Source organism: Phodopus roborovskii, unplaced genomic scaffold, assembly GCF_943737965.1.
Source record: "Phodopus roborovskii unplaced genomic scaffold, PHOROB, whole genome shotgun sequence".
Taxonomy (NCBI): Eukaryota; Metazoa; Chordata; class Mammalia; order Rodentia; family Cricetidae; genus Phodopus; species Phodopus roborovskii.
Window position 1 is genome coordinate 34741055 of NW_026126482.1, and position 143878 is coordinate 34884932.

The 143878-nt window shown below is 41.9% G+C and overlaps 5 protein-coding genes across 7 annotated transcripts; 2 read left to right on the forward strand and 3 right to left on the reverse strand.

The window, feature by feature from the left end:
• Nucleotides 1-2664: 2664 nt before the first annotated feature.
• On the reverse strand, nucleotides 2665-47077 carry Kiaa0319 (KIAA0319 ortholog). The gene is made up of 19 exons (XM_051194511.1): nucleotides 46308-47077; nucleotides 43426-43618; nucleotides 41263-41361; nucleotides 39284-39381; nucleotides 38181-38268; nucleotides 37073-37165; nucleotides 35615-35747; nucleotides 32980-33208; nucleotides 31195-31318; nucleotides 29317-29449; nucleotides 27827-27975; nucleotides 26661-26812; nucleotides 24955-25093; nucleotides 21310-21469; nucleotides 15946-16088; nucleotides 13538-13660; nucleotides 11453-11543; nucleotides 9755-9846; nucleotides 2665-5382 (listed from the first exon to the last, which is right to left on the reverse strand). The coding sequence occupies exons 1-19, from the start codon at nucleotides 46998-47000 to the stop codon at nucleotides 5204-5206; spliced, it is 3111 nt and encodes a 1036-aa protein (XP_051050468.1). The 5' UTR covers nucleotides 47001-47077; the 3' UTR covers nucleotides 2665-5203.
• Nucleotides 47078-73298: 26221 nt separating this feature from the next.
• Nucleotides 73299-83971, reverse strand: Tdp2 (tyrosyl-DNA phosphodiesterase 2). The gene is made up of 7 exons (XM_051194513.1): nucleotides 83727-83971; nucleotides 83561-83646; nucleotides 82026-82196; nucleotides 81308-81399; nucleotides 77873-77991; nucleotides 75865-76035; nucleotides 73299-74352 (listed from the first exon to the last, which is right to left on the reverse strand). Exons 1-7 carry the CDS (start codon nucleotides 83919-83921, stop codon nucleotides 74077-74079), a joined length of 1110 nt encoding a protein of 369 aa, XP_051050470.1. The 5' UTR covers nucleotides 83922-83971; the 3' UTR covers nucleotides 73299-74076.
• Nucleotides 83972-84180: 209 nt separating this feature from the next.
• On the forward strand, nucleotides 84181-98545 carry Acot13 (acyl-CoA thioesterase 13). The gene is made up of 3 exons (XM_051194514.1): nucleotides 84181-84407; nucleotides 96330-96514; nucleotides 98256-98545. Exons 1-3 carry the CDS (start codon nucleotides 84327-84329, stop codon nucleotides 98410-98412), a joined length of 423 nt encoding a protein of 140 aa, XP_051050471.1. The 5' UTR covers nucleotides 84181-84326; the 3' UTR covers nucleotides 98413-98545.
• A 2839-nt stretch (nucleotides 98546-101384) lies between these two features.
• On the reverse strand, nucleotides 101385-111833 carry CUNH6orf62 (chromosome unknown C6orf62 homolog). 2 transcript variants are annotated; one of them, XM_051194516.1, is made up of 5 exons: nucleotides 111658-111833; nucleotides 108900-109076; nucleotides 108078-108200; nucleotides 104163-104297; nucleotides 101385-102745 (listed from the first exon to the last, which is right to left on the reverse strand). In XM_051194516.1, the coding sequence occupies exons 1-5, from the start codon at nucleotides 111697-111699 to the stop codon at nucleotides 102620-102622; spliced, it is 603 nt and encodes a 200-aa protein (XP_051050473.1). In that variant the 5' UTR covers nucleotides 111700-111833; the 3' UTR covers nucleotides 101385-102619. The 2 variants fall into 2 exon arrangements, with proteins under 2 accessions (XP_051050473.1, XP_051050472.1); XM_051194515.1 differs by lacking the exon at nucleotides 111658-111833 and adding an exon at nucleotides 110336-110904.
• Nucleotides 111834-134431: 22598 nt separating this feature from the next.
• On the forward strand, nucleotides 134432-143864 carry Gmnn (geminin DNA replication inhibitor). 2 transcript variants are annotated; one of them, XM_051194517.1, is made up of 7 exons: nucleotides 134432-134565; nucleotides 135922-135979; nucleotides 139010-139087; nucleotides 139826-139961; nucleotides 142119-142201; nucleotides 142389-142499; nucleotides 143490-143864. In XM_051194517.1, the coding sequence occupies exons 2-7, from the start codon at nucleotides 135929-135931 to the stop codon at nucleotides 143649-143651; spliced, it is 621 nt and encodes a 206-aa protein (XP_051050474.1). In that variant the 5' UTR covers nucleotides 134432-134565; nucleotides 135922-135928; the 3' UTR covers nucleotides 143652-143864. The 2 variants fall into 2 exon arrangements, with proteins under 2 accessions (XP_051050474.1, XP_051050475.1); XM_051194518.1 differs by lacking the exon at nucleotides 134432-134565 and adding an exon at nucleotides 134945-135008.
• Nucleotides 143865-143878: the final 14 nt, after the last annotated feature.

A 143878-nucleotide genomic window follows, 5' to 3' on the forward strand; every position in this document is an offset into this window, starting at 1 on the left:
GAGAGCGGGGGCCAGGCTGAGCATCAACCCCCCTGGACAGTGGGAAACGGTTCCCAGGGCGGGTGGGGAAGCAGATCCAGGAAGGCACGCACCCCAGTGAGGTCACTTCCGTCCACCGGGCCCCACCTCTTACAGATTCCAGGGCCTTCCCACAGTAGTAGGGGCTGGGGGATCAAGCCTTCCACACACTAGACTTTCGGGGACGGTGTCTGGAGGGTCATTGTTGTTGAGCTGATGCGTATTTGGCTCATATACTTTTGGAAAACTCAGTAAAATACAGAATTCTTGCAAGACAATGATGGTCAAGGAGACTTTTAATTCATATACCTAACGTAGCAGTTTAGTCTCAGAACAGGACCTCCACAGTTTACCCCAACAAAATTGCTAATAGACTGGTTGATATAAACACCTTGGAGACAACTTCTTGGCAGAGGAAGCTCAAAAATTAAATCATACAGAATAATTCTACAAAACTAGAAAATTCAAGGACATTGGTAGTGAAGTTCAAGGGAAGGTGTGTCTATGAAGGGTCCCAGAATCTTTTGGGGTGACATTAGCTTGATTACAGAGATAATCATACATCAAAATCAAATTGTATTTGGTATATGCAATTTATTCTAAGTGAACTATAATACCTCAATATACTTTTTAAAAATGTGACCTTTTTCCCCAGTGCCTGAGAATTTAAGGTCCCACACATGCTAGATAAGCACTCTCTTTTTTTTTTTTTTTAATAATTTGTTTAACTTTATTTTATGTGTGTGAAGGTGTCAGATCCCCAGGAACTGTAGTTACAGACAGGTGTAAGCTGCCATGTGGGTGCTGGGAATTGAACCCAGGTCCTCTGGAAGAGTAGCCAATGAATGTTCTTAATGGCTGAGCCATGTCTCCAGCTCAAACAAGCACTCTTACTGAGCTGCAGTCTCAGTCCTAAATTGACTTTATTTTTGACAAATAAGTCTGGGCTGTCTGTGCATGGCGGCACAAACCTTTAATCCCAGCACTGGACAGGGAGAGCTCTCGGTAAATTACAGGACTACATTGTCAAAACAAAAAGAAAGAAAAAGAAGATGAGCAATTTAAATAAAAAAGAAAGAAAGAAAAAGAAAAAGAAAAAAAAAAGCCAAATGTAGAGGACATTTGGCCCTGCCTGATCTACTCTTCTTACCACCACAGCTGTCACTTACAGTCTATCCTTGCCAGCAGGGGACTGTTCTTCAATACTGAGAACCCTGCTGATCTGAAAATGGTCAATTCAAGCTGCCTGTCTGACCTCAAGAGTATTTGGCCCTCTAGTCTTCAGAAATTGTGTTTGTTTTCCTAGTACAGGTCCAGATAATAAGTGTTTTAATCTTTGTTTTTGTGACAAGCTTTCTATACAGCCTTGACTGTCCTAGAACTTACTCTATAGACCAGGCTGGACTTAAACTCCCAGAGATCTGCCTGCCTCTGCCTCATCAAAGGAATGCATCACTCACTATACCTGGCAGACAATTCCTATCACAGTTTCTTTAAAACTTTTTTGTAAGATAAGAGCAGCCATGGAATCCATACATAAAGGAATGAATGAATATGATCATCCTCCAAAAAACTGTTAATAGACACAGATTTGAAATGTGTATCTATAAGGCATGTGATCAAAACAGTTTAATTTCTTTTCAGCCATCTGAAACATAAAACCCAGGGCTGGGGATGTAACTCAGTGGTAGAGTGCTTGCCTGGCATGCACCAGACAGACACCTGGCTTCCATCACCAATACTAAGGAAGAAAAAGAAAAAAGGTAACAGCAAAAACATAACAACCAATTCTTTTTTAGCATGTGCAACATGAGAAAACATGTCAGTTTTCTGGCCCATCTAAGGAAAATCTCTCTACATGGAAGCATAAGGAAAATATATTTCTCCTTCAAAGGAAACACTAGAGAAAACATGAACACTTTTCTTTTTTGGTCAGCACTTATATTTAATAGTATTACACGAGAATCAACACCTTGTCAAAATGTGTGGAAAATAATACATTGAAAAGGATAAAATCCCCCTTACCAGCAGGAAGTAGTTTGGAAAGAACGATGCCCAGATTCCCAAATATTGTCTATAAATGTTTGTTTTCATTTAAATGGATTTGGTTATATATAAAAAAAAGAAAAGGATAAGATCAAGACTCAGAATCCATGGGAACTTGCTCACCTTTTTCTTACTTCACTGGATGTTTGTTTGCTTGCTCGAGATAGGTCTGTAGCCCCGGCTGGCCTTGAATACCATATGTAGCCATGGATGGTGATCTTGAACTCTTGATCATCCCGCCTCCACCTTCCAAGTGCCAGGATCACAGGTGACTGCTGCTCCCTGCTTCACATCTTTGAGGTGTTTTAAATATGCTCCGCTGGGGATGATGGGGTTCGGATCTTTGTCTAAAGCAGCAATTAGCTGTGCTTGCAGGCAGCCTCAGCCCTATAAGTGCTCTCCCCTATAAATACTCTAGAGCAGCAGTTCTCAGCCTGTGAATCGACCCTTTCACAGGGCCGCATATCAGATATCCTGCATATCAGATATTTACATTATGATTTATAACCATAGCAAAATTACAGTTATGAAGTAGTTAGGAAATAATTTTATGGGTGAGGTCACAACATGAGGGGCTGTATTAAGGGTCATAGCATTAGGAAGGTTGAGAACCATAGCTCTAGAGACTTGTTTTTCTGTTTACAAACAGTTCTTAGTGTCTTCAGATCCTAAGATCCCTAGGTATAAACAGCACAAGATGAATGCTGGGTGGCTCTTTTGGTCCTCAGGTATCAATCAAGTGGGTCACAAGACAGAATCCATTTTCTAGTAACCACTGTGATGTTTATTTCTTATTTGCCATACAGTCAAGGTTCTTTTGTGATGAATGGATTGGACAGGCCAGGTCTAGATAGCCAGGGACAGAACCAGCAAGCTTGTTGCAAACCTAGAGGGAGGGGTAGCTCAGAGTGTATGCCAATGGAAGAGACTGGGTCCATGATCCCCCACTTTGCCTTTAGCTTTCACATGCACTCAAAGGTTTCCTCTTTGCCCCAGCAACAGAACGTTCAGGGTTCTAAAAGGCTTACCAGGATCTGCCCTCCAGCACTAAAGGCTGGACTTATCCAAGCACTGGAAAGTAGGTCCTGGCACTTGACTCCCAAATCCACTGCTGACTGTGACCCTGGGGAAAGCACTTATGCTTGAGTGAGCATCTATGACATAGGAATATCCCCTTTCAAGATTAATTGTACAGGTCAACTAATTATGAGCAATCAATACATTATGCATGTTTATGCATACATAAAGCAGTAGGTATTCACAGGCTTCACTGTTATGTTCTATTGTTCTGTCTTGGGCCACATTCTCTATGCCAGGAATGTATAGTTCTCCACAAAAAAATAGCATCATACTAATTGGAGGATAGAGAAGATTCTATTCATGAAACTAAATACTAGTGTTTAAAAAAATCACTTTACCTCTAACGATAATATAGATAATACTGAACTAGGACTATAGGCATAAACAAAGAAATCACTTTTAAAATAAAAGTACATTGCTACACATTTTAATTTGACCATTTCCCTAGTAAAGTATATTAAGTATAGTACAGTGAACTCTTACTCATGGTATCTTGTTACCTATAACTCAGAAATAAAAATTTCCAGAAATAAACAATTACTAAACTTTAAGTTGTGGTTCTGATTCTCCTTTTTTCTTCATTCTTTAACACAGGGTCTCATGTAGTCATCAAACTCAATGCTTAGCCAAGGCTAGCATTGACCTCCTGCTCTTCCTTGCTCTTCTTTCCCAGATGCTGGGACCACAGTATTGGGCTCTTCTACTCTTTGAATGCCAAGGATATTGCCAAGGCTACCGGCCTTGGTCTGCAGGCAGCTGGGCAAACTACCACAAGTCTATCAATGTCTCAGGCTGCAGTTAACTCATGCTCTAGTGTGTCACTTTGTGGAAGGACATGGTTTAATTCCTTTCTGTATAAAGAAATAAAATAGGACTTAGGTTTTTAAATTTTAAATACGTTTATTTTATGTACATGAGTATTTTGCCTACATGTATAAACTCTGTACATTCCTGCTGCTGCTGGAGGCCAGAAGAAGCAAGGCTCCGCCCCTCCCCTTGAAACTAGTGTTATAGATGGTTGTAAGCCACCATGTAAGTGCTAGCAACTGAACCACCATCTTCTGCAAGAGCAGTGAATGGTCTTAAGTATAGCCATTTCTCCAGTGCCTTCCATACACTTTTAAGCATAAATAGCGAAATTTCTGTCCCATTATTTCCATGGGAAGTCTTTGTAGGAACTCAGAGCATGGTGACCACACTCCCCTCATTGAGAACATATTTCAGAGTTTTGGAATATGTCTGCAGTTACTGAATCCTTCCCCTTTTCTGTGGCAGTGCTAAGGTACACCATACTCAGTAAGATTTCAAGGGAATAAGCAGTCAGTTTTAATGTCCACTAGGGCTAAAAGAAGCCCCACCATGATTTCCTTTTCTTAGAGAGGGAGGATGAGAAGAAATGAGAAAGACGGAAAGAGAAGACTATTAAAGGCTACCTTCAACATTCAACCTGCAAGTCCTTAGCCCCTTCCCATCTCTATTGCCTACTGTCCTTGCTTCCTGATTCTTCCTAACTCCTGAACTTCTAGCCTAGCCGGCAGTTGGCTACATCACAAGCATCAAGGCCAACACAGAAAGCTGCTGCACACAGATGGCTCCTGCCTCTTAGATGAACTACAAGCTGACCCTACCGGTCCTCTGAGAAGCCACCTCTGGAAGATTTTTCTTAAAAGTCTTCCTGTCACAGCTTCTACAGAGAAATCAACCCTCCTTAATTGTCTTTCCTCTAAGTAGGAACAAGTGTTAGCCTTATTTCAGAATGAGGCTTGAGCAATAAATATAATAGCATGTCCACTACAGAGACACAAAACTCTTTTCAGTACTCTGCAGAAGTTTTATGTGCCTCCTTTCTCTATTAATGAGCGTTTGTTGAATAAGCAGTATTGTGTTTTGTCTTGAAAATTCCAAGGACCAGGTCTTTTAGTAAGTATGCGGAGCGCAGAGCAAGGCTCCTGGGAAGGGCTGATAACATGCTATGCTGAGCAGGAGTCAGTTTTGTGTTTTAACTCCCACTGTCTGGTACCGGGTGACAGACCCAAGAGGTCCTTCCACACACAGCCCATTATCTGTCCTTTGCATAGTAACTGAAGGAATCTCCGTGTCTGGCAGAGCCATTCAGGGAACCCTTCAGGATTCCCCTCTCCATCCTCTCTCGACTGAATAGTGTATCCTGGTCGCTTTCAAACTCAGACTCTGACACCATCAGGCTAGAGTTGTGCTCCGTGCTCCGGTGTTTGATACCTGGGGAGAGAAGCAGGAAGAGCATGAAGGCAGGACCACGTCTCCTTAGCTGCCCTTCTTGCTGTGTCCCTGGGAGGGCTGTGGCTTGACACCAGCTTCATGAGCCTGGACAAGGCATTTAACCTTTCCTTCTCTGTTGGAAGGTGACAACGTTCTCAGCCATCGGTTTGTGGTGAGGACTGAATGAATCTGTTCCTGAGAAGCCCTTCACCCAGCTTTTGTCACAAAGCAAGCACTGAACACACAAACGCTACTGTGGAGTTCTCAGTTTAACCCCATGAAATATTTTTGATAGGTGATTTGATTTCTGGGGGATCAAAATGAAAAAAAAGAGGATTAAGATATGATCTCTAATATCAATCGATAGTGTCTAATATGAAAATATAAAGGTTTTTGGGTGTGCAGGGCCGTGGCATACCTGTGGGCCAGATATGATACCATGTGAGATGACTCTCTGCAAATACCTCCAGGCATAGAACCTGTGTTGTCAGGCACCTTTACCCACCGAGCCATCTCACCAGCACTATTGCTTAAAATTAAAAACAAAACAAAACAAAACAAAAAAAAACCTTACAGTGTCTAGCTAAGGATTTAAAACAGATCCTTGAGTGTAGTGGCATCTTGCCTTGACAGTGAACTTCTAGTATTTAAACCCCGCCTTCACTTGACATGATGACTCAAAATGTCTAAGAAATAAAACTCTTACATGAAACAAGAGGATATGACCCTCTCCTGGTAGCTGGGATTCATTCTGTGATGGTCCAGATAGAATGGGTTTGAACATCGAGGGATGTTGAGACAGAAGGAGGGCATCAAACATTTAGAAGCATCCAGGAGAACTTACAGGAAAAATAAAGTATGGGGCAAATGACAAGTAGGAAACAAGGTATGAGGCCATAGAGGCTCAAAGACAAGCACCGTAAGCCACAGTGTACAAGAAAGAAGGAAGCACTCTGGGTCTGCTGTGGGCTTAAGAGACACTGTGGTCTGTCATGGTTCCTCCCAAATTCTTCCATTGAAACCTACCCTGAGGTGATGTTACTGAGCAGAGCGCCTGTAGAGAGAATTGGTTCCCTTAGGCTTTTGTAAAGGAAGTATAAGAAAGGGTTGGGGACATCACATAGTAGTGGCCTGGCTTTCTAGCATATGCTCCAAAACCCTCAGTTCTAACCCCATTGAGAGAGGGGCAGAGACAGAGACAGAGAAGAGACACAGAGACAGACCAGAGAGCTACCTTGCCCTTCCCACCATGCAAGGATACCGGGGGAAGTGCTTGCCCTGAAGGAAGTGGCCCTCACCCGATGGAATCTGCTACCCTGACCTTGGATATCCAACTCTAGACCTCTGACAAATAAACGCCTGTGGTTTTAAAGTCCCTTCTCTCTTTTATTCGGCTATAGAAGCCAGAATAGACTTAGACAGTGGTGGGCATGCAGGAGAAGAAAGCCCAGCTCTGAGGCTGACTACCTAGCCCAGTCCATGCTCCTTGGGCCAGCCGCTACACTCCCCTTTGTCTTAGCACATTCTCCTATGACATGGGGGATAATCATAGTATCTGCCTCACAGGTGTTAGAATCAAACAAGCAAAAGTAGCTGTGTTAACTAGGAAAGCTACTACTGAGTTTAGAGGTGGGGTTATAAAGATCTGAGCCAGGTACTAAAGATAATGATGGGGAGTATGGAAAGATACTGGGCAGTATAGGATGGCAGGCACGTGAGACCACGTTTGGCCAAATTCCGAGCTGTGGTAAGAATGATGGGCTTCTGTGAACAGGAAGGGTTTGTCAGAATGTGGGTGTGAATCAAGGAGATGGTTGGTGACATAACCAACCCCAAGCACCTCAACCTCTTAGGAACAAGGCCCCTTTTAACACCTTTGGCATTGAGTTCTGCAACACAGTGAACACTCAGTAATACGCAGCTACTGTTGGTGTTGCCTGTGAAGTCCTGCCAGGACCTCTTATGATTATGTATTTTCCATTGTCAAGTAAACACTGCTTAAGGCACTAGTGAGGTACACTTCTGTGTGTGTGACTCTGAGAACCCTTCCAGAGAATGTCAGCTGGCTAGGGATGATCTGTCCTGAATGTGGCCTACACCATCATACGCTCTGTGGTCTTGGACTGAATGAAAGAGAACAAGGAGAAAGCAGCTCAGGGTCAGCATCCCTAGACCCACACGGATATGAGCAAGGAGCCCCTGGCTCCAGTTGCTATAGCCAGGAACTGCCCCTGCAGCCAGGCCTTCCCAGACAAGGTGGACTATATGCTCACTTAACCGGGAGGAACCCTTCCTAGCTGGGGACCAGGCCAACCCAAGGTTTTTCCCTGAGGTTTTGCTGTGTGGAGAAGGAATGGAGTTCCAGCAATGGCCCGAGGCCAAGGCTTTGAGGAAGCTATGGCTTCTTTCTGAGAACTAACTCTTCCTACACTAAAGGCTATGGTTGTTTGTCCTAAGGCTACTTGCTGTGTGCTAGGTCTGTGAAACACTTGAGATACTTGTATTCCCCTCATGTAATATCCCTTGATTAGCTTCCTGCCAACTTTGCTGACACTGTCACATATTTTCCTTTCAGGAAAACTGTAAGATGCTATATTTCTTAGCAAACTTGGTCGGCATAAGACATAGCTTGTGCAAGATCTACCGACCCCGTCCTTCCTACCCTCTGTCGCTTCATCCTCTGGCCATTCCCCTTAGCACCCTTTCACTGAAGAATGACCTGCTAGTCCAAGTCATTTCCTCTCTTGAGTTGCTGCCTATCAAGTATTTGGTCACAACAGCTTAATGGTACCCGACTATTAGAGGCCTCGTCCTTGCTCTTCATGACAAGGATTCTTCCTCAGGAAGGTATGAGACTTCATCCCTGTTGACAACATTTTGGGTCTCACAACTTTGAAAGTGATCACACCTTTCAATAAGAATTAAGATACCCTGGAATCCAGATGTAGAGAGGAAGGAGTGATAAGAAAATGGGGACAAGACCAGGCCACAGAAACAGACAGCTGACCTGAACAAGGGGGAGCTCATGGACCCCCAGACTGATAGCTGGGAAACCAGCATTATACCAACACAGACACCCTGAACTTGGATCTCACTTAGAAGGCCTGGGCAGTCTAAGGGACCTCTGACAGTGGAACCGGGATGTATTCCTGGTGAACAAAAGGACTTTGGGAGCACATTCCCCATGCAGGGATACTCCCCTAACCTAGAGGCAGGAGGGAGGGCCTAGTCCCTACTCCAAATGACAGATTGTGTTGATCCCTCCTGGAAGGCATCACCCTCCCTGTGGAGTGGACGGGGGGGGGGGGGGGGGGGGGGATGGGAGGGGAGGGAGTCAGGGGGCATGGGAGGGTGGGAGGGTGGGAGAGAGGGAGGGATGAATAGGTGGAGGGAGGGAGAGAGAACTGGGATGGATATGTAAAATAAGAAAATAACAATAATGATAATAAAAAGAACATGCATATTCAGGAAAACAAGAATTAAGCTACCAGTTGAAATTAGTGCCTTTAATTCCAACACTAGGGAGGAAGAGGCAGGCAGACTTCTGTGAGTCTGAGGCTAACCTGGTCTTACAGAGTGAGTTCCAGGGAAGCCAGGACTGCTACATGGAGAAACCCTGTCTTGAAAAACCAACCAACCGCAACAAACAAACAAAGAGAAAGAATTAAGTTACCTACAAACCCAGAGCTATGGAAAAGCATAGAATCAGCACTGAGCAGCCTCAGAAGGGCAGAGAAAGCACATTATATGACGGCTAATATGTGAGCATCCAAAGGTTAGTTAACTGAAGTATGTGTGTGTGTGTGGGGGGGGGGGTGCCCTGAGCATAACAGTTTATATACTTAGAGAAGGCAATTTTCTGTAAATACCTCAGCTATTGAGCTTATGAGAAATGGTTCTTTTTAAAGGCTAGATATCCTGCTGCTGCATCTCTGGCCTGATGTAGAGGGAGCAGCTATCAGAGACAAGCCAGGGTAAAGGTGCCTGGAGGGTCATATGCCCCACCTCCCTCTAATCAGAGTGGAAAAGAACCAGGCACTGGGGAGACCTCCCTGGAAGAGAAGTCTTGGCCCTGGGGTCACTTGGCAGAGGCTCAACCTTCAGTGAGTACTTGTAATCCCTCACCCATTAATGTTTCCTAGCACTTGCCAATTTTTCATTGCATTTCTAATACAGCTACCATTAGCCTGCTCTCAGGCAGCCTGCCTCCACAGGGTTGAGGGTGTCTGTCTTTCCTTGTAGATTCCCAGGCTTGCTCTTCCAGCCTAATTAAACTGTTGATTCCACCTTAGTCTCCATTTCACCCAACTTAACGTTTATGGAGGCCAGTGCCTCGATAAATGTTCAAAAGCATCTGGAATTACTGTCTTACCATATTTGGGCCTCAGTTCCATTCTTTCCTGGTCATCCATATTGTCTAGGATGGTGTACTTGGTTTTCTTCCTTATCTTAGTCCTTTTCCGTCTGAAAGAAACAACAAAACAAATGCTCAGAATGGAACCTGGGATCTTTCCCACCTAACTAAAGGGTTCACCTGAAACTTAGGCGCTGGAGTTCCTTTAACCAATGTTCACCTGCATACAGCCCAGGCAGCTTTTCCCCACAAGTAATGCCTCACTCAGAAAGATGTGGGTGAGCAAGATTCCCTCAAATCAGTGAGTGCTAACCAAAAATGCCCAGAAACAGGACTGAAGCCAACAGCCAGAGAGAGGGGCCCATGGAAGAAGTGATAAGACAGTTAAACCCTACAATTGTCTTAGAAACAACTTTCATTTTTTTTCCCCCACAAAATATAAAACTGGCTGCCCCTTGGTGTCTCATGTTAAGTCACAAAGCATGGCTCAAAAACATTCATTAAAACTACACTAAATTCAGGAAGCAGATCTCCATGAGTTTGAGACCAGCCTGATCTACATAGCAAGTCCCAGAACCAGGGAAAAGTAGTGAGACACTGTCTCAAAACAGACAAACCACTACAGTAAGGCAGTCACCTTGTTCTGATCATGTCGCTAAGAGCAAGGGTTTCTCACTCTCACTTCAGTGCTTGCTAGCTGGAGACTTTGAGAATGTCACTTAAGACTTCTGTGTCCCATGCCCTGGCTTCCAGAAGAGTCCCTTTCTCCTGTGGTTGCTGGGAGGGCCAAATACAACACTACAGTCAAAGTCGTCACTGAATCAAAATGGCAAATGCTGAGTAGCTATTCAAGGTCAGCACCATGCACTTGTCATACACAACCCTGAGATGTAGAGTGTTTAAAGCCACATTCAGTAGGGGACCCTCTCCCCACGTGAGTCTGAGTGCTTAATGAGTTTGGGCCTCTTTCTAAGGTGTTGTCTTTCCTGCCATGCCCACTGCTGGGAATGCAATCACAAGTAAAATTCAAACAAATTAAGGGTAACTTATGGAAACATCCCATCTTTAGATAACAGAGTGCTTTGTATCAGAAAATGAGCTACTGTCTTCTGACGTCTAGTGATATCTTTTCTTACAATCTCCTCATGAGGGCTGAGCATGGGGTCCAGGAGACTCTTACACTGAGGCAGCCCAAGGGATTCTCAGAAGTCCTTTCCTTTGGATGAAAAATACGAGGAAAAATCTAAATCAAAAGTTCCCTTGCCTCTCTTCAAGTTTTAGGTGACTAAAGGATTCCAGTTGTTGCTTCCTATAACCAAGTCTACAAATTAGACCCACACATTTCTAGACTATCTTTCTCTACTGACAATCAGAGGTTAGACAATGTTAGACAATCAGAGGTTACTATTAGATTTGGGGGGCAGTGATTTGGCTGAGGGACTGAGTACTACTTAGTGAATGCAAGATACTAGGTTCAATTCCTAAAGGTGAGCGTGTCAATGAGTAAAAGCTTTCTCCAGAATTGATCCATTTACTTAGATGCACATGCCTGGAAGGATAAAGTGCATCATACCATGCCCATGAAGTCCAGTTTGTTTTAAAAAAAACTGGCTGTCAGTTAAGCAGTAAGACAAACCCAAAGATACAAGCCCAAAGCTGTTCACGACCCCAGTAAAGAGCCTTCTTTTTTCCCAAACTGATAATCACATTAGGTACCTCCTGCAGCAGCAAACGCACAGCCAAGTCACTGCTCCAGTTACCACTGTCAGGGTCAATGCCAATGCTGCCACATAGAATACACTCCACTCTGCAAAACAAGAAGACAAGAGCGTGCAATGATAAACCATTTGCTAATCAGCTTTATTCTGACAACTCTCAATAAGTCTATCTGAGCAGAGGCCAGCTGTGATGCTGGGATCACTATGTAGGGCAGGAAACAGAGCCTAGCCAGGTGCCATGCAAATTGAAACAATAGACTAATGACTTTGTCTATTTGGTTGAAGGACCTCATGAAGCACATAACTCAGGGACCTCAGGCACATAGTTCAGGCTAACTTGAGAGCAGGAAACCCAAAGTAGCTGAAGCAAATCAGTGAAGCAACTCTGCATCCTACATATAAATATGTGAAATATTAACATTCTAGAATTCCGAGAATCATAACCTTCCTTCCTAAAAGGTCTGTATGGTATTTTTCCTCCTCTTCCTTCTCCTCTCTCTTCTCCTTCTCCTCCTCCTCGACATTCCCAGTGCTGGGATTATGGATGTGCACCCAGCGCTTGGTTTTATGTGGTGCTGGGGATAAAGTTTTGAGTGTGCTAGGCAAGCACTCTACCTACTAAGCTATATTCCCAAACCCATGGCATGGTCTTATAAAGCAAGTCAAGTGTCTGCTTGTTGCCTGTGGCATGAAGATATCTATCAAGGTCAATTTTGGAACTACTCTTTATTCCTTCTACATCCTAAGCTTTACAGTAATAACTTAGGGTCATATGCCAATGGGTGCCCAAGACAATGGCACATGCTTTTAATCCAGCACTTGGAACACAGAGGCAGGCAGATCTCCGTGAGTTCTAGACCAGCCTGGTCTACATAAAGAGCTCTAAAGAGCTCCAGGACAGCAAGGACAACATAGAGAGGCCCAGTCTCAAAAAAAACAAAACAAAACAAAACAAAAAAAAACAAAAACAAAAACAAAAAACAAAAACAAACAAACAAACAAAAAAACCAAATCACCAATGAGACAGAGACTCATGCTTAACCTGATTAAATATCATGCCATCTCCCTAGAATAGCAGCCTGAAGCTGGCTCATTTCTGATGTTTGTAGAGAGTTAAAGAACATGACATGGCAGGTAGCTCTTAACATTTTTCTGACATTTATGTCCATCTGGACCCCCAAAATGGCAAATTTATTCTTAGGAATAAACTGCCATGAAAATACAGTTTTCTAGCTGAGTGTGCTGACTCAGACAAGTAATCCCAGCACTTAAAAGGTGGAAGCAAAAAGATCAGGAGTTCAAGGTTATCTTCTGCTGTGTAGAAAATTCAGAGTTAGAGAAAAATCAGGCTGTATAATAAATTGCATATAAATTTATTATATATGCTTGCTATAGAGTTTATATTTTGTTTTTATGTGTTGAGTGTGTGTGTGTGTGTGTGTGTGTGTGTGTGTGTGTGTGTGATTTTCTCCCCAAAGAGATTGGGCAATGGGGCAAGATTGTGATTTCTGTGGCTGGTACCTGCTTGGGCTAACTCCTAGCAGTTTAGGCCACATTTCCCATTTTGTATTTTCCCAGTTAGGGGCTATACGATCATAAGTTTCCAACATCCTAAGCCATGGCACATATAATCTGGGGCAGAAATCTCAAAGCAATTGTTTCTTAGCACTGCCCTGCCAAATCTATCTCTTAGGAGGTATTGCAGATAAGTTTCTGGAGACAGATTGGTAAGAATGGGGTTGGGCCAGGTGTATGTGGTGCATGCCTTTAGTCCCAGCACTCAGGAGGCAGAGGCAGGCAGATTTCTGTGAGTTCGAGGCCAGCTTGATGTACAAGAGCTGGTTCCAGGACAGCTTCTAAAGCCACAGAGAAACCCAGTCTCGAAAAAACCAAAAAGGAAAACACAAAAAAACAAAAGAATGGGGTAGGATGGTTCTAGATGCTAAGCCAGGGAAAGATGAGTGTCTTCAAGAACAGCACCAGAAGCCATCACACACACACACACACACACACACACACACACACACACACACACGCACACGCACACACCACACACACAATCACACACACACACACTACTCACCACAGTTGCTTTCGCCATCCCACATATAACGCTGTATGAGGTTCTCCATCCACAGATGGGAGCAAATGCAGCGTTTTGTGATGGGGTCACAGTGACCATGACCTGAACACTTGAGAAGGCATCCTGTAAAAAGGGGTGCAGAGATGAGATCATCATGGACAAAAGGAGGTCCCCAGGTTTCCCCTTCCATAGTGGAAGCCCAGAAGTCTCTTAAGAAGCTGAGAATGCTGACACACACCTTTCATCCCTGTACTCAGAAGACAGAGGCAGGTGAATCTCTGAGTTCAAAGCCGGCCGGGTGTGGTAGTTTGAAAGAAAATGGCCCCCAAAGGGAGTGACACTATTAGAAGTTGTGGCCTTTTTGGAGTAGGTGTGGTCTTATTGGAGGAAGTGTGTCACTGTGGAGGTAGGCTTTGGGATCATATATATGCTCAAACCATGTCCATTGTTTCAGATCACTTCCTGTTGCCTGTGAGTCAAGATGTAAGAACCCTCAGGTCCCTCTCAGGTCCCTCTCCAGCCCCATGTCTGCCTGCACACTGCCATACTCCCAGCTGCCATGCTCCCCACCATGACAATGATGGAGTGAATTTCTGAACTGTTAGCAACCACCTCAGTTAAATGCTTTCCTTTGTAAGAGTTAACATGGTCATAGTGTCTCTTCCTAGCTGATCCACAAAGTGAGTTCCAGGACAGCCAGAGCTACACAGAGAAGCCCCATCTTGAAAAAACAAAACAAAACAACATCTCTTATAAGTCAAGCACCTAAAATCCTAGCACTCAGGAGGCTGAAGCAGGAAGACTGCAGCAAGTTTGAAGCTAGTCTCAGCTACACAGCCATCACTAGGACAGTCAGGACAACATGGTAAGACCCTATCTCAACCCTCATCACTACCACAACAGTAGCATAAACTCTCACCATACAACAGCTCATCAGGAAGCAAGTTTAGGGAAAAGCCAATCCATACCATAGTAAGAGCCTTAACGTTTACCAAGACAATGAACTAAGAAATGCGCAATGGGAACAATTGGGAGTGCACAGTGGTGTGTCTTTATTGTAACACTATTTAAAAACATCCCTACAGTCCACAGGCAGAAGAGTAGTTGTGTGATTACAGAACACATCCAGGGAGGGAAACCAAGCAGCCATGAATGTCTCATGGAAAAGACATTCTAAAGGGTTTGGGGAAGTAATAATAGTATGAATAAAGCTTAAAGACACATTACAAGAGCTATGATTTAACTCAGTTGTAGAGCCCTTTGCCTAACATATATAAGACACTAGATTAAGTCTCCAGAAACTACACAACTACACACACACACATAAACATGCTAAAAACACCAAATTATCATGATTGCATTATATTTCCTAAAGATGGAGCAACTTGGAAGAAATACATTAGAATAGTAGCATAACGAAAGTTATGTCTAGGCAACAGGAACTCTAAACTCTACAAACAATACAAACAAGAGGATTGCTTTCTTCTTTGTCCTTTTGGGATAGTTCAGATTTTCTACAATAAATAAATCACTGCTTTGAGCACTTAGAAAAACAAAAGATTCTACTTTAAAAAAAAAAAACAATCAAATTACCAAATTACTCCATATTATGAATGAGAAAGTAGACTAACAATTCAACTAACAGTATCAATTGTAGATTAACACATATCTGAAACAAATTAAATTTGTGCAAACATTATCATATTCTGGTAACTGAGATGACTACTCCATTAACATTTACTGGTGATGAAGACTGGACCATGGAACTACAAATCAGTTTGATATCCTAAAGGGACAAGCATAGCTTTAAAAAAAGTGTGGTTACTACTGGAAGACACATATAAGCTTAAATTGACAGAAGAAATTTTTGAAACAATGATGTATGACACTACTGTTCTCCGGTTTCTTTCCAAAACAAGAGTAGTTGGCAAATATGTCACAGAAAACCTACTGGAGAAATAAATGCAGAGTCCTGTGGATGGGTGGGGGAGGGGGATTGAAAGGAAAACACCTGTATAAGATACCATTCCTGTTTCTATTGTCAAATACCTGGATTTAAAAGCAAAGGCTCACAGTTCAGAGGAATACAGGCATGGCCACAAGACTGAGAGGCAGCTGGTCACATCGCTCTATAGTCAAGAAGGGGGGGGGGGTGTAAGCAGGGAGAATAGTGGTGGGATTACTGAAGTAGGCTGGGCTAGAAAACCCAAGACCTGCCCCCAGGGGTTCATCTCCTTTAGCACAGCTTCACCTCTTAAGAGTTCCATAATCCTCCAAATAGTGTTCAAAGACACTATGGGGCTCATTGTACATTCAACCACAACAGTGTTTGTGTTGTGTCTATCAAACTCCCAGAACTGGCAAGTCTGATTTTGTTTTTAATTAGACTATTTCCATGGGAGACATACCTGCTGTGTCTATCCTCAAGACCTTGTAAAGTAGGAAGGCTGCCTTCTCCTTTGAAAGCCGCCTGTGCAGATTCCGGGCCACATCAGCAGCTCTGAAAACCTTGAAAGGTGGCCCGCTCTGTACATAAAATATAATCACAGTGCTGGAGAAGAGACAATGAGAGACGGTCACATGATTAGACAGTGGCTGGCTGGCACAATGTACCACCAAAGCCATCTGACTTGCAGCGCTGGCAAGGGAGACCACTATAACTCTACAGTTTGTTCTTTCACTTAGCATCTTTTTAAGGTTCATCCATACGATTCATTTTTATTGTCAACTAATATTCCATTGTATGTATGTATATTTGTATGTGTGTAAATAATTTATATAATTTCTTTGTATTTGAGTGTACATGTGGAGGTCAAAGGTCAACTCTGGATGTCATTCCTCAGAAGCTATCCAGCTTGTTTTATGAAACAAGGTCTCTTTTTTTTTTTTTTTTTTTTTGAGACAGGGTTTTTCTGTGTAGCCCTGGCTATCTTAAACTTACTCTGTAAACTCTGCATGAGCCACCACCATCTGGATAACAGGGTCTTTCTTTAAAAAAAAAAAAATTGTCTTCTTAACTTATGCATTTATTTCATGTGTGTGACAACATGTGTATCTGTGTACCACTTGTGTGCCTGGTGCCTGCAGAAGCCAGAAGAGGGCATCAGAATCCCTAGGATTGGAGTTACAGAGAGTTGTGAGCTTTCATGAGCTGTCATGTGGGTTCTGGGAAATAAACCCAGGTCTTCTGAAGGGCAGCCGGTGCTCTTTACTCCTGAGCCATCTTCGCAGACCCTGAGATAGGGTAGTAGGGCTCTGCATGAAACCCCAAGGCACCTTGAGCAAACCTGAAGATGTGGCTGGAACATCTTGTCCCAGAGTTGTTACTGGTACTCTGCCTGATTTGCTAACACACATCTTCTGGGGAGAAGCTAAGCCCAAGAATTTGTACACTTGACCTTTGATTGCTTTCCACTGTGCTGTGAGTCAGTAAATAAGCCCGCTCCTTCCCCTCAATAAATGGCATTTGGCATTCCAGCATTCCTGTTGCACGAATGACCCGCTGTCTTGTCTTTTATTTAAATCTCTAGGCCTTTGCCGGATTAGTGGAACAGATTGTAGCACAGGAACTGCACAGGGTCTTTCACTGGAGCCCTGGGGCTCACTGATGAGGCTAAACTGGATGGCCAGTGAGCTCCAAGGATCCCCATCCTTCGACTCCCAGTGCTGGACTTACTATGCACCACCCCAGTAGGCTGACTGAGAATATCCCCCATAGGCTCACATATTTGAACACAGTGGTCCCAGTTGGTAGTGCTGTCTGGGGATTGTGGGTGGTTCAGCCGTGCTGGAGGAAGTGCTTCAGTGAGGGCAGGCTGTGAGGGTTCACAGCCTGCTCCACTCAGGTCACTCCTGCTTGTGGCTGAAGGTGTGGCTTCTCGGCTTCCTGCTCCTTCCATCATGGCTGCAGCTGGCTGTCATGCCTCTGACATGATAGACTCTTATCCCTGTAGAACTTTAAGCTCCAAATAGACCCTTTCTTCCAGAAATTGCTGTTTTGGTCATTGTATTTTTTCACAACAACAGGAAAGCTACTACTACAGCCACTACCATGCCCAGTTTGTCCCCCCCCCACACACACACACATTTATTTGCATTGGGGGGGTGGTGGTGCACACATGCCAAAGTCCATGCATGAGGTCAGAGGACAGTTTTCTCCTTCCACCATGTGGGTAGAACTCAGGTCATCAGGCCAGTAGCAGGTGCCTTTACTTGTTGAGTCATTTTGCTTGCCCCTTGTCCAGTTTTTACTTCAATTCTGGGGATTAAACTCAGGGTCTTCATGCTGGCATAACAAAAAAAAAACCTTAGTGCCTTAGCTATGTCCTCAATCCTCATATATCATTTCTATCCATTGATGGGCATTTAGGTTGTTTACACCCTAGCTGTCATAAATCTATGTCGTGACTATCCACATTTTTTTATGTGGATGTAAGTCTTTCATCCCCCTCAGTAATTACCTAGGTAGCTAAGTCTATAGCTATGGCTTTAGATTATAGCCATCTTATAGACAAGCAGCACACAGGTTTTAAAAACATAGTGTTTGTGTGTGTGTGTGTGTGTGTGTGTGTGTGTGCGCGCGCGCGCGAGTCTGTGTCTGTGTGTATATGTACATGTATGCATACACGTACATGTGCTCTAATGTACATGAGGAGAACTGAAGACAGCTGGTGAGAGTTGGTTCTCTCCCTCCACCATGTGAGCCCTGATGTTTGCACTCAGGTCTTCTGGCTTGGTGACAGGAAGTCCCACCTTGCTAAGACATCTTTTGGCCCTGGGAGTGGTTTTACTTGGCATTTTCTTCAACGCTATGGATGGTGAGCATTTTTCCATGTGCTGACTGGCACACCTACTCAGATCTGCATGAGTTTCCCAGGACTGTTGCAAACAAGTTCCACAGCTTAGTCACTGAAAACAACAGCAATCTCTTGTCTATAGGTTCTGGACAGCCAAAGCCTCAAATCAAAGTGCTGGCAGGATTATGCCCTCTGGCGCTCCATAGACAGATATGTTCCAGACCTTTCTCTCAGCTTACTTGGCATTTGTTGGCATCAGGCTTGTAGATGTATCACCACCTGTGTCTCTTTATGACCTGGCGTTCTTTTCATGTGCCTCCCTGCACGTGCAGGTGTGTGTTCAAAGGTGTGCACATGCATGTTGGGGCCAGAGGTCTTCTCAGCACCAGCTTAAATACTTTCTTGTCCTTACATTCCCTCTGCCTAACAAATTAGTTTGTTAGCTTTAAATTCAGTTTCACTCAGGGTTTTAGGATATAGGCAGAATCAAGCCAGATTCTTGGAAAAATATCACTTGAATGGGCCCTATCCCAGGTCCTGATAGAATCCTCATGAGCCATCTGTCTACTTTCATCTGTCCACTGTCCATCTGTCCATGCTTCCATCAGCATTCCTGTCTTCTGAGCTTGCTTCCAACATTCTGGAGATTGCCTGCTCCAAACCCAAACTGTTCCAAATTCCTACACGTTCTTTCAACAAGCAAGTTCCAAAAGCCTATGAACCACATGGCCAAGTTTATCATAGCATTGTCCCTACTCCTAGTACCGATTTTCTGTCTAGGTTCTTTTTCCTATTGCCATGGCAAAAGCATCTTAAGGGAGGATGGGTTTGTTTGAGTTCACGGTTTGAGGAACCTGGCAGCAAGAACTTGAGGCAGCTGGTCATGCTGCATCCATAGTCATACAGCAAGAAATGATGAACAATTATGTTCATGTTCTCCTCTTTATACAGGCCAGGACCCTCTGCCCAGGGAATGGTGACACCTGTGCTGCATGACTCTTCCCATCTCAATAAAACCAACCAAAACAATCCTTCAACAGGCTTGTCCCAAGGGTCGTCATCTAGTTAATGTTTGAGATCAAGTTAACAAATGAGATTAACAGTCACAGCACGTAGTAGCCCAATATCTGGTACAAACTGTTTCCAACAGCCCTGACTAAGCCTATGCCTGCAGGAGCCAGAGGAATCCAATGTTACCTTTGCATTGTTGTCTCAAGGCATTTGTGAAGTGTAAGATGGCTAGTGTGTCATGTAAGTACAGTCTATACAACTGTTTGACAGACAGCCCTTTAGCCCAAGGCAATTAGAGAAAGTCCAACGCTTCCAAATAGGGAATCAAATGGTCCTCCCACCCCTGGCATTTAAATTTACAGAAAGTAGAGCAGCAGGAGGGGTGGGTGCTTATAGCAAGGATTTCAAAATGTATTATTAACACTAATGATAATAGTGTTTAACAGCTGCTCAATATGCCAGAGGGGGGTGAGACCCCTTTTACTGTCTAAACCAAAAAGTGTTTTCATCATGAAAAGATTCTGGACATTGTCAAAATCTTTCTCCATACTTACTGAGTCATTCTTTTATTTTTAAGATTTTGTTTTATTTTTAATTATGTAGATATGTCTCTCTCTCTCTCTCTCTCTCTCTCTCTCTCTGTGTGTGTGTGTGTGTGTGTGTGTGTGTGTGTGTGTGTAAGTTCCCATAGAGACCAGAAGACACCTTTGGAGTTATAAGAGTCTGTAAGCTGTCCACTTTGGGTACTGGGAAACACTGGTCCTCTGGAAGGATAGTACATATTCTTAATTACTGAGCAATCTCAAGGATGGGACACTTATGCACATGGCCCTGAGTCCCATCTGCAGCACCCTAATTAGTTAATTAGAATGTCTTCATTAGTCACTTTTCTAAATAAATAAATTGCAGTTCAATAGAAAACCAGCCCAGACAGATAGGCCAACAATAACTACAAAATGTACTTCCTGGAAATGGTGGGGTTTAATCACCCCATTCTTTCTATTCTCCTGCCCTACACTGGTGTTGGTTTGGTGGGCTTTAAAAATAAAACTTAATTAAATGCAAAAGTCTTGTAAGAATGGAAGGTTGAGTAAACTCCTTAAAGACAGTAAATGGGACTGAGCAATCTCTTGACACAGAGAAGTGTCTGCTCAAGACAACTTCCTCACCAGCCCCAGGCGATTTGCAGGCAGAGCAAAACTATCATCTCCTTTGACATTCCCGAACTCGCATTCAGAACATTCTCAATTCACAAACCTTTACCAGGATCTGAGGGCGGGGCCTAAAATGACTTGTTCTTACTCTTGTCTTTGAGGATAACAATAAAAGAATATGAACATGATAAAAAATAAATAAGAAAGCAAGCAAGGAGAAAGACCTGGGAGAGAGCAGAAGAGGCCTGCAACAAATCTGACACCTGAGTGAGACATGGTGCTGGATAAATACTCATCCCTGACACCTGGGTGAAGCCCAGTGCTGGATAGGTGTAATCAGCATGGTGAAATTGCCTTTTAGACATGTGAAAACAGCTTAGTCAGAAACCCCACTACAATCAACCCAGTGACATCACTCACTCAAGATAACCAGACACAGTCCTAGGCTCCCTGACTCCCACTGGACAGCATGTAAGAAGAGACCAAAAGCAATGCTCTGCTCTGTACATCTGGAGAGATGCTGCCTTGATCTGCTCTGAGGCAGGAGATCCTGACCCTCGACTCAGAGACTTCTGTTAGAGGTTGGATCTGCCCTCCAGCTAAGATATGTCACACAGGTGGGCAGCCTGGGAGAGACAGGCTTAGGGCTGTAGTTAGGAATTTAGAGTGTGAACCTTATGTGATGACCCTTAGCATAAGAAAATATAACTTTTGTTATACCAACTGCTCGTATCCACCCACCTTCTTGCTTGAGACGGTAGTTATCATGGCTGATATCTGAGTGTCATGTGCTGGGCATGCATCTCCATACCTGACATCCGTGTGTGCCTGGACCTTGAGGACCTTCACATCAGAGTCTAGCACATTCAGGAGCATAGCCAACTGCCTCACCAGGGTTTCCTTCTGCTGTTCTGTCAGCCGCTCAACACCAACCTGAAGGATCAGCTCCACCAGGCCATCCTTCTTGGGGTCTGAGGAGAGCAAAGACAGGAATTTCACCATGAGATCACAGGCTTGGTAACACAAGGAGTAGGGTCAGTAGAAGGGTTCAAAGCCAGACTGGGCTTGTGGCTCAGCAGAGGGTGCTGGCCCAGTGCCCACAGATGGTGAGTTTCATGTCCAGCACAGCAAAAGTAAGGTCAAAATATGATAATAAAAGTTTAAAGGAAGCATCTATCTATTACATTTAGCTCAGATCATTCTAAAACAGCAGAGAGGTGGGTATGGTAGTACACACCTACAGTACCAGCACTTGGGACTGTGGGGGCAAGAGGATCAGAAGTTCAAAGTCATCCTTACTGCACAGTGAGTTCCAGGCCAACCTGGGCTACATGAAACCCTCTCTTAGAGAGAGTCAGACAAGGACAGAGAGAAAAGTAAGTCCCAGGGAACACCATAGAAACAGCTCTGGAGTAATTTTCCCAATTTTATTCCACCTTGTTATCTAGTAGTTTTTCTCTCAAAAGACAACCAACTATACCTTTGAGATACACTGAAAAGTTGGTGCCTCACATGCTTCCCCAGCACCTGAGAACATTCTTTCCTGCTCATGGGTGCTACCTAGTCCAGTTTATTCTTAGTGTCACCATGCCCACCTCACCGAGGCTCCCCTCCCTCTACCTGACCATGTTCACTTCATGTTAAATCAGGAAAGCAAACTCTTCCTTCCAGATATAATTCTCATAATTCTCATTGATGATGCACAAACTGGGATCTGCTTGTGGTATAAAGAAAAGTATGGAACAATCCTAAAGCTGGTTGAGAGGTGGCTCTGTGAGTAAGAGCCTATACTGCTCTTAAAGAGGACCTGAGTTCAATTCCCAGCACCCAACACCCAGTGGTTCATAACTGCCTATAATACCAGTCCTAGAAGCTCTCACTCCTTCTTCTGGTCTCCAAGAACACCACATCCGTGTGCACAAAATCACACACACACAAAAACCACACAACTTTTAAAGAGTTCTACTATCAATTCATTGATGTGTTGTACTAGAGAAGGGAATGGAAGTAACCACATCTCCAAGCCGGCAGCATGCTGCTGGATGGCAGCATAGACCAAGGCACTGAGCACAGCTCTCAGTTCTGGCGGTAAAGGTGTCCACCGCCATCTTGGATAGACTTCTGAAACAACTGTGGCTTTCATTTTAGTAATGTTGTTGTTTACCAGATAAAAGACTCATGGCCAGAAAAATATAAAGATTTACAGTAAAGACAGATTCACATTAACAAAAAGCTAAAAGTTTACAGTATATTTTAAAATATACGTAGCCTTGGGAGAGAAAAAGAATAAAATGGTTTTAAAAAGACAGAGAGGAGCTGGATGTGGTGGCACATGCCCTTAATCCCAGCACTCAGGAGACAGAAGCAAGCAGATCTCTGTGATTGCAAAGTAAACCTGGTATGCAGAGTGAATTCCAGGACAGATAAAAGTTACACAGAAAAACCCTGTCTCAAAAAATGAAAAAAAATAGAAGTAAAAGAAACAGAGTAATAAAAAAGCCACATAAAGATGGAGAGAATCTGGATATTGTACGGTGTTATATTGTCTTTGTATCATTTTACTGCTGAGGAAATAACTACAACTGTTAAAACAAATGCTGCTGGATCAATCCAATTTATATATTTTAAAAATGCTTTGACTTCAAAATTTAAGTCTAAGAACAGGTTACTGGGGAAAATGATTTCTAGTTTTGTTTCCACAGAAAATAAAAAGCTATGGATTCCTTCCCAACTAACATGGTTTGATCAAGCAAGACCCCCTGAAGCAATGTCCATGGGACAATGCAGCCTTGCAGACCACTACAGCCAGGATTTCTGCATCTTCTTAGGATCCCCAATGACAGCGCCCCCTACCAGCAGGAAAAAGTTTGGAAAGAACGACACCCAAATTCCCAAATATTGTCTATAAATGTTTGTTTTCATTTATATGGGGTTGGTTATAAATGGTTAATGACCACAACCAATCTCTTTTTAAAGGTAAAAAGGGTATTATAGTATAGGTATGAATACTTTGTTTTGGAATGGAGTTTCATTTATTGATACAATTTAAGGTCAATTATGTTATACGTATATTTCTACTTTTGTTTAAGTATTGTGTTTATATAGTTAATTTAGAAATGTAATGTGTAATGTAGTACAGATTATAGATAATTACCTATGATAGTCAAAGCTTAGAGTTAAGTTAGTTAGGTTTTTCAAGATACACAGAGATGTATTTAAGATAGATAGGCATTCTTCAAACCTTTCAAAGACCTACAGAACATGGCATTTAAAATGGTTTAGGGTTTTTCTTGACAGTGAGACATAAATGCTCCTGGCAACACCACCTGCGTCAGAAAGGAAGATGGACATTGAAGAAATGTGTTATGAAGTTTACTTCCAATATGGCAAGACTAGCCATTTGGATAAGATACTGCCCTTGTCTGGACTGTTTGACTTTATGCTGTATAAACTGGACATGCAGGACCCACAGAAAATTGATTGCTGATTCAAGATGGACATTGCTACAGAGTTCCTGTTTCATGGAAGAGTCTGCTAGACAGTCTGCGGGACACAGAGAAAAGTGATTGATAAACTGCCAATACAAAAAGACAGTTTAAAGTTTCCTGCTTTGCTGAAGAGTCTTCCAGACACACTATGGCCTATGGGCTGAAGATGGAAGATTACAGAAAAACTTCAGGTGACTGACCAGGCAGTGAGTTGTCTCTGTCATTCCTAGAGTTTATATACTATCCTTCTGTGGTCTTTGAAGGAGTTGAAGACAGATAGTTATGGTTATAGTTTTCCTTAGTTAAGATTAAAGGTAAGTTACATATAGGACTTCAGACTCACAAAGATAGAATAGATGATGGAATATTTTCTTAAATCTTACTAAATGTTAATGGACTAAATATTGTTAACTGTGATTCTTATTTGTGTGATATATCTTGCTATGTTAAGGTTAAAACCCTTCTTTTTATTTAGACAGAAAAGAGGAGATGATGGGAGATGTCATTCTGTAAATATGTTTCTCATACTGGTTAATGAATAAAGCACTGTTGGCCAATAGGAAAGCAAAATAGGCAGGACTAGGAGACTAGGAGGATTCAAGGAAGTAGTAGGGAGGAGTCAGCATGTAGAGATTGGAGAGAGCAGACACCAGCCCTACTCTCCGGTAAAATGAGACCACGTGGAAATACTTAGATTAATAGAAATGGGTTAATACTTAAGACAGAGCTAGCCAATAAGAAACAAGTAACTGGCCAACAGCATTTATATCTAATATAATGTCTCTGTGTATTATTTGGGGCTGGCGCCGAGGTAGGTCCAGGCCAGCAGGAAAAACATACTCTTAACACACATACACATTTTTTTTTTTCATTAAAAAGAAAAAGGAAACCCCTAAGGTCAGGCTGGCCAAGAGCAGAAGCTAGATACAGAGGGCCACCTACCCCAGTGACATCGGCTCAGTACACACCTGGCAGGACCTCCACGGTGGCTGTGTCTGAGTCCGAGGCCCCCTGACTGTCAGTGACTAGCAAATGAAAAGTGTAGACTCCTTCCACCAGATTGGTGAGCTGAAGAGCCACCTGGTTGTCGGAGCCTCCGATGACATCCTGAGAAGTGAAGGGATCCACAGGGCAACAGTCAGTCTTGTACCCAGGCTCTGAGCCTCTTTGGAGCTCAGAGCTCTGAGTTTCTTGTTTTCAGGCGTATATAACTTATATGGCTGGGGTTGGGGAAGGTGGAGGGAAGGTTTAGAATCTTCAGCTCTTCCTTATGTAGAACAGCAGTGAGTACAAGAACCAAACAAGATGTGGTATACAGCTTCCCAGGAGTTACCAAATGATTCATTAACAGAGGGTGAGAACTTAGGTTGAAAGCCCCAGGGCAAAGCATGAAGTTTTGTAGTCTTATTTCTAATATAGTTTTATAATGCTCTCACCTCACATCCCCTCAAAGCTTATCATATCTACCTTCTCAAGTGACCCCAGAGCCTTGGTAGACAGACCACCTGTTTTATGGATCTGTAGATCCAAAGAGTGAGAGAGAAATCTTTTGGACTCTTTTGTCTGTACTTGCTGACCAGATGGGACAATGAAAAGTTAGGAATCTGAACTGAGACACACTGCAATTTCACTTAGAGGCTAATCTACCATCTATCTCTATAGAATTCATTCCAAAAGTACTTTAGAATGTACAAGGCATTTTCAGTCCCTTCCCTATGACCACACATTTGGTACATCTCCAAGAGTGCTTCTGTAGATCTCAAATCCTTAGCAATAGAAAAAAGGAAGATGTTTGGAAATTCACAATCTAAGAGGCAGAGTGAACCAACAGCTCCCAGAAGCTAAAAGTCTGGGTTTGTTTGGTTTATGACTGAGCTTGTTAGCCTTGGCCAACTCATGTTCCATATCTATATTTCACTCTCTGCCTCTGTGAAGTGGAACTGGAAATCCCATGCCTCTGGCATGCGTGGTACATGGAAGAATAAAGCTAAAATAAGAAGCTGAAGAGTAGAAGGGTCCCACTGGGAAGCTTGGCTTCCAAGTCTGTCATGGTGCCCAACCTTTTGACATTGTGACATAATGTTGTCATCTACAAATGTGTTAGGCTGCATTCACAGCTGTTCTAGGACACAAGAGACCTGGGTGCCGTGAGTGGGACACACCTGCATGGTTTGCTATCCTACCAAAAATCAGATTAGGAAGAGGACTGCAGCTTTGCTTAAACCTAATGGCAGCCTGATGTCCCCAGCCCTCATAATGTTCAAACCCAGAGGCCCACGAATCTTATTGGGGAGATGACATGGTGTTCATGTGACTGATGTTCACACCCGAATCTGCAATGTGACCTAAAGTTAGAACTTTGAAGGAGGTAGTTGAAGTTGAGTGAGGTTGCAGGGGTGGAGCCTGCCCCACAGGACTGTCCTTACAAAAGAAACGCGAGAGCAATTCCCCACCTCTTTCCTGCTTTCTCACACTGCCACATGAAGACAGAGTAAGCAGGTGGCCACCCAGGACCCAGAAAGAGATCCCTCACCAAAGGAAAACAGATTGGCACCTTGGTCCTGGTTTTCCCTTTAAGCCATCCTGCCTGCGGTCTTTTGTCACAGCTGACCACACTGACTAATCTGTATGCAGTGTACATGGCTGAGGGAGGTAGCACCCTTCAAGTACTCACGCCGGCAGCTGGACTCTGGCCATCCCTGATCCACAGATAGGACACAATCCCTCGGTCATCAGTGGACCGTGAACCATCCAAGGTAATGGAATTGTTGGGAAGCGTAAGAACATGTCTGCCACCAGCCTGGGCTCTGGGAGGACTATTATCTTCTAAGTCAGACAGCAAAAACAAAAGGAAAGAAACTGACTTAAAACACCATCGATGGCATAAAACACACACAACTGCTCCATCTTGTAGCCAAGGTTGTTTTAAATACCCCAAGGCATTATTTTCTGCCCCAAATACCTGTAAGATAAGATACAGATATTGAGCACCTCTCATTTCAATGGGAAGACAGACAAAATCAAGTAATTTGACTGAAAATTTTACAGTAAAAACTAACATAGAAGGCTAGGGCTATGCAGTAGTAAAGTGCTGGTCTAGCATGCCTGGAGCCCTCTGTCCAGTCCCTGTTGTCAAATAAAACCAGGCCTGATTCTGCATGCTTGTAATCCCATCAGTCCAGAGGATCAGGGGTTCAAAAACTTGTCTTTAAAAAAATGGGGCAAGAGGTATATAGGCCCATTAGATGGCTCAGTGGGTAATGATGCTTGTCACCAAGGGTGATGGTCCTACATGGTAATCACAGAGAACTGATTCCCTGAAAGTTGTCCTCCTACCTACACACAAACACACACACACACACACACACACACACACACACACACACTTTCATTGTGGCAAGCACATTCCCCTCCTGCATATATACACACACACACAATAAATAAAAACATAATAAAAGGTTTTTAAACTTCTACTTTAAAAAACAACGTAGATAACTTAAACATACTTCTGCTCTTGGGTTTTCAAGAAAGTAGAAAATAAAACACTGGCCAGAACTGGATCTCTCATGGCCAGGGTCACAGGAGAGTGAACTATTTTGCAAACAAAAGGACACTATTCCCTGCAGAGAATGTAGGCGCATGTCTTCCTGCTCTACACACTCCCTGAAGCCAGACAGGACTCAAAGGAAGTCAGTTGTCAGGAAGAAGGTTGGTCCCTCTGGGCAAAGTTCAGTCAGCTGTGAACTCATGAGGTAACATCAACATTGCTGGGTAATTGTGAACTGGCCTGGGGACCTGGGTGGCAGAGCAGGCTCAGGTCCTGTCATCAAGTTCACTCACCCTTCTTCACAGCCACGGTGAGGGTGGATGTGCTGCTCAGTCCCTGCTGGTCTCTCACCGTTAAACGGAAGTGGTAGGTACCCACCTGAAGCCCGGTGACAGTGGCTATGGCTTTGTCCACATTCTCCATCTCCACTGCACTGGGGCCTCTGTAAAACAGGGATGTTGTAGACAAAAGGTGGGCCATGAGATCTGTCCCCTAGCAAGTGCTTCTACTTCTGACTGTAGTGACCATCTGATCTTCTACAGAGTTCTAAGATAATTCTTCCTTCACACATGTTCTCTAGCTTGGCATGAGGGTCAAAGCTAAAGCCCATTTCAAACACAATATAATGGGGTCTGGGGAAAGAATGTTCTTTCTTTTTTCATTTTTAATAGAGACACCACAGAAATGATCTCTCTTTAGAAAATTGAACCTTAGAAACTGCTCACTTTTTTTTTTCTTCATATTTTTAGATCTGGTCTCACTATGTACTTGAACTCATGATGAGCTTTCTGGTCCAGCCTCCTAAGTGCTGAGATTACAGGTGGGCACTACCGTACCCAACCACCCATTTCTTCTTTGAATGAAACTTGACCTAGTCCTCATCTAGCTTCAAGGGGGGGGGGTGTAGAAGAGGAAGGTGTGAGGCAGATGATTTGCCATTGGAGAGAGGATATTATGTCTAGTCATTAAGATCCTAGACATATGCAGTTTTGCATCTCCATGCAGCCTATTCCAGTGTAGATAACCTAAACTATTCGGTCGGCCTTGCTGGTTTCTTCAAGTCTGAGTTTTTCAACTTTAGAACGGGAATGATCCAGCCCAGCATGGTGGCACATGCCTTCAATCCCAGCACTTGGGAAGTGGAGGATATTCAGAAGTAAGTGAATCTCTGTTGTGTGAGTGCCAGCCTGATCTATGAAGAGAGTCCCAGACTAGTCGGCACTACATGGTAAAACCCTGTCTCAAAATAAACAAACAAAAGAAATGGTAATGATACAGTTTCCTCTTCAGAAGTCATGTAGCAAAACAGGAAATGTTACAATATGAATTTCACCTTGAACTCTGCACGTCTGTTATACATAGTCACTGGAGCAGGTTGGGTGTAGACCACATATGGTCTACATCTCTTTCACCAGGACACTCACCCCACACCAAGCCAGCCCTGTCCACCTGTTCTGGGCTCCACTTCCCTCCAATGTCTATCTTTCTAAAACACTCTTCTCTTTTTGTTTGCTTGTTTGTTTGAGATGCAGAGAGGGGTCCTCACTATGTAGCTTAGGCTAGCCTTGAACTCAAGAGTTTCCTGCCTCAGCCTCTCAAGTGCAAGGGTTGCAAGCATGCAGCATCAAGCCTATAATGCATAATTTTTTCAATAAGGCTTAGTTACTCTTTGCTTCAACCATGACTCCTCAACAAGCTTGAGCTGCTGTTTAATATGGTCCTCCAGGGAAGGGATGCAGTCACTCGGCAGTGACCCAGACTCAGAGCTGGGTAGATACACTACCTGATGTGTTCCCAGTGGTAGCAGACAATGCCATGGTCATCACTGCTCCTGCTCCCATCCAGTGTAGCACTCTGCACGGGGAAGAACAGCTCCTTGTCAGGGCCTGCCACAGCCACCGGAGCCTGGTTGTTTTCTAGAATTACGGACATTCAAGAGAGGAAAGAAGAGAAGGAGGTTGGGAAGCAGGAAGGAGGGAGGAAGAAAAGAAGGACGGAGAGGAGGAAGGGAAGGAAAGAAGAAGAAAGGAGAGAAGGTGAGAGGGAGGAAAGGAATTTCGGGGGAAGTAAAAAGGGAAAGAGGAAAGAAAGCGTGCAGGGGAGGCAAGAAATGAGGGAAGCAGAATCAGCGTTCACAGGCTCGCCCTCTTCTGCCTGCAGCCCCACTGGCTAGCACGGTACCTGCTAAATAGCAAATGTTGACAATACTTCAGTTGTGGGCTGGAGAGACCTGGATTCAATTTCCTGTACCCACATGGTAGCTCACAACAACTGAACTCTGTGACTTCAGTTCTGATATCTCCTTCTGGTCTTCACAGACAGTCATGCAAGCCAAACACCCATGCACATAAAAATAAATATTTTTAAAAGGGAAATATTTCAGTTGACAGTCAGGGGAAAGAAAAAGAAGTAAAATATCAGTCATGGTGATAGCTACGATTTCTGCTTAATAAATAAATAAATAAATAAATAAATAAATAGATAGATAGATAGATAGATAGATGCCCACATAGTCCAAGCCAAGAGTCACATAGCCACAGCCATTACCATCAGGATATAGTGTCTTTTTCCCACTGTCCTCCTCAATTTGCATAGTGGCTTCCTAATTTCCTAAGGGCAAACATATACAATGCCCTTAGTGAGAGCCCTACCCTTCTGTGGGCCATCTTATCCCAGTCCTGGTCCCCCGAAGACCTAGTCCGATCTCTCTTTTCTCCCATCCCACCATTATTTTTAGTCCTTCAATGCACCAGGCCCCTTCCATCCTGTGGCTTCTGGGAATCTGGGCCCCTCTTTTTAAACATCTTTCTTCTTGCTGTCCACTCCCCATCCTTCTCCTCCTGATCACCTGCCATGGGTGTGTCAGCTGGGACTCCAGTAAAAGCTGTTCATGGACTGAAGTGCTCTGTGAGTGCTCTTCATGTGGGCACCCGTCCTTACTGAAGAAAGCACCCGAATACTTTTGCCGTTTCACATGCACTTGCCACAGCCCTGGAAGGGCACAGGACAGGCCCATCTTTTTAAATTCCATATCCCTAGGGTCTGGCTCAGAGCACCTTTTACATCTCAGCTGAATCAGTTAGTGAAAAAAACAAATCAGTTGTCTTTCAGCTGAGCCCATCAGTCAGGCTACTGGGTGATGGATATGGAGACAGTGAGCATTCTCAAGAGAAGTTTTGAAGCCAAGGCCATCATAAGCTGGTCTGGCTAGCTACCTGTGAGTCTACTGAAAGATACAGGTAGCAGAGCCCTAGTAAGAGACTAGTAAGCGAGTGGAGTCTGGGTCAACCTCCAAGTGTCTGCTGCATCTGGGTGTCAGGCCACGTAGTCAGCCTGTGTCCCCCAGGACACCCTGAAACTTTCCTAATCTGAGTGTGACAGTCACAGGAGTTACTGTATGACAGATTAGAGACACATGTGGTGCTGACAGTGACTCTCATTTTGTCTTTTGTACCATGGTTTAGAGGCACGTGACAAGATGCAGAACCATGAAAGAAAACCAATTTTAAGCCATGCCACATCAGCTCTCATGTCCCTGATTTCCAGCCAGCTCAGGAATCTCAGGATGGTACCACCAAGTTAGACACATCTGAAGCTCAACAGTCTAGTTATCATTTCTGCTTTCCTCTCTGGGGTCAGATCTCATTTGTGTCTCACCTACCAGCCTGGACAATCACAGCCACCAAAGCAGTGGATTGCTGTCCTGAGGAATCTGTCACCATCAACTGAAACACATACTCTCCTTCCTGCATCTCAGACAAGTGGAGGTATGGGGTCTGTGCTCCCTACAAAAGAGCAAATGTGAAAAGGAAACAAAATGTAGATTATCATTAGAGAAGTCCAAGGAAACAATGTGCCATGACAGATGCTACTGGTTTCACTTAAAGCAGAGATCCTGCTTGAAAATAAGCCCAGCCCACTGTGGGTGGTGTCAACCCTAGGCAGATGGTTCTGAGTTATATGAGGAAATAGGCTGAGCAAACCCTAATGAGCAAATCTGTAAGCAGTGTACCTCTGTGGGCTCTGTTTCAGTTCCTGCCTTCTGGTTCCTGTCTTGAGTTTCTGACCTGACCTTTCCTCCCCTTTTGTTATGGTCTTTATCACAGCAACAGAAAGCAAACAAAGACTCTTGGGAAGCTGAAGCAAGAAAGTGGCAAATTCAAGGCCTGCCAGGGATACAGAGCAAGTTCAAAGCCAACCTATGTAATTTAGGAAGACCCTAGCTCAACTTTAAAAATATACAAAAAAAATATCTTTTTTTATCACTCAATGCCGGAGGTGCTTACCTAGTATACGTGAGGTTCTAGGCAGTGTGTGGAAAGACTAAAAGAAGGAAAGAAAGAGCAGGGTGTGGGATGCACGCCTTTAATCCTAGCACTGTGGAGGCAGAGGTAAGCAGAACTCTATGAGTTTGGGGCCAACCTGGTCTACCCAGCAAGCTCCAGGCCAGCCTGGACCACATAGTGAGATCCTGTCTCAAAAAAGAGGGAGGGAAGGAGAAGAGGGAGAGTAGGAGGAAAGGAGAAAAGTAAAAACAGGTGTGAATCCAAGAACATGTAGTTTTGAGTCTGTTGTGTATCCTCAAGGCATTGAAGGAAACCTCTGGAACTCAATATAGCAGTGCTGGACATGGTCCAAGAATGGAGGTGTAAGGACATTCTTAGTGCTTGAGAGGAAACTCCAAGAAACCAAGACAAGAGTCTTGTGACCTCAGTTTCTTCAAAAATATGGAACTGTGTAGTGGATAGGTGTGAGTTTGCTTGAGATTATTCATTACAAGTGGGTATTGTTATTTGTTTATATGTCCATATTGGATAAACATGTTTTTGCCATAAACAGCTTTGTTCACCATGTTTGGCTTGCCCTGTGATTGAACACTTAACTCATGTCACTCCTGTTAAGAGTGTAAACTGTCTGATGCTCTGAATAACATTGCCTATTGCATGAGACTTTAGCCTGCCTCATTTATAGGCTTCATTTTCCCAGGTCCCACAACTTCTAGAGCAGTAAACACAGCAGTATCTGCTATGGGGCATACAGAATAATAACTGCTTTTCTAATAATGTAGTTGGGTTAGTTGCTTCTAATCTTTCTCCCAAGACTAAATAAAATATTGGTCTAACAAACACTGAGTCCTTTTTTTTTTTTTTTTTTTTTTTCCCCCAACTGACCTCATGATCTAGTTGAAATACAGGACTAACTGCTTGGTTGCTGTTCTGTCTTTAGCTAGGAATGTGTGACAGCAAGGGATATAAACTTGGGGAAGACTTGTGAGTTAGGTGCTCTTCCAAATACTCCTTAGTTTGAGAAATTTATAAAATAGATTTTATGATTTAACAACCCTACACCAAGAATAGATGAATGAATGATATATAAATGTTAGATAGATAGATTTAATGATATGATATGATATGATATAAGTCTGCAGGCAGGGTAGAGGACTTGCCTGCATGACCACCTCTTTGCTCTCACCGCCAGGGCCTGGGGACCACTCATAGAGGACAATCTGGTGATCATCACTGCTCTGGTTTCCATTCAGAGTGATGGTGTTTTGGGGCAAAGTTATAGTCTGATTTGGTCCTGCATTGGCAACAGGAGGGTAGTCCACAGCACCACGGATGATGAGGGTTGCTGTGGTGGAGTTAGTAGCACCATCTGAGTCTGTGATGGTCAACCTATAAAGAAAAAAAGAAGCTCTTTCATACAAGATTGTGCCATGTCAGAAACAAATGGTCACCTTAGCTGCTAAGACTAACCATTCTCAGTAAAAGGTAAAAATCAAAACTTGAGGATGAGGCAAAGAAAGACATACAAGTCAGAGGATATTTTTCTTTGCTTCTGTTGTCATGGACTCATTTAATTTTGAGTCATAATATGTTCCCACATTGACTTAACTTTTGTGAATTTACTAGTTTTTGAGATGCTCAGTGGAGAATGTGCTTGAAAGACCTGCGGAGGGCTCGAACCCTCACACCCCGAATCAGGAAAGGTGGCCCCCCAAATCACTCACGAGAAGCAGTCTTGATGCAAAAGCATGAGGTATTTTATATTCCAGTGCACTGGGGTCTGCAGCCATACTCCATGTGGGGTAAAGGACTGGGAACCCTTGGTACAGGGTTCAGACAGCTTTTATAGGGTTACAACAAAGCCCGTGCATTACAAACCAATCATCTTAATAGCATCCAATGTGGACCAATCAATTTGAACTAGCCAAGCCCGCACTTTGCCCAGGAAGTCTGCTTTCGCTAGGGCTCCTGGGTAGTGTGGCACTGCTCATTTCCTGTTCTCATTCACTTCTGTCTGTGAACTCGCCCTGTCGTAAACAGTCAAGAATGACCTTTTGCCTACTCATTGCTAGAGGGCAGAGTCTAGGGAAAGTTAAGCTAAAATTTTCCATCCTTACATGCTCCTTCCAGAAGCTTCTCTAGACAGCTCAACTCATCCTAAGAGCATCACTAGACAACCATCTCCAACAATTCATCCTAAGAGCATCATTAGACAGCCATCTCTAACAATTCATCCTAAGAGCATCATTACTAAGGGCATTACTAGACAGCCATCTCCAACTATTTTTTTCTAAGAGCATCACTAGACAGCCATCTCCAACTATTTTTTTCTAAGAGCATCACTATGAAAGACCAAAAAGTAAAGTTAAATAAAGGACGGTCTAACCTGGAAAGCTAACCAATATCTGTTCCTTGGAATTTGCTAGCTTTCTCTCACCAGGCCCTGGGATGACAAGAATTCACACTGCCCCTCCTTTCTGCCCCTCCTTTCTTGTGAGTCAACAGGTGGTAAATAGGATCCTTAGGAAACAAAGAGATAGCTGTAACTCTGGTTTGCCCAGACAAGATTAATTAGCACACCCTGAGGCCCTAAGGTCTGCTGACCCTAATAGCGGACCATCCGGCCTCCAAGGGTCACATACTTAATGGACGGAGGGTCCCACCCCCTCCCTAAGCTTGTGGGTTTGCCTTTAAAAACACCTGGGCCCAGGGGAGGAGCCCGTTTGCAAAAAAACGCTTCCTGTTCATTAAAGCCTCTTGCGTTTTTGCAGCAACTGGACTGGACATTGAGTTCTTGGGACATCAACCGAACCTGGAAGACTCCTCATTCTAAGGGTCTTACAACTAGACAGCCATCTCCAGCAATTCATCCTAAGAGCATCACTACACACATCTTTCTAATTACGCAAGCTAAGAGTGTTGCCAGAAGCTACTTCTGCCTTCCATCTTGAGCATTTATTGACTGAACTACTTGTGAATTTCAGCTAGAAAGCCCTCAGTTTCTAAATTCATTTCTAGAGGATTTTCTACAAGCATGCTTTCAGGACATTCTTTGAAAAGCATTTTAAGGTTAAGCATTTTCAAATACACACAAATGCTCAACATACACACACCAAAAAAATAAAGGAAGGAAAGTAGGAAGAGAGGGAGGCAGGGAGGGAAAGACAGAGAAAGAGGAAGAAAGAAAGAGAGACAGAGGAAGGAAGGAAGGAAGGAAGGAAGGAAGGAAGGAAGGAAGGGAAGGAAGAAAAAAGACCAAACAGAAAGCGAAAAAACCTGCCCAGGCTCTCCTGTACTGAAATGATGCCTCCTGTGGTCCCAAGAACAGTGCAATCTCTACTACTCATTTCACCCTTGGAGGAGGCAGGGAGTGGGGTGAGGTGTTCTGGGAGCTAAGCTGCATAAACAGGAAGAGAGAACAACAGCTCAGGGTAAAGTGTATATCAGGGTCATTTGCACCTTCTGGGCTTCCTTTTACACTGTCCCACAAACTCCACACAGACAAAGGCCAAACTCCGCCTCAGCCCCGACCATAAACAAAACCCCTGGGGTCTCTACCTTCAGAACTTTAACCCAAGTAAGGGGGAAAAAAGAGAGAGAGAGAGATGGATTTAAAGTTGCATGTGAATAGGAAAAGTGCTTAAATACCATACTGTTCAAGTGCTCATTTTTAGGTCATGGGTGTAGGGGAAATATTTCATTTCCTCTGCTTGGTGTTATATTGTGTTTATTTTTATAGAAAGTAACACTTTCAAGAAACAGTGGGAAAACACAACACAGGTGGGACCCACTTGCCTAAAAGTGTAGTTACCAGGATCTAGGTTCAACAAGCGTAACACTGGGGCATCAGCCGGAAACACCTCTCCTAGGACAGGCCCGTCAACTTCTTCCCAGTGGTAACTCACTACCTTAGTGTCATCTGAGCTTCCTACAAAGATGAAGAAAACGACATCCAGAATGGGTTACAGGAACAGTGAGCTGAAAGCCTTACAACGTTGTGAAAACTCAAATGTGTTTGGTAGAAATATACATCTGCACAGATCTCAGTGACATACATTGTGCATTGCTGCAATCTCCCAGTCCCTAAACTGTCAGCACTGTTTTTCCAGACATGCATAGGCTTGAGAAGGGCTGTTATAACTGGTTGAATATTTAAAAAGCAGAGGGACAGGTACTGTAGCGCAGAATGCAATGCCTTGACATTCAGCTCCTACTTATCTTGGTGACTGGTGACATTCTGCCGACAGCTTTACATAGATATCTGAACTAACAGGTTCTTGAACACATTAAGAGCTGATTATCTACAATTTACAAAACCCCTTTACCATATTAATGATTAAAATATAAGCCCTGAAAAGAACTGGATCATGCATGAAAATGTACCCACTTAAAAGAACAAACCAGGGTAGGACTGAGAAGATGGCTTTGCACTTAAAGGCACCTGCCACTATAGTTGACAACCTGAGTTATGGTTGACAAGGTGGAATGGAAGAACTGACTGTCAAAAGTTGTTCTCTAGGACTATAATTCAGTGGTACAGTATTTAACTATAATGCACATAAAACCTTGGGTTTCATCCCTAGTGGTGAGAAGAGGGGAGGGGTAGTTTGGCATGGTCGTTCATGACAATTCAGGAGACTAAGTCAAAAAGTATCTCTATGAGTTCAAGGCCAGACTGAACTACATAGTGAAACCTTGTCTCACAAACAAACAAAAAGACAAGCATCAAATTTATCTAAGGATATAAGTTAATATAGCCAACTAATAATCCTGTGTGATTTTTATAACTAAGATGCTCTGAATCAAAAGGTTTTCAAAAATTTGGACCTTTTCTTATACAATTGCTTCTATTTAAAGTGTTCTCTGTCAGCTAGGCATGGAGGCTCACAATCTATAACCAAGGGGCTGAAAGCATTACAGGGCTAAGGTCAACCTTAAGTACATATCTCACCCTAAAGAACATTGCATTTGTTTGTTGTTTGTTTTAGACAGTGTTTCAAATATCCCAGGCTGGCCTGGAACACCTAAGTAGCTGAAGGTGATCTTGAATTCCCTGTCCTCCTGCCTTTGCCATCCAAGAGCTAGGATTACAGGCATGTAATTACTTCCAGCTGGGAGTTAAAGAGTCTAAAACAAGAAGCTACAAGAGACAGTGGTTCATCCAGATTTAACAAGTGTTCTTGGCCTTGACACAGAGTACTCAATCTGACAGTACAAGCAAACGGAAACCACCCAAACATGGAGGATACACACGGCTGCCATCGAGGAGGGCTGAGGTCAAAGGCACAGTGAGTTCCTGTATCTGTGGAGAAACAACTGCCACAGGTGGCTGGTTGACTCTTGCAGCTGTGGGACAGAAAAAAACAGACAGCAATTAAACCAACGTCACACACAAACAAAGGCATCCTTTCTAAAGCTTATTCTGAACATCCTGTAGAGGCTCCCTGGGTCTCAACTGTGGAAAACTAAACTTTTATATCCCCACCCATGGATTTTGAGTCTATCTGTCAATTTACATAACTATAGATAATCCTGGGCTCAAGAGCTGAGTCATAGAATGTGTACGGTGATTACAGAAAAGGAAGTCTAGATTGCAGGGCCTTGAACTCAAGCTCCTCAGTCTCCTTCATGGCAACAGAACTCTAACTAAGACAGTGTCTAAGGCAAAAATAGAAGCATATGTATTAAACATTATCAGGTCCAAACTCCAAAAGGCAGTCCAAATATCCAGAGAAGAGCTCAACTAGACTACAGGAGGATTTCTGGTGGTTAGATAAAAGCCAGCATTCCTCAGGAATTTGTGGAGCTAGTTCCCTCTTATCAAAAGGAGTCATTTCCCCTACCTCTGGCAGAAGGGACATATGGCTCCCCTGTGGTGCCTTTCCACATATCAAAGCCTATGCTGGCTTCCAGGCTGCCTCAGTATCACAAGAACCTTTTACAAAGTCCATGCTAGCATCTAGCCCTTCTCACCTCCTCCCTTGCCCTAAACTCCCTTCAGTTCACTGCATTCCCTCCCCCAGCTACTCCGTCTCCTTATAACCTTGGTATTCTTGCTATGTTCTCTCTATTCTTTGTCCAGTGCTAATCTCCCCTCTCTCACAGACAACCCTGGCAGTGTCCAGTCTGCGGGTGATGTTGTATACTTCTTTCTCTTTCTGCTCTGGACTCTTCCAGGTGCCTCTGACTGTTCTTCCACCCCCCCCACACCCGACCCCCATATCTACAATGGAAACCTTCCCTTTAACAATACCATGGAGCAGTCATGTCATCAGTCTGTACAACCATGGCATCCAGGTGCCAGAACAGGTGCTAGCACAGCCAAAAGGCCATTCTCCCAATGGAGTCCCAACCAACTCACCTGGCAGAACAGTGACATTGACATATCCTTCTCCAAATGCATTCTCACTAGAAACAGCCACTCTGAAGGCATACAGTCCCACAGACAACTGCAGTGTGAAAAAAGACATAGGGGAAAGCATCTAATGACATGGGAATCTACCTTCTAGAATAGTGTCCCAAAGGCTTGGGAGGAAGCCTCATTTCAGCCTGTCTAGGACAGCTATAAACGTAGAGCTGCACTCTAGGATACATAGGCCATTTGCTTAGTTACAGATGTCACAAGTATTACATCAGCCTAGGACAGCTGCTCTTGGATGAGTATGTATGGAATTGTGCTCTATTTTGGGTTTGGGGGGTAGTGCTCAATGTTGAAAGTGAGCCCAGGGCCTCACCTATGTTCAGCAAAGTCCCTACACTGATCTGCACTCCAATCTGGAATCACACATTTCTAACATACAAGTTTACAGAGTTACTGGCAGAAGTCTGGGTGCCACACTTTGAGAAACAGCTTAGTCGTATGGCAGTGATGTGAGCTTGATATGGCCTTGCAGGAAGACATTCACCTGATAAGAAACCAGGCCCCAGGATATTAAGTCGGTGTGTTCTTGGAGCCAAGGCAGTGACATGTGTCTTCCTGCGTGTGGAGCAGTATCTAGCAATCTAAACAACTTGTCAGCTAGAACAGAACTACTGGAAACTCAGAGCATGCCTGGTGGACACCTGAGATATGTTTAACACTGTAAAGACTACAAGAAGTAGAATCCAGACTTTGAATCCACCACACAGTGTGAGCTCCTGAGCTAATAGCATGCCAAGCAATTCAACCGAAGACAAGCTACTGAATGTCTCACTTAACCATCCATCTGCCTAGTTGAGCTTTATTTATAACTTTCTGATTTTCTTTTGAGACAGGAGATCTGACTATTTTGCCCAGGCTGGCCTTGAACTTCTGAAATCAAACTATCTTCTTGCCTCAGTTTCCCAAGTAGCCGAGACTGCAGGCACAATTGCCATCATGCCTAGCTTCTTCATTAGTTTTTAGTCCTAAGAGAGAATTTGGGGCTCAACAGCAAGGATGTTGCTAACTAGAGTCTAAGGTGCACAACCTGCCTTGTTACTTACTTGAGAGAGATGAAGAATCGGCTTGTTTCCTTGTTTGATTTTACCTTGAAAGTCATCAGGGTGGCTCATTAAACTCCATTCATAGCTGTAAGTTGTGTCTGAGAACAAATCAGAAACAAGAACGGTTATCGGGTCTGAGATAATCCTAAGGAGGAGAGAGCCTTAAACCAACAAGTACCAATGGCCTTTGATACTCAGAGGTCTGCTTTCAACCATTATCCCAGTAAGGAAACACAAGGTCTCTGTATCTTTGCAAATAAATCACACACACACACACACACACACACACACACACTTTTATCGTGCAAGTATACAAATGCTAGAAAATAGAGGCTAAACATTAAACTCCACAATCTCATGGTTAACATTTGAAAACCTTCCTTCTAGGTTTTTTCTGACACCTCATTATCCATATAATTCCTTTTTTTTTTTTTTTTTTAATGGACAGGCTGTCACAAGCTCTGGCTGGCCTGGAATTCGATATGTAGACCAAGACCAAGTCTTCCAAATCACAGAGATCTGAGTGTCTGAGTGTCTCTGCTTCCCTAGTGCTGAGATTAAAGCCATGCAAAGGCATACCCACCTCTACATACACCTAAATGTATAATCCACTGTATCTTTTCTCTTTTCAATGACATTTATAGGGGTTTGTTAAGGCACAAAGTTACTTCATAATCTCTATCTTGAACTAAAGCTGTCTGAAGCTTTTAGATGGCAGTATAGTATCTCGTCTCATCTTAAGGGACTGGGATGCAAATGACAGGCATGAATGTCTCTGATTACAAAGCTTTGACCCATTTGACCTGGATGAGAACCAAATACTTTAAGAATGGTCTAATTAAGGAAGAGTATACTGATAGGCTATAGAAATGACTCAAATGCTCAGGAATAGTGGGGCACTGGGTAAGAAGAAGGTAAGCATTGCCAACTTGGCATTACATTTAAGTTTATGAGTGTGTATTTTATGTGTTTTTATATGTGTTTGTATGTGTGTGTGATATGTGTGTATGTGTATGATATGTATGAGTGTAGGTGTGTGTGTACCATGGCACATGTGTAGAGGTCAGAAGACAGCCTCAAGTGTTGACCCTCTACTTGTAACTTGTTTGAGATGGGGTCATTGAACATTCTCCACTGCACAATGAAGGGCCCTGCATGGATTCCCGGAGGCACCTTGAGCAAGCCTGAGGCTGTTGGCCAGAACTCCTTGCCCCAAAGTTGTTATTGGTATTCTTCCTATTTCGATAACACACACCTTGTGGGGAGGAGCTAAGCTTGAAAATCCTGTTATTTTCCACTGTGCTCTATTTAAGTCCATTATATCCCCTCAATAAACGGCATTCGGCATTTGGCATTCCAACATTGCCATTGAACAAATGACCCGCTCGCTGTCTTGTCTCTTATTTCAATCTCTAGTCCTTTGCCCGATTTGTGGAACAGATTATAGCCTAGCTTTGTCTCCCACCTTGTCACAGGAGTGCTGGAATTATAGGCGAGCTACCACATCTGACTTTCTATCAGTTCTAGGGATCTGAATGCAGGTTCTCAAGCTTGTGTGGGAGGTGTTTTATCCATGGCACCTCCCTAGCCTATGGACATCTTTTGAGCAGCTGCCCTGGAATATTGTGAGAATTGCTGAGCTGTGTTTCTAATACTACAGCATCAGCAAGCAAGCCCACCATGCATGTAACTGGCTCCTCACAATGGAATCTTCGTGACTTCTGTGGGTTTCACAGATCGAGATCTTGCAGGTGGCAACCCCTGCTCTCTCGTGTCATAGTGTGATCTTCCAGTGTGACCAGTTAATGATGCACTATACTGAACTTCCCAGACACCTACTGCTAACTCAGTAAACTTTGGCCATCTCCTACTTCGGAATGTTGTAGGAAGGATGCATCAAGCCTAAAGCCTGGGAGACCTGGGAGAGAACACAGGAGTCCCACCAGTCACTGAGTTACCTAAGAATGTCAAACTCTCACCTGCAGGGGGCGCTGGCTCAACAGAGGCCTTCAGTTCTGCTTCACAGTCTGGTAAGGTTATCACAAGGTTATCTCCAGCAGACACTGCCAGCACCTTCACTAAAAGTTAATTAGAAACAGTGCATGCCATTATGTGATACAATGTCTCCATAATATTATACCTGTTCTTAGAATGATCATTCCTCATATAGTTTTATCTAAGGCACCCCGCCCCAGGCTAGTGCCCTCTGTTATGCTGCAAGACAGACTTTGCAAATTTAAAACTTCCTATATGAGTGTCACTGTGAAGAAAATGACCATTCAAAATAAGCCACGTGTGGTTAGTAGTTTGCCAACAGATGGAGGACTATTGATTGAGTTGGTTTTCTCTGTTGCAACCGGCTTTGCCTGACCCCCTGGTGAGTGGTCCTTACTTACAAATAGGTCAAGAGTGCTCATAGGTCATTAGCCATGCTGCTCAGATCCGGGTGCCTCATAAATGGCTGCTAATGACTTTGCTCTTGGAGTCTTTCCAACAGGAAATCCAGGCAAGCTCCGTATGAAAAGATAATTTAACTCCAGCAGCAGGGACATTAACTCTTATCAAAAGCACTTTCCTGCTAAATCAACAAAGCTCATTTACTGTACCACCTGAATAGCACCGATATAGTCCTACTATGGCTTGTCTCAACTGGGTACTAGTTTCACTGTCATTCATATTTAGTTCAGAATAACCTATTTAAACCAAGCTTACCGAGAGCTGAGAAAGGCTGTGCCATTCTCAAAGACACCCAATATTCCCATATCACCATTAGCAACCAGGGACCCAATCCCAGGGCAGTTTCTCTTCCTCACACAGCTTCTCTTTCACCACAATCCTCTCCTCACTGAAGTTCAGAACCAAAGTCAGTAAGAGTGAAGATGGAGAAGCATCAGGGAACCAGAAGTGAGCAGCGCTGGTTCAGGGGCCACTGGAGATACACGAGTCAGGCCTCAAATGTAGCTGAACCTTTATGTTTGGAGTGGTGCTATTATTTGAGACAGAATCTTATGTAGCCCAGGGTGGTCTCTTACTTCCCATATAGTCAGGATTGATCTTGAACTCCTGATCCTCCTGTTTCCATTTCCCAAGTGCTGGGATGACCAACTTGCACCTCCACACTCAACTACGGTTCAGTCTTTGAACCAGGCTGTAGCTACAGCCACCCTCATATTCCAGTTGACACTGGAAGCATCAAGCCCCACTTCTGAACAACTGATCTGGTTTTAGTTTTTATTTAATTTTATTGTTGCTATAACAAAATCCCCGATAGAAGGAAATGTTATATTTTGGGTCACGTGTGAGGGTACACTCCATCAAGGCAGGGAAGGCAAGGCAGTGGGAGACAGTTCAAGACAGCTGATCACACTGTGTTCACACTCGGGAAGAAGAGAGCGCTCACTTTTTCCTTTTCATGTCATGGAAAGTGCTGCTCATGGATGAGGTCTTCCCACCTCGGTGAACCCAATCTAGATAATCCTTCCCATCCTGCACTCCTCTCTTGCCCCCTCCACCCACAAAAACAGTTCTAGCCAACTGATCTCCCTCTGGTTCTTCCAAAATGTTGTATAAGTCTTGTCCTCTCTTCTACACACGATGGTGGAGGTTCAGAGAATAACAATCTCAAGACTAGTGATTTCCCATGTAGAGAAGCTGTAGAAGCTACAGAACATTGCAGGTTCTTCTGACCTGTTTCTCCTGCTCGTAGTACCAGGACAGGTTTTCTGCAGGTCCCTATATCCCCATCAAAGACACCCCCATAAAACACAACTGCCTTGTTTTTTTGCTGAAAGTTCATTAACAAGAAATACGAAACACTCGCTGCTAGTGTTGCACAGGCCAACTCCATGTGAGCTGGCTCACCCTAACCTGCCAGGCCCTTTTCCAGAAAGGTTTCCTGATTCTCCTGGTGGGTCAAGTAATCTTCTTCTGCTGCCACAGCATCCTCTGAGCCATCTAACCTGCCAGTCTCCTCTCCTGCTTTTTAGAGCCACAGAGGAAAAAGAGGGAACACCAGTCATCTTTTCACTCTGGTTACATAGAATGGTATCTGGGGCCAAAGGGAGCGGTAAGCCTTAAACACTGTCACTGCTAGATTCTGCCTCTGTGGTAAAGTTCTCCTCACTGTATTTTTCCAAAGTTACCTGTCCTGGAAGAAGTAGTGGGTGACACAGACCACGCAGGTGGCGTCAGCCCAGGGAGAACTGTACTGGTGGGAAATGTTGGGGCGCTGTGTTCTGTGCTTCGTGGAGTGATTGTAAGAACGGAGCTTTTCTCTACCGTGGCTGGGCTGGACTCCATGCTGGCAGTGGGAGGACTATGTGAAGACATTAGAACCTGTGGGATAAATTAACAAGGGTATATTGTTATGAAAAAAAAAATGTTCATTTTGATGGAACAACACAAATATGGGCAGTGGATTGTTCGTGCTGACCCTCTCCAAATTCATGCACTGAATCATACTCCCATGGCATGGCTTTTGGGTGAGGGGGAGGCAGAGTAGGTGGTCAAGTCATGAGGATGAGAACCCTCATGAATAGAATCAGTGTCTTCATGACAAGACAGAGCTCAGCGGTGGTACAGGCTCGTAATTAGAGCATCAACAGCTGAGGCAGTAGAAATGCTGGTTTTGAGGTGAACTTCAGCTATGCAGCAAGTCCTTGTCTCAAAGAAAGAGAAAATGAGGCCAGGGGAGGAGAGGAGGAGAAGGAAGGGGACAAAGAGAGAAGAAGGAAGAGAAGAAAGCAGAAAGAGGTAAGGAGGAAGGGAAGGGTGACATGTGCTTTACTCTCCACAAGGCTGATCTTGATAGGTTTTCTATAGATGGTCTATTCAAAGATGCTGTGGCATGAATAGTGCTGCTATGTCACATGGGGAGATGCATGTATTCCTCTTAAGTGCACACTAGAAGTGCACCTGCTGGGACACATGCTGGGGTGATGATGTATATCATTGCTGAAGAGCTGGGAATAGCAAACCAACTTCCCAAGGCATCTGCAACTCTGTGCACTCCATCCGCCTCGTATGAGCACTGCAGCTTCTCTACTAACACTTCTTACTTCTATCTAGTCCTGCTGCTGCTGCTGCTGCTACTGCTACTGAAAACACTCAGGGCTATGGACCTTGAACTACTACTCTTCACCCCAGTCATTCATATATATATATAATTCTAGCCATCCTGATAGATGTGAGGTAGTACTACATTTTGTATTCAACTTCTTTGGCATGTTTTATTTATCGAGAGTGCTTGGATTCTAGACACGCACCACCATTCGTCCTTTACCGACTTTTTTAGATCAGATTGTTTTCTTATTGTTAAGTTGTAAGACTTATTTACATTTCTGCATATAATGTTATGGCATAAGATTCACAAATATCTTACCCCATTCTATAGATTGTCCTCTCTTTCTTGATGTTGTTATTTGGGATGCAAAAGTACTTAATTATGATTTAGTGAAATTTATCCTTTTTTAAATTTTTACTTCTTTTTGCTTGCTTGTTTTGAGACAGGGTTCTCTAAGTAGCTCTGGCTGTCCTGAAACTCACAATGTAGACCAGACTGGCCTCAAACTCACAGAGATCCTCCTGCCTCTGCCTCCTGAGTGCTGGGATTAAAGATGCACAGCATTGTTTTTGCCAAATTTTGATACCCTGTACAAAAAGGTAATTATCTAACCCTAGTTACCAAGGTTTACTATTGTTTTAACTCTTATCATTTAGGTCTTTGGCACATTTCAAGATTTTTTAAAATATAAAATGTAAAATAAAAAAGCTATAACTCATTCTTGTGCATGTATTATTGGAGCTTTGAGAATGATAACACAAACCAAATGCTTCAAAAGCCAAGTTTCCCTCTGGCTTTCTCCTGTGCTCATTCTCAGCAAGCCACAGAAGCTAGAGGTCCTTTTTCCCGATTTGTCAAGAATCTTACACACTGTTTTCCTTTTAAAATTCTTCAAGGAGCTAGGGAGGAGCTCAGTCATTTAGCATGGCCGAGGCTGAGTTGTAGCTAAAGATAGCATGAACCAGGGGAACCCTGCAGTTCCAGTGCTCAGGAGGCAGAGGCAGGTAAAACTCTGTGAGTTCACAGCCAGAGACCCTGTCTGCAAATAATTCGATAAAATAAAATAAAAATGGGAATTCTGAAAGTTCCCTAGGTTCTCCATTCACTTCTTCCCAACTCTGTTCCGATCACCGCCAAGCTCCAGATTCTTACATTCTCTTTAAGACCAGCGGTCTCTCAACCACGTAGACGCTGAGACCTCCAGCACTTCTGTCTTCACAGGATTCATTCCCTGCTTTTGCCATTTCTACTCTCCCAGTGACTTTGCCCTCCCCCACTCCCTCCCTGCACACTTTTTAAAGTGTTGGGAGATTCATCCCAGGGTCCGGTGATCCAATGTTCTACCACTGAGTCATTGTACCCCTATTGGGTTTTCTTTCTTTCTTTTTTTGGCAATGGATCTCATTGGCAGGCCTTGACCTCCTCCAGTCATGGTCCTCTTGCCTCTGCCTCCTGGGTAGTTGAGACTACTTGGGAATTAGACCCTCGTTCTTTTCCCACCAGGGTTTTACATGGAAGTTCTGTGATTCTTCCTACCTATCAGCTTCACTGTGTCTCTGGTACCTTCCTAGTCACCTAGTTAAGTGGCAGGGCTGACTGTGGTCGAGTGAAACTTCACATCTGTCTACCACTGGAAATTTTCAAAGTCTCCGTGGTGTGGGTGTGGGTGTACGCACGCGTGCACATATATGCTGGTTCCAGGGCCTTCTGTGAAGTCTTCGTTAACATCAATTAGCCATAGAGAATCTAGAAGAAAGGGCTCTTGGGTAGATGACCTGGGAAGGGGCAGCTCTGTGTCCATTTCAAACTGCCTGCTTAGAAAAACATGGCAAAAGAAGGCTATGTGTTTCCGGCTAGGCTCTGACATTCATCCTCGGCTTCCTCAAGCCTGAAGGAATCTGGCAGAGCTTAGCCATTGTGCCCCTTCCCTTGCCCACCCCAACACGTCTCGAGCACACCCACCTCTTTTCCAGAGCTATTGCTCCGTTGTTCTTGGAGCTGTAAAGTCTCTGTCTGTGTCCCCTCTCCTGCAGGTAAAGCAGTCACAGAGGGGAGCTGCACACTCTCTGCAGAGTGCAGGGGTGGCGTAGGGGACCAAGTGGACTCATTCAGGGCCTCCAGCTGCCTCTGGTCCAGTGACTCGGGTGTGGGGTCCTGCAGCTTCTCTGTAGAAGCAGCTGAGCTATCTTCTGCAGCCGAGACATTGGAACCTCCCTCGCTGCCTGGCAGCAGGCTCCAGTCAGGGTACTCAGCGCTGCCTCTGGGGTTCTGTGGGTTGGAGGGCTGCGGGAGGCCCTGCTCCAGTTCCTTGTAGTCATCTGAGTACTCAGCAGTCTCTTCCGGTCCCTCATCTTTTCCTAGAAAGGGCAAGTCCTTCCTGAGGTCCTCAAGGGAGTCCCCCCAAGCTCCAGAGGGGGAACCCCTGCCCAGCATCATGTCTCCGTAGTCCAGCAGCTGCTCCGGCTTCTGGACAGGTCTGTGCACGAAAGTGAGGTAAGACCGGACGGGGCCTGTCGTCCTGGGCTCGCAGTTCTCTGGGTGCATGCAGTTTACTAGGTAGCAGCTGCCCTCAAACCACCAGGCCAGGTCGCAGCTGGGCAGGTCACAGCAAGCGGCCGTGCAGTCTCCCACGGAAAAGGTTTGAGACACCCGCATGATTCTAACAGTTTCCAGGTTAGGTGAAATGATGGAGTTGGAATAAGTCCTCCCCTCGCTGCACTGCTGGCACCTGCCACCTGAAGACCAGAGAGGCACCAACATTCAACACCAAAGGTCAAATTGGTAAGTAGACAAACTTCAAAAGAAGAAACACAAATGCCCAATAAGTATAGGAGAAAATATCCAAGCCGCACAGTACACCTTTAATTCCAGCACTTGGAGGACATTCAGAAGTTCAAGGACATCCTTGAGAGCTGGAGGCCAACATGAGTGAACTACATGGGACTTGGTCTCAGGAAACAAAACGAAACTGAAGTTCATATGCAGAATCTAGATTTAAAGACATATGTCATATATGCACATGTTCATGCTATGAAAGTAAAAGGGAAACTATAGGAAGAGGAAGGTTCTGAAAGGAGAGGCAGGGAAGGCTCATAGAACATCATGCTTTCCCTGGTTTATGTGTATAGATATATGTGATATGAAAGAAAAAGCATGGGCTGGAGAGGCGACTCAGCAGTTAAGAGCACTAATTGCTCTTCCAGAGGACATGGGTTTAATTCCCAGCACCCACATGACAGTTATACAACTATCTGTAACTCCAAGATCTAACACCCTAACACAGACATACATATAGACAAAACACAAATGCACATAAAAAGTGTGGGAAGCCACAGCCCCAAGATGGCTTCTGGCTGGATGCCAGGTAGTCAGAGCTTAGCTGTAAACAAGCCTTATTTGGAAGTGCTTGATGGATCTGGTGCCTTTCCGGGATCGCCAGGTGGCATGAGCTGATTGGGCAGTGAGCGCATATTTAAGGGCTTGCTGGGGCTGGGGGAAGCAGAAGCTGATGTACAAAGTTCCTGAATAAACTGCTTGAAGAAGAGTCGTGGTTGTGTTTCCTTGCTGGCCAAGGTAGACACGATGAAAAAGAAAATAAATTATTAAAGAAAAGAAAAAGGAAAAGCACAATTTTGAGGGAGGGGGGATGGGAGAAGAAACTGGGCTACAACAATGTGTATGAAATGTCACAATGAAGCCTTTTTTAAAAAACGATTTGTAATTATTTGTTTGTGCAAACACACACACACACACACACACACGTATCACGAAGGTCAGAGTTGGCTATGGGAGTTGGCTCTCTTCTACCATGTAGGTGTCTCTCTCAGGGAATGAACTACTAGGTTATTGAGTTTGGCAGCAAGTTCCCCCTCAACCTGCTGAGCCATCTTGCTGGCCCAAAGTCTATTTTTTTTTTTTTTGCACTAAAAATGCTATGTGTATGTATGTATGTATGTATGTATGTGTGTATATGTGTGCATGTGTGTATGTATGTATATGTACATTCCAGAGAAGTCACTCCAGAAAGCCAGAGGCTCCCCATCCCTAGCTGTGCAGCCAGCCATCAACACTCCCTATTGAAGGGTCCACTGCATGTCTCATCCACACTGTCACCTGTCTTTCTACTGGTTCATCCATTTGTCACTCGCTTATTCACCCACCCACTTGTCCACCCAATCCTCTATTCCTCTAATTTTCTATCCACATATATTCTTCCAACTGTTCATGTACCTTTTATCTATGTATCCTGTTACTTCATATAATTCCATTCTTCTTTACTTGTGTCTCCTTTTCATGTAACTCACTTACATGAAACTTATATAACTTACAATAGCCCTAGTGTAAAAAAGTTGTTAGAGAAATAACAGAAAAGCACTGTATCTTTGGTTATTAATAGATTTTTTTTAATTCCACAAGCTATCTGTGATAGATCATCTGAAAGGAAAATGTCTAAGGAAGTACATATCTATAATCAAGTTTTCATTTGTTTGTTTGTTTTGAGATGGATCTCATTATGTAGTCCTACCTAACTTGGAACTCACGGAGATCCATCTGCTTCCCAAGTGCTGGGATTAAAGGCATGCACCACTATGCCTTGTTTTATATTCCACTAGTTTTGGTTAAATTTTCAATAACGAGCTATCAATCTTTCTGAAGAGTCACTACAACAGGCATTGGCAAGTGTTTGTAGAGTGTGGTCTGTTAGTTTTAGTGTCAACAATAGAGGAAACCCCCAATAGCACAGGATTTCCTTCCTAGTGAGGACTCACCATTAAAATTTATTTTACTAAATGCTTTTTAGTCACAAGAGGGCTGTCAGACATTGTTTCTAACAGGGAACATGTGAAAATGGCTGTATGATGTATAGAAATACCTCGATGTTACCTGTACACAACATCGCTGTGATAGATTTTTACTAGGATAATGTTAGCATGGTAGGTAGCTTGATAGTCTCATAACACAATGCCAGAGCCAGGAAGACAGCTCAGTCAGTAAAGACACGCGCTGCCAAGACCTGGACCCACACGGTAGGAGAAGAAAACTGATCTCTACAAGCTTGCCTCCACACACATGCCATGATACTTGTGCGTGCATGCATGCACATGCACCCGTGTGCGCGCGCGCGCGCGCGCGCACACACACACACACAGAGGCACACACATCAGTTCTGTGGAAAGACGATTCCATCCGAAGTGAGAAGAATTAGATATACCATCTATGTTCCTTTTCCAATTAAAAAAGCAACACAAATCTAGCTTTCAAACACATGAATAGTTTTGGTCTTTTTATTTTTCAGAGAAAAGCTAGATCTCAGACATGGAGAAAACACTAATTTACTATAGCTGAACACAACAAAACAGCCCCCTTAAAAAGATCAAGAAAGGAAGGGGTGAAGCAGAGAGGTATGGTAACACCCAACCTCTCAAACACATGGTATTTTTATGGCTACCATTGCATCTCTCCGTAATTTATATGAAGACCTAATCCCTGACCCACATGGTCAGATGTGCTTTCCTTCCCTTGAAGGCATGTGTCCTGTCCAGCAGCTAGTGACTCCGAGCAAAAGTTCCTGTCCACAGGAGCCATGGGAGCTGGCTTTTACAACTCTTCCAGGAAACAGTGATGTCCCCTGGTAAGGGTTTCCTACCTGTGATGGTGAACAGCAGCGACAATAAGCACAGTGCTCCTGCTGGGGACACCATTCTGTCTCATAGGACGAGGCTTCCAAGGCAGTGGATTTGGAACAGGCTCCCTTTGATGGTTGATGAGCCAGATGTAGCCTCTAGAGCTTCTAAGAAAACAAGACGGAGACAAGGAATAAGAAAGGGGTAGGTAAATGAGGAAATATGTTGTTCCTATCATTTATGTATGTTAATAGAAAAACTGTCCCCATTCACAGAGTGGAGATGTATCCAAAGCAGCCATCTCTCCAGAGAAACTGGTTAAAATAGCCAGGACAGTTAGTTCCTATGAAGATATAAAAGAAGAAGAAGAAAAAATCCGGGCATAGTGACACATACCTTTAACTTCAACACTCAGGAGGCAGAGGCAGGCAGATTCTGTGAGTTTGAGGCCAGTCTGGTCTACACAATGAGAGTTACAGGACATCCAGGGCTAAATAGTAAGACCCTGCCTTGGGAAAACAAACAAACAAGAAAATAAAACAAAACAAGCAAAAAGAATGAAAAGATGAAAGGTTTTATGTCAGCTCACCCTACAAATGGCAGAAATAAAGACCAATCAAGTAAGAAAAGCAAGGCTCTATATTCACAGTGTGTCGTGGCACTACAAATTGGCAGAGACTCAAGGGCAAAGGACTGGCAACTCTGTAGTGGATAAAGGGAAGGCTTCAGTGTGCTTGGAGAAGAGGCTGCTGCTGCCGGAAGCCACCTGACTAACTACAAGTGGAGTATCCCATGATTGGTATGGGGAGCTAGCTGTACTGGATAGTTTTATGTCAACTTGACACAAGTTGTCATCATCTGACAGGAGGGAGCCTCAATTAAGAAAATGCCTCCATCAGGCCGATCTCTGTGAGCTGGAGGCCAGCCTAGTCACAAAGCAAGTTCTTGGAGAACCAGGACTGTTATACAGAGAAACTCTTAAAACAAACAAACAAACAAACCAAAAAGCAACAAAAAACAAAACAAAACAAAGAAAAAAATAAATGCCTCCATAAGATTGGGTTGTAAGCAAGCTGGTAAGGAACTTTCTTTTTTTTTTTTTTTTTTTAATTTTCTTCCTTCCTTCCTTCCTTCCTTCCTTCCTTCTTTCTTTCTTTCTTTCTTTGTTTTTTTAAGACAGGGTATCTCTGTGTAGCCTTGGCTGTCCTGGAACTTGCTCTATAGACAAGACTGGCTTCAAACCCAAAAAGATCCACCTGCCTCTGCCTCCCAAAAGCTGGGGTTAAAGACATGTACCATCATTGCCTAGCCAAGGCATTTTCTAAATTAGTGATTGATGGGGGAGGGCCCATTGCATTGTGGGTGTTGCCATCCTGGTCTGTTGGTCTTCAGTTCCCTAAGAAAGCAGGTTAACAGCCGTGGGGAACAAACCAGTAAGCAACACCCCTTAGTGGACTCTACATCAATTCCTGCCTCCAGGTTCCTGCCCTGATTTCCTTCGATGATGAACATTGATATGTAAGTGGAAGCCAAATAAACCCTTTCCTCCCCAACTTGACTTTTGGTCATAGTGTCTCATGGCAGCAATAAAAACCCAGACTAAGTCAAAAATATACTAGCTATTTTTGGTTGGTCCCAAAGGAAAAAGAGGTTAAAATTTAGGGAAGCTGTCAATTATTTAAGTCCTGCCTACTTGCTGCTAGCTTCTGTACACACTATTACTTAGTCTCATGAAGTACTAGAGATGGTGATCCAGCTTCCCAGAAATCTCTTGGCAGACTGGCTTCCTGTACTGTCTGTTATAGATAAAGAACTGGGTTTCTGGGCAGGTTTCCATGAGTTGATGAGTTGTGGGTCAGAGTTCTACTTTTATAAATGGTTCAATTACTGATATTTGCATCTTCAATGTCTCAGAGCCCATATGCCCTATTCTCTCTCTCTCTCTCTCTCTCTCTCTCTGTCTCTCTCTCTCTCTGTCTCTTTCTCTCTCTCCTTGGTTTTTTGAGACAGGGTTTCTCTGTGTATAGCTTTACCTGTCCTGGAACTCATTCTGTAGATCAGGCTGGCCTCAAACTCACAGAGATCTGCTTGCCTCTGCCTCCTGAGTGCTGGTCTTAAAGGTGTGCACCACCACTGCCCAGCTATTCTAACACATGAATATGTTCTTGTCTTACCACCTCTGACATCAGAATTTCTTACAATTACAGTTGACCAAGTAGAAGAAGAAGGATCTGCCACAGCATGTGTGTGACCATCAGCCACACTGAACGAGTGTCAGAGGCTGGGAAGAATGTTCCCACACATGAAGTTGCTCAGAGTGGCTCAGTCGTACAGCACGTGTGCTTAGTACATACAAGGCCCTGAGCTCAATCCCCAACACCAAAAGCAAACTAAGAAAGAACTCTTAAAATGCTACATCCTCCAAACTGTGTGGTAGAACAAAGAAACACTGTGTGGAAAACCCATAGACATCAGTGGGCAGAAATGAACTACAACAGTAACAAAATTGTTGTCATCATTATTATTACATGGAGGATGTTCCCAGGCCTTGACTCCTAGGATCAAGAAATAGCCAACATTCCTGCCTCAGCCTCTTGTGTAGCTAGAATGCCAGGCAAGCCGCCATGTCTGGCTAGCTGGGGAATCTTCCCGTATGTCACTTTTATCTTCCTTCATGTGTTCACAAGGATGACTGGTTAGTAGTAGTAATAACAATAATAATAATAGCACACCCCTTTTATTCCAGTACTTGGGAGGCAGAAGCAGGTGAATCTCTGTGAGTTCAAGGCCAGCCTGGTCTACAGAGTGAGTTCCAGAACAGGCTCCAAAGCTACAGAGAAACTCTGTCTTGAAAAACCAAAATAGTAATAACATTATATTTTATATATAATTATTATTATATAATCTCCCTAAATAAACCCTCTTAAAATCTCTCTCAAATGTATAAACCATATATTCTAAATCAAAGCATGATCTGTGGCTCATCACCCATATGAGATGATGTAATTGAATGTGGAGACTGAAAATTTTGGTGACAGTAGAATATATCCATCCTGTTCACATGAAATTTTCTTTCATCTTTAATAAATGGTAGAATTAGATATAAATATATATCAAAAAAGAGCTTTAAAATAAGTTTCTTTGTGATTTGCTATGTTTAGTTTCTATGCTCATTCTATATACCTATATATCCAGGGTCATATAAAAATGTGTTGGATGGCAGGAGAGGAGAGCAAGAAAAGAGATACCATAATAGAGGGAGCCATTACAGGTTTAAAGAGAAATCTGGCACTAGGGAAATGTCCCCAGATCTACAAGGATGACCCCAACTAAGAATCTAGGCAATAGTGGAGAGGCTACCTTAAATGCCCTTCCCCAATAATGAGATTGATGACTACTTTATATGCCATCCTAGAGCCTTCATCCAGTAGCTGATGGAAGTAGAAGCAGAGACCCACAACTAAATACTGAACCGAACTCCTAGAATCCAGTTGTAGGGAGGGAGGAATGATGAGCAAAGGGGTCAAGGCCAACAGCTGACCTGAACAAGAGAGAGTTAGTTCATGGACTCCAGTCTGATAGTTGAGAAACCAGCATAGTGTCGACGCAGGCCCCCTGAATGTGGGTGTTAGTTAGGAGGCCTGGGAAGCCTATGGGGCCTCTAGTAGTAGATCAGTATTTATCCCTAGTGTATGAATGGACTTTAGGAGCCCACTCCCCATAGAGGGATACTTTCTCAGCCTAGACCCTGCTCCAAATGGTATAACAGATTTGATGATCCCTCATGGAAGGCCTCACCCTCTCTGGAAAGCAGAAAGGGAATGGGATGAGGAGTTGGTGGGGGGCATGGGAGGATGGGAGAGAGAGGGAATTTGGATTGATATGTAAAATAAGATTCTAATTTAAATTTTTAAAAAATTAATAAAAAATGTCTTGGGTAAAGAAGGATCATATTGAAAAAATATTAAGAAGTTTTGTGTTAATGATAATATGGAAATGTGCCTTTCTTTGAGTGTTTCTTCCTTAGTATTATCTGAAATAACAGCACACTTTGTCAGCAGTGTCTGAGGTTTGGTTCAATATAATAATGCAAGCGTAGGATTTCCTCCTAGAAATTTTCCCAGTGGGATAAACCACGATGGCAATATTACTATTTCTGCCTTACACATCATGAAACTAGGATTTAAAAGAGTTAATTGAGGGCCTGGGGAGGTAGCTCTGTGGGTAAGAATGCTTGCTACAAAAGGACAAGGACCAAGTTCAAGTCCCCAGCACTCAAATAAAAAGTTGGGCGTGGATAGTAGTTATGTAAGTACCCATGTAGCAGCATGGGATAAGAGCACTTCCTAATCTCCCAGAGGACCCGGGTTCTACTCCCAGCACCCACACGGTGACTCGCAACCACCAGTAACTTCAGTTCCCTCCCTCCCTCTTCCCTTTCTTTCTTCATTTCTTCTTTCCTTCTCTCTATTCCTCTCCTCCTCCTTCTCCCAATCCCTTTTTCCTTATTATGTTATTGTTGCTGCCTGTTTATGGGTTGTCAAGTGTTTGGGTTTGCATATAATCATAGTAGACATAGAGTGAATAGTAGTTATTTTATTGAAATTTTAAATATGTTAAACCTTTTTGGCCATCCACTAGTTAATTTTTTTTTTCTTTTTTTGGTTTTTCAAGACAGAGTTTCTCTGTGGTGTTGGACCCTGTCCTGGAACTAGCTCTGTAGCCCAGGCTGGCCTCGAACTCACAAAGATCTGCCTGCCTCTGCCTCCTGAGTGCTGAGACTAAAGGCATGCACCACCAACGCCTGGCTCCACTAGTTAATTTTTTAAAGTGGCAGACATAGTCTGTATCCTGAAATCATCCCTTTGATCACTACCATATGCTCCCTTACAAAATGAAATGTTAATCACAGCCCTCAAGAGACAGAAGCAGAATGATCACAAGTTCAAGACCAGCCTAGGCTACAAGAAACTGCTTCAAAAGAGACAAAGCACAAGGGCTGGAGAGATGGCTCAGGTGATCACTACAGGATCTGCTGATGGGAGATGGGAGCTGAGGGCAAATTCCAGGAGACTCAGCAAACGGAAAGAACAGAATTGCCATTACTCAAAAGTGAAAAATAGTGCAAGAGAAATGTACCAGAGCGGCTGTGCAGGACACTGTGGGGAGCCAGATCAACCCAATACTTTTTTCAGAGACCTGGATGAAAGGACAAAGGGAAATTTAGTTCTGTGTCCCTGTCCAGAACAGGCTTGGTAAGGATGACTGAGGCTGGAGCCAGTGCCTCTGAGGTGTCAAGGTTGGAGCTGCTGGAGATCTGACTCTTCCCCTGGGCTGTGGTTATCAGTCCTAAGGCAGATGGGACCAAGGTATCCTGTGTTCTTTTTGCCCAGCATTGCCTGATTTAGCTCTCTGCTGACACTGGCCATTTTCCTCCTGCTAACAGTATATAAAAGACTGTACTTCTTAATAAACTTGCTTGGCAGAAGACATAGCCTCCCGACCCAGGTTTTATATTCTCTATCTTCTGTCCTCTCCCTCTCTCTCATCTCTCATCTCTCATCTCCTGGCACTTCCCCATCAGGTCACTGAAGAATGACCTGCCAGTCTGGGTCAGGGCACAGAGAGAGGCTGGAAATACAAACTATATGCATCCTCAGAGAGGTGGAATTCAAAATGGCAAGCCTGATGAACACCGTGAGGAAAGAGAGGGAAAGGTGCCTGAACAGTGAACTTAAGGAGGAGAGGGGATGTATGATCTATCTTCAAAACAGCATGACTTTGCTTGAATAGCATCTGTGACACCCCTGAATTCAATTTCCAGCCTCCCCCACCCCAACACACACACAACCTTCTCATTGGTGGCAATACTTTTGTTTCTTTGGGTTTGTTTTTTCTGTCTTTGAGACAAGGTCCTATTGTATATCTGTAGCTGGTCTGGAACTCACTTTGTAGATCAGGCTGGCATTGAACTTAAAAGTTCCACCTGTCGTTGCCTCCTGAGAGCTGGGATTAAATGGGAGCACTACCATGTCCAGCTACTGATGCTTGATCATGATAGTTAACTTACTGGGATTTGGAATCCTCTAAAAGACACTTAGGGCATATCTGTGAGTATGTTTCCAGAGGTTTCTCCAAGGAGGCAAGACTCACCCTGAATTCAGTTGCCGTCATCCCATTGGCAGGGGTCCTAGCCTGACTAAGAGCTGAGCATCAGGAACCATCTCTTTCTGGTCCCTAACCTCAAGCAAAATATGATCACACTCCCAAACAGAATGCCACTCCATCATGATGGACTATTCCTCTAGCTGTGAGACAAATCCATCTTCCCCTAAGTTGCTTTTTGTCATATTTTTGGTCATAGTGATAAGAAAGGTAACTGTGATAAAATACCACGATCAAAAGCAACTTGAGGAGGAGAATGGTTGTGCTGGCTAGTTTTATGTCAATGTGACACAAGCTAGAGTCCTTTTAGAAAAGGAGCCCTAAGTGAGAAAATGCCCTGGTTGACCTGTGGGGGAATCTAGTAGTGAATTTTTTTTTTTTTTTTTTTTTTTTGACTAATGATGTGGGAAGGCCCAGCCCACCGTGGGTGGTACCACTCCTGGCTAGGTGGTCCTGAGTGCTGAGAGTGCAGGCTGAGCAAGCCAGTAAGCAGCAACCCTCTGTAGCTTCTGCATCAGTTGGTGTCTCCAAGTTGGTGAAGTCAGTCTGAACTGAGTTCTCATTCTCATTCTAAGGTTTGCTTCCCTGCCTGTGTGACCACCAGCAGGGTCCCTCTCATACCAGCAGCTCTGGGAAGAAAGGGTTCTTTTCAGGTTATAATTCTCAGGTTACTTCATTGCTAAGGGAAGTCAGGACAGGAGCTCAAGCAGAGCAGGATCCTGGAGACACCAACTGATGCCAGGTGCTTTATTGTCAGCATATTTCAAACAGTACAATTTAGGGAAACGTTTCCTGGTGTAATACAATCCCCAGTGCACGGGGAAGCGTAATTACATCGAAACTCAGTTTAAGGTAAATGCCATTTCTTCCAAGAAGATGTGTTGTAGATATATGCAGCTAGCATAAGGGCCAAGGAAGGGTCTGGCCTGGTCTTAATCATACAGAAAGCATGGAGGTCATTTGGACTATTAACCACCTCAGGTCCTGGTTGTGGGAGCTCGGGGTATCCTCTGGTCATCTAGACTATTAAGTATCTCCAGTATTGGTTGTGGGAACTTGGGAAGCCCCTGGCTATTAGGGTCATTTAGATTATTAAGGGATTCCCAGTCCTATTTGTAGGAGCTGGGTATAGTCTGGCCCAACAGACAACACAGATCACTGGCCTATTGATCACTCCCAGTTCCCAGCTTTCTGGATGGAAGAACAGGTTTTTCACCCTTCCCATTGAAAAGATAATCCTTCATGCTTAACATTCCTGGTCTCTTTGGAGATCTATGGGCACAAGGAACTTTGTGCTGTGTTGATGGTGCTTTATCATAGCAATAGAAATTATAAGTAAAACAGCTTTATTTTATCTTACAGCTTGTAGTCTACCATCCAGGGATGTCAGGACAGGAAGTCAAGGCACTCAGGAACCTGGAGGCAGGAACTGAAGCAGAGGCCGTGGAAAAATGCTGCTTACTGGATTGCTCACTCATAAATTGCTCAGTCTGCCTCCTTATACATCTCAGGACCACCTGCGCACCACCCACGGTGAGCTGGACCCTGCAACACTGATCAGCAACTAAATAAATATCCTACTGGGGAAAGACAGCAGGCCTTACAATTGCAGCTTGAGCTATTAGAATGGTTTATATTTCATCTCACACCAGCCTCTTCAGTGTCTAACTCAAATAAACTGAAAAAAAAAAAAATGTAAATGGTGTCTGTAATATCACTTGAAAAAAAAAAAAAGAATAAAAGAAAATGCCCTACAGACTTGCTTACAGGCCTGTCCTGTGGGAGTATTTTCTCAGTTAAGATTCTTTCTTCCCCCACCTCTTCCCCCATGGAGGGATACTCCCTTAGCCTAGAGACAAGGGAAGGGCCTAGGCGCTACCCCAAATGACTTGACAGATTTTGATGATCCCTCATGGAAGGTCTCACCCTCCCTGTGAAGTGGGTGGGGGATGGGAGATAGAAGGGGCCATCTGTGGGGGGCATGGGAGGATGGGAGGGAGAGGGAACTGGGATTGATATGTAAAATAAGAAAAAAATATTAAATAAAAAAATGTCTAAAAAAAAAAAAAAAAAGATTCTACGATTCTTTCTTCCCAGATGGCCCTGGCTTGTATCAAGTAGACACAAAAACTTCACGCACAGTGACTGATGCACTTGCATGGTCAGAAGGACCTGCAAGAAATGATTGATGCTTAAGGGGTAAAAAATAAAATGTGAAGTGTCTTCTGATCACAAAAGTGTCCCACTTTGCTGGCAGCAGGGGTGTACATCACAGGCAGCAAGAGCCAACCAGAGATAGCTCCGGTCTGACTGAACTCACACAAAGCTGCAGCCACAGGGTTTCCCACTGCTCTCAAGTGACATTTCCCAGAGCTGCCAGCACCATGAGCCTAAAATTCTGCTCTGCGCTTCCCTGGCCAATAACATAACGAGGAGAATGTAGTGAGATAGTCCTTCTATAGCACTGACGCCCATTGGGGGGTGGAGCGATGGGCGGAGGTGACCTGAGGAAGGAGGTCGGAGGGGGCCAGGAAGGCGCTCTCTTTCTGGCGTGACTCGGACAGGAGAGGATCGGGTTGAATTTCCTGGTGTTCATCTGTCTAGGTTGTAAGTTATTTCTCCCTGAATAAACATCTATTCGGCCTATTTGTTTATCCTGATCCTTATTTACCGCAATAGGAGAAGGTTGGCAATTGACTCCCAACACATGTTACCATTTGACTGAGAACAGGGAGCCCAGAATCTTGAGCCCGATATTCAGACAGGCACAACTACCTACAGCTACTTTAAAAGGCCACCTGTCACCTGGGCAGGTGGTCTCTCAGCTAGGACGACCCCTAACCCTGTACACTGACCGACTGCAACAACACTTGTAGTTTCATTCTCTCTTCAACTGTTTCCTAAAGACAATTACCAAAACAGATTGGGAGGCGTAGCCCTAGCTTCTTAAACTAGGTCTCAACCACATGTGACAGTCACAAAATGTATGGTGATAGCCAAAGGTTCCTGAACACTTAATGACCAGACTACTAATTCAAGATCAAACACCTGATTCCAAGATGTCCCTGACAACGATATCTACGTCCTATGGTGTGGATCCACTGAAGCCTTCATTCTGCATACACAACATGCAACTTGGTACTGCACCTGCCATCATACCACACAACCTCAGTGGATGCTACCTGAAACACCGTGGCTCACATTAGAGGCTACTGTGTGCTATGAATCACAGTGCTCTCACTGAACAAAATTCTCTGCTCTTATAGAAACAGATGGCTTGGTCACAGAAAACGAAAGCTTTTAGTATTTTCCTACTGTCATTCTTCTACATGTAAGTATTAAATTAGTGCTTCTTGGGGCTGGGATATGATTCTGTGGTTAAAGCACTTGTTTTTTTGTTTGTTTTGTTTTGTTTTTTGGCCTTTTGAGACAGGGTTTCTCTGTGTTGGAGCCTGTCCTGGCACTTGCTCTGTAGACAAGGCTGGCCTCGAACTCATAGATCCGCTAGCCTTTGCCTCAAGAGTTCTGTGGTTAAAGGCGTGTGCCACCACTGCCCAGTGGGTAAAGCACTTGTTGAGCAAGCTTGAGAACAAGTTTGAACCTGTGGAACCCACAGAAAATCTTGGTAAGGTGGTACAAGCCTAAAACTTCAGCACTGCGGTGGGGAGGCAGGAGGAGCTCACCAGCCAGGTACAGTGAGATCCTGCTCAAGAAAGTAAGGTGTGCGGGAGCTGGAGAGATTTAGAGCACATGCTGCTCTATCAGAGAACTAGAACTCAAATTCTAATTGGGTGGCTCACAAATGCCTGTTAAGTCCAGCTCCAAGGGATTCAATACCACCTTCTGTTCTCCAGTGGTACTCATGCACATACACACAGAGGCATAGAAGCACACCCACACACATTCAATTTATTAAAAGTTAAGGTGAAAAGATAGAAGACACTTAAAAATATATGGCTTCTAGAAATGCATGCACAATAACACACACACACACAACTAATACACCTTTGGATTATAGTGTGTTATAGTTCTTAGCTTTAAAAATTACTTTCTGAGGGCTGAGGAGATGGCTCACAGGTTAAGATCACTGACTGCTCTTCCAAAGGTCCTGAGTTCAATTCCCTCCCCACCCCACCCCCCAACCACATGGTGGTTCACAACCATCTATAATGAGATCTGGTTTTACATAAAGGATTAAATTGTAAATCCTTTATGTAAAGGATTACAATTTCTTGTGGCTTGCAGGCACACATGCAGGCAGAACACTATATACATAATAAATTACATAATAAATAACCATTTACAAAAATCACTGTTTGAATTGCTGACTTGCTAAAGTCAGGACATTCAAGTAATTTTGGCTGAGGATTAAGAAAAAAATTCTAACAATTTCTGAAATGATCCTAAATGTAGCTCTCCCATTTTATACTATGTATTATGTAAAATAGTGTTTTCAGCAATGACAATAATAAAAAAAATCAATCAACTAGGAAAAATATTGAAAATATTCTAGGTCTAGTAAGTAGCATATCTTGAGTCAATTTAATCCTTTATGTAAAATGATCATATCCATCTCATTACTATGAAAATTTGCCTTCGTCTTTAATAAGTGGTAAAATTACATTTATACCAAAGAATTGTTGTAAATTAAACTTTTTTTTTTGATTTTGTTTTGGAGACAGGGTCTCACTACATAGTCCTGGCTGGAGTGGAATTCTCAATGTAGATCAGGCTGACCTTGAAATCACAGACATCAGTCTGCTTCTGCCTCCTAAGTGCTGGGATTAAAGGTGTGTTCCACAGTGACTGGTAAATTAAATTTATAATCTACTATCAGCAAATATTTGCTTTTTCTGCCTAATAGACCTATATCTTCAGAGTCACATAACCTTTTTCAAGTGAAAAGAAATTTTATGAGTAGGAAAAATTTCAGAAGTGCTGGCCTAAACAACAGAGTTTACTGTTCTTCTTTCATTTGTTTGCTCACTTAGTATTTTTTATTCATGTGTACTTGAGGTATTGGAAGTTGTGTTGAGCTTGGTTTCTGTAGGTCATTTTGTTCTCGATTTTCCTTTTCTTAGAGCACACTTGTTATTCACTGTTTTGTATATAGTTTTGTATTAAGCCTAAATCTTTTCTTTAGACTAAAAGGGGAATTGTAGTGAGATAGTCCTTCTGTAGCACCTCCCCCCCCACTTCCTTCCACAGGTCACTTCCGCCCATCGCTCCACCCCCCAATGGGCGTGGTCAGTGCCACAGAAGGACTATCTCACTACAGGTTTCGGCTGTCAAAAGCTTGTTCCAGGGCCGAGAGGAAAGCCATGTAACCCTCCCGACTGTCAACTGCTCTGAGCTTTCTGGGTTCCTCCAGGGGTTCCGAATGAGCTTGGGTCTTTTTGTGCTTCACTAGTCTTCTTGCCTCATAGCTGGGGAGAAGTAAGCATCTGCCTGTCAGAAGGATGCAGCTCCTTCCATTCATTGGTGAGGCTGGTCCAATTCATGACAGCTGTCTCCTGCTCTCTCATGCGGGGAAGCTGGGAGATTTGCACTTGCTATTGGGAAAGTTCAGTGACCTTTAAACCCAGATTCTCAGGCCTGCCTGCTGTTGTGTGCTAGGGCCACCATTGGGTGTTCCTCCCACTCATACTATTTGTCGATCTGGTGAGCTCCCAGGGACAGATAGTGTGATAAGCTGATGGTGGCTGTTTGCATGATGTGGCTGTTCGCGTGATGAGCTCACACGGTTTCTCTTCATGTAGTCCCCTCACAGTAGTAGTTTATGTGGCACCGACACAGTGGCTGTGCTTGTGTTCGGCTCACAGTGCTTGTTAATATGAGGGCCTTCAGAACAGAGGGTGTGGCAGTTCCCAAGACCAGATCAGAGTCTCTGAATAGCTGCTATTATGTTAAGTCTCCTTAGGGTATCTATCTGTCACCAAACAAAGTCTACTAGAGTGGCTGAGACACAGCTGTCATGATGACAACTCACCAAATTGCTAAAGAAGACATGCCTGATTGCCTTCTCCTGGCCTGTCTGTGAAATCTGAGAGCTGAAATAGGGGTTTACCGTTCTGATGAGAGGTCAGGAGCTACAGGGGCCCTTGATCCAGTTTCAGTCTCTGCTCTGTCTGAAGTGGTTGTAGCTACAGACAGGTGCAGGGCAAAGATTTGATAGCTGCCAATCAAGTGGTAAAGCCGTTTACTCTGACATAGTACTAACAGCTTGGGTCACTTAAAGGGATGGCAAAATGACAAAAGAGTTCAGGGGTAAAGGTGCTTCATGTGTTAGCCTGGGGATAGTTCCCCAGGGAGTAAATGTGCCGCATGCATTAGCCTGGAGGTCCGAGTTCTATCCTGGAACCCACATAAAGGTGGAAGAAGAGAACTGATTCCACAGAGTTGTCTGCTGCCTCCGTAAGCATTCTGTGACACATGTGCTCACAAACATACACTACACATGTACACAATAAATACATTCTATTTAAAAAAAATAAAGACAAAAGCAAGATGCAACAAGATGTTCTATAGAACACTTGCTCTCTTTATTAGTCAGTGTTCACTAGAGGAACAGAAACTAGGTGTGTGTGTAAAGGGTACTTATTAGAATGGCTTACACCAACACAAGATCCAAGAATCCAGTAGTTTTTCTGTCTGTGAGGCTGGATGTCTGAGCTGGTCTTCAGCTCTAGAGCCAGTGAACAAATGGACTTGCCAGTGGGAGCAAAAGCAAGCAGACCAAGAAAGGAAGCTTCCTTCTTCCCTGTCCTTCATACAGGCTGCCAGCAGAAGGGGAGTCCCTGCCCAAAAGGTGTAGATTAAAGGTCTATCTTCTAACTCCAAAAGTTCCAGATTAAAAATGGGTCTTCCCACTTCAAAGTATTTAATTACCAATAAATAAATAAATAATCCCTCACTGCTGTACCCAGCCACTTAGATTTGAATTACAGATATAGTCAAGTTGACAATCAAGAATACTCATCACACTTTCTCCAGCCAAATCCTCTCTCTCTCTCTCATACACATACATGTATGTGAAAATATATATATATGCATATATATACACATACATGTGTATCTGTGTGTGTATTTCATCTTGAGGAAGGTCAAGTGTCCTATAATCTTTATTTCCCCACAAGAAATTTCATCTTCCTTAATCTTTTCTAACTTTTAAATTTTTATTTATTGTTACTGCCAGGGAGTAGTGATGGTTAGTTTTTTGTCAATGTGACATAAGCTAGAGTAATCTAGGAAGAAGGAACCTCAATTACTTGGCCTGTAAACAAGTATATAGGAGCATTATTATTATTGTTGTTGTTGTTGATTGGTATAGGAGGGCTCAGTAGAGCAAGCCAATAGGTGGCATTCCTCCATGTTCTCTGCATCATTTCCTGCCTCCTGCTTGAGTTCTTGCTCTGGCTTCCTTCAAAAATAGGCTGCCATGGAAATGTGAGATAAAATAGGCCTTTCCCACAGCTGCTTTTGGTCAGTGTTTTATCACAGAAATAGAAAACAAACTAAAATAAAGAGTGGCAAGTTCGGTCAGAATGACTTTCAAGGGGCCAATTCTTTCCTTCTTCTGTAGGATCTGAATTGAACTCAGGTCATCAGACTTTCAGGGCAAACAGCTCTACCCACTGAGCCATCTCGCCAGTTTTTATGCTCCTTAGTATAATGCAATCTGTCTTCTGTAATTTCTTCTTGTAACTAAAAGTATTTACTTTTCATACAGATGTGAACATCTCCTGATTGGTTTAATAGATTGCTAGGGTCCAAACTCTTTTCCCTGGAGACACCATTGGAATCATCATCATCATCACCACCAGCATCATCATCACCAATATTATCATCACCTTAGCATGAAACTTCTGTGTCCTGAAAGACACAAACTTTACCAAGAGATTAAAAATACAGGGTTAAAAACTTAACAGAAGTGCAGTTTCTACTTGGAGGGGAAGAGCAGAAGCCATGTTAAATGTGAGGGATCATCCTTAGTTGCAGTATAGACAATGGAGGCAGAGTTTACCCTGTGAACTGGGGCACTCCCTCTAACGTGTATATATCTCTTTGGCACTGAATTTGACCTGGCTTATAGTGTTCATATAGATGCAACAGAATGTGTTAGTTGATTTTGTTTTTATGTTGGAAACAGAATCTCTCAATGTGGTTAATAATGGTCTGGAACTTTCTATGTAGCCCAGACTGGGCTGAAAACCCACAACCATCTTGCTTTAGCCTTCCAAGTGCAGGGTTATAGACATGTGCTGCCATGTCTGACTCGAAGGCATCGGTTATTGCATGAACATCTCCTTATTTTACCAAGAGATGATTAAGAGCTAAGTGGTTGTCAAGGATTAACTTAGCTGGGGAATTAGGGACTTTAAAAAAGGTGACAGTCCCAAGAGGATTCATCTCATCTGTGTTAAAAGGCAGCAGATCTGATTAGTGGAGTTTTAAAGAATCATTTCATGAGAGACAAAACTGGCTCATGGGCCAACCTTGCTGAGATCATTCCTAAGGCTCTGTGCATGGTGTGGGGTAGTGACCTGAATCAGAACTGCTGAGAAGATAGACTCCACCCCTTTATTACTAGAATTGCATTAAGTACTCTCCTAAAACACTGCCAAAATATTATGTTGTTTCTGGGTCCATCTCTGCATAATGGAAATGCCAAATGACATTTTAAAGTCCAATTACAAAGGACGATCAACTTAAAGGACTGAATGGGCCCATTAGGGAGCAATATGGTAACTAGTAAAAGACTGAATGGGTCCATCAGGGAACAATATGGTAACCGGTTATATTACCACTGGTTATAAACCTAATTCATATGTAAGTTTAGGTTATGGACTTAGATTTGGAATGTTAGGTCCAAGAAGTAGATCTTTAACCAGTTGTGGATTCTGGTCACACATCTACTTACTGCTGGATCAAGATGAACCTTCTAGGACAACTCTACATATATTAAGCACCAAGTTTTCAGGCCACTGGTACCAGCTACGGAGCCAAAACAAAGATAGAATAAATCCAGGAAAATCTGGTTATTTCACAATTTAGTGGGTCTTACAGCCTATGTATGGTATATATTTGTTAAGGGAAAAAACTAATTGATTTTATCACGCACAAAAATAGACAAGTATATGGGGTGATGGACAGATTAGATAGACTGAGAAATCACAGTGTGTGTGTGTGTGTGTGTGTGTGTGTGTATATATATATATGTATATATATATATATTATACCACATGGTAAGTATATTTGTTTTGTTTTTAACATTTTCATTTATTTATGTGTGTGGTGTGTATGTATATGTGGGTGGGTTTATGCATGCCACAGCACATGTGTTAAAGAATAGCTTATGGGAACCAGTTCTCATTCAACCCTATGGGTCCCAGGGATCAGATTCAAGTTGTCAAGTTTGGTGGGAGGTACCTTTACCTATTAAGCCATCTCTGACCCTGGTGGTAAGGTTTTGTTGCTGGGTCATTTGCTGTTTTTGGTTTTGTGGATTTCTTTTTTGGAGAGGGTATCAGGCAGCCCAGATGAATTTCGAATTTACTATGTAGTCAAGGATGACCTTGAATTTCAGATACTCCTGTCTCCCTCTTCCAAATGTTAGAATTACAGATATATGTATTAATCATTCTCAGCTCAATTTTTATTAGTCAGCTATACTTCACAAAGCTGACGGAAAAAAAAAATGTAATACAAGGGTCAAAAACTTCGGAGAATTGGCAAAAAATATGATTTCCCAGGCTAAGATATTCAAAGCATGTGCTAATTGTGAATTTGGATCCTTCCAAAATGCATTCGGAACTTAACTCATTTTAAGAAATGTGATAAAGGCAGTGCTCTAATGGATGTGATTTGTGTTATGTGGTTTTTGACACAGGGTCTGTGTCAAAATGGATTTTTAAAAGAAATAGAACAATAACCTCCCAGTTATTTTATGCCTGTTGAATAAAATCCCCTTCCATGGAGTATTAAATGTAATTAACTCGGTATTAAATTGGCATGCATTTAGATTATCTGTTATAGTTATTGTTTTTATAAAGCTATTACAAGAAAAGATGTATGGATTTCTGATGTTTCTAATGAAAATTGACTTTATACATCAGAAAAACTTTTGGCCACACTGAAATAATTCTTTTAGTGCCACATTATTTTAAAGAGATAAATGTTTTCCTGAACACTTTTTATCTCAAAAATAACTTTTATTGGACTGGAACGGTGGTTCGCTCAGTGGCTAAGGGGACTTACTGCTCTTCCAGAGAACTCACACTAGGCAGCTCACAACCACCTGGAAGTCCAACTCCAAAGGATCCAGCACTCTCTTTTGGCCTCTTTAGGTACCCAGACACATACAGTATACATACAGTCACATAAAACATTCAAGTCTTTTTAAAAATATAACTTTTATTTATTTAGCTTTGTTGTTTCTTTTTGAGACAGGATCTCAAATAGACCAAATAGATCATCCCACCTCAACGCAGAGATTAAAGAGGTTGTGGTGTGGTGGCATGCTTCAGGGCTTTAACCCAGCACTCAGAGCAGGTGGATCTGAGTCTCAGGTCAGCCTGATCTACAGAACGAGTTCCAGGACAGACAGGGTTACACAGATAAAGCCTGTCTCAAAAACAAACAAACAAAACAACCAGGGGTGGGGGGACTTAACCAAAAAGCTTTTGTGTACATATTATTTTATTAATTTTTTTTAAAGATTTATTTATTATGTATACAGGAGGGCACTTGATCTCATTATGGATGGTTGTGAGCCACCATGCAGGTTCTGGGAATTGAACTCAGCACCTCTGGGAGAGGTGCTATTAACCACTGAGCCATCTCTCTAGCCCTTTCATTAATCTTTTAAATCTTTTAAATGGACCTCTAACTTCAGATCCCAGCCCCAATGTCAGGAAGCTCACAATACCTGGGACCCTAGATCTAGAGGTTCAAGTTCTGTATGAGGCAGACACACACACACAAAGAAAATAAAAATGTTGACTAAAAACAACAACAACAAAACCAATGTCATCCCTGTTTGTTTCCAAGCTAACCTCCAACACTTGGGTTTGAGCACTTACAGCTCAGCATGTGGGAGTTACATTTTAGTTATTTTAGTTCTTATTGAAATTCTGCTGAGTAGGTCTTACTATTTTCTATGTTTTACAGATGAAGAAACTGAGGCTTGGAGGTTATAGTTTCCCCAGTGTCAGGTTGCCACTAACAGTTGAGCCACAACTCTAAGCAGGCTACCTTTCTCACCAGGCTATCTCAGTCACTCAACTCTAGACCCCCAAACAGACATCCCTACTTCACAGACTTATTTACAAAGAATGATTCTCTGTTTGGCTGGTGGGGATCAGATAGGGTAGTGGGGTGCTGTTGGTAGTGATGTTGAGTCAAGAAAAGAAACTTAAACATATGTATTCTTTTAGAACTTACTGGTTCTCTCCTTTAGTTTTCTAAATTGTGAGGGTATTAGATGAATTATTTGTATTTTTCTGAAAGGAAATGCGTGCCCTGCTTTGACATTTTATATAGCAAAGATGTGAAGGGTGTTCCTGTTACCTGTGGTTCTAAAAATTGGTGCAACATGTTTTTGTTTTTAAATATCTTTTTCAAGTTGTAGAGAATTTAGATTTCTCCATGAATTCTAAGTTTAGAACTGAATTGATATCTCCATTTTGCCACATCTGCATTAGAAATAAGTGGAATCATGAGTTCAAAATACAAATTTACATGTGGCATAACTTCAATCGTCTCGCTGAAGAATTTTCACAGGCACTGTGAATTTCAGGAATAAAGTAATATACATATCCACTTCAAAAATTCTTGTTTTTTTTTTTAAGGAAATATGACATAATTTTTTCCATTATTAACAAAAAAAAATCATTCAACTTTTCTGTTCAAGCAGTAGAAAAATATCAACGTTTAACCCAGCAACAAAAATGTTCAGGAAAACCAGCAATACACATGAACACGAATATAATCAAACTGCTTTCTCCCTTCATACAACCATGAGAACAAATGGTGTTGAGAATGATAGCTAACGACTCCAGTTTCGTGCTCCTGAAATGTCTGTGCATTCCTTGGAGGGAATTCAAAGAGCAGAACACCTTTAAACACCAGTAAGCTTCAGGTGACAGTAAGGAAAGGAGATAAATGGATGCATTTGGCAAATGGTAGCAAGGACACATCCCTAGGCAGAGGTAATGCAGAACCCCAACTAGAAAGCAGGGGACCTGGAGCCCAAATAGAAAGCCTCTGATTACTGCCCAGAGCAGATACGAAACGTATTTAGCACTGAATGAACTTTAAAGAAACTGATTCTTGGGTTTGAGGTTTGTTAAATACCCAAGTCTCCCTGACTCCACCCTGCTGAGAATCCATCAATCAAAACAAGACCCGCGGCACGGGGAGTACGGCTCTTACCTCCATCCCCACCAGTCTCCAGGCTCCGCAGTGCTCCCCACCACCCAGGAGCTAGTGTCCAGTCTGGACACCTGCAAGGCACACCTGCAGGTAACACCTGCCTGCCCCTGCGGCTGCACTGACGCTGGTGATTCAGCGCCTTTCCGCCTCCCGGGTTACCAGGGCGACGCATACGCACGCGCACACACGCCCCTAGGGATGGCCCATGCTGCAGTCTGCACTATTCCAAGCAGAGGGATCTCTTGTTTTCCTGCTGTGGTCCCCCTCGCCCACCTCTTCCCCACCGTGGTTCCAAAATGTTGAGGAGAATGGACAAGTCTTTCAGAAAAATGCTCTGCCCGGGCAGCACGTAACTGCCTGGCTCAGAACCAAAGTCAACTCACCAGGCTATTCAAGTATTGTTTTCAGCCAATCCTTTTGCGATCCCAAACGAGCCACAATATAACTTACCTTCTTGGTTTTGAGTGCTGCTTTTCCGATCAAGGATGGAAAACCTGAGCCTATGTCTTCGACACAGATCAACTCTGTACTTTGCAAGATTAAATGGATGCCGCCGTACATTTCAACATGTGTCTTACAGTGAGAATCTGAGTCAGAGAAAATGGGTGGAACACTATTCCTTTAATTTTAAGTATTATAATGAGGACATCAAAGTATCTAGAAACTGGTATCAAAGGGCAGAAAGGGTGGGGAGAGTATTCCTTATACATCCCATCGTGGCTTAAAGACAAGAGTTGCACACTGGAAGAATAAGCCTCCACTGGCTCCTCTGTAGAGATACCTCAGACAAGTTACAAACCTACTCAATGTTTCCAGTATTACACTCTAGTAATACCAGAACTCATGAGGCTGAGGCAGGAGAATGGCTACACACTGAGACACTCTTTCAAACAATAAATTAAGAAGCCAGACATGGTGAGGCAGTCAGGATCATCACCTGTGAAGCTGTATTACTTTGCCTGTCTAAAACACCTGATTGGTCTAATAAAAAGCTGAATGGCTAGTAGCCAGGAAAGAGAGATAGGCAGGGCTGGTAGAGAAAATAAATAGAGGAGAAATCTGGGAAGAAAAAGGATCTAGAAGTGAGAAGACTCAAGGGGCCTGTTGCCCAGGTACACAGCAAGCCCAGAGGCAAAAGATAGAGGGGATAGACAGCTTCACTGTCCTGGTACATCCAGTAAGTTCTAGGCCAGTCCAGGCTACTGTTTTGGTTTTTCCAGACAGGGTTTCCAGTAACAGCCCTGGTTGTCCTGGAACTCACTCTGTAGACAGGGAGGGGAGATGGCTCTGTGAGTAAAGTCACTTATTTTACCAAGCTTGATGACCTAAGTTAGATCCCTGCACAAATGGAAATGACTGCACAAGCTACCCTCAGGCCTCCATATGTACAGACATCACACAGCACTACAATATAAAAGTAGGAGCTAGTGGAGAAAATAAGCTGTTTAGGAGGTGGGGGAAGTGCGTCAAAACTATGAAATGGTTCGTGCCTTTAATCTCAGATCTCAAGTTGTTGAAAGCCAACGTGGTCTACAGAGGGAGTGCTGGACAGACAGCTACACAAAGAAACCTGTCTTGGGAAACCAGTAAGTAAATTAAGACTGAGAAGGAATAAAATCACCGACTAATAAATAGGAAAAGTTAATTCAGTCACTAAATGGACTTGAAGGGCAACAGCAAACCTACTGAAGACATTTCCTCCTCCTGTCATAATATATCTTTAATATGATAGCCAGAGAAATGAAAGATGCAGACCGTGAAGAAATCCAGGCAGCAGTGTCTGACAAAGATGGAAATGGCTACATGACTGTACAACTCCCCTGACCCCAATATCCCACATGACAAATAAACTTAGGAGCCAAACAGTAAGATGAAGTTAATCAGCAGATACTGATGGAGATAATCAACTATACATCCTTACAGATGACTGCTACAAAATGAGGACCTATTTTCAACTCTTTCCCCCCCTCCAAAACAACCAAATGGGAGTATCATTCAAAAACAAACAACACACACACACAGCTTAACAACAAAAACAACACACACACACACAACCAGCTTCCTTTTTATTTACACACACATCATGAAGGCACTGAAGGAAATGTGTGGCAGTCTCCTTCAGACTGATGTGAAACTACTTTCGCATCTCTGGTCTGGTATTCCATTAACTGCCAGAAAGGTTCAAAGAGAAAATGATTCAAGCTTTTGTAGGTTTTTTTCCTGATTATTCACAAATAAGTTAGCTATGACATTCTTCACAATAAAAGCATGGAACTGTCTTATTTTGGAGAAAGGACAAACTCAAGTTCAACAAGGTTAAAATACATTGTACACTGCACATGGATGGCAAAAACTGTGCTTAGCAAAGGTGGGGGGCGGGGAGGCACAGCTAAAATCATTGGCCTCATGATGTAGCTCAATGACAGAGTACTTGTCTGCCACCGATTGCGAGTTGGAATTTCACTAAAGGTAAGAGATTGTTTCCTGTCCAAATAAAAAGTCAAGATACAACTTACTACGTTCTCCAATGTTTATTTGAAAACTGTTCATCACCTGTTGCACTGACTACACCCAAATGGGTGCGGACGTGATGGAAGGGGGTGGTAAAGGCTAGGTCTGGGGTCCCAGACCCCAGCTTGCTCTCTTAGTTCCACTCAGACAGTAGCCTGGTATTGACCCTTGGAGTGGGAACTTGTTTATGTGACTTCTCCCCGAATAAATTTAACCTATGCTTAACCACATCCCGTGTGTCTTAGTCTGTGCATCTACATCTGGTACCAGAAGTCGGGTATGAACCCACAGATTTTTAGTTGAGGGTTGGGTATGAAAGGTGATGTTCAGAAGATGGTGGTATCTCTTTTGGATAAGTTTAGGGTATGAACAGGAAAGGTATGGTTAGGATAGGATATAGGTAGATTTACATAATTTTCTAGTGAACTTTAGCAATTTAGCTATAGACAAGTTGTTAGATTTTTGTATGTTGACTGTTTAGGGTCTTCTGTTTTTGTTTTGCGCATAAATATAAAACTATTTTGATGTATATATTTTGCATGATACAACTTAGGATATTTTATCATATTGCATTTTACAGTTCTACCTGTACTTGAGACATTTCAGTTGTATCTGTTAGTGAGAAATATATATGTATATAGTTAAATTTTTAAAGTTTTTGTCCTTGCTAAATTATTTTGGGAAACTTCAGCCTTTGTACAGCTAGGTTCCCAAGAACTACAGATATTCTCACCCACATTTCTTATATCTATGAGATTAGTAAGATATAGATTTTGATTTTCAAACACTTCATAGACCTGCAGAATATGGCATTTAAATGTTTTAATATTAGTACTCCGTTGACATGAGACACTATTATTGCTCCTGACAGCACCCAAGGTATGTTGGGCACTGATTTCACTTCTGGAGTCCATTCTCTCCTCAGCTAATGGCCTTTGGGCAAAGAACTGCCCCCACCAGAAATGGCTGACTTTGGACACGCTGTCCTACTGTGCTTGCAGGAGACTGCTAAACCTTGTCAAGTCAGGGTAAGCCAGCCTTTCTACCTCCCTGTTTCTGTGTTGGTCTGTCAGATACTCTAAGCCTTAGCCAAAGCTGGATGCCCCTCCTACTATAAGACTTTGGGCAACTGTCCAGGTGGCCTGTTTCTGTCTATCTTTTGGAAATTGCTCACCTGCACTTCCTGCCTACCTTAGAATTGTTATCTTCCTTCTCAGGTCTTTGATGAGGTTGAATATTAGACTGTCAAGATTATTGTTCTCTCTTCCTAGATAGAAATTTTAGATATAAGACTTAAACTTTCCAGCTTAGGACAACTCTATAGCAATCTCTGTGATGCCTTTACCCTAGGACTGTATATGTAGTTCTTGCCATTTGCTCTTGTTGCTTCACTGGCAATAGGTCTTAAGAGTCTATGTTCTTACATTTCCTTCTCTTAGACCATACTTGATACTTGCTGTCTTTGTATATGGGTTTGTATCAAGCCTAAATCATTTTAGACTAAAAGGGGTAATTGTACTGAGATTATCTACCCCATCTGCAGCTGTTGCACTGACCACACCCATTTGAGCATGGTCGGAGGCGCAGATGTGATGAGGGAAAGCTAGGTCTGGAGTACTGAACCCCAGCTTGCTTTCTTGTTTCCAGTCGGGTCACAGAGAGTTGCCTGGTGTGGATCCTTGGAGTGGGTTTCTAATGTAAGTAATTCCTCCTTGAATAAATTTAACTTATATTTAACCACGTCCCATGTATCTTAATCTGTATGTCTATACTCCTTACTTATATTTTGTCAGAAGTGATAAACAAGAAAAGCATTCCATGTACGTACATAACAGAAATTACACTGAAAGTTTTTATACAAACTAATGGTCTAATAGTATAATAATACATCACACATTTCATATTGTGATCTTCTAAATTCTATCAAATTCTACCAAATGAGCAAGCACCATCTTCCTCCACAACTACACTGCTAAAATAGGTGCATCACACTGCCGTTTCAAATTTAAACTTTTGTTTTTGTCTGGGTCTTACTCTGTAGCCCAGGGTAGCCTTAAATTAATAACAATCCTCCTGAGATAACTTTCATAGCGCTAGGGATTTAATATAATAAAACACAGAGATTTCTTGGTGATATCCACTGAAAAGCAAAATTCGAGGCTGTTTTTCCAATGGCAGTAGAACAACAAATCCCATCATGGACAGAGAAATTATACTCAGCCTACAAACAAGGAAAATACTTTATTTACAGACACTTTTTTTTCTTTACAGAACATTTTAAAAAATGTATCTTTTGCTCACTTCCTGGAAAGTATTTCCACCTTACCAGTAACAAAACCAAAAGGTTACTTTACTTCATCAATTTTTCTGTAAGAAAAAAATTCCCATATAGCTTAAGCTGGGTGTAATCATTAGCAAGCTTAACTTATCAGGAAAACAAACAAACAAACAAACAAACAAAAAAACCCTAACATTATCATCAGAACAGAACTCAAAGCACAAATTTGACTCATGTCACAACCGTCTAATATACATCTGTCATCTACTTTACTGCAAATGGTCAGGGCTTTGTCATTTAAGTTTTCTGAACTTACAAAACATACGACACAATGCAGTCTTAAGAATTCAGTAGCTTACTTTTTCTCTTAATAAAATGGTCTAATATTATTTTGGAGCGAAGCAATAGTGTTATGAATGTTAGCCCTGAGACAATGTGGCCACTACGTGGTGAAGTCCGGATGACAGCAATGCGCACTGTTTCAAGCTGAGTGGCTGTGTCCTTTTAGATAGACACATTCTGAACAAAAGCGTGCTTTGATAACAAACATCAATTCTTAATTCTTAAAACACAAGCTACAAAGTAAACTATAACTGTTTTTGCTGTACTAATGATCCAGTTTATTAATTCTTCTGTGTTAAACCTAGCTTTCCTGAAAGGCTGAGATCTGTACAGATCCAGAACTACTGTAAACATGTGAAGCTCACATTTGGAAAGCTTTTCACAGTACTACATTTAAGTTGCACAGGAGACCCCAGTGATCACTAGGAAATCTACCACAGTCCAGTTTTTCCAACCCAACAAGGTCTAAACTTTGAGGAATAAGGTGGCCCTCTTCTGCTCTGAAAAATACTCGATCAAAGCGATGCTTACAAGCAGCAGGAATCCCGAGATTAGTATTTACTCTTGTATCCCATGTATACTGGCAATGTTTAGGTTTGCCCAAAAATTCCCAGGCATCAAAAACATTGTTAGGTAAACCGCCACATTTGATAACCTGGAAAAGAGAAAGAATACCATGTAAAGTTTATATATTTACAACTCCACCCACCAATTTAAAAGGTGTTTGATACTATAACCTAAAATGTAACTTTTTACGTTATTTTTAAATATTTTTTTGTTTTGTTTTGTTTCTCAAGAATCCACTATATAGAATAGGCTGGCACTGAACTCAGAGATCTACCTGACTCTATTTCCCAAGTGCTGGGATTAAAGGCATATACTACTACTAGGCCTGGAAATCACATGGGGGGGGGGGGAAATCAACATACAAAAAACAAACCAAACCCTAATAATATTGTTTTTCTTTCCCTTTCATATTACACAACTTCATATTTTGTGAGCTGTTAGGATACCAGTCAAGTACAGGGTTAGTGTTGGTAACACACCAGGTTCGATCTCCAGCATGAAAAATAAAGTTTTTCATGTATGGCAGAGCACACAAACCTAACCACTTTAATCATTTGTGTGCAAGATTTCAGGGCCTTCAATAGACTGACAGTAATGTATCATCAGCACTGCCTGGCTCCTGAGCGCCAAGATTAAAGGTGTGCACTGCCAACCTAGGTACATAAAGTATTTCTAACTAACCAGTAACAGTTAATTGAATGTTTGGATCTTGTACACAACAATGCTATGAACTCAAGTGTACAAACATCTTTTCCAGTCCCTGACTTTACTATGGTCTATTACTGAAAGTAGGAATGGCAGATCACATGGTAATCATGTATTTGATTTTCTGAGGTTCTGAAAACTCCCAATGTATCTAAACTAAACTATGAGAGATTTTGCTTCAGAATTGATCACAGCAATGTCAGGAGTATGGGGTAAAAGGGTGATGAGTCATGACACAGCAACATTTTTGTTCAGATACTGCACTACTACATTCTGTCAACCATTAGTATGACTGTATTTCTTTTGTCATTATTAAAATCTCAAAAGTTTGGGGCCAATGATAAGGCTCAACTGGTCTAAGCTCCTACTGCCAAACCTTAACACCTTAGTTCCATCCCAGGGAAAACATGTGCTGACTACCACGTACACACACACAAAATTAAATTCTAATAATTTTTTATCTGAAAAATCTAAATATGCAGAATAAAACTTAGAATAAAAATGAATAATCACAGAAGTATAGGACAGTAGTGTTGGCAGTAGTGTTGCCTACCATGTAGGAGGCCCTAGGTTCTACTATCAAAAAGTTTTTTAAAAAGTTGGCTTCAACTCAGAAGAGGACTGAGGGATGCTACAAATATCCTCAATCTTTTTAAACCTCTTCTAATTATTAATTTATTCTAATACTTATTTATCCAACTTATATATTGTTTTGTATTGTTTGTGCCACATGTAGTAGAATTTCCCTTAATAGTGTAAAGGCCTCTTTTTATACAAATACTACACAGTATTTTCTACTGTGTATTTCAAAGTCCTTACCTTTGGTAGAAGGAACCCAAATTAGGTTTCACAGCAATAATCTCCCCACAAACAGTGAACCAACTCTGTTACTTACTTCTTGATCTCTTAAATTTGTATCTCCTGCAAATATAACAGTAGATGAATCTGGAGACTCTTGCATTTTCTGAAAAACCGTTTTTAATTGACTTATTCTTTCTGCAGAATGTTCTCTGGTGCTCTCCAAATGGGATGTCATAAGGCAAAATTCATTTCCACCCACACTCGCCTACAACAGGATAATTAAAATTTAACAGGCCACTGACTACTAGTGGTAGTAACAGAATCAACAGCAGACTAGTCAATCAACTAGGATTTATTTACTCAACTGAAACCATATAGACAGCACTAGCCTAGATGAAAAGAAGCACAAGGTGCCAACCCCACTCAGGACAACTATTTAGCAAGAACTATTCATATAATACCTGCCCCTTCCCCAGTATCCAAGCCATTGAAGGCTCAAGGTAAAAAGACCAATATAAAAGATCCCAAACTGGCCGAGCAGTGGTGGTACACACCTTTAATTCCAGCACTGGGGATGCAGAGGAAGTGGACCTGTGAGTTTGAGGCCAGCTTGGTCCACAGAGCAAGTGCTAGGACAGGCTCCAAAGCTACACAGAGAAACCCTGTCTCAAAAAACCAAAATCCAAACAACAAAAAAGCCCCAAAATGAAGGAAAAGGACAGCTACTCCCCCTTTCCATGAAGCCAAAAGTTATTTGCAATCAGAGACAATTCTTATTATTGCTCCATTAATGGCCTGGCACAAATACTAAAAATCACTTGCAATTAAGATACTAGTAAATTGTGTTACAAAGCCTGCAGAATCATCCAATTCAGTCAAACTTACAATCTAGATCCTGCCTACTTCTCAACCTCCTGTCATACTCTATAGCCTTCCCACACCCAGGATGGTTAATACTGACTGCAAGTTTTATAGGATCTAGAATGACCTAGAAGAAAATTTCTGGGAATGTCTGAGAAATATTTCAGATTAGTTAAGGTGGAAAGGCCCACCCTAAATGTAAAAGGCACCGGTGTGAGATGGGTCTTAAACTGAATGAAAAGGGGAAAGGGAAGTGAACACTAGCAGTCATTGCTCTGCTTTCTTGCTCTGTGGACACAATGTGACTAGCTGATCCTGCCTTAGTCACTCATCATGACATCAGTATCCTCAAACTATGAGCCAAAATAAACCCTTAAGACAGCTTTTGTCACACTGTCACACTATCGAGAAAAGTTAAGTATCTATCACACTAACATGAACATAAAGCTCACTCACACCCACAGGTTAAACCTTGTTGTAACTTGCAAAGGTCTGTGATGGGTGTTTCCACTTCCACAGGGTGCATGCATGAATTGAAGAAAGCAAGCCTACCACATTCATTTAACTCCTAACTCCAAACCTACAGACTAGCTACTTCATACTCCCACTACCAGGCCTCCCTTCAACCATTAACCAAAGTGCTAGTGTTCCTTAGAGCTATGCACAGTGTTAATTTTTCTCATTGCTCTTCTGTTAACAAATTACTTGACAAATGTTCTCTTCAGCCAAATGTTGCTATTTTCATAAAAAAAAAAAAAATAAAATAAAATTTAACTGGTTTAAGAATATAACTTGGATTAGTTTGTATCTAAAATTATGTGGAAATCTAAGTATTCTAAGACTATTTAAAACATGCATGTAAAGGGTCAATGAGCTGGCTCAGTGGGTAAATCACTTGCTTCAACAAACTAATGACCTGAGATCAACAAACAGAACCAGTGGAAAGAGAAAAATGACTCCCAAAAGTTGTTCTCTGACTTCCACACTTATAGACAGATGCACACAGATAGGACTTAAGAATTGTCCCAGTGATGTGGCTCAGCAGTAAGAGCCCCTGCACAAAAGCCTGACAATCTGAGTTGACTCCTGGAACCTGTGGGAAAAGGAGAGAACTGAGTCCAAAAGTCTCGACTGACACACATACACTAATACCAAAAAAGAGTATCTATGTAAGGGACAAATTAATTTGTAATTCCTGCAAAAACAAAACAAAACAAAAAACACCTTAAACTTAAACTTACATTCACACACAGAAGGTTTCTCATCATTTTAGTATTTGGAAAATGAACAATCTCTTGACTTTTAAATTTTGCTCTTCCTTTCTTCAACAGTATAGCTGTGAAATATCCTTCTTCATTACCTTCAAACATTTATGGAAAAGAATAAAGAATTTAGGGGAGGTCAGCACTATCTTCACTTTACCACAAGCTCCTCTACTGTTACAAGCAGCAACATTATTTAAATGGGATCGAATCTTTGAGATTCCATTCTAAAGTCAATCAAGTGTATGTCTCTCTGTCCCTTATCACAGTTTAACAAGAGACACAAATGCTATTTAAATAGGAGCAAATAGGGATAGGAGATGTCTCCAGTAGCATGATGTTTGTTTATTATGTGTGTGGCCCTGGGATATGTACCCAGAAGGAACAGGGAAGGGGTGGAGAAAGAGGAAGGAATGGGAGGGTAGGAAGAAAGAGGCATAGAAACTAAAAGTAACTGTCTCCTGTGAAAAATTGAGAATACTGAAAAGCTAGAAGCCCACAAAAAAGAGTAGGATCAAAAGGTCAGTGAATCAATGCTTCCAAGTTTTTCTTAAAGAAAGCAGGTGGGTAAGTAGTAAGACAGTTTATGAGAACAAAGAGAAACCATTTGAGTGCATTAGCAGAAAACCACAAAAAGCAAGCTGGTGCATGTGTTCAACCTAAGTCTGGTAATACTGGAACATAAAATCACTATGAAGGCATGAGCCTGAGAGCTTAGTATAGAAGGGCCTGTTCAGGTCTGGCCACAGAATAAACATGGCCCGCATGTCTCCCCCAGTTCCTCACAGCCAAGCAATTACCTTTTTCTTAAATTAAGTTTTAGAGGTGCTACAAATTGTATCAAACCTGCAGGACATTTGAGTCCCAGGATAGCCATGCAGTCCAACACATTTGTAGATAACATATTTCATTGTCAAAATACTGAATATCTGCTGCTCAGCTGTTTGGCAGAGAAAAGGGAATGAGTTGCCCCATACCCAATTTAGGAAATCGTTTTTAGGAAAAAGAATGGCCTCAGATTAAAGGCCATTTGGCTACACAAATAATATACTTTCTATTAGTATAGTGCAGTACTTTGCCTTTCTCGGGGATAATAAACTAACAAGTTTTAACAGGGGTTGGGAATTTAAATATGAACCAAGAGTGAAAAATCCCTATACATAAGGAGCAGGTTTATGGTGACATGAAAATATCAACATAACACAACTAAAAAGAACAAAAAGGAGAAAATGAAGCTGGATGTTGCAGGGTACTCATGCAATCCTAGCAGTTGGAGGAAGGAGGCAGGAGGTTTTCCAAGTTCAAGAACATAGAGAGCTTCTCAAAAGCAAGAAAGGCCATCACAAAAACAGGATGGGCTGGCTTCTAATAGATTTCAAAAACAAAATACCAGCATCTTCTCTTCAGGAGCTCACTCTCAACTCCTCTCCTTTAATCAAAGAAATACAGTAAGGGCTGGAGAGACAGCTCAAAGGAGTGAGGGCAGCTTTTCTAGAAGACCCTGAAGAGCAGAGCAGTTCTCAAACATCTGTAATTCCAGTTCCAGGGAATCCAACATCCTCTTCTGCCTTCCGTGGACACCAGGCATATAAGCGTACATGTATGCATACATACATACAGGTAGAACACCTATACATATAATAAAGGAGCGTGGCTCACCAAATCAAAAACATTAAAACCTAAAACAGAAAAACAGAGCAATGCATTCAGAGAAGATACTGCATCCAAAAAGTATACATGCCATAACTGTGAACAAGTGGTCTAAGAAATTAAATACGAAAATTGATGAAAACTATGGAAAATAAAGGATTTATGGAGTTTTATAACATAAAGCTTTCAAAAAAAAGAGAAAGGGAAAAAAATAAAAGAGGGAGGAAGAAGCATGGGGAAGATATGAAAAGAATGAAAAAAGGAAAAGTAGATGAAGAGGGAAGGGGAAATGGGAAACCTTCCAAGCCTCCAACCAAACCCGCCTACAATCACTGGGTACAATAAATGAAGCAAAGGTAGAAAAAACACCAGGGTTTCAAACTGAGGTCCTCAAACTTCCAGAGAACGGACAAGGGAAAGGCCAGAATCACAATGGCAGCAGACTGACCATTCTCAGAAACCAAAGTCACTGAATCAATGCTTCCAAACTCAGAAAACATTTACTACCTAGAAACGTATGTCCACTCAACTAACTACAAAACTCCTATACAGATATTTTCAAATATGGTAGGATTACATATACAAAACCAAACAAAAACCCCACTCCACTACCCATGTACTAACCAAGGAGAAAATGACTCTAGCTGGGTGTGGTGACACACACCTTTAATCCCAGCACAGGCAGAAGATGAAGCTCTGCCATTTCAAGGCCAGCTTGGTCTACATAGTGAGGAAAGGAAAGCCAGAGGTACATAGTGAGACACTGTTTAAAAGAAAACAAATAAACAAACAAACAAGGCTGTGATGAAGAAAAAAAAAAGAGAAAAAACAAAACAAAACAAAACGAGGGGAGAAGCATAGGATGCAGAACACAAAATCCAAAATAAGAGACAGAAAGAATCCCCAAAGTCATTCGTGATAGAAATCCAACAAAGAGAGGGGCACAAATAAAGAGCTTTCTTCTTAGCACCTAGGAATCCAGTGCAAATCATGTAAAACTGAAAGTCAAAAGTACTTAGTTACCAATTATGAGATGTGGTCTGCTATTTCAAGCATATTAGCAAAACCAAAATGAGAAAAAAAATTACAAATTACAAACTAAAATTATACTAGAAAAGGGACAAAAAAATTAAAAGAAATTAACGACTTTTTTTGAGAACATAACCAGCACATGGTTATTCACTTAAAATTCTTAACAACTGAGATAGGTATGTTTATGTAGCAAGGCAGCAGAGAATATATTTACCATGCATAAAACCCTGGGAAAAACAAACAAAAGGAATTTTTAGAAATTCAATTTTATCAAATATACAAGTCTGAAATTTTAGAATTGTTTTTCTAAAAAGAAATACTCATATAAATCTTTAAAAAAAAAAAAAAAAAAAAAAACAGTGTGTGTGAAAGATGTCTAAGTAGTTAAGAGCACTGGCTGCTCTTTCAGAGGCCGAGTTCAATTCCCAGCAAGCACATGGTAACTCACAACCATCTATAATGAGATCTGGTGCCCTCTTCTGGCATAAATAAAAGCAGAACTGCATACATAATAAATCTTAAAAAAAGAAAAATCATTTCAATCACTTTTTCATTTATTAACATTAAACTGTAAAATAATCTATAAATCTTTTAAGTATCACGTCTCCATGTCTTGCTTATTTTCCTCAAACTATTTGTGCCCTTTCTTGATCTAACAGCCCACCTTTGATTTTTTCCCTTCATTGACCTATTTTTCAAAAACGCAATTCAGAGAGAAAAGAGAAGCATTACCTGTAATAATTTTGTAACTGCTTGCTCTCTTCTTTAGGTAGGCACAATATGAAGGAGTAACTTCCTGGAGAAATACCACATCTGGACTATATCTAATTAAAACAATCAATAAAAAAAACATTAGTGTATCATTTTCTGCTAAAGAAAATTCCAAAACATATAGGAAAACTGTTACCCTCCAAACCCCTAGTACTTGTTACTTATGCTGACCTTTATCTGTATTATTTACTACACAATACCATAGTGACCAATTAAAAATGGGCTGGAAGACAGAATACTTGCCTAACTAGGCTTAATTCAGGCAACTCCACTACACATCACCCCAGTGGAATTAAAACAAAACATTACATATACTACACTGAGAGTTTTCAGTGGTTATACATACACTGTTACTTCTTCAGATTCTCTTAAAAAGCTGTTTAGTGCCAACAGCTCCAGAGAACTTCAGTGCTTTACCTAGTCACAAAGCTCAAGGCCAGAAATTTTCATTTCATAGCAGTAATTATAGATAAAACTTACCATGTAAAACTTAATTGTAGAACACATTAGTATAAATAGGTGTTCCAAGGCCCTCTGTAGACCCAAACACCCCAACTCTGATATTTATTCTTGAGCTGACCTTAAAGCCAAAATTTCAAGCACACAAATTTGAACTGTTGCCTTGCAGAACCATTAAAACACTTATCACAGTCACTACCACATAAATGACAATGCTTACAAAGCTAAGCAGGAACACACCCCTCGAGCCCTCTCTGGCAGATTGCTTCCATCTAGTCCATCAATATTCCAGGTAATGAAAGAGATAATGCTGCTATCTTCTAGAGGAGGTCCAGAAGGACTGGTTTCTAAAATGGTGGTATCATTTGCATCCTCGTTGGTTAGATCAACACTGGCAAGATCAAAATAAAGATTTTTTTAATCTACAAATTATGAGTTATATTTGGGGACTATGGCAGAAATTCAGTTGGAGCCCCACTCATATTAAATACTGGAAGTTGTGGCATGCTTACAATCTCAACACCGGGAGGGTGAGACCAGTAGATACCCGAGAGGCCTGTTTTATCTTAAATGATGAGTTCAAGGTCCCAGTGGGAGACTGTCTCAAGAAGGAGCAACAAACACTACTACTCCTGAAGAATCCAAATCTTACCTCTGGCTTCTAAACAGATTGTACAGACTATGCCTTCAACATGAATTTTGCTTTATATGTTGCCTTAAATTTGAAGACACATAATGATCATTCCTAATCAGAAAATCCATATCCTAAATTGAATTGCCTCAGCTCAAACAGCTTTTCAGCCCGAGCATTTCAGATAATGGATACTTATCCTATAAATAATTCTTTGACAAATCCTGAGAGTCTACAGAAAAGCCAAAATTGGGCTGGAGATAGATAGAGCTCGGTGGGTAAATGTGCTTGTTGCCAAGCCAGGTGGACTGAGTTCTACCTCCAGAATCCACATGATGGAGCTGAAAGTTGTCCTCTGCCTCCACATGCTGGCATGTGTCTGTCTTTAGAGTGAACACTTTTCTCTGGGAGAGAGTTGTTTCAAAAGCTTGACTCTGGCTTCTTGCTGCATAACGTGTCCCTCCTATATGTACACTAGCCATCTACCTAGCCACATGTAATGGTTTTCCTCTAAGTAGTCAGGTTCAGGCACTTTGTTAACTTCCGATTCTTACAACAATTACCTACTTTCAAAACTGAAAACAGTAAACAGAATCTGTAACCAACTATGAGCCTAAATTCTCCAAATGCTAACATTTTCTTAATAACAATTATTTACCTTAGTCTCATTCCAAACCACTTACTTCCATCCTTTCCTGAAGACTTGCTTACATACACCCTACAACCTACACTAAGAACAACATTACCACAAATATAGCATCTCTTTTAATATCCTTTTAACTGGAACATTTCTTTACTCTTCTGAACACCATTTTTTAAGAATGCAGAACTAAGGAGGCAGAAGCAGGTAGATCTGAGTTTGAGGCCAGCCTGGTCCACAGATCAAGTTCCAGGGCAGCCAGGACTACACCGGGTGACCCGGTCTCAAAACAAACACACAAAAAAAAAAAAAAAAAAAAAAAAAAAAGCTAGTCTCGTTGGAAGTGACCGTGGTCCTTCGGAGAAAAGCGTTCCCTCGGATTCCCAGCCCCGGGGCGCCGGCAGGCAGCCCTTTCCAGGTCGAGTCTTTTAACGCCCATGGCGGCCCCCGTCCCAGCAAGCTGCCCGCGACCCCCGGCGCTTACTAGGCCTCGGATCTGAAGGACACGGGAGGCTGGCGTGGCCACGCGGGGTCGTTCTCTGGCGGTTCGAAGTAGGCGCTCAGCGCTCTCTGTAAAGCAAAGGCACAAGGATGGAGGGCACGCTCCGCCCACCTGGGAAGAAGGGAGGAGGCGGGACACGCAAACCTACATCCATCTGCCAGTCGTTCTCGGACAGGAAGTTGTGAGCCATCGTGGTGTCGCACTTCGCCACCAACGCAAACCCCATGCACTGAAGCCGCCGCCTCTTCACCCGGTGGTCGGTCTCCTCCTCTGTCTCCGCTGCTGCGGGCGCCGCCGCCGGCCCTGCCGGTTGCGCCGCACCTGAACCGCTCCCGGACTCCATCAACGCCGCGTCTCTTCCAGCGCGACCGGCGGTAAACGCCGGGCCCTGAGCAGGCGCGTTGCGTGCGGGTGCGCGTGCTTCCGCATCAACCTTCCGGCGGGAAGACCGCCCTCCCTAGGTCTTAGGCGAGTCTGCGCAGCGAGCGAGGCGCCGACACCGTGGAGAGGGTAGGGCAGGGCAGGGCAGGGAGGCTGCGCGTGCGCGGCGGAGCCCTGGCGAGTACAAACCCGTGGAGCTCGAGCTCCGAGCACTTGTGCAGCGGGAGCGCGCGACCCTTCACCCGCCGCGCGCCGCGAAGCGGGCTGGGCTTGCAGATTTGACCTTCCATGTTCTTGTACTTGGCAAGCGTCTGTCTCTTCCCAGAGTTTATTCCCGCAGAGCCCAGAATCTTGAGTTGCGTTCACGATGAGCAGCATGACACAGAATGTACGGGAGATGATAAAGGTCTTGTTCAGAGTTCCCGGTTTTGATAGAGTTTTGGAAAAGGTATTGTAAGGCGAAGCCTCTGGTCAAGGGGACGAACCTAATAAAACACCCGAGTTAGAGATTTCTGTTTGGTGGAGTGCTCTGGTAAGCGCACCTTAGTGGCCTCTCAAACGCCGCAGGGAGCGTGGATTCTCATCTAAACGTAAATAAGCATGACTGTCACAGGTTTGGTCTTTTCACCAGCAGATTGTTGGAGTGAGCCAAGAAAAAAGTCAGTGTACCATTTAAGGGACGCTGGTGACGGCAGGACTAGTATATAGGAATTGTTTGTTTTAAGGTATGAAAGCAAAGTATGTTTGAGGCACCGAAGTCAATCACGGACAGCTTGTTCCTATGTTGTGTTTCTTGGTTTTGAGACTGGTTCTTACTCTATAACGTAGGTTGATAAATGTTGTATTGCATGAATGTCTGTTTTTCCAATTAAGGAAAAAATGCTTGGAAATTTGGAAAGTATTTGGACATGAAATAATATTGGTCAACTACAGGCATTTGAAATCTTCCTCCTTTATGTGCATAAAGTGTCAGGGCTTTTGTCTAAAATAGGAGATAACACTTTGGTAAACGTATTTAATATTTTCAAATAAATATTTAAAATCCAAAGACATTATTTGACAGTGACTTTTTGAAAGGTAATATTATCCAAAAAAGAATGTATTGCTCTAAGAGGAAATTTGAATTGTTATTTTTTAAAATCTGTTGTGAGAATTGGGATGTAGTTGACAGCATGCTTGCAGGTTGGAGGCCCTCCATTGCTGGGGATCAATAGCCATTTCCTCCTTAAGTTTTCATTGTCACCCTTGTGGGTATTATACTATTTTGTAATTTGTTTTGTTTTGTTTTGTTTTTCTTTTTCTATTTAAACAGTGTCTCTTTATATAGCCCTAGTTGTTCTTGAACTTGATGTGTAGACTCTGCCTTTGAGTGCTTGGATTAACAGTATGTGCCGCCACATCTGACTATATTGTGTGAAATAATTTTGCCATTGATTTGATTGCCTTTGAGTAATTAGTTAAAATTCTCATACCTTAGTTCAGCATAAGGGCGGTTGATGCAGGGGTGTTTGTAAGCTAGTTATGTAACCAAATCCCACTCCACCCCCCAAAAAAAACAATTAACCTTTCTTTGAAAAAAAATAATATATTTTTTTAGATACTTAATCTTTAGAAATCAGCATAGATTTCACATTTACAGTATGGCTGGCCACACCATAAGAGCTTAGTATTTATAGACAGCAGCAAGTGGCTGTTCAGCCACACAGGTTAATAACAGTCATTGTGTGATTGGTAACTTGATTTACACCATATAAGTGGTTATGTTTTATCTAGGCAGAGAAGCTAAGACTAAAGTATATATTTATGTATAGTGGTTTGTATATGTATATAATGTGGTTTCTACGGTTTCCTTTGTTTTGTTTTTGAGACAGCATCCCGGCTGGTCTGGACCTTGAATTGACGTCCTTGCCTCTGTCTCTTGAGTGCTGGTATTACTTTTGTGGTTTAAACAGCCACAACCAATATATTTCTGATTAGTGATTCATAAAAGATTACACACCTGTAATCCCAGCCACACTCAGGAAGGAGGTAGACACAGAAGTTCATCCTCAACTTCATACCTACTTCAAAGCCAACCTGAACTACAAAAACATGAACACTTTATGTTCATGTGGTACATGTTTTCCTATCATGTGCCTTTCCCTGGAGAGAAATGAACAGACATCCGGCCAGGGTACTGATGGGAGATGTCATTCTGTATATGTTTCTCATACTGGTTAATAATAAAGCACTGTTGGCCAATAGGAAAGGAAGATAGGAGGGACTAGGAGACAAGGAGGAAATAGGAAGTAGTAAGGAGGAGTCAAGATGGAGAGTCTGGAGAAAGCAGTATGCTGCCGGCTCCCGGTAAAGAGAAGTACATAGATCAGCAGAAATGGGTTAATACTTAAGGCAGAGCTAGCCGGTAAGAAACAAGTAACCGGGCCAATAGCATTGTATCAAATACAGAGTTTCTGTGTGTTATTTGGGGCTGGTGTGGCAGCATGACAAGACCAGAGGCGGCAGGCGGAAAAACCGTACTCGTTACAAATGGCGCCCACGTGGCTAATAAGAATTTACACTTAAGTTAAAAAAAAAAAAAAAAAGCTTAAAAACGCGGTGTTAGAAACAAAAGAACACAGACAAGCAAGGTTTCTTGGTAGTAGCATTTTTCTCGGTTGGAATCTGCTTTGCAAGAGACAAGCAGATATTTGTGCGGCTCCTTTAAGCGAGGATTCCTGACTCAGCAAAAGCCGCAAAAAAGCACAGGGCTTTTAAGAAACTCTGCTAACAATTTATTGGTGTGTATGAGAGATGGCAATGGCAGTGACCACATCTCCAAGCCGGCAGCATGCTTTCTGGGTGGCAGCGCAGACCAAGGCGGTGAGCACAGCTTTCCGTGCTGGCGGTAAAAGTACCCGCCACCATCTTTGGTAAACCACGGCTGACACAGCTATGACTTTCATTTTAGCAATGTTGTTGTTTACCAGATAAAAGACTTGTGGCCAGACGAAGATAAAGATTTACAGTAAAGACAGATTCATATTAAGAAAAACCTCTAAAGGTTTACAGTGTGTTTTAAAATATACATAGGCTTGGGAGAAAAAAAAATGGTTTTAAATAGACAAAGAGGTACTGGGTGTGGTGGCACACACCTTTAATCCCAGCAATTGGGAGACAGAGGCAAGCAGATCTCTTGTGATTTCAAAGTAAACCTGGTATGCAGAGTGAATTCCAGGACAGATAAGAGTTACACAGAGAAACCCTGTCTCAAAAAATAAAAAGTAAAAGAAACAGAGTAATAATAAAGCCACATAAAGATGAAAAGCTCAGAGAGAATCTGGTTACTGTATGCTATTGTGTTGTCTCTGCATTGTTTGACTGCTGAGAAAATAACAATTGATAAAGGAAATGTTGCTGGATTAATTCAATTTATATATTTTAAAAATGCTTTGACTCAAAAATTTAAGTTCAAGGACAAGTTACTTGGGAAAAGGATTTCTATTTTTGTTTCCACAGAAAATAAAAAGCTGTGGATTCCTTCCAGACTAATGTGGTTTGATCAAGCCAGGCCCCCTGAAACAGTTCCTGATGATCCAACATTCAAAACAGCTTGGACAAAGCAGCCTCGCAGACTACAGCCAAGATTTCTGCAACTTCTTAGGATCCCCATGACAGCGCCCCCTACCAGCAGGAAGTAGTTTGGAAAGAACGACGCCCAAATTCCCAAATATTATTTATAAATGTTTGTTTTCATTTAAATGGACTTGGTTATAAATGGGTAATGATCACAGCCACTTATTTTTAAAGGTAAAAAGGGAATTATGGTATAGATATGCATACTTCATTTTGGAATGGATTTTCATTTACTTCATTTTGGAATGGATTTTCATTTATTGATACAGTTTAAGGTCAATTTTGTGATATCTATATTTCTTTTGTTTAGGTATTGTGTTTATATAGCTCATTTAGAAATGAAATGTATAATGTAGTACAGATAATAGATAATTATCTATGATAGTCAAAGTTTAGAGTTAAGTTAGTTAGGTTTTTCAAGATACACAGAGATGTATTTGAGATAGATAGGAATTCTTCAAACCTTTCAAAGACCTACAGAATATGGCATTTAAAGTGGTTTAGGGTTTTCGTGACAGTGAGACATAATTGCTCTTGGCAATACCACCTGCACCAGAAAGGAAGATGGACATCAAAGAAATGCATTATGAAGTTTGCTTTCAATATGGCAAGGCTAGCCATGTGGACAAGATACTGCTCTTGTCTGGACTGTTTGACTTTGTGATGTATAAACTGGACATGCAGGATCCACAGAAAAGTGACTGATGATTCAAGATAGACATTGCTACAGAGTTCCTGCTTCATGGAAGAGTCTGCCAGACAGTCTGCAGGATACAGAGAAAAGTGACTGACAAACTGCCAATACAAGAAGACAGTTTAAAGTTTCCTGCTTTGCTGAAGAGTCTGCCAGACACACTATGGCCTATGGGCTGAAGATGGAAGATTACAGAAGAACTTCGGGTGACCAGGCAGTGAGTTGTCTCTGTCATTTCTAGAGCTTATATTATCCTTCTGTGGTCTTTGAAGGAGTTGAAGACAGATAGTTATGGTTATAGTTTTCCTTAGTTAGGTTTACAGATAAGTTACAAATAGGACTTTGGACTCACAAATATAGGATAGATGATAGAATAGTTTCTTTTAATCTTGATAAATGTTAATGGACTAAATATTGTTAACTGTGATTCTTATTTGATAACTGTTATGTAATATATTTTGCTATGCTAAGGTTAAAACCCTTCTTTTTATTTAGACAGAAAAGAGGAGATGATGGGAGATGTCATTCTGTATATGTTTCTCATACTGGTTAATAATAAAGCACTGTTGGCCAATAGGAAAGGAAGATAGGAGGGACTAGGAGACAAGGAGGAAATAGGAAGTAGTAAGGAGGAGTCAAGATGGAGAGTCTGGAGAAAGCAGTATGCTGCCGGCTCCCCGGTAAGAGAAGTACATAGATCAGCAGAAATGGGTTAATACTTAAGGCAGAGCTAGCCGGTAAGAAACAAGTAACCGGGCCAATAGCATTGTATCAAATACAGAGTTTCTGTGTGTTATTTGGGGCTGGTGTGGCAGCATGACAAGACCAGAGGCGGCAGGCGGAAAAACCGTACTCGTTACAGGGTACCACCCTGCTAACATAGGGAACCAGTGAGAGTATTAGAGTACAGATGTTGAAAAGATAACCACATCACTGAAAAGCCCACCCCAGAGTGAGTGGGAACTCAGTATTGCTGCATCTCTGAAGCTCTATACTTGCAAACAGCCCAGCTAACAAAAAGTGTCCTCCCTCCAGCCTTGCAAGTTTTGATTGCTTCCTAAAGGAAATCTTTCAATTTTGTTTTCATTATAAATTCTCAAATTGTTAGGCAGCTTTGGAAATCCAGTTACAAGGGCACACAGGCTGCATTCCACGTTAGTAGAGCTCAGGCACAGGACCACATCTTGGTGAGTGAACCTGAGCTTCACAATGCATTCATACTAGAGAGCCTGCAAAAGAGCTTCTGGCCAGCTGCAGAACAGAATTCCTAGGCTCTTCTTTTAAGCTTATCCCATCCTGTAGAAATAGTATACTTTATTTAAATACCCTCTTTATAGGGACATTTGAAAAATGAAGAGTACTACGATACATGACCTTTTTTTTTCAATAAATGACAGTTAAGTGCTTACAGCTCTCAAGGCTCTACAAGGAAGGTGGGAACCCTCTAAAGGGCCCGAAGTGCCTCTCCTAGGTTGCTGCCTGAGGCTTGGGTATTTTCACCAGCCTCCTCTGGCTGTCTCCTTTGGTTGCCAGACCTATCCAAGGACACAATTATAATAATTCATAGATTTTAGGTGGCCTTTTCAATTCTAGAATTGGGCACTATTTTGTCCTACAAAGCAGTATGTTTTCTGAGAACTTTTTTTTTTTTTTTTTTTTGTATATTGAATTATTCTTTGAGAACTTCATAAATACAATGTATTTTTATCTTATTCATTCCCTAGTTCTTCCCCTAAGTCCTCCCAGATCTACTAGCTGCTGTCTCCCAACTTGATGCCCCCCACCTTTGTTTTTGGCTTTGAAACAAGGTATCTCTAGTCGTGGCTGTTCTGGAGCAGGCTGGCATTGAACTCATCAAAGACCCTCCTGCCTCTGTCTTCTGAGTGCTGTGATTGAAAGTGTGCAGCACCACACCCAGTTTTTTCTTTTTTAAATAATCCATTGAATCAGTTTTTGCTCTCCATATACTACAGTTGTGGGACCATGTCCTGGAGTGTAGCTGACCTACCAGGTGCCACCCTTAAAGAAAGCCAGCTCTTCCTCACCCCCCAAGCAGTCAACTACCCATAACTCTTCAGCTGGTATAGGGACTCATGAGCCACTTTTCTCCATGCTGGAATGCTAACCAACTTGATTCTATAAAGGTCTTATTTTGGTAACCACAGCTACTGAGTTAATGAGTATATGGACTCTGTCATGTGTGGAAGACACTTTTACTTTAGAGACATTTTTACCATAGAATAGAAGGCAGATGTTCTGGCATCTAAGGGTAGAGACTAGGGGTTCTAATCAATAACCTACAGTACACAACTGGTGGGGGATGTCCTGTGTGCTCTATACTTTGTACCATGACAAAGAATTACCCGGTCCACATGGCAACTGGACTAAGGTTGAGGAATCTTGACTATGCTGCTAATTAAATACTTTGTCTTGTATCCGCATTAGTTAAATCACTACCTTGTCCTTTCTAAATTTATACTGTGTCCTTGCCCTGAACTTGGAATTGTTTGTTCACCTTGAGACATGTCATATGTTGTTGTATAAGAGAATGCAGCTTTTCTCTAAATCTCTGGTTAACAATTATTATCTAAGGACTGGAGGTGTAACACAGGGGTAAAGTGCACACATAAGTAACAACAAATAAATAATCCTTATATCAAATTATTTGTTAAATGGTATGTGACTCCCTGGACCATCTTAGTATTTTATGCAAAAAGTTTACCTCTCTGGTTATCTAATGTGATACTAGAGACTGCTTTGTTTACCAGACAGGGTTTCTCTGTGTAGTCCTGGCTGTCCTGGAACTCACTCTGTAGACCAGGCTGCCTCTGCCTCCCAAATGCTGGGATTAAAGGCATGCGCCACCACAACCCAGCTAACACTGGAGACTTTTTAAGGCAGGCAATGCTTTATTTAGGTTTTAAAAGCATTTTATTTTGTCATTATGTGGATTAGCGTGTCAGTGTATGAGTATGTACTTGTATGTGCAGATGCCCATGCAGGGCAGAAGAGGGCATTGGATCCCCTGGAGCTGGAGTTACAGGCAGTTGTGAGCCACTTGATGTGGGTACTGGGAACTGAACTCTTGTTTTCTGGAAGAACAATATACATTCTTAACAGCTGAGCCATCTTTCCAGCCTTTACTTGAATTTTTGTGAGACAGGGTCTCATAGAGCCTGGCCTCCTGGCCTTGAACTTGCTGTGTAGCTGAGGATGACCTTGCACTCTTGATCCTCCTGCCTCACCTCCAAATGCCAGGGTTATAGGTGAGTTACCACACCCCAAATATTTAGTGATTTTTTTTTTTTTTAAGTCAGTGAATCAAGCATTGATGTTATTAGGCAGTTCACTGGGAAAGTAAATGGGGAAAAATGGCTGTACTTGTGACTCAGAACATGGCTAGATAACATTTGCAGTTAGATGGGGGAGGGGTCAGAAATGATGTGACAGTGTGAGTCCCATGTACATAATCCATGAGAATGTAGAAGATGCTGGCAAGAGACAAACGTTGAAGGCCACAGAGAAAGGAACAGAGGACTGCATGTGCCTGTGCAAACGTATAAGACAGTTTATTTTTCTTTTGTGAGACTGAGTTCTTACTGTGTAGCTTAGGCTGGCTATGAACTCCCAGGTCTACCTACCTCTGCCTCCTGAGATTAACGGTGTTTACAACCAAGCCCAGATAAAGCAGTGTTTCTGATAAACCAAGGAGTCCAATGTGTCAGAGGTGGCTGAGTTCATGCCAACCTACTGCAGTCATTTTGACTTGGGAATGGGATAGACTTGGGCTACAAGCTGAGGCAGGAGGATTGGACTACATAGTAAAATCCTGTCTCTAAATAAATAAACAAAAGCCAACCCCTGCCTTAAAATAAGCAAAGCTAAGTTCTCTAGTAGAAAACCTTAACCAAAGTTCCAGAATCAAAGGGAACTTTTAAGGACTAAACTTCTGAGCTGAAAGGTGGCTCAGCAACACTTGTAGTGGAAAGACAGCCCAACCTGCAAGTTGTCCTCAATGTCCACAGGCACTCTGGTACATGCATACACACAAATGGGTAAATGCAGTTTTGAAAACAGTGGACCTCTGAGAACTACTGAGAACTACTGGCTCTCTAGCTTTCCTGCCTGACCTTTATAAGAACTTTAGGTATCATTTTACTTTAAGCCTTTCCTAATCCCTCAATATGAAAACATGGCTTTGAAAGTGAGATATAGAAAAATAAGTACATAATGGCTTACATTACTTTAAAAGTATCTATTTTAAGAAATCTGTGTCAGTCTAGTCATGGTGGCAGCTACCTGTGTTCTCATGCTCAGGAGGCTGAAGGAGGTGATCTTGAGTTTGAAGGCAACCTGAGCCACATAGTAATAAGGGAGGCAAGCCTACTTTCTCTGTCTCCAGTAATCCCTCCACTGCTAGTTTCCATACCCTGAATTCAGACAGAGATCTCTCAAAGCAGGCTTTGTTTAAATCTCACTCGTGTGTAACATGAACAATAAAAGACCTAGAGATTGATAATGGGTTTTAAGCTTCAAGCTGAAGATCAGAAAAGCAAAGCAGCTGGGCACTAGCTCTTCCTCTGCCTCAGACTGAAATGGCTGATCCACGAGCTCTCCCAAACCTAAGACTGAAGCCTGTCCGCAATGTGGCTGGAGAATCCTGAGACTTCAAAGTTTTTCTCTCCTCAGTGTGGCTGGAGAATGAATGTCTAATACTGATTACCAGAAGACCTTGCTCCTATCTTTATGCCCCTCTAGTGCTGGGATTAAAGGCATGTGATCCCAGGTGCTGAGATCTTTGTGTGAACTGTTTCTCTTTTAGGCTGATTCACTCTTATGTAGATCTGGGTGGCCTTGAACTCACAGAGATCTATCTACCTCTTAATCCTGAGTCCTGGGATTAAAGGTGTGTACCACCATCTCCTAGCTTCTGGCTGCTGAGATTAAAGGTGTGTATCACCACTGCCTGATCTCTATAGCTTGAGGCTGACTTTGCTTTCTGAATCTTCAGGCAGCTTTAATAAATCATAAATAATATATCAGCACATTAGTGTGGTTGGGGGTGGTGGCACATTGGTGGTAGACAAGAGGATCAGGAGTTTAAGGTTACCCTCAGCTCTGACTACTAGATTGAGACATACTCTTCAAACAAAAAGAGCTCATTCCTTTTGCCCTGCCAATCCTCCATTTAAAGACTCATGCTGAGTGTGGTTCAGTGATAGAATACTTGCTTAGCACACAAAATAAGGCTGGGTTACAGTCTGGGCCTCTCTACTATATTCTATTGGTTTGTGAGGACATCTTGTGGCTGAACCATTTATAACTATAAACAGGCAACTGGCATTTATTTTGTTTTTGTTCTTCTGATTTACTTGATGTTTAAAACACAGCATTGTTGGAGGTGGCTTATATTATTTCTGTTTGTCCCCCTTTGTGGCCTTCTGTAGAATAAAAACTTGTAAAAGCTGTAATTGTGACTCAGGAAGAAGTCTAAAGACCTCTACATCCCGATTTTATGGGAAGATCAGAAAGAAGTTAGAGGTCACTGCAAGATTTTTATGGAAAACCAAAAGTCTCAGTAGTGAAAGATTTTAATGTGAGGAGTGTTCACAGTGTATGACCTGCTTGCAGAAATTCTGTGATATGAGGAAAGAAGAGGAGGGGGCTATTTTTGATGTTTTTACTTTTTTGTCTTTTTCGGGGGCCCACCACCCAGCTCCCAAATAAATCATGCGCAGAGTATTATTACTTATGAATGCCCAGCCTTAGCTTGTCTTGTTTCTGGCCAGCTTTTCTTATAAATTATCCTGTCTACCTTTTGCCTCTGCGCTTTTCTCTTCTGTAAATCTTCATGGATTGATGTGTAGCTGGATGGCTGACCCCTGACATCCTCCTCTCCTTGTTCTCTTGCTCTCCTCCCTCCTCATTTCTTCTTCTTTTTATCCTCTCTGCCTGCCAGCCCCATCTATCCTTGCTCATGTCTCGTTATTGGCCTTTCAGCTCTTTATTAGACCATCAGTTGTTTTAAACAGGCCAAGAATCACAGCTACACAGTTAACACTGTGAACATAACATAAGTCACTCACCTTAAAATAATATTCTACCACAGGGGATAAAGTCTAGTGGTGGTGATGATGGAGACAAACCATGCCACCACCATGGAAAGGCCTCAGAAGGAACACTTGCCACTTGCTTCCCTTTTTTTTTTTTTTTTTTTTTTTTTTTTTGGTTTGGTTTTTCAAGACAGGGTTTCTCTGTGTAACAGCTCTGGCTGTCCTGGAATTCTATAGACAAAGATGGCTTTGAACGCACAGAGATATGCCTGCCTCTGCTTCCTGAGTGCTGGGATTAAAGGCATGCGCCACAACCACCAGGCTCCAATCCTCTTTTTTAAGCTGCTTTGCACTATTCATTAATTCGTGTAGGAAACTACTTACATAAAAACTAGAAAACGCCCAATTTAAACCTTTATATTGGTGATTAGAATATGAGATTGTGGGGATTGGTTGGTTGGTTGGTTCGTTCATTAAAAAGGTCCAAAGAGAAACCTGTTAATGCAGATCTGTGATCCTATTATTTAGGAGGCAAGAGTAGACAGTGAGTTCAAAGCCAACCAGGGCTACATAATAAAGACTTGTCTCAAAACAAATATTCAAGAAGATGCTAGGGGGGCTGGAGGGATGGCTTAGATTGTTGTTCTTGGAGAGGACAGGGTTCAGTTCCCAGCCCCACATGATGATCCACAGCCATCCATGACCCGATTGCAGGGGATCCAGCCTTCTCTTACTTGAGTGGGCACCAGGCACACTCATGATGCACAAGATGCTTGGTCACAAAAATAAAGTAAATTTAAATATTAAAAAAATATAAGGAGATTCTTGTACACACAGCACTCTGAATTCTTTAAGATTTATATTTTATTTTATATGTGGTTTCCCTGCAGCTGCCTGTAGAGGCCAAAAGAATCTTCTTGAACTGGAGTTGCAGGTGGTTATGAGCTGCTGCATGGGTGCTAGGAATGAAACTGGGGTCCTCTGCGAGAGCATCAAGTACTCTTAACTGCTGAGCCATCTCAAAGCCCAATGATCCGTGAACTCTGCAAGATGAGGAGTAGCAAACAAACATTTTTTCCCCCTGAACATTCTCTCTCTCTCTCTCTCTCTCTCTCTCTCTCTCTCTCTCTCTCTCTCTCTCTCTCTCTCTCTCTCTCTCTCTCTCTCTCTCTCTCTCTCTCTCTCTCTCTCTCTCTCTCTCTCTCTCTCTCGCTCCCTGTTCCCTCCCCCTTCTTTCTCATTTGCAGCCCTGGCATGCTGATCCCAACTGAGTGCTAGGCGACTTTGTTAAGACCAGGAACCCATCCATGTTCAAAGCTCCAGTGCAGCAGGCAGGAATCTGGGGATGCATTCCTGTCAGGCTTTACTCTGGGAATCGAGTTTCTAGGTTAAGCTAGAAAATAAATTGTACAAAGGTTAATTTCTACCATTAACTGGCAAGTTAACTGGATTTCTGAGGACACCATTTTAGGCAGATTCTGTTTCTTCAAATGACTTTTTAAAAACAAGATCTTGGAGCTAGACATACATGCAGGCAAAAGACACACACACATTTTTAATTAAGGACAAAAATCTCACTGTGGGGGATAGAGAGATGGCGCTGTGGTTAAAACCACATACTAATCTTGCAGAGGACCTGGGTTTGGTTCTTAGCACTAAGGTTAGCTTACAACTGTCTGTTGCTCCATCTCCAGAACACCTTACATCCTATTATGGGCTCAGAATTTGCATGCCATGTGCGTATACTTACACATATATATGCATAATTTAAAATAAAATACGTATCTTTTAAGGTCTCATTAATATAACCCTGGCAGGTACTTAATGCAAGTCCTCCTCCCTTTGTGCCTGACAGAGGGCATTAATGCTGGAATTACAGGTGTGTGGCTCTTTGCTTCCAGCTTCAAGGTAGTTTTTGCTGTGCTGATGTATTTGAACTATTCAAATACCATGAAATTAATGTTCTTTTTTTTTTTTTTTTTTTTGTATATATTTGCTTACTATTTAGGTGACACTTGTCTCTGCTGCTCCTGAAAAAGTGGTTTGTGAAATGAAAGTGGAAGAACAGCATACTAACAAGCTTGGTACGCTCCATGGAGGCTTGACAGCAACCTTAATAGATAGCATATCAACCGTGGCTCTGATGTGCACAGAAAGAGGGGCACCTGGAGTCAGTGTTGACATGAACATAACGTACGTATGTACATACCATCCCAGTGATTTTTTTAAAAACTGACAATCGTCTCAAATAACTTACACTATATTGTTTAGGGGATAATGACAAAAATCTATACAGCTGGCAGACATAAGTGCCTTTTTTCAAATATCTTCAATCCATAATTGGTAACTTTCATACAGTCCTTAAAAGTATCACTTGTAAACTGGGCATGGTGTTGCATTCCTTTGATCCCAGCAAAGGCAGGAAGATCTCTTGAGTTCAAGGCCAGCCCTGCCTACAAAGTGAGTTCCAGGATAGCCAAGGCTACACAGAAATCTTAAGAAACAAAAAAAGGTATCACTTCTGCCAGGTGTAGTGGGACACACCTTTAATCCCAGAATTTGGAGAGCCAAGAAACCTCTGTGAGTCCTAAACAGTCTGGTTGGTCTATTTAGTGAGTTCCAAGCCAGCCTGGACTATTTAGTGAAACCGTTTTAACAAACAACCCCAAAACCCAAAACATTAAAGTGTAATCCCAACACTTGATAAAGACTGGAGGATCAGAAGAGTTCAGAGCCAGTCTCAGCTATCTGAAACCCTGTGTTCCCCGTTTCCACCTCCCCCCAAAGAAAAGTGTGAATGACATTTGGAGGAAAGTCGTTGACCATTCCCTAAATATTACCAAAATCTTGCAACAAGGTGAACACGTACCAGGAAGGGATTCCGAATCTCTCCTATGACTTCTGCTGAAATGACAGGACCAGGGAGCAGTGTGTGGCCTAGACCTCAACCATTGTGGAAATGTCTGTAGAAGCCACTTTTCCAATGGCCACTTTCCAGTAGAAAACTTGAGTTCTAAAGCTAGGCAGGTTGGCTCATGTCTTTAATCCTAACACTTGGGAGGTTGAGGCAAGAGGATTTTCAGTTCAAGGTCAGCCTAGGCTACAAAGCAAGACCCAGCTTCAAAACACTGAAGGTTCTATAAAGCCTGAGAACAAATTAAGAGTTCAGTAATCAAATCACAGGACAAAATGTAGAAGATGGACAGAAAAGAGACTTTATGCTAATGACCCATAATGATTAAACCAGATTGATGACTAATTTTCCATGAGGACTCTGTGTTAAATGGAAAAAAGAAGTGGAGAGGTGACTCAGTGGTTAAGAGCATTAACAGTCTTGTAGAGGACCTGAGTTTGGTTCCCAGCATCCACAACATCAAAGCAGACTGCCTGTAACTCCAGCTCAGAGAGACCTGACACTTGTCACCTCCATGGACACTCATATCCACAATCCACATAGAGGTATACACATAATTAAAGATGGCATCTGGACAGCATCAAATACAACTAATGGGGCCAGCCAGATGGTAAGAGTACTTCCTACCAAACCTGATGGTTTCCAGTTGGTTCCTGGAACTCACATAGTAGAATGAGAAGACTGACACCAAGTTTTCTGCTGACCTTCACTCAAACACCATCATGTGTGCAAGCACACACAAAATGAATGCAAACGTAATAATTTTTAAAAACTATAATTGCTTGTGAAGTGGATCTTGACTTGTATGTTTTCTTTATGTAAGGGACCTGAGCATTTATGGGTTTGGTGTGGACAGGTCTTTCTACAATAATCCTCATGGATACAGATGGACAACTATATATGTTGTCGGTTCATCAACATTCAGACCAGCTGGTTGAAACTGATACCAAAAGCTTGGTAATAGTAGTATCTTTCATCAGTTACTTAATGACTAACTATAATTTAATGTTTTCTTTCAAGGTACATGTCACCTGCTAAAATAGGAGAAGAAATAGTGATCACAGCACATATTCTGAAGCAAGGAAAAACACTTGCATTTGCCTCAGTGGATCTGACCAACAAGGCCACAGGAAAATTAATAGCACAAGGCAGACACACAAAACACCTGGGGAACTGAGGGAACAACAGGGTGACCGGAAGAAGCCCAACAACAATTAAGAGTATAATTTGTAAACAACTTTCTGAAATATTAAAACCAGAAGTAACTAAGGAAGTATTTTCTTCTGGGAAAATAAAGAACCCAAAATGTATGAAGGTTGTGGCTATCTTTTTTTTTTTTTTTTTTTTTTTTCTCTTTCCCAGGGCTATCCTGGAACTGTGTAGACCAGGCTGCCCTTAATCTTAGAGATCCACCTTTCCTTACCTCCCTGGTGCTATGATTAAGTGTGTGCCACCAAGTCCAGTGGGAATGTCTTTCTTTTGAAGTATCTTGTTTTAAGTCAGGTGCAGGATAATTGATGAAGGAGTTCTTGGCTCAATGTTTTGGTGTATGAGAGTCTGGTTTTTTGGCACCTAGAATACTCTTAAATCTTCTGCCTCAGCCTCCTGAATGCTGGGATTATAGGTATGTTCCACCTTGCCTGGCTAGTTTTAGTTCACTGTTTTTGTAAGAAGAAAAGCAAAGAAGCTAGACTTTAAGATTACTCTAAAACTGAAGACTAGTATTAAAAGAGAAAGATGAGTTGATATCAGTCAGTACTACAGGCTGGATAGCATATAAACCTTAGAAATGACTTGCAAGTCAGTTTACACCATACATTTCCATTTCCTTTATGAGACATAATAAACTTCAAAATGGAAAGCCACATCATACTGGGAAACTAAAGAACCTGATATACAGCCTAAAAATTTGAAGAGGGAAAAACTAAATACCTATCCCTGCTGACTTTGCATCTTTAGTACAGTAGGGACATAGGAGTCCCTCTGAATCTCCCAGCCTATTGTATTCAAAAGTTAGCAAATTAGTGATGTAGGTCTTAAGTTTGTATGTTCTTAATTTTCCTTTTCTTAGAGCACACTTGATACTTTGTATATAGTTTTGTATCAAGCATAAATCTTTCCTTTAGACTAAAAGGGAATTGTAGTGAGATATTCACTCTGCCTGCACCTGTTGCACTGACCTCACCCGTTGGGGTGATGGGGACAGGTGCCAATGTGACCTGGGAGAACAAGTCTGGGGAGGCTCTCTCCTGCTTCCTGCTTGGAGACAGCATCTGGAGGCATCCTTGGGATGGGAACCTGCTGGCAGTCATCTGTCTCTGTTGTTATTTCTCCCTGAATAAACATCAGCCTGTTTTCCCCAACCCTTATTTTTCCATAATATAGTGGATTTCTGAAAGGTCTCAAAAATTAGAGGATTAAGGTCAGGCACGGTGGTGCACACCTTTAATCCCAGCACTCGGCAGGCAGATCTCTGTGAGTTTGAGGCCAGCCTGGTCAACAACTCGAGTTCCAAGACAGCCAGAGCTGATACCGAGAAACCCTGTCATGAAAACAAATAAAAAGGACTCTTGATTTCTTCATTATAGAGTGGAAAGACAGGGAAAGTGGCTGTCAGTAGACTTGAAATATTTGAGGTCAAAAGTTGTCAATATTAGATACCAAACCTCTGGACTCCTCAGCCATGGACAAATAAGAAACCTAGATCTTGGTTTCTATCCCTTCCGACTAAAAGGACAGGTAAAGAAATGGTTCCAGAGCTAGAGGCTGGGACTCAGCTTGATTTATCTATAAAAGGGCCCAAAACCTGAGTCTTGCATATTGTGGAAGGCGGGCAGGGCTAATACTGAAACATGTTGAGAGTAATTTGAAAAATGTTTTGCAACCATGATTGGTTGGGGCTGGAGATAGCACAATTGTACTGGCTGCTCTTCCAGAGGACCTGAGTTTGATTCCCAACACTGACCTCCACAGGCTTTGCATGTACATGACAGACATGCATGCAGGGCAAAACCTCTATACACAAAGGTTGAAAAACTTTCTGAAGATTGGCTTGGTTGGGCACTAAGATTCATTGTAACTCAAGGGAGGAAAAGAGGACATTTTCATATTGTTTGCCATCAGTCACTAGCAGTAAAGTACATAGTACAGAAACCAAAGTTAGCTTTAAGGAGCAGATGGCATGTGCTTCGGGATATTAACCTGAAGGGTACAAAGTCAAGCTAACCATAGACAACCTGAATTTTTTGAGACAGTTAACTAGAACATGGATGGTACACTGTCATGTTCAAGGCTTGGTAATGATACCATATTTTAGCCGGGAACACCCTTCCACCACCACCAAATCCTGTACTTGTACCAGGGCCATAAGTACCAGTGCAAAAATGAACTGGTTGGATAAATATGGCTTCTGAACTCCCTAATCATGTTGAACACAATGTAACAGTAGTTTTTAAAAAGCCACTGGCCTCTGGTGACTTATATCTTCTACTTATGAGCTTGGGCAAATTTCTCAACCTGTATGTCTACTTCCACTGTTAAAGATAGCTGTAGAACAATGCCTGGCCTCACAGAACCTTCAAAACCCAGCAGTGGCGCTCAAGATGCACACAGGTGGATATCTGTTGTGCTAGTAGTAGACTGGGAGCAAGCTTAACTCTCTTGGTGGTAGTACTGATAGCAGCATCCTGCTCCTACCTTTAAATTGTTGAGTGTTGCCCCCAAATAAGTATTTGATAATTCTTTCATTCAGGATTTGTGGACTCCCTTACTCAGCCCACAGATCTCTGTGAGTTAGAGACCAGCCAGATCTACAGATGGAGTTCCAAGACAGGCTCCAAAGCTACGGAAAAGCACTGTCAGGAAAAACAACAAAAAGAAACTTTCAAAATGTTCTATCAAACTGATTCTACCTTTTAACTAATCAGAGATTATAAATGCCCTTTTACATTAAGAATGTTTTTCCCCCTTTTCTGTGAAACAAAGCAAAGGGCAGGGGATTATTGAAGTTGACTATGTGTCTGTCTTAAGTTCTTGTTCAAGTCACAACTGCCAGTTCTTTTTTTCTGAATAAACAAACCTTAAGTGACCAAAGATGTGGGATAAAAAAGTTATCACTGCAAATTTTGTATATTCACCTGAATAGTCAGGAAGCTTTCACCTATTTTATTTAGGTTTCATTTTTTTTTTCCAAATTCCAACCAGAAGCTAAATACAAATGGAAACCAGTAAGCACTAGTTTTTACTCCAATGGAGTAGGATCATTCCCATTTACTCCAATAAAAGTATGCAACCCTTAAGCAAAGCTTTTCTTCATTTAAAAGAAAAAAAAAAAAAAAAAACAAAAAACAAAAAACAAAAAAGTAAAAATAAAAAAGCTATACAGTAGTCTTTCTGTATGTTCATTGCACAATTGAGTTCTGCTTTCAGAACTCTTGACACTCTGGTTAATTTTACAATGTAAGATCCCCACTTTTAATATTTTTTTTTTCTATTCCAAACACTCAACTTCTTCAGGATGGTGTAGAAACCAGTATTTCTGCAAAATTCACTGGATTTTTTTATTTGTAATTAAATTTTCTAACACCAAAAACAAAACAAAACCAAAAAAGTCCTCTACTTATGATGGTTTTGCAGCTATGAATGTTCCTGTTTTATAGCTGCATTTAGCCACGCCAGACTCCAGATCTGCTTTAATGTGTATAAATGCATCTGCACACAGCAGAGTACTCTATAACAGCAACTCGGGAAAGAGATCTGGGAAAAAATACATGTACTAATGAGTACCAAGAAAACAAACATGGCCCAGTGCACATGAGGCAGAAATACCTCAATGAGATGCTTTTTTCATTAAGATTTCTTTCCCATGGTTGTAATTTTTTTTTAAACAACCATTCTGGCCATTAGAATGAATCTGACAGTGCTCTGGAACAACGGTGATTATAGCAAAGCTATTAACTTTTTGTGTTATTTATACCTGTTACATTCACTCTCACCCTCAATACTGATGACAGATGTCAGAGGCAAAAACCAGCACAAACATGAAGACCACAACACTGAGCATCACCTGTGCTTTCAGATACATTAAGCATTTCAGTGTACAATAGTCCTTCCTTCACATTTTAGTAAGATGCTGATGCAGTGCAGCAACCTGCAAAGCATCTTCCTTCACACAGTCCGTGCAGAAGACATCTAATTTTTTTTTTTAAAGTTCTGTGATACAAATGATTAAAATAAATCCAGGATGAACAAGTTTCAAAATGCATAGTGTTCTGTGCATGAGTCCATTTTCTTTAAACTCTGAAAGGAAAGTGGTAAGAAAATAAGAAAAGAAAATCGCTGCTGCATTCTCTGGTCTTCTCCATTTTGCTGGTCAATGCTCTTATTTACTCTGGCATATAAGGACGGAGGTGATCCTCTATGGTGCCAACTGCCCAGTGGGTGAGCTGTTCCTGTGGCAGGTAAAGGCAGATGCTGCATAACTTGAAGATGGTGGCTTTGTTTTTTGGAGTCTAGAAGAAAGTGAATTTTTAATAATTTTAATAGTTTTAAAAATTGTCAGCCCCTCACAATTTAAGGCCTATGGCACACTAATAAAGCATCCAAAGCAAGAGATATGTGGTTTCCTATCCAGGCAGGATATGAGAGGAAATAAGAGATGTTTGAAATAAATGCAGAGAATTTATGCATATTTAAGATAAAAATACTAGGGAAGTCACTAGAACTGTCCTGTGCCCTGACCTCCAGCCCTGGAACCAGTTCCAACAAAGAATACACAACAGGGAATCAAGATCTAGGTTTCCTGTCTGCTCTCAAATTGGAAGTGTGCAGATCTGTTTCTAAATAACCAACTTGGTGTTTTTTAACTTGATTTATTCCCAAATTTACTTAAAGCTGCTTTATTCCCCCCCCCCAACTCTATTCTTGATGATAGCACTGAAACTCCGTTTTGAAATCAAGATTTCAAACCCTTTAAGACTTTGAGAATGCATTAACTTGTTAATGCAATCTTTTCTATACAGTAGATACTGAGAGGTTGAACAGGATTCGAAATATGTTTTCAGTACCATTAACTGAATCACAGGACTTAAACATGCTAGACTGAGTTTCATTTAAAACATAACAAAACATGAGGCTGGTATGGTGGGGCCTAACACTCAGGAGTCAAGAGTCAGGCAGATCTTTGAGTTACTTGAAGGCTTATGTACAGAGACCATGTCTCAAAAACAGTAAAGATTTAAAATGTCACAAAACCCAAGTCACAATAACTTTATGCGAATGCTTTGTGCAATTTAACACCAGGCAGAAACACATTCTCTGAAGCCAAGATCTACTCAGGACATCTACTCACCCTAGGGAGACCTGTGCCCAAGATTTGTGGCACATAGCCTCTTTAGATGTCTGAGTTCTCTATCTTAGGTATTTCTTGCTTGTTGACAAGTAACAGCCCTAGATAGCCCTCCCATTTTTCAGCCTGAATTTGTACTGCGGAATGCCTATTGAAACGTTTTTTTATGAATACCTGGATGGCTGCTCAAGTGAGAAATAGTTCTTATATATTTTTTTTAAGATTCACATTTAAAAGGTCTGCTAGCCCCTCAGAAGATAGGTTAGTCAGTGAAGTGCAGAAGGATCTGAGTGGTATGCATAGTTCTCATGAGGCAGATCCAGAAGAACCACCAGGGCTTGGACACTGACTGAGGAGCCACACCCACATGTAGACATACATACCTGCACACTTGTACTCTCTCTCCTCCCACATGCAAGTACTTTTATTTAAAATACATATTTTGATCAGCTAGAAGTGAACAAGAACTTGGAAAGCTTGCTCTGCAGTAAGTGCTCATAAGGCACAAAGTCTGGGAACTTCTCTGGAGGGTCTTAAGACAGATTTCTTAATTTCAAATTTGTTCCCCCAAAATTCCTTACCTGCAAATGCTGTCTGTCAATGAAGAGAAACACTGACTGGTTAGGATTGTTGACAACAATTCCTGTCTTGTCCTTGCGGCTCAGTACATGCAGAAACTGTTTCTCATAGTCACCGTGATGAAATTCAAATTTGGCCTAATTACAAAATACAAACATTTTATGTAGTTACATCGCACTACCCTGATCCCACATGAATGTTTGTGCTGACCAATATGGAAACAAGAGACACACATGGGTATTTAATTTAAATTATGTACAACATAAAACTCAATTTAAAGAAAATCAAACTAAAATAAATGTCCTTGCCAGACATATTAAGTAGCACCATGCCCATAATCCCAGCAGTCATGAGACTGAGGCAGAAGAGAATTAATCTGTCTCAAAACAACACACACACCCTTCTCTCTCACTTCAGTTAACATCAGTCCCATTTCAAATGCCCAAATCGCATCCAGCTTGATCTCTTGAAAGACAGGACATGTCCTTCATTATAAAAATTTCTACTAATAACACTCCAACATAATTTTGTGATTTTTTTTTTTTTTAAATGCTTTTTGAAACTTCAGCTCCCTTGACATATGTTAAGGCTCTAACCCACTGCACGGGACAGTTAATGAGGAAATGCAAACTTAATGCACCCAATGAAATGCAAAGCCCTCAATGTGCAACATAGGACCACTTCTACAAATGGGCTTTCTGAAAAAACAAATTGTTATAGAAGACAAAAACAAAGTTACTATTACAGAAGTCAACTTTATCCTTCCACATGTCTATGGGAGCAAATATAGGGCAAAAAGACCAGGCTTAAAACAGAATTCAAGAAACCTTTAACATCTTTTAGATAATTCAGAATTATAAATTGTTATAGTTCATTGTCTTTGAGCAATTTCTGCTACTAAGAACTATAGGCAATATTAGCCTGTAAAATCATGAGTGGCTGCTATTTAGGTTTTACTATCAATTGTATTAACATCTCCACCCCTGCACTAGGGTACTGAGTAAAGAATCCAGTGCCTCGTAAAGGCAGGGCTCTTTGAATCATACTATTATTCATCTCTCCCTTTCTCTAGGTGACACTAGAGATGAGCCTAGGCTTAGAGTACATGGTGAGTACTCTGTCCATTAAGCCATGACTGCAACTCTCAAGAGCTTTTGGTGTAAATCTAGCAATCAGGGCCAGTGTGGTAGAACACCTTTAACCCCATCACCAATTCAGGAGGCAAAAGCATGCAGATTTCTGAGTTCCAGGTGAGTCACGTTTACATAGTAAGACCCTGTTCTCAACCAAAAAAAACAAAAACCCAAGCAAACAAAAAAATCCAATACAAACAGACAGTAATAGAAACAAAAAGCAGTCTGAGATTCACCATATAGTTCCATAGCCTTTTAATGATATCCTACTGAATTTCTTCTTGGGGAAGGAATGTTCCACAACAAACAAAACTGGCATAAAGAAGATATAAAGTAATTCTCTTAAGTAATAAAAATACTCTAGTTCCTCCAAGCACCTCACCGTACTAAGCATGATAAAGACACATTAATAGCCATTACTTCTTACTAAATACCACTATATATGTACTCAGATATAGAAGCTTCAAATTTTTGGGTTTTAGTCTGAGTTAAAAATTTTTCTTTTGCATTTATATTTAAGCGTTCTCAATTCCTACGTTTTTAAAAATAACTTTTATTTTCCATGCATTGGTGTATTAAATATGTCTGTGTGAAGGTGTCAGATCCACTGGAATGAGTTACAGCCAGCTGTGAACTGCCATGTAGGTGCTGGGAATTGAACCTGGGTCCCCTAGAAGAACACCCAGTGCTCTTAAGGGCTGAGCCATTTCTCTAGTCCCCCTACTTTTTTTTAATGAGAAGTAGAGTTAGTTTACTAAGACTATTTCCAAGGAAGGAGTGGGCCACAGCTGGGAAAGTCAGCAGCTCCATGGCCTCATTCATTCAGGATACAGAACAAACCAACTATTTATCTTCAATATCCCAGACTGAAAATATGTGAGAAAAATAAAACCCTGTTAGTACTGGACTCCCCACCCCCTCATTATTTCCAAAACAGTATGTGTAACACTATTTATGTGGCTCTTCATCAAGTGTTATAAGCAAGCTAGAGATGATCCACAGTATACAGAAATTTATATGCAAATACTATGCTGCCTCACATACAGTGAACATAGGCAGAAGTTTTGGAGCCAATCCCCACAAGATATGTAACATACAGATGCCTGTTTTAAATTACTTAAGGGAATAAAATTAGTCACATTACTAGCTTATTTTACTGCAGGTGAGCTTATAAAATTAGCAAAGTTATTACATGTATATCATAATTAATCATGAATGTTCAAGGAACCTATAATTAGTTCAAGGAACTTTTCATAGTAGGCAGTGAGTCATGAGTATAAGCTTTGTTTACTTTGACCTTACTTTCACTTTGTCTTTTGTATATGGCTGTTTTGCCTACATGTATGTCCATGTACCATGTATATGCCTGGTTCCCTTGGAGGCCAGAAGAAACCATTGGATTCCCTGGCATTCCTCTCTTTTAACTGTCTCATTTCTTTTTCTGCAAAGGAGGTTCACACATACCTAGTTATCAATAGTATTTAGGTTAAATGTGTATATAAAATATTTAGGAAAAGAAAGACTGATACACTGGCTTTTAATAACCTTTAGACATGATTTCAAATAATAGTACTTGAACCAAGTACCATTTTCTAGCACAGTGGCTCTCAACTTTGCTAATAATTCAACCCCTTTAATACAGTTCCTCATGTTGTGGTGACCCAACTGTGATTTTGCTACTATAATGAATTGTAATGTAAATATCTGACATGCAGGATATCTTATATGTGACCTGTGGGTGTCATAACCCACAGGCTGAGAATTGCTGCACTAGCATATCCATGTCTGTTAGGTATTAGCTATTAAAAATAATTATTATTTTACCAATACTTAATCTATGGATTTTTTTAAAGAACTTACTCTAACATCCATCTAGAAAAATAGTAATTTATTTAAGCTACTTAAATTTTATTACCACTGGGCAGGGTACTCAATAGCCTGTATCACATACAAAAGCAACAGAAAGACAAAATCCTAATGGGTAAGAAAATTTTTGTTATGGCAATTTTCATATCATAGCTATCCAAACTTTAGTTCTCATGATTAATTAAAATAAGGTCAGATACATCATTATTTTTCTAATTTAAAAAAATGGGGATATGGATATAGAAAGCTAAATGTATATGAAACACTGATATTTATCTATATCCATTAGATCTACAACTACTCTTAACTGGCGTTTTAGTGGATTTCGTTCTTCTTTCTTGTGTTTAAAATGCACTATGAACAAAACTAGGAACAATGCATAGATAAATGGCCTCCCCCTTTGGTTTTTTGAGGCAGGGTTTCTCTGTGTTTCCTGGAACTTTATCTGTAGACCAGGCTGGCTTTGAACTCACAGAGATCTACCACCACTGCCCAAAATGGCAGTTATAAATCAGCCAAGAAGATTGGAGTTGTAGCTCTGTAGACTGGGTACCTCAGATACATGGATGCATGAAGCCTGGGTTCTATATCCAGCTACATAAACCAAGCATGGAACCAGGGGGATGAGGATGTTCAAGGTCATCCTGGGTACACAGGCAATTTGAGGTCAGTCTAGGCAACATGAGACTTTGTCAGAGGGAGAAAAAAATTCTGCAAGATGTTAGTTAATACAAGTCAATTAAAAACCAAAGGTATTAAGAGATTCTATAAATTCTGTCCTTCTCAAAGGATATATTTAAAAAGGCAGGAAAGATTTATGAAATAACTATTGGAAGCATATTCCCAACAATTTTCAAGTTAAACCCTACTACAGATGTTGTCTCTAAAGTGCTCACTACTTTATTTAGAATAAAATACCTGAACAGGCCTAAAAGGTTCATCAGATTCCTTCCACCTAGAAAACAGGAGACAAACAATTTTCTCAATATCATTCCGAGGCCAAAGAATGAAATCCATCTCCTGAGTACAGCCAATCACATCCTAGGAAAAAAAAAAAAAAAACATAACAAAGGATTTTTTTTTAAGTTTTAAAGGAGCAAAGTGGTATGACAGAAGGTACAAGTACAGGGTTTGACTATAGAATCATTGTCTCAGTGTAAAAGGCCGCTACAAAGCCAATGATATTAATGCCCAAGCCTTTATTTCCACCTTTCAAAACCAATCAATGTATTTGGCAAAAATGTCCCCAAATTTCTAGGAACCACTCTAATTACATAAAATAGTTTAATGTGCTATTATTAGACAGCTACTTTTCTGCATTCTTGTTCCCAGCATCATATTCAACATATTTGTTTCCCAAGGCCAAAGTACTTCTTCCAGACCAGGCTTCCTCTGCTTTAACTAATTTTAGGTTACACACCAGATTAACATCAATGTAATGCAGTTTTGATGGTTGGAAGTAATATATTTTAACAAATTTCTCATTACAAGGGAGCATGATGTTAGTTCTCCCCCTCAAAAAGGAAATCCAACAAATAGTATATTATTCACAGCAATCACAAACATCATTATTCCATCTAAGCAAAGTGGCCCATGCTTTTACTGGAAGCAAATTAAAAAATTACATTCACTACACAGCTGATGTCTCTAAGCACAAAGATGGCTACCCACTTTCAGGGGGAAACTGGAAACTTTAATTCACACAAACTTATTTCCAAAGTCAAGACTTCCAGATCTTACCCTTCTCATAGACTGGTATCGAGGAGCATGGAGCTGTACCACATCCTTCTGTAGAAGCTCTATAGAACTTTCCAAGGAATAGCTGGAATCTCGCACACCTTTCAGAATATTTTCTTCATAATTATTTGTCATGACTGGTATAACCTCAGACACTTCAAAAAGTGCTGACTTTTTCTTCTAAAAGAAAAAAAAATTCAGTGATATATACAGTGCTGATATAAATTCACTTAACTGGTTTTACAGGCAACTAAATGAAAACACTAGTTTAAAACACAAAGTATTCAAACAAATTAACTATTTTATCCCTGAAAATGGTATCAAGTTTAATTGCCTTTTTTGAATATTATCTGACTACAATTATCAATGTTTAAAAGGGGGAAATGTACAGTAAATTGTGTTTCCAAATTAGTTAAAATCAAGTGCTCATTACCAATCTAACTTATAAAACTGCATACACAAAGCATATGTAATAACACTATATGGTGGCCTTTGGGGCATCCTATGAATTATGTACAAAGATCTACCTAGTCTCTCGACATTTAAGAGCTTGTATTCAGAGCACCTACACAGCAATACCTTCAACTAATCTTATCAAATTTGGCATCAACATGTTAAAAAACAAGCACACACACACACACAAAAAAAAAAAAAACCAGAAAAATGTGAAAATGATTCATCCTCAGAATACTTTAACACAAAATACTCTGGAATCACTCTGCAACTCTTAACAGCTTAAGTTTCTTAAATACAAAAATACTTAAGATTGGGGTAATAACCGTGGAAACTCCAAAATACTAAACAGGTATCACACTAAGATTTCTGACTACAAGCAGACCACAGTCAAAGTTGCACTTCCTTTATTCATAACCCAATCTTATGTCAAAAGCTGTTGATGATGAATGCCCATTTTGAATTGCAAAAAAAAAGAAAAAAAAATTGGCTTTCAGACATTCTCATCTGATAGTTAACTGTGAAACTGGATCTGTCTCTCTCACACACAAAGTCCTCTTAGGTCATTTTTAATTTAAAAAAAGTAGCAATTCTAGACAAAAATTTTCCATTTAAATGGATTGTTTCATTAACTATATCATAAATGAAAAACAAGCTAAATTTACCATATAACATTTGATCCTGATAGAACACTTATGACATCCCACTTCTAACTTTACAAAGTTCCCTCTTTTGTTCCACATTAAAGTTTTACAGTTATTCAGTCCCATATCAACTAAAGCTGAATTCTGAACTAAATATTTCAAAGTCAATTAATATAGAAAAGCCCTCCATTTTCTGCAAGGATTCAATTCACAGAATCACCCCTAAGGGCAAAAAAGCAAAGTCCAAAGTAGTCTTTCTCCATATACTCTTAAACCTAATATTCACAAAACAAATATGCACTTACAAAAATCACTGTGCTAATTGTTAAAAACTTAAATTACCTTCTCCTTGAACACAAAGGCAATATACATCTTGAAGTCAAACTGGTCAGCTAGAGATTCTTTTTTCTTTCTAAGCTGAGCACGTAGTCTGTTCAGAGCTTGTTTCTTCCGGGAGTTTGGGTCCCCCATTTTGAAATACAGGTGGTACTAAAGCCTTTGGAAATTGTCACTAAACTATGGGCACTTTTCTTTAAGACTCAAGTACAACAGAAACAAGTCATTTTTTTTCCTGCTAATATGATTGAATAGCTAAAATCACAACTGTAACCCCCAAACTGCACCTTCTGGCAATATTAGCAGACTGTCATACCACAGGGTCAAGAAACAAAAGTTGCTGTCCAGTCATGTTTGGACAATAATGTTTGGGGGAAGAGATGGGGAAGGGGAAGGCGAGGAAGGAAAGAAAGAGGAGAAAAAACTTCGAACTAACTTTCTGAAAAACACATTTGGCTAAACTGCCAAAATAAAATGCTTTGAGGGGAAAATGAAAAACCTATCATCAGGATTTAGGTGTGCAATAAAACACAGCTGACACCAGTCCAATCCATCCGGATTTCCCCCTTTTAAAGGGATTAAGGAAAAAGGGAAAATTGTGATGTTGCTTCCCAAATATAGGGAAAAAAAAAAACAAAAACAAAAAAGAAAAAACTGAAAACCACCAAAACAGGGTAGGTGAATGAAACTGAAATCCCCAGTTGGATTTTACCCAGCCAAATCCATGGCTGTAGTACCTGATTAATTCTTAGTTATTTCAGATTTCACTACTGCTATGTACTGTCAGTGCTTTGCTATTGATTACACTTGGTGGTGAGCAAAGAGAAAAGTGCAAAATCAGCAGAGAAAGGGGAGAGGTACAGGGTTTCCCTGCAATCAACTACAGTGTATACCGGGGGCGGACAGCTGTTGCCCAAAGGAGCCATGAGAAAAAACAGCGGAGTCATTACCAACTTCCCCATCACCCACGTTTTCACCCTCAGGCGGCTGCGAACGCTGCTGCCAAGGAGAACCATGATGGCAAAGGGAAAGGGGGGATCTATTAAACGATATTAATAGTTACTCCGGCTCTGTGATTAGCCCTGATTAATGCCCGGAATCTAAGCACCCTCAGCCCTGAGGTGGGTTCTACATGCCCTGGGGAGCCCTCTGTATAAATTTGACCCCGTTCAGGTTCGGGATGGTGGGGGGGTTCGATTATCTTCGTGTGAGCATGGCTGAGGCAAAGGTGGCGGGTTCTCCCACGTCCCAGGCCGGGCCCGGGGATCACCTGCCTTCGACCCCCAGTTCCCACCCCCCACCCCTCGCCTTCAGCGGCAGCGACTCACTCGCACCACGGGAGACACTGGATCACTCGGGTTCTCACTCATTTCACCGTGGAAACAATTCCCGCCCGGGTAGAGAAGGCGGAAAGAGAGTTAAGTGGGAAGGGATCAGTTGGGAGGGGAAAAGAAGAAAATAATCGTGTTAATAAGAATTACTTCTTAAAAAGGAAGCCCACCCTCCCAACCCGAAAAAAAAATTAAGAAAAAGAAAAAAAAAAAAAAGGAATGAAGTTCCCGGGGTTGTGGATTCGCTTTTCCCGTTCAACAGCCCATGTTTCCCGAATGGGGGCGGCTGGGTGGCTTCCCAAGGGGGCAGAGGCCGGGATCGAGGTGGCAGGGCGGGGTCCCCGCGGAGAGGAGAGCGGGACTCGTAGGCCGACCGTCGGAGGGCCGTCTAGCCGCAGCCTGCGGGCGGAGCGGCGGCTGCGGAGGAGGAGGCGGCGGCGGCGGCGGGGGCGCTGCTCGTGGCACGGGCGGGAGCCATGTCAAGAGAACACGACGGGCCGACGGAGCCCCCTCCATGCCCGCTGCGCTGCGCTCTGTGGCCGGGCCGCGCGCACTGCTGCCGCCGCTCAGCCCCCACCTGGGCCCCATAGTCGGGCTCGGCGCCCCGGGCGAGGACAGAGGGAAGGACGCGGCGGCGCGGGGGGGGGGGACGGCGAGGAAGGAGGAGAGCGAGCGTGCGGGAGGGAGGGCCGGGGGAGGGAGGGGAGCCCTGCGCTACGGCCTGTCCGCGGAGAGAGCACGGCAAAGTTGTCTCAGGTCAAGCGTCGGCTCCCGAGGCCTACTTCGCCCAACAGTCCGGGTCAGGAAAATAGTCCGAGAGAGCCCCGAGGAGTGGGGGTCAAAAAAAGCCGACGCGGAGGAGGGCGAGCGTCCGCGGGGCCACAGACTCGTTTCCCCCCGCACCGGAGTGGCTGCAGAAGCGGCGCCTGCCTCGGGAACCTCCCGGGTCCGGGGCTGAGTCGCGTTTGAGGGAAAGAAACAAGAACAAACAACTTAAAATGGCAGCACGGCCGCTGCGTCACCCGCCCCTCAGCGGCACCGCCCCGAGCGCTCTGCGCCTGCGCGTAGTCGGGGCGCTACCACGTGCACCAATGAAGGGGGACACAGGGGAGGAAGTGTGAAGGTTTTCACAATCATGAAGATAGAGAGCCGACGGTCAGTAAGATATGGCATGTATAACTGCTTTTCAATCGTGCGTGGCTTTGAAAAGAAGGCTCCCGTGTAATAGCTCTTTCCTTAAGGAGATTTGAGAACGCGTACTCCCCTCTTCCTCAAGATGGAGAATCCTAAGGCGTGGAAAGGGGCTCCCGCTACTCCCTCCGCCCCTCGGTCAGGCTGTCCCAGTCTCCGGCGTTGGCCTCTGCCCCGCCTCCTTTGCGTCATAAAAGCACGCCCCTACGCCCTTCATGACGAAGCACTCGGGTCGTGTCGCTGGCTCCTCCTTCGCGCTCTGTTGGTCAGCGTTGGTTGGACTTGGAGCCTGAGTTCCTCCAGAGTTGTGACTCTTAACTTGCCTGGTGTGGTCCGGGCTCCTCAGGGGCCCGAAGTACCTGTTCACAGGGGCCTTAGGCCGTCGGAAAGCACAGATACTTACATTAGGATTCCTAACAGCAAAATTACAGTTATGAAATAGCAACGGAAATGATTTTACGGTTGGGGGCCACCAAACATAAGGAATCTAATTAGCATTAGGAAAGTTGAGAACCAGTGCTCTAGAGGATCCCAAGAGCCAAAGCCTAGGAAGTGGGTGGGAAAATGGGCTTTGAAAGGGGCAGGGTGAGGAAAAAACCCGGTAGCGCTTTGGAAGATTACGGGATGCTGTTAGGTTCACTGTATTTTTCTTGGGAGTTGCAACAACGGACAATCCATTTCGAGTGCCTGGAATGGAACTTGCTTACAGCCCAGCGAGTCTCGAGTTAAGGTAGCGCAGACTTTAAATGAGGTCAGAGACGTCCTGTATGGGCTGCTGCTGGGATCGGAGACACAGCTGAACTTGACATGCGATTCTCCATCCTGGTGAGAACAGGGATCCCCGAGGACCCCAGACAGACCTACACCCCATTCTTCTGGCTTTCTGTCCTCAACAGTAAAGAGAACACCGGAAGGTTTACCGCTGAATCACGCCGTCCTTGACCCCAAAGAGTGCTGACTCGGTTTCTGGGAGCTATTGTGTGATAAAACTTACGTAATTAACCAGCGAGGAGTCGATACTCCACGTGGAGCAAAGCCTGTGTCCTCCATTTCTGGCTTACTCGGATGAAGATTTAGAGGTCTAGTCTACTAAATAGCTGCTTTTCACTTCGTGAAATCAGGATGTACTAGTTATAATTACCCTTTATCCATAAGCCCAAGAAATTACTAGGGCCCATTCTTCAGTTGTTCAAACCAAGGATGAGATTCCTGGTCTTCCCAGATTATTCCTGACCTTAAAAAATTAAATTTGAGTCGGCCATAGTGGCTGTAATGCCAGCACTCAGGAGGATTGCTGCAAACTCAAGGTCTTTCTCCTTCAAAAATTCAAGGCCAGCCTAGAGAACCATATAAAAACTGTCTCCACCACCTCCACCACAACCAAACCAAATCAGTGTGGTGGCACAGGTTCCAGAGCTGCGGAAGCTGACACAAGGGGATTGTTACAAGGTCAAGGTCAGCCTAGTTTATATAACATGTTCTAGGACTATATAGTTCTAGGACTATATAGTAGGATCCAATTTTTAAGAAATGACTGGGGAATGGCTCCGTGGGTAAAGACACATGCTGCGAAACCCTGCTTGAGTTAGATCCCAGGTCCCACACAGAGGTCTTATGACCTCCGCATACCAACCATGAGTATACACATTACACACAATAAATAATTTTCAATTAAAAAATATACATGTGATAAAGCTTAAAATAATCCTTTGCTGATTTATCCTCACATCCACATAATTGAAAAGCTCACATGAGTAAAATTATTTCAGAGTTAATATTAGCAAGAATATATACACATCATTTTCATGGGAGAATTTAAAGACCTTTATAGAAATGAACACATGCTATCCTTAATCTCTTTAATACATATATTCTAATGGCATTTAGTATTTTTGCAGAGTAGAGTAACTGTCATAGTCTCACCGAAAGAAGACCTAGTACCCATTTGTTAGTTGCCTTTAATCCCAGCACTCGGAAGACAGGGACAGGTGGATCTCTGTGAGTTTGAGGCCAACCTGGTCTACGGTCTACAGAGTTCCAGGACAGGCTCCAAGGCAATATGGAGAAACCCTGTCTCAGAAAAAAAAAAAAAAAAAAAAAAAGTCTATTCAGAGATTTGACTATTTAAAATTTCTTATTGAAGTATAGGAATACATTGTAATTTTTTTTTCTTTTGGTGATATCCTTAATGGTAAAAAAGTCAAATTTATTATTTTTTCTTGTGTTTGTACTTTGGTGTCATATCTAAAAACAATGAAGAGTTTTTATGGTGCTATAATAATTATGGGCAGCGAGAGCCAGCTGGGTGCTGTGATAGGTACCTGAGACAGAAGGATCACATAGAGCCCAGAGTTTGAGGCAAGTGAGGTCAATATAGAGTCCCTGTATCAAAACCAAGATGAAGAGATGTTAACGAAAATGTCAGTTTTTAGTTTCAGTAGTGAAGGTAACTATCTACAAGCTGAACAAATCCTACATTTTGTGCTGTGCAACTTGGCCAGCTCTTAGTGAAATGAGCCACAAAATAGAAGTAATGAGCCCCAAAGGGGGAAAGCTGTTCCAGTTCAATTTTCTCTGAAACTTGGAAAGGCAGTTAAATAGAAAGAGTGATCAAGGGAAATGAAAAGATATTAAATCTCTGACCATAATGCTCTCCAGGAAAATTAAAAGGCTGAGAACTCAAAATTTTCTGGGGAAGCTGGAAAGATGGCTTAGCAAGTAGAGTACTTGCTGTACAAGGACTTGAGTTCAAATCCCCATCATGTGAGCATGGCTGAGTGTGCCCATAACCCTAGCACTGTGATGGTCTCAAACAGTATTGCTGGGGCTTGCTGTACTCCAGCCAAGCTCCAGATAAATACTGTCTCAAGGAAATATGGCAGAGATTGACAGAGCAGGACATCCAGTGGCCTCCCTGAAGCACCTGACACATTTGCAACCTTACATATACCCCCAACACACACGTAAGTACGTAAGATTTGGTAGGGATGGTGCAAGCCTGTATTTTCATCACTGGAGAAGTAAAGACAGGAGGCTGAGGAGTTCAGGGTCATCTTCAGCTTCATCATGAATTTGATGAGAGAGACAAATGAAATCAAAAAAAAAAAAAAAAAAAAAAAAAAAAAACCAAAGACTTAGATTCTCCAACTATGGAAAAAAGTACACTTTATCATGTTAGAAATCACATATGTTGAGTTAGGATGTTTTAACCAACAGGATTGGCAAAGCCAAAATGGTGGCATCTTGATTAAAAATAACTGTTTAACCAGGTAGTGGTGGTGCATGCCTTTAAACCTAGCACTCAGGAGGTAGAAGCAGGTGGATCTCTATGAGTTCAAGACCAGCCTGGTCTACAGAGTGAGTTCCAAAATAGGTACGAATGTCAGAGAAACCGTGTCTTGAAAAAACAAAGGAAACAAAGAAGAAAACATCTGTTTAATTTTTTGTAGATAAGATGGCACACTATTTCTCTATACAAAGGTGGTAAAACTGACATGACAAGCAAAAAAATATGCTGTTTTTTTTTTGTTTGTTTTTGAAACAGTCTTGGGGCTAGAGAGATGCCTTATCTGGCCTGTCCCTGCACAGTGGCTCACAATAATCTTTAACTCCAGTTAAAGAGGATTCAACACCTTTTCTAGTGTCTGGTCATATACATGCATTAGGCAATCATTCACATACTTTTGTGTACACATAAAGGTATGTTTGGTCACATCCTCAGAGCTTTCATTTATAACAGCAATTACACTGTGAAATTTCCTTGGTGGAAATGCAGTCACCAGGGTGAAGGGTATTCACACACACACTGGAATGTATATGTCAAGCTGTTCTGTCTAACATCCATGAAGTCCCAGCCAAATGTCAGGCATTTGTGAGCAGGAGTCCAGCCTCCACCGTCACATACCCCAACCCTACCTTGGATGCTGTGGGGATTAGAGCTGAGCTGTCTCCTCCACAGTTTGCCCAATTCACAGCTTTGTTTTTCGATTTTTTGTTTTTTAATATAAATGGTTGGAGCCAGGAACAGTAGTTCCTACTCCTGTAACACCAGAGTTTGGGAGGCTAAGGTAGGAAGACTGCCACAAGTTCAAGGCAACCCTGATGTGCTTGGTGAGTGCTAGATCATCTTGATCGATAAGAGCCTGTGGCAGAGAAGGAAGAAGAAGAGGAAGAGGAGGAGAGAAAATGAAAAATAAGTGCTAGGTATGGTGATATATGCATATAATCAGCATTCTGGAGGTGGACATAGGTGTCAAGGTCATCTCTATCTTCCCGTTGAGTTAGAAGCTAGCCTGGGTTATATGAGACCTATCTGAATACTACGACTAATTATTATTACTAAAAGAGAATGAGAAGCTGGAAAAGATGAGTGGATTCAGGTAAACAGGAGTCACTATTGAGTGTTTAGAGAACAGTTTTAGGGTAGCTGTGGGAATGGAAACTTGAAGTTAAATATGCAGCAGGTATGAGCATTGACAGAAGGGATGGCACCCCAGAACACACAGGCCATTCATTTGAAGTGATACTAGCCCCTCAGAGAGTGTGTGTAGTGCAGATTAGGGATGACTTCCCTTCAAGGTCCTATTGCACAGTTCAAAATAAATGGAGAATGAATCAATAGAGTAGGGGAAGCCTTACAGATGTGAAATCCCCCAGGGAGTGCAGGGAGTGGGGGCTGGAGGTGGAGCTGAGGTTGCAACTACATAGTAGAGCCTGAGTCCTAGGCTGATGCCCAGCACTACTGGAAAGAAATAAAGGGGGACCAGAAGGGGAGGCAGAATGGAAGCTAAGGCTGCCAGGCAACCTGGACAGAAGGTAAGAAGATAGTTTTGAAGACCCAGGGATGGAGAAATTAGAATATTGGAGTCAGTGACACAGTGAGAAAATCAATGAAGACAAGGACCAAGAAGTAGAGAGAGGCTTGAGGAGAGAGAAAAGAAAAAGTTTCCTAGAAGTCCATAGGGAAGCAGTAAAAGATGTCAGGGAATGGTATTAGTGGGTCACAAACAGAAGCTGGAGCATGTACAGGAACAAAGAACCAAGGACCGTTGGCAGCAGTTGATTGGATGAAGTACCCGTGACTTGTGAATCTCAGGACCGCATCACCATTTCCAGGAGTGGAATTCTGTGCCACAAACCCAACAGTGGGATGGATCATTTATATGATGAGAAGGAAGCCTGTACAGTTCTCTGTTTGTAAGGTATTTTAGCACAAAATCAAGTACCCTCTTTGCCCTAGGTGAAATATCTAATCTACACTATTTACAGAGACGGTGAGTGGCTTTGCAGAGGAATGCTGTGCCAAAGCAGATTAATCATGACTTCTCTGCAGAGCAGACTGCAGGAAGAAATGAAAGTAGGAAGTGGGAAAGTGAGTCACACTGCAACTTGCTAACTGGTGTCCTTCCTCCCTCCTGCTCTGTCAGTTCTTATCCCTGGTGATTCATGGCTTTGAAATAGTTGCAATGGTTGGAATATTTCAGTGTAAGGGCAGAAAACAGGAGTTCTTGGGGGTTGTTCTTCTCAGGGAACTGTGCTTTCACAGTACACACTGTCTGAAAGCTTACTGGCCGTGTGCCCGGCTTCTCTTAGATCTGAGAGGTGTCTGTAAATGAACACAGACTAGCTATGCTGTAGTTAGCTCACAGTGACTTCTGGGGGCTAAGTACACTCCTCAACCAAAGAAGGTACCGCTGGTGGCTGGGGAGATGGCACAGCTGCTAGCACGTACCGCTCTTAATTTGCAGAGGACATAAGTTTTCTAGCACCCATTTCAGGTGGCTCACTACCCCCTATAGCTCCAGCTCCACACAGACCCCTCTGGCCTACATAGCACTGGCCACTCATGTGTGCATACCTACACACAGACACTCAGGAGACATAATAAATCTTACAAAACAAAACAAAAGAAAAAACAAAAACAAAACCCCAGAAAGCACCACCAACAAGAACCATTAAATCAGGCACAAGCCTTTAGTCCCAGCATTCACGAGGCAGAGGCAGGAGAATCTCTTATCCCCCCACCCCACCTCACTCCTGCCACAGTAAATAAGTAAGTTAATTAAAAACAAAAAAACATTTTTTTTTTTTAAAGTGGAAGGCTTCTGAGAAATGACACTCAAGACTGGCCTCTGGCCTGTGTGCATGCATGTGCATTAAACACAAGCACATTGAAAACTAAAAAGAGCTAGCCGGGTATTGGTGGTGCACACCTTTAATCCCAGCACTTGGGAGGCAGAGGCAGGTGCATCTCTGTGAGTTCCACTCCAGCCTGGTCACAGAGCTAGTTCCAGGACAGGTTCCAAAGCAATATAGAGAAACCCTGTCTTGAAAAACCAAAATAAATAAATAAATAAATAAATAAATAAATAAATAAAGCTTCAAATATGTTTGTTTCATTTGGGATACACATAGAAACCAATGCATCTCTCAACCCCTAGAAGAGCTCCTATTTTCAATAGCTGGTAATTAGCACAGACCTACAACTGGTTAAAGAGCAAAGAGGAAGAAACTACAGAATGCTCAAACCTAAAGGGAACAAATATATCAAATGCACCCCTCTTCAAGGCTCAAGGATCATTTCAGAAGAGGAAAGAGCACAAAGAAACATTTGGACTCATGTGATCACACAGTCATAGCAACACACACACACACACACACACACACACACACACACACACAGAGAGAGAACTGTGCAAGACCAAGCTAGACCAAACACAGCATGGGATTTAAACCCAGTCAATCAGGCTCCCTCGTCTGAACTAAAAATAAATTCATAGCATGGCTGCATGTAAAAAACATTTGGGTACCAAGAAAATAAATCATAGTATTAATACATCCATGTTGTGATATATTATTTACGATTTAATAAAGCTTGCCTGAGGGTTCAGAATGCAAAGCTATCCACAAGCCATAGAGGTCAGGCAGTGGTGATACACACCTTTAATCCCAGCAGCCATAGAGCTAGGCAGTGGTGGCACATAACTTTAATTCCAGGACTCAGAAGACAGACAGATGGATCTCTGTTAGTTCAAGGCCACACTGAACTACATGAAATTGACCCAGTCCTAAAGAGAAACAGCTGACACAAAGGTGATCTCAGCACTTGGTATCACATGCCTTTAACCCCAGGATTTGAGAGGTATAAAAGGAAGAAGCAAAGGGTGTCTCCCATGAGAGAACTAGTCTCCAGCCACATTGAGGAGAGCATAGCATTCTGGGATTGCAGTCTGAGGCTTGGTGAAGAGCAGTGTAGTCTGGGTTGCACTCTGAGGATTCGTGGAGACAGGATCACACATTTCAGCCTGAGGTAGAGGTAAGAGCTAGTGGCCAGCTGCTTTGCTTTTCTGATCATCAGTTTGAGCCCCCATATTTGCTCTGGGTTTTTATTATTCATGCTACACATTTGTACAAGAGAGTTCCATATAGCTTTAAACTGCATGGAAGGAATGTCTACACATACCATTTGAAAAGGTCTCCAAGATACACAGGACTTGAAAGGGGGAACAATAGCACAGAACGCAGGGCCTCCTGTGTGCTCATTTGTACAAAGATGAAGGGTGCTTTTTGGTTTTTTGTTTTGTTTTTGTTTTCTGGAGACAGGGCTTCTGTGTGTAGCCCTAGTTGTCCTGGAACTCCCTTTGTAGACCAGGCTGGCCTCAGACTCAGGTGTGAGCCACCCCTCCAGGAAAAAAAAGTATATTTTCTTTTTCTCTCAGCAGCAGGGTTGATAAGGACATGATTTAGCTTATGTCTGTTAAGAACATTGTGATAAGCTGAAGGATTGGTGGGGAGGGGCAGTATTTCCCAAACCAGATCTGATATTTTTTTCATAACAATAATTTACTAAAAGGGTGTGATAGCACACACCTGTAATCCCCGAACGTGGTTGGCACAGGAGGAGCAGGAGTTCAAGGCCAGTCTATACTTCTTCAGACTTATCTCTAACAAAAAAGAAAGGAAGGGAGGGAGGGAGGGAGGGAGGGAGGAAAGAAAAGCAGAAACACAAGAGACACGTACTAGTTCCTCTCGTGCTGTAGGTTGTGTCAATCATAAACTTGACAGAATCTACGATCACCTGGGAGATAGGCCCCTGGGCTTGTCTGTGCAGTATTATCTTGGTTTCATTAATTGATGTGTGATGATTTATCTTAATTAGAGGTAGCAGTATTCCTTGGGCAGGGGATCTTGAATGTAAGTAGAGTGAAGGATGTGAGCAACAGCCTGCATTTATTGATGTTTCTGACTATGGAAGCCCTGTTACCAGCTGTCCAGGCTTCTGCTGCCTGAACTTCCATGATGGCCAGTATCTTGAATTGTGAGCCACAAATAAACTGTTCTCCTTTAAGTCACTTTTGTCAGAGCATTTTATCACAGCAATAGGAAACGAAACAGATAATTGCTTCAAAGATGTGTTCTGTCTACTGGCAGCTGCTTAAATTCCTGCACAGCATCTGCTGTCTTTTGGGGCTTCAGCTTCATACACGGTTGCTGAGATTTTGCAGATTAGTAAATAGATGGATTGACAAGAGAGGATGAAGAACACTGTGTTTTGTTCTTTTAGCATTTATGGCAATGTTATCAAAGCTGCAGAATATTGCTTGTCTGGTTTCTTTTAAACTCAAATAGAGTTTTATTTGGTTGCTCTGTTATGTTTCGCTTTAATGTGTACAGACGTTTTTGCCTGCATGTAAGTCTATGCACCACTTTCATGTGCATTGTCTGCAGAGGCCAGCCTGTACTTCTTTCACAGGAACTAAAGCCACAGACTATTGTTAGCTGGTGGCAACTTTCTTAGAGGGGTTAAGTGGATAGCTTTATGGGAAAGGTGATGCCTTTGCAGGATCCCTGCTTGATGTGATGGCACAAGCCGGTAATTCCAATACTCAGGAGGCAGGAGGATTGTGAATCTGTGCCAGTCTGACCTACACAGCAAGAATCTATCTTGAAATAAAAGAACACTCCTTCATAGATAGGTCTTAGATAGGTTTAGTTGACCTCCTTTGTGCCCAACAGTTTCTGGTTCAAGGTCAAGAGGATGCATCTTGGCTTTTTTCTTGCTGGCAACATCACATTGTGGCATAGCAGGACAGCACCTGGTGAGGGCCAGGAAGCACCCAAAACCAGAATGCTTTTTTTTTTCTTTCTGCGTTTCTTTCTTTCTGCCTAGAATTTTATTCCCTGCTTCATTTCACACTTATTTCTGAAAATAATTTTGTCATATGGTGTGTGTGCATGTGTGCTAAAAATATCCATCCTGGGTGTGTGCATGTGATACATGCCCAGGAATACCTCTTCTAGATCTCTGTTTTCAGTCCATGCTTTCTTCATAGGTTATTTGTTTTTCCCTGGCCACCCCAATCATTTCCAATTGGTCCCTTTCTAACAGCATCAAAACATACTCAAACATTTTCCCTTCTTGATTTGCCAATGGTGTGCGTGTGTGTGTGTGTGTGTGTGTGTGTGGTATTGGCATTGGACTCACAGGGTTTCTGATTGCACATATTCACATGCTACTCTATTCCTGATCCACTTCAGTGACACTCCTGAACCTATCAGACCACTAAGTCTTCCTTAATCAAGTCCAGCAGCAAGTTCTTATTGATAAAGGAATGGATGTATTTATTTTTATATTTGTTTGTTTTTCTTTTGCAGAGGATTGAAAGCAGGGCCTGGTGTATGCTAGGTAAATATATTCCCACTAAGTTATATAGTTATATTCCCAGCCCTCTTTTTAGTTTTTGAGGTAAGGTCTCACTCATTTGCCCAGGTTGTCCTTGAACGCATTCTGAAGCCCAGGTACACCTTCAACTTGCAGTCCTCTTGCCTACAGTCCCAGGTAGCTAGAATTAAAAGCTTAGAACTAACAGGCCAGGCCATATTGCTTAATTTTTGACCATTAATCACAGCTTAGGTCTTTTTTGTTTGTTTGTAGACTAGGCTGGTCTCTTTATAATTATGTTCATTGGTGTTTTGTGTGCATGTATATCTGTGTGAGGGTGTTGGAAGCCCTGGAAGTGGAGTTTTAGAGAGATACAAGCTGCCATTTGGGTGCTGGGAATTGAAACCCTGTTCTCTGGAAGAGCAACCAGTGCCCCTAACTGCTGAGCCATCTTTCTAGTCCCCACAACTTAGTTTTTATGATGGTTGCTTTCAAGATACCATGCTACCCTCGCTTGACTGCTTCACAGCCTCTTTTGCAAACCCTTCTTAAGTGTCAATAGTCTTTACAGGTTAGTCCTGGGTCTTCTGTCAGATCTCCCCAAATTATTTATCTTCATAGTAAGGACAAGACTCCAAAAGTAGAGTGATTTGTACAAGGTTACGTTTGTTACTATTGGAGTAGTCCAAATCAGTTTTATTAGAAATATCTAATCACTCTAATGCATGCTGGGATGTTGTGCAGCACAATGACAGGGCCCATGAGATGTTGTCTTTCCTCCTCTGCCTCCTGCAATCTCTTAGCCCTTCCCACCCCTCCCTGTTCATCTGGCCCTTGCTGGTCCAGCTCTCTCGAATGTCAGTGATCAGTTTATGTGTCACTGCATCTAGAAAGGTTCTCCTATAGTAAGTGGCTAGACTCCTCCCTCTCTGGAATTCTCCATTGTTCCCTGTGACAGTTCGTTTTCATGGACAACTGCACTGGATTTGGAATCATCTGAGTGACACATCTCTGGGTGCACCAGTGAAGGTGTTTCCAGGGAAGTTTACTGACAAGAGACAACTCACCTTGAACGTGAGTGGCACCATGCTTTGGCTGGAATCCCAGATGGATTGGGAAGGACAAAGGATCAAGTGAAGTGGGCACCAGCATTCATCTCGGTGGTTTCCTGATCATGGACAAAATGTAGCCAGTTTCCTCACATGCCTATTGCCACATATAGAGGCGCTCTTGCCCCTGTGCCTTCCCACTTTGGTGGACTGTATCATCAAACCATGAGGAAAACCATCCGTGAGAAAAGTAACTCACAAGGTCGACTCTCTAGTTAGCTGACAAGAGCAGAACAACCATTGTCCTCATTGCATTTCTGTTGTGTGATAAACCCCCCTGACGAAAATCTGCTTAGGGGGAGGAAGGGCTTACTTTAGTTCCCAATTCCAAGGTACATTTCATCATAGCAGAGATGTCAAGACAGGAACTTGAGGCAGCTCGTCACATCACATCCACAGTCAAGAGCAGAGAGAAATAAACACACACACATGCTTCACGCTCATCGGTCTCTATTCTCATACAGCCCTGATCCCCAAAGGAGGGAATGGTGCCACCCACTCTCAGGCTGAGGCTTACAATAGTTGAAACAAGACATTTCCCCATAGACATTCCCATAGGTCATGCTGATTTAGGCTATGCCTCTTTAACACTTTCTCCCTATGTGATTCTATGTTGTGTCAAGTGGATAGTTAAAACTAGCCATCACAGCTGTGTCAACAGGGACCACAGCAAATCTTGCCTTCCTCAGAAGGTGACAGCCAGGTGACCCTCAGTGTATCCATGTAGGCCCACAGAATTGTCTCCCTACTCACAACTCCAATGCCTGGCACATGGTTGTTACTCAGAATTTGTTGGCTTTATGAACAATATAAAAACTGAAACACTTGATTTCATGTTAACTATTGGAATAGACACCTGAGAAATGTCATGTTTCTCAAGCAAAGAAAATAATAATAATAATAACAAATAATAATAATAATACCGAAACCTTATTTTGTTTGGAGTTAGACAAGGAGCCTAGATGGCCTCTGCCCACCCCTTCCAATCCAGTCATCCTGTTTGCTTTAAAAAGCCCATGTGTAGGGAGCTAGGACACATTCATCTTGGTTATTAAGCTTCTAAAGAACAAGCTGATGGTGCATGTCTGAAATCCTAGGACGTGGGAGCCAGAAGGAGGAAGTTATCGAGGTGAAAGTCAAAATGGGCTGCCTAGGGAATTCCAAGCCAGTCTGGACTATATAATGAGATGCCGTATGTAAAAAAAAAAAATTTAAAGAGCATTTCATAACTATGAACAAAAGTTGAGTTTGGTCAACAGATGAGAAAAACTCAATATAGACTATTAGATGGACGAGACTTTCAAATTCAAGACCTACTTTTAGTTAAGATGGCATTGTCACCTAGTGGGCAGGAGAGACTTTTGTGATTAATGTTATTAAATCATTGTGAATAAATTTATAAACACTTTTAAAACATTTTCCTTTTTTATTCTTTACAGGCATGGTATTGCAGTCCTTTAATCCTAGTGTTCAGGAGGCAGAGATAGGTAGTTATGTTAATTTCAGAACAGGCTGTTTTACATTGCAAGTTCTAAGTCCTAGGCCACGTCCAAAGGGGGGGAAAAAGAGGTTAAAAAAATTATGTATATATGTGTTTATGTCTGTTCATGTGTGAGTGCAGGTATACATTGAATACAGAAGAAGGCTTCAGATTTCCTGGAGTAAAGTTACAGGTGGTTGTGAGCCACCTGATGTGGATACTGAGAACTGAGACTCTCAGAAAGAACAGTGTGAACTCTTAACTGCTGAGTGTTCTTTCTCTCTCTCCCTTGATGATGGACATTCTGGAACCAAACCCAAAGAATTCCATACGTTTGCTCTTTACTAGCTTGCGGTTTGAGAAAACAGTTTAGGAAGTAAGTAGGAATTTCTCTTCTTTCTTTTTTTGGAAAAATATTGTTATTTTCTTCCTAAATACATTATAATCTAAAACTGGCATTGCATTTTTACTGATTTATTTTGTATGTAAGGGATGGGGCAGGAATTCATGTGCCACAGCACATGTGTATACTTTAGGGGTCCATGCTTTCCTTCCACCACGTGGATCCCAGGGACTGAACTCAGGTTGTCAGATGTGGCAGCAAGTGCCTTTACCAGCAGAGCCATCTTGCTGGCCCTATTGTTTATTAAGTTAACAATGTTTTCTGAATTCTCAGTTCCGTTTTTACCCAGGCCTCTGTACCATCTACTCCCAACCCCCAAAGTTACCATTTCCTAGTTCTATTACTTTCTAACCTGGCTTCTTAAGAAGGTTTCATTTAGAAAAACCAAAATTAAAAATGTTTTATTTATTATTAGGAGGGAGCAAGTGTGCATAAGGAGGTCAGAGGACAACTTTGTGAAGTAAGTTCTCTCTTTTCACCTTTCTATGGCTTCCAGGTTTGAATTCCAGCTTCTCAGTAAAGACTTTACCCACAGAGCCATTTCATAGTCTTCACTTTCTCCTTTTGATGATGTTTGCACTTACCTGGCAGGGAAGATGCCATGATCACCAAGATGGTTTTCCCAGCGTAAGTTTTATCCATTGCACTACAGATATGCTGACCCTAAGATTTCACCCATTCCAAGAAACTGGACTATATAATTTGTGCTTATGGGGAACTGCATTTAGCCCCCTCCCCCACAAAAGCAAATGCATACAAATATTCATATACCTCACATCTTCATATTATTATTATTATTATTATTATTTGGTTTCTTGAGGCAGGATTTCTCTATGTAGCCCTGACTGTCCTGGAACTTACTCTGTAGACCAGGCTGGCCTTGAACTCACAGATCTACTTGCTTCTGCCTTCCAAGTGCTGGGATTAAAGGCATGGGACACCACCCCCGGCTCATGTGTCTTTCTTATAAAAGAATTAAAAAATCATATGGGGACACTTCTTTAGGAGGAGGGATTTTATAACTTGAATTTTTTCTATTTTTTTCCTTCTATTTAAAACTACATTAAAGCATTAAAGCTGGGTGTAGTAGCACAGGTCTTTAATCCTAGCACCAGAGGCCGAGAGGTGTGGGGCAGAGAATCCACATTCATCCAAGCATGGTGAGGGACAGAGGCAGGCAGATCTTTGAGTTTCTAACCTACACAGTAAATTACAGGACAGTCAGAGCTATATAGTGAGACCCTGTCTCAAAAGAAAAAACAAGCTGGGTGGTGGTGATGCACACCTTTAGTCCCAGCACTCAGGAGGCAGAGGCAGGTGGATCTCAATGAGTTGGATGCTAACCTGGTCTACAAAGTGTGTTCCAGGACAGTCAGGACCATCCCACTGAGAAACCCTATCTTGAGAAACCAAAAACCAAAACAAACAAACAAAGACCCCAAAATTCCAAACCAACTAGATGAACAAACAAAAATGACATCAAGGGTCTTGGAGACACAACTCAGTGGTTAAGAGCACTTCTTGCAAAGGACCCAGGTTTGATTCCCAATGCCCACATGGTGGCTCACAGCCATCTGTAACTCTAGTTCCAGAGGATCTGACACGCTCTTCTGACTCTTCCAGGCCCTGGATCCAGTAGATGAAGGAATGATGGCTTCAAAGGACTGACCTGAGAATTATTCCAGGGAGACTACTATTTACTTGGCACCAGGCATATATTCAGTGCACATATATACATGCAGGTAAAATACACAAAATCAAAACAGAAAGAAAAAACCTATACCAAATCATCCTGGTATGGGGTTATTAAAACGTAAACTGTATATATGTAAATATATATATATATATGAATGATGGGAGATGTCATTCTGTATATGTTTCTCATACTGGTTAATGAATAAAGCACTGTTGGCCAATAGGAAAGCTAGATAGGAGGGACTAGGAGACAAGGAGGAAATAGGAAGTAAAGAGGAGGAGCCAAGATGGAGAGTCGGGAGAAAGCAGTATGCCGGCTGGCTCCCCGGTAAGAGAAATACATAGATCAGCAGAAATGGGTTAATACTTAAGACAGAGCTAACTGATAAGAAACAAGTACCTGGCCAATAGCATTGTATCAAATACAGAGTCTCTGTGCATTAATTGGGGCTGGCGCGGCGGCGGGATAAGACCAGGCGGTGGGAGGAAAAACCCATACTCCTTACATATATATAAAATTATTTTTAAAATAAAAAACTAATATTCTCTCATTCTGCTTTTTGAAATTTTTCCTCATTCTTTATGCTGATTGTACATGATGCTGGTATGAAAGAGCATTTTCATGCAAGTATGTCACGTGCCTCTTGAACATATTCCCCATATTTTCTTCCTTCTTTTTATTTATTTATTTATTTAGTTTTTTTTTGAGACAGGGTTTCTCTGTGGCTTTAGAGCCTGTCCTGGAACTCTCTCTGGAGACCAAGCTGGTCTCCAACTCACAGAGATCCGCCTGCCTCTGCCTCCTGAGTGCTGGTACTAAAGGTATGCACCACCACCGTCCGGCTTCCTTCCTTGTTAATAATCTTTCCCTTGACAGTTTTGTTTCTAGTTTTATGTCATGTATACATACATGATTTCCTGAATATATGTAAAAATCTAAGAACCTCAGATAAGAGAAAACATGTAGTAAAGATACAATCTTGTTTTTAAAGACAGGGTTTCTTGTAACCCAAGCTGGCCTCAAATAAATAGCTAAAGATGACCTGAACTTCTGATTCTCCTTCCTCTATCTCCCCAGTTCTGGAATTATAGGAGTACACTACTACATCTGGCTTTTATTCTAATTTCTCCATTTAATATATTAGGAATTTCTCTACCACAGAGATCTCAATTCCTTTTCATGACTAAGTAATATTTCATTGCACAGACATACCATAATTTATTTAACTCATCTCTTATGCATGTATCACTAGGTTGTAAATAATACTATATTAAATGAGGTGGCTAATAGCTATAATCTAAGTACTCAGGAAGCTGAGACAGGAGCTGAGACAGGGCTACTTAGTGAGTATGTAAGCCAGATTTGAATTATGGTCTGAGACAACGATTATGGTCTTGACAACACCACCACCAACAAACCAACAAATAATACTACCATATCTTTTTTTTTTTGAGTGCAATTTTTCTTTTATTGAATGTTTTATATAAAATGACTAATAGTAATCATATAAATGCATGGAATTGTCAAACAGTAAAATAGTACAGTGGATAGTATGGTATGAAAGGCTACAGTAGTAAAACAATAGTAAATTACTATTTATTAAATATATTATTGTTTTCTTTTTTCACTTTAATCTACCCTATTCTTTTACTTTTTTTTCTTATTTTATTTTCATATTGATCCCAGTTCCTTCTCCCTCCCATCCTCCCATGCCCCCCACCCACCCCCATCCCATCACTCATCACCCAGAGAGGGTGAGGCCTTCCAGGAGGGATCATCAAAATCTGTCAAGTCATCTGGGGTAGGACCTAGGCCCTCCCATGTCTCTAGACCAAGGGAGTATCTCTCCTTGGGGAATGGGCTTCTGGAATACATTCGTGCACACCAGGGATACATCCTGGTTCCACTGTCAAGCCTCCTAATGGAGACCACATTCAGGGGTTCTGGGTCGGTTCTATGCTGGTTTCCCAGCTATCAGTCTGGGGTACATGAGCTCACCCTTGTTCAGGTCAGCTGTTTCTGTGGGTTTCTCCAGCTTGGTCTTGATCCCTTTGCTCATCACTCCTCCCTCTCTGCAACTGGATTCCAGGAGTTCAGATCAGTGTTTAGCTATGGGTGTCTGCTTTTGCTTCCATCAGCTACTGGATGAAGGCTCTAAGATGGCATATAAGGTAGTCATCAATCTCATTATCAGGGAAGGGCATTTAAGGTAGCCCCTCCACTGTTGGTTGGATTATTAGTTGAAGTAATCCTTGTAGGTCTCTACATTTTCCTAGTGCCAGATTTCTCTTTAAACCTATAATGGCTCCCTCTGTCTGTTTCCTTTCTCTCCTGTATTTTCCCCCTAGCTTCAATCTTCCTGCTCCCTCATGTCCTCCTCTCCTCTCTTCTCCTCTTCTCCCCTTCTCTTTCTCCTAACTCCCTCTCCCCTCTCCCAATTTGCTCAGGAGATCTTGTCCATTTCCCCTTCTGTGGTTGGACCATTATGTCTCTCTTAGGTTCCTCCTTGTTTCTGGTGGTGTAAACTTAGGCTGGTGATCCTTTGCTCCATGTCTAAAATCCATATATGAATGAGTTCATACCGTGTTTGTCTTTTTGTGACTGTGTCACCTCACTTAGGATGGTGTCTTCTAGTTCCATCCCTTTGCCTGCCAATTCCAAGATTCCATTGTTTTCACCCCTGCTGAGTAGTACTCCATTGTGTAAATGTACCACATTTTCTCCATCCATTCTTCAGTTGAGGGGCATTTAGGTTGCTTCCAGGTTCTGACTATTACAAATAATTCTGCTATGAACATAGTTGAACAGGTATCTTTGTTGCATGGATGTGCATCTTTTGGATATATGCCTAAGAGTGGAATTAGTGGATTGTGAGGTAGACTGATTCCCATTTTACTGAGGAACAGCCACACTGATTTCCAAAGTAGCTGTGTGAGTTTGCACTCCCACCTGCAGTGAAGGAGTGTAGGCCTTTCTCCACATTCTCTCCAACAGAAACTGTCTTTGGTGCTTTTGATTTTAGACATTTTGACAGGAATAAGATGATATCTCAGAGCTGTTTTGCTTTCCAGTACCATTTGTTGAATATACTTTCTTTTTTCCATTGTATAATTTTAGCTGCTTTGTCAAAAATTATGTGTTCATAAGTGTGGTTTAATATTAGGGTTTTCGATTGGATTCCATTGGACTACCTGTCTATTTTTGTGCCAATACCAAGCTGTTTTCAGGACCATAGCTCTATAGTAGAGCTTGAAGTCAGGGAAGGTGATGCCTCCGGAAGTTCCTTAATTGTACAGTGTTGTTTTTGGCTATCCTGGGTCTTTTGTTTTTCCCTGTAATGTTGAATATTGTCCTTTCAAGGTCTGTGAAGGACTGTGCTGGGATTTTAATGGGGATTGCACTGAATCTGTAGATTGCTCTTGTTAAGATTGCCATTTTTACTATGTTGATCCTATCTCTCCTAGATCATGGGAGATCTTTCCACTTTCTGGTATCTTCTTTAATTTCTTTCTTGAAAGACTCAAAGTTTTTGCTATACAGGTCGTTTACTTGTTTGGTTAGCATTACCCCCATTGTTTGTGGCTACTGTAAAGGGTGATGTTTCTCTGATTTCTTCCTCAGCCCATTTGTCATCTGTATATAGTAGGACTACTGATTTTTTTTTTTTTTTTTTGAGTTAATCTTGTATCCTGGCACTTCGCTGAAGGTGTTTATCAGCTGTAGAAGTTCCCTGGTAGAATTTTTCGGGTCACTCATGTAAATTATCATATAATCTGAAAATAGTAAAAGTTTGACCTCTTCCTTTCCAATTTGTATCCCCTCAATCTCCTTTTGTTGTCTTATTGCTCTAACTAGAACTTTAACTGCAATATTGAAGAGACATGGAGAAAGTGGACAACCTTGTCTTGTTCCTGATTTTAGAGGAATTGCACTGAGTTTCTCTCAATTTAGTTTGATGTTGGCTGTTGGTTTGCTGTATTTGCTTTCATTATGTATAGGTATGTTCCTCTTATCCCTGATCTTTCCAAGACCTTTATCATGAAGGGGTGTTGGATTTCGTCAAAGGCTTTTTCAGCATCTAGTGAGATGATCACATGGTTTTTTTTTATGGTCTATTATTATGGTGGGACATGGTGGCACACAGGCAGACATGGTGCTGGAGGGGCTGAGAATTCTACATCATTGATCTGGAGGCAACAGGAAGTAAACTGAGATACTGGGCATGGCTTGGGCATATATAAGTCCTCAAAGTCCACCTGCACAGTGACACATTTCATCCAACAAGGTCACACCTACTCCAACAAAGCCACACCTCCTAATAGTGCTACTCCCTATGAACTCATGGGAGCCAATTATATTCAAACCACCACAGATACTATTTCCTATGTTTAAAGACATTTACACTTTTATTTTAATTTTTTGAAATTTGTTTTCATTTTATGTGTTCGGGTGATTTGCCTTCATATATGTTTTTGTATGAAGTATGTACAGTGTCTACAGAAGCTAGAAAAAGGTGTCATTTCCCCTGGAACTGGAGTGACAGACAATTGTGAGCTACTATGTGAGTGCTAGGACTAGAGCTCATGTCCTCTGGAAGTATTCTTAACCCTAAGTCATCTCTCAGTCAACATCTGCATCTTTAAAAATTATATTGGTACTTTGTGCATTTTCATTTTGGAGAGAAAATAAAAATGAAGTGATTAACAAACTTGTGCAAGAAAATACGAGTAATTAATCCAAAGCTGGCCAGATGTGCAGGTGAGGGGCAACGGTTCCAGCACTCAGGTGGCCGGGACTGGCAGATCAAGAGTTGGAGGTCAACCTGGGACTATATAGCAAGGCTCTATCTAGCTCTCAAATCCAAAATTGAAAAAGAAAGGGGGAAAAAAATGAGCCTAGGGAACAATCAAATTTCTGCTACACAGCCTTTCTGAGGAGAAGCCCTTATTTTGGCCTGGTTTTTAAAAAATGGTTTGGGTGGAACGCACTGCCAAATCTCACCACCTGAGTTTGATCCTGAGGTCACAAGGCAGAAGGAAAACAGACTCTTGTGGGTTGTCCTCTGGCAGCTTCTCCTCCAGAAGATTAGATAGATAGATAGATAGATAGATAGATAGACAGACAAACAGACAGACAGAGAGGAGATAGATAGAGCTAATAAGTTTAAAACAACAACAACAAAAATAAATAAATAAAGAAAGAAAGAAAGAAAGAAAGAAAGAAAGAAAAAAGAATGGCTCTGGACTCTTTTCCCTTTGCTGCTAGTGTGACATTTTGCCAGTAGAGGGCAGAGGTGAGACACGTCAGGAGTAGATGGGGCTGGTTGCCTGCTTCTGCTCAATTTCTGAAAGTCACCAGGCTTCCACAGCTGAGACAGGTGACTGGGACTCGCCTCTCCCTGGGCACTGGGTAGGTGGTGAACACTGGCAAAACACTGTTGAAAACCCACTGGGCCTGATGTGGTGATGCCTACCTGTAATGGTAGCACCCAAGAGGCTGAGCAGGAAGATTACAAGTTACATAGCAAGGGACAGACAGACCCAGCTACACAGATCCCATTGGGCTGGTGATGTAGCTCACTGGAGTTCTAGTAACCCACCCACCACCAAATCTCTCACAGTCATTGGTAGTGTTCATGACAGCTCCTTAAGATCTCACTGTACACATTCCTCATATTCGCATTTGTCTGCTTGTTTGTTTTGAGGCGAGTCTTCCTCTGTAGCTTAGGCTTGCTTGTAATTTATCATGTAGCCAGTGCTGGCCTTAAATCTGTAATGATCCTCCTGTCTCTGTTTCTTAGGTTCTAGGATTGCAGGCATGAGCCACCACCATGCCTGACTTTTGTTTGCTTGTTTTTGATCAGGTCTGGCTTGAAGCTTGGTATGTGGACAGCCAGGGTATGAACTTGCAGTGATTCTCCTGCTTCAGATCCTGGACTAACAGCTGTTAACAATGGCCAGTGTTGATCACTAAGAACTCCCCAAACATGGGCCTAAATGGAAGCTGTGATGCCAGTCACAGCTGAGTTTCCTGGACTCACAAGAGCTGTAGTGTCTGTAGGGTTAAGGTTCTGGATCCTGAGGTCTGCCTAGAAACTGCAGCTGTACAGGGCATCATTTGCTGCTATGCCCTCCTGCTCAACTACTACAAAGCACTGGGGGAACAACAGCTGCCTGAGCTTGGAATCCAAAGAACTTCCTAAGCTTTCTGTCTGTAGAGCACAAGGACCACAGCTGATTGATACCTGTACATCAGCCACAGAAGCCAGCAGCTCCTGGCCACCCGATCCCTGGGCATGTTTGTAAAATGCTTCTTCTGAGATCCTCCTCGTGAAGAGCTCTCTTTGGTACCCTGAAGGTCATTATCAAGTTCTACAGAGTCTATACTTCCAGAAAGTTCCAAGGGTGGAGTCCCATAAGGTATGCAGTTTCTCCAAGGTCTGGATCGCACATTTAGGTGGAAGGTGTAGCAGCTGTTCTTTATGCATGTCTTTCCTCTTCTTTGTTACATCTACCTATTTGTTTATTGTGTGTGTGTGTGTGTGTGTGTGTGTGTGTGTAGGTCAGAGGACAACTTTAAAGAGTCAGTTCTCTCTTACCATGTGGGTCCTGGGGATGGAGCAGCGTACACGGTCAGTCTCAGTAGTAAGCACCTCCATCTGCTGAACCATCGCCTTAGTCCTTTTACAAGTTCCTCCTGCCTCAGCCTCCCTAGTATTGGGATCACAGGTAGCGATCACCCCCAGATTCTATTACATTCTTCAGGGAAAAAATTCTTTAAAAACTTTGAATAGCAGCAGGGCGGTGGTGGCGCACGCCTTTAATCCCAGCACTCTGGAGGCAGAGGCAGGCAGATCTCTGTGAGTTCAAGGCCGGTTTGGTCTACTGAGCGAGCTCCAGGACAGCCTCCAAAGTTACAGAAAAACCCCACCCCACAAACAATATACAAATACATAAAATACCTATAAAAATATATATGTATATTCCGTCGCTAGTAGGAGTAGATCCTTTGTTCTCTCCAGCAGAGTACCTATAGAGTACCGAAGCTTGGAGCTTCTCCCGACAGAGGGTCAGAAGCCCAGGTCGGAGGGCACAGAGCTCTACACCAAGAGGAACCCTAGTGACCTCACCCAGTACTACAGGAGCCGTGGCCGACTGCGCAGGCGCACGGAATCCTTGGGCGCGGTGGGCGGCGGCAAGAGGCGATTGGCTGGATTCCAAGGCCCCGCCCCTCATCTACGTCAGCTAGCCCGGTCGGCGGGTCAGTCCGCAGGTTCGGTTCGTTCCGGCGCCGTTGGATCCAGCGTGCTGCCCGGAGTTCGTCCCGCTCTTAGGTCGCTGGGCTGGGGACGGAGGCCCGTAGTTTGTAAGTACGAGGCCGCGGGGACGGGGGCGGAGGCGGGGTGAGCGCAACTGCGGCAGCGGTGTCTCCCGTCCGGCCCGAAGCCGGGTCTGCCTTCACAGCGGCGGGGAACTGGCCAGGACAGGCGAGGGCTTGAAGGGACCCGAGTCTCGGCCCGTAGTGTTCAGCCAGCAGCAAGGCTAAGCTGGGTGAGCTGAGGCCAGGGGCTGCGCCACGGTGGGGTCGGTTTTGGCGCGCTCTGGCGTCCGCGCTTCCTATTGGCTGGCTCACGCCGCGCTGGGCGGGGCTGGCGCGCTGGCGAAGGTGTGCGATCCCTTGGTCTTAGGGACGCCGTGACTGGGGCCTGAGCTGGGTACTACCTCCAGCCAGTTCCCAGGCAGCTCTGCAAATGCTGCTCCTGGGAAAAGGGCATTGAATCCTCCGTCTCCTATTCCAGTGGTGCCGGTGTAGGTGATAGATAGTGGGTTCTCCTCGGACTTGCTCTATGCTCCCAGCTAATGAATGGTAACAGGATCTTGGGCCATTACCTGCATTTTGGGAAACATTACCTAAGCTTGGGCGTGGTTGTGCTCAATCTCCAGCATTCAGGATGCTGAGTCAGCCGGAGAGAGGTTCAAGAGTTCTAGGTCAGCTTTGCCTACTTAGCCGACTCAACAGAAAAGAACACATCTAGAGTCCCTCGAGTGGGTTTCCAATAAGGCTTTATTAACATGAAATAGAGTGGAAAATAGCACTATTCTACACAGGGTTATAAGCTGTTTATATTTGCATACATGTGTGGGTGCTAGGACACAATGCAAATTAGTAATTACATGTAAGTAAGAGGGGAGTCGGTCTTAAGTTTGCTATGTAGCTGAGAATATCTTTGAATTCGGTTTCTCCTTCCCAACCGCTTGTGCCACTAGGCATGGTGTATGCTGCACTAGAAATGGAGCCCAGCCTTTGAGCCTACTAGTTATGCACGCTACCCGCTACCCACTGAGCTACATACCCAGCCAAATGTTTTTTGTTTTTTGTTTTTTTTTGAGACAGGATCCTGGCTATGTAGCCTAGGCTGATCTCCAATTTGATATGTTCCTATCTCTGCCACCGCATTCCAGGATTGCAGTCATGTGCCACCATGACAGGCAGGATGGTATTCTTTAGGGTAGAGCTGAGTGTGCTTAAGAGCCTGTTTTGCATTTCCTGGCACCCTTTTGAGATCGTTGTATTTTGTACAAGGCACCATGCCATCTTAATGGTTCTATCACAAAGTAGTAATATTTTTGTAGTGTAAATAATTAAAAAAAAATCTAGCCTCTTATCTTCAGATACAGACCATACTGTTTTTAAATTGTTTGTATGTGTGTGTGTTGCCAGCTGAGAAATGAATTCCAGTATGAAGCAGAAACAGGAAGGAGCTGGAGAGAGTGTAAAGGTATGTAATGGGACCTCTTAAATGTTCTTGGATTTGTTTGTTTTAATTACCAGTGAGGTCTTAAAACCTCCAGAGTAAATTGGGAGCATGGGGGAAAGGGTGGAAGGAGAGAGGGGAGTGGAGAATATGTATAGTTTAATAATAATAATAATGATAAATTTAAACAATAGAATCTTATTCTTGGTATGTGAAATCATAAAGTTTGACTTAAGACAACTTAAAAAAAAAAAGTGAGGTCTTGCTGTGTTGCCCAGGCTGGTCCCAAACTGAAACCATTTATTTCCTCAGCCCCCCCCCCCCAGGGTTAATTTAAATTTAGCATTCATTATCAGAAGTTGGAAAACTGAGTGTACTCTTGCATATAATTTGGAGGAGAGGGTTTGCAGAATATGAAATTGTTTTCTGAAAAGGTTAAGATTTAAATATATGAGTGAAGCTTGGAGTCTAGAAGTCTGTTATTCTGTATATGAGTATATAGAAAAGAATGTTATGTAGTATACATTCCTTGGGTTATTTTTTTTCTAAAACTTACATGTATAAAGTGTAAATCTTGGAAGTGGTCTTTATAAGTGTGCATACGACAGCAACTTAGTTGGCTTCTTTGACCATTATGAAGATCAAACATTTAGTTTTATTTTCTTCTATTTAGAGACTTGATTAATCTGTAATCTAAATTATATCTGAAATGTTGGTGTAATATTTGTTCTCATGGTAGTTGGCAATTGTCCCTCAGTTAAATAGTGAGATAATAATCAACAGTAGAAACCTTACCGTGGGAAAGGTGAACTTTGTCGTGTGAAGTACAGTAACTTTCTCACGCTGGTGTGGTGTCATGTTCTTGCTAACCTTGTTTGAGTATTCACCCATTGTTTGCTATCCCATGGTGGCAGTATAACTAATGATTCTTTTTTTTTTTTTTAATAGAACTTACAAATCAGGAAACATATGGGGGCTATCTACATTTTTGTTTATAAGACAATAGTTTGGGGATTTTAGAGGGTTATTTGGTGGGAGGGATTGTTTTGAGACAAGGTCTCACTGTGTAGCTTTGGCTAGCTTGAAACTCAGAAATCCACCTGCCTCTGCTCCCTTGAGTACATGTGCCACCCCGCATGGCTTGTTTTTGTTGTTGTTTGCTTATTTGTTTGTTTGTTTTTTTTATATAGGGTCTCAGTATGTGGCCCTAACTATGGGGCCCTGGTTAGTGTGTCCCTCACAATGTAGATCTCAGGCTAGTCCTGAACTCTGAGAGCTCCCTCCACCTACCTCTTTCTACAAAGTGCTGGGATTACAGGTGCTGTGTTAGCACCTGAAACAGTATTTTAATTTGTTTAAGGCACAAGACATTTTATCAATGTAGTAGTGAATGGACTTGTGGAAAATCTACTTCTGTTGTGGGGTGATAGTTGAGGAGGGACTATCCTTTAAATACACAAGCACTTGCTTCCACCTACAGCGTGTTCCTAAAAATTACATTCCTGGTGCTATGTGTAGTGAGTGGTAGGAGCCTTTAGTTTCAGCACTGGTGAGGAAGCAAGTAGATCTCTGTAAGTTCAAGGCCAGCCAGGGCTATATAGAAAGACCCTGTCTTTAACAAATAAGTAAGAAATACATTCCTGGGCCTGTGAGATGCTGTAGCCAAGCTTGATGACCTGAGTTGAATCTGCAATATATGGTGAAACGAGAGAGCTGACTTGCAGGTTGTCCCTCTGATCTCTCTCTCTCTCTTTCTCTCTCTCTCTCTCTCTCTCTCTCTCTCTCTGTACATAAGTAAATATAATAAAAATATTTTAAATTACATTTCTGTATTAGGGTTTGTATTTCTGTGATAAAACACCATAACCAAGTCTGGTAGGTGGTGGTGGTGCACACTTTAATCCTAGCACTGAGGCGGCAGAGGAGGGCAGATCCCTGAATTGGAGTCTAGCCTGGTCTACAGAGTGAGTTTAAGGACAGCCAGGGCTACACAGAGAAACCCTGTCACAAAAATATCAAAACCCAAAACAACAAAAGCTACTATGACCAAAAACAACCTGGAAAGAGTTTCTTTCAGCTTTCAGGTCACAGACCAACACTGAGGGAGGTCCAGGACAGCAACACAAGGCAGGAATTGAAGCGTAGGCCATGGAGGAATGCTCCTTACCTGCTTGCTTGCTCAGTTTTCTTTCTCATGCACCACAGGACACCCACCCAAGCATGACACTGGCAACAGCTGAGCCCTTCACATCAGTTATCAATGAGAAATATCCCATGCTTGTTTATAGGTCACTCTTTAATCAGCCGAGATTCCCCTATTCCCAGATATGTCCTGGTTTTTGACAAAAACAAACCAGCAGGTTGTTTTTTTTTTGTTTGTTTGTTTTTTTTTTGTTTTTGTTTTTTTCCTTCACAATGCCCATAGTGTTTGGGGATATTTAGAGTTCTGAGGTGAATCTTTTTGACTAGGGAAAATTATTTTGTGGAGTAGCTAGCCTTTTCTCTTATTGTTAACCTCTTTTGTGAGTAGAATGTTAGTAAGTTCCCAGTTTGGAAGATTTTTTTTTTAAAGAATACAGTTAATCATTTTTTAATTGAAAATTTGTTATACATTATTTGAACTATCAGTGCCACCATAGAAAGTGTGTGTGTTGTATGTGTTTTAACTAAATAAGATAGGTTGACAATGATTACAGCAAGAATATGTAGTAGAATGAGAAAAGTTACCTGTGTGTGTCTGGTTTGGGTGGTATGGCCCACACACTCTTAAGTATTTCTTTGAACTTTATTATAATATTGGGAAATAAATTTTCTGGTTGATAAGACAACATCTTATTCTGAATACAGCATTGTAAGATAAATGTCAGGCCAAATCTTGTGTTCTCGGTGATTTATTCTTTCCTTCCTCCCTTCCTTCTTTCCTTCCTTTCTTTCTTTTTTTTTTTTTTTCTTTTCTCTCTTTTAATTATAGTTAAGACTATTTACAAGTTAAGACTATTTACTTGGAAAGTAATCATATGCAGTAACCAGATAATGAATCATCTTGACTTTTAGAACAGTCCTGTCCCAAGGAGAACACTGAAAATGATTCAGCCTTCTGCAGCTGGATCTCTTGTTGGCAGAGAAAATGAGGTATGTGTACAGAGCTTGAATGGGGAGACGGTCAGTCAGCATTAAACATTTCTGAGATTTTCTTAAATACTAATTTAATTGTAGCTAAACTTTAGTCCAATTCTAACCAAAATAGTTGCTGCAAATACAATTCCTAAAACAATATTATACATTCTGGTAGTTTTTAAAAATTACATTTATGGGCTGAAGAGAATCTCTGTGACTAAGAACACATACCACTTTTCCAGAGTACCCATGTCAGACATGTAACAAGAGTTACAAATGCCTGTAACTCTTACTTAAAGAAGGAACAGGACACCCTTTTCTGCTCAAGGACAACACTCAAATCCATAAACCCACACACAGACAGAAAAATGTAATTACAAATAAAATCTAAAAAACAATACAATTATTTATTTTGTGTGTGCACACACCCATGTGGGTATATATGTGTTTGCATGGACTTTGGAGCATGTAAGTGCCATAGTACATAATTGAAGTCATAGGATAGCTTTCAGGAATATGCTTCTGTTACTCTGTAGGAACCAGAGACTGAATGCAGGTTGTCAGCCTTGGCAGCAAGTACCTTTATTTGATGAGCCATCTCACCAGCCCCTATTTTGGTAGTTTTGATTTGTATAACTTAAAAAAAAAAATCTTAAACACATAAATAACTGAGCAGTGTAGCTTTCTTTGAATAACTGAGCAGTGTAGCTTTCTTGTTCATCAAATCTAAGGAAGTAAGCTTTTTTATCACAGTCGCCAAAAGGCTTGTCCAAAAGGAAGCATTGGAATGACCAGTTAACATCTAAGACTTCAAACTCTGGTCCAGAAGCCAGTGAAAATAAAGATGTTGGAGATGTCACCCAGGAAGCATTTGATCTTATGATTAAAGGTACGGAAAAAAAGAAAATAGCCTTGTCTTGAAAGTTTAAATTTTGATGGAGGTGTATTATTTGGTGAAGTTACTGTTTGATAATTTAAAATTTTGTATTATAAATAGGCTAATACTCTAAATTTGGACACATGGAACCATTTGCTTGGCAAGACCCCAGTGTGGGTAAAATATTAAAGAACAGGAGGATGACGAAATTGGTGTCTGTGAGAGTAAATTACATTGGGATTTTACAAGACCTGGAAATGGGCTTTTCAGAAAAAAAGTGGTAATAGAGAAAGGATTTGAATATTCCAAGAGAACACAAAGTGATAGAACTCACTGTATAGCCCCGACCTAGCCTTGAAATCAATCAGTCTTGCCTCACTCAAGAGTCTTGGACTACCACACCTGGCTCATAGGGAGACTTTTCCTCTGATTTGGTCAGAGGTCATGAGAAATTAAAGCCTAGAGTGCTCAAAGTCACACTCACAGTAATGTTTGGGTTTGTTGTGAGTTGCCTGGGATGTTGCAAGAAGTTTAGAAGCAGAAAGTCCTTTTACAGGACAAAATTTCAAATGGTTGGTCTACTGCATAGAACTTTGTAGTTCTTATGAAACAGGACTTGTAATGTTTGTACCTGATTAGGTTAAAATCAGTCAAAGGTTAGTTCTATACACATGGCAATCAGTGACCTTAGTCATAGAAAGTGTCTGTATAACTGTGACTTAAGAACTTCAGTGGGATATATCATTAGAATTAGAAGACCCACAGGGAGTGCCTGAATTTTGTTAAATCTGTTGTTGGTAGTGCATTGGTGTACTCTTGGAAAGAAAAATCTTTTATATAGTTTAGGATGGAGCAAATGAGTAATGTGTTGGTGTTGGGAGGCAAGTACTTAATAGGGTGAATGGAAGTACAAATATGGAATGGAGAAGGGAAGAATGGATTGTTGAATTGGTTTACAGTATTAGTTTAAATTGATTATTAGAAACTCCTCCATCAAAAGCAAGAAACACAGCAGATATCCAATTCTTGTTGTGTAAACACTATTTTGTACTGAAGCTCTTGAGGAAATGGCTTACTCCAGCATTCCAGTGTTTAGGAATACTATAAAGTGATCCTTCATCTCATACCAGAAAATAAGCAAAAATGTTGGCCATATTTAAAGAACAGACTCTATGTGACGAGATCCACGCTGATTAAATGTGTGAAAATTTCAGCATCAAAATTAATAGTGGCAAGAATGGCTACTAATAAATCCAGGCAGGGTGGCGCACACCCTAATGCATGCTCTTCAAAGGTAAAGTTTTGAGGATCACTTCATAGTTATTCTCAGCCATTTATCAAGTTAAAGGCCAGCCTGGGGTACATGTCTCAAAAACAATGAAAAGACTAAGAATTATTCTTGGTACAGTGAATAGAAACAAGCATATGAACCTGTAATTATAACTTAAGAGAAAAATGGGAGAGGGAGAATTCCTTTGAAAACCACATTCACTGTACATTATAGAAGATTTAGATAAGAACCACCAGTAGAGTTAAAGTTGATTGGGGAACAGATTAACAAACTCAAGTTTTACTGCCAGATCTCTTATTAATTACCAAAGAAAACAATCTTTACAAGGGAGAAATTTAGTATATAGCAACCAAATCAAATGATCAAATTTTATATTCAATATTACAGATTGGTATGCTCTGCCTGATATTACATTGAAGATACAATGCATTTATGCAATATTCCTGCGAAAAATGTTGAGCTTGAAACAAATCGAAAATTAAGAACTATATGCAAATTAATTAGTCCAGACTTTTCAAATTAACAATATTTTGGCTGAGAGTATATATAGCTCAATGGTTGTAGAGTTCCTGTCTCCCATAAAGGCCAAATAAAAATGCATAAGCACAAAACAAATTTTGTAAAATGTTAAACTGTGTAGGTAATACATATGCACTTATTTTCCTTGTGGTGCAATTCTTTTTAAGGATTGAGAACTGATATGTTGGGAAAAAATAAAAAGCAGATTGGAAAATTTTCAATAGAAATAAAGTACTGAGGTTTTTATAGCAGTAGGTTTTGTGTTTTCAAAATAGGAATTTGCTGTTCAGTCTAGACTGGCCTCCGACAGGGTTTTAGCACTAATTTTTAAAGTTATGTAAAACACTAATTTATTTCAGAAAACCCATCTTCCCAGTATTGGAAAGAAGTGGCAGAAAAACGAAGGAAAGCTCTCTATGAAGCACTTAAAGAAAACGAGAAAGTATGTATTGCATTCTTACCATTTATAGAGTTCTGGTAGTGTTCCTTCTCATTTCAGCATAGTTGAAGTGGTATAGACCAGTTTGAATGTTGGTCTAATGGAAGTTTGACTACATGTCCTGCTGTCTTAGTTACTGCATGATTCAGAGTGGATTTATGGAATACTGAACTTTATTTTTGTTATATAGCTTCATAAAGAAATTGAACAGAAGGACAGTGAAATTGCCCGCCTAAGAAAGGAGAATAAAGAGTTGGCAGAAGTAGCAGAACACGTACAGTACATGGCAGAGGTAATTGAGGTAGGTAATTCCATATTTATTGGGTTCAGAGTCATCAAGGCAGTGTTGTGGTCTGTGAGTGTTCAACATTTTAATGAGATCTCTAGCACCAGGGAGTTTCTTGGATAGAGTAGCTTATTTATCCTATCAGGGATTTATTTTCCTTACCTAAAAAATGGTAGTAATAAGCTCACATCTGAAAAAGAAGAAAAGTTACTCTGTTGCATAATTGACACATTTCTAGGTTCTAGTTTTATAAGCATGTTATCAACTATCATTTATAAAAACAAATAGGTTTTACCTGACTTTTTAAATTTGGGAAGTAGCTAATGTGTTTCCAAGAGTCAGCTTGATTTCTGTTACTTTTCTTTACCTGGCTTGGCTTGATAAAAATGCTTTCAGCCTTTTTTATATTTACAAAGCAAATCCATCTTACCAATGGGAGGAAAGCTTTTTCAAATCTCACATTAAATTGCTTTCTTAACATTTTAAAACCATGACAATGTTGTTTTATTATTTTTAATTATATGTAAATATGGCCTGGAGCTAGAATTATAAGCACCTGATGTGGGTGCTAGGAATAGAACTCTGGTCCTCTGGAGGAACAGTGTAGACTCTTAACCACCGAGTCATCTCTGCAGCTCTGCTGTGACAATGTTTGAAGTACTTAACTGGTCCTCTCTGTTGGCTTTAGAATATGGTCCCAGCTGGCTGGAAAGTAAAAACACATGGTTCTGTGCTTTCCTAGAGAAGTACCAATTTCAGTTGTGCTTTGGAAGCAGCTCAGTCAGGGCATTTAAAAATAAATAAATAAATAAATAAAAAACAGCAAATTACTAACTGGATTTTGCTGGAATATGATGTAGCACTGTATATACTTTGATAGAACACTGTAAGTGAATTTATTGGGGGTATTGTAACATTGGTGGGTTGCTTGCTGTATCATTATACTGATTAATAGTGATTTCAGTTCAAGATCTTTACAATAAATTGCTGGTTTATTCCTTAAAGAGGCTGAGTCATGAACCTCTGGATAGCTTTGAATCACCGGATAGTCAGGAATTCGATTCTGAATTGGAAACTGTTGAGGATTCTGAAGTGGAAGACTCAGAAACTGGCACATGTGCTGAAGAGATTGTGTCTTCCTCCACCGATGCCAAACCTTGTACATGAAGTGTGAGTTACACTGCCAGCTTTGCCCTGCGGTATAACTCCTGGTAAATTAACTACAAGATGCAAGTACTGGAATCCAGGTTTGAATCCTGGGGGCTATTACCACATTAAAATACACATAATATGTATTTTTAATCTGTTTTATGTAAATAGCATTTTCATTTTCTCAGATGTGACTTGTGTAAATTAAATAAACTTCAATTTCCTATTGAACATGGTCTATCTTG

Coding starts and splice junctions, on each gene's coding strand:
- Kiaa0319 (XM_051194511.1), bottom strand. CDS start 47,000: ATGCGGGTGTCTCAAACCTTTTCCGTGGGAGACTGCACGGCCGCTTGC. Junction 41,362..43,425: donor CACTACTTCTTCCAGGACAG/GTAACTTTGGAA, acceptor ATTAACTTTTAG/TGAAGGTGCTGGCAGTGTCT. Junction 26,813..27,826: donor CACCGTGGCTGTGAAGAAGG/GTGAGTGAACTT, acceptor TGTCTGACTTAG/AAGATAATAGTCCTCCCAGA.
- Tdp2 (XM_051194513.1), bottom strand. CDS start 83,921: ATGGAGTCCGGGAGCGGTTCAGGTGCGGCGCAACCGGCAGGGCCGGCG. Junction 83,647..83,726: donor AGAACGACTGGCAGATGGAT/GTAGGTTTGCGT, acceptor TTTGCTTTACAG/AGAGCGCTGAGCGCCTACTT. Junction 77,992..81,307: donor CAGTTACAAAATTATTACAG/GTAATGCTTCTC, acceptor AAATGTTTGAAG/GTAATGAAGAAGGATATTTC.
- Acot13 (XM_051194514.1), top strand. CDS start 84,327: ATGAGCAGCATGACACAGAATGTACGGGAGATGATAAAGGTCTTGTTC. Junction 84,408..96,329: donor TTGATAGAGTTTTGGAAAAG/GTATTGTAAGGC, acceptor CTTACTATTTAG/GTGACACTTGTCTCTGCTGC. Junction 96,515..98,255: donor AGTGTTGACATGAACATAAC/GTACGTATGTAC, acceptor TTTTCTTTCAAG/GTACATGTCACCTGCTAAAA.
- CUNH6orf62 (XM_051194515.1), bottom strand. CDS start 110,464: ATGGGGGACCCAAACTCCCGGAAGAAACAAGCTCTGAACAGACTACGT. Junction 109,077..110,335: donor CCTTTGTGTTCAAGGAGAAG/GTAATTTAAGTT, acceptor TTTTTCTTTTAG/AAGAAAAAGTCAGCACTTTT. Junction 108,201..108,899: donor GATACCAGTCTATGAGAAGG/GTAAGATCTGGA, acceptor TTTTTTTCCTAG/GATGTGATTGGCTGTACTCA.
- Gmnn (XM_051194517.1), top strand. CDS start 135,929: ATGAATTCCAGTATGAAGCAGAAACAGGAAGGAGCTGGAGAGAGTGTA. Junction 139,088..139,825: donor TTGTTGGCAGAGAAAATGAG/GTATGTGTACAG, acceptor TTTTTATCACAG/TCGCCAAAAGGCTTGTCCAA. Junction 139,962..142,118: donor ATTTGATCTTATGATTAAAG/GTACGGAAAAAA, acceptor AATTTATTTCAG/AAAACCCATCTTCCCAGTAT.